The 144,179-nt window shown below is 40.4% G+C and overlaps 4 protein-coding genes across 4 annotated transcripts in view; 2 read left to right on the forward strand and 2 right to left on the reverse strand.

Annotated features, from left to right (window-relative positions):
* LOC134656591 (mucin-2-like) overlaps window positions 1-7,534 on the reverse strand; it is a 9,132-nt gene extending 1,598 nt beyond the window's left edge. The window contains exons 1-7 of the mRNA XM_063512146.1: window positions 6,664-7,534; window positions 6,230-6,302; window positions 3,447-4,440; window positions 3,185-3,362; window positions 1,831-2,115; window positions 752-1,144; window positions 1-156 (exon numbers count right to left, since the gene is read on the reverse strand). The exon at window positions 1-156 is cut by the window's left edge and continues 237 nt beyond it. Of these exons, the coding sequence (XP_063368216.1) occupies window positions 1-156; window positions 752-1,144; window positions 1,831-2,115; window positions 3,185-3,362; window positions 3,447-4,440; window positions 6,230-6,302; window positions 6,664-7,380 (2,796 nt within the window). The 5' untranslated portion in view covers window positions 7,381-7,534. The remainder of the gene's footprint in view (window positions 157-751; window positions 1,145-1,830; window positions 2,116-3,184; window positions 3,363-3,446; window positions 4,441-6,229; window positions 6,303-6,663) is intronic.
* Window positions 7,535-16,472: 8,938 nt separating this feature from the next.
* Window positions 16,473-36,071, forward strand: LOC134656592 (voltage-dependent calcium channel subunit alpha-2/delta-3-like). The gene is made up of 29 exons (XM_063512147.1): window positions 16,473-16,732; window positions 17,237-17,498; window positions 18,034-18,211; window positions 18,639-18,770; window positions 19,072-19,262; window positions 19,683-19,811; window positions 20,719-20,832; window positions 21,077-21,192; window positions 21,331-21,460; window positions 21,801-21,893; window positions 22,292-22,432; window positions 23,446-23,538; window positions 25,624-25,647; window positions 26,196-26,222; window positions 26,341-26,421; window positions 28,498-28,572; window positions 29,125-29,232; window positions 29,785-30,047; window positions 30,309-30,472; window positions 30,829-30,960; window positions 31,348-31,544; window positions 31,869-32,018; window positions 32,567-32,686; window positions 33,413-33,565; window positions 33,935-34,031; window positions 34,199-34,365; window positions 34,448-34,618; window positions 35,263-35,391; window positions 35,943-36,071. Exons 1-29 carry the CDS (start codon window positions 16,473-16,475, stop codon window positions 36,069-36,071), a joined length of 4,026 nt encoding a protein of 1,341 aa, XP_063368217.1.
* A 7,273-nt stretch (window positions 36,072-43,344) lies between these two features.
* Window positions 43,345-66,906, reverse strand: LOC134656593 (uncharacterized). Its single transcript, XM_063512148.1, has 18 exons — window positions 66,699-66,906; window positions 66,477-66,628; window positions 65,305-65,525; window positions 61,843-61,986; window positions 60,366-60,489; window positions 59,754-59,847; window positions 51,635-51,779; window positions 50,781-50,978; window positions 50,408-50,542; window positions 50,266-50,360; window positions 50,036-50,171; window positions 49,850-49,984; window positions 49,664-49,798; window positions 49,486-49,620; window positions 47,777-47,894; window positions 46,374-46,480; window positions 44,665-44,793; window positions 43,345-43,568 (listed from the first exon to the last, which is right to left on the reverse strand). Exons 1-18 carry the CDS (start codon window positions 66,739-66,741, stop codon window positions 43,487-43,489), a joined length of 2,328 nt encoding a protein of 775 aa, XP_063368218.1. The 5' UTR covers window positions 66,742-66,906; the 3' UTR covers window positions 43,345-43,486.
* Window positions 66,907-68,012: 1,106 nt separating this feature from the next.
* LOC134656204 (dual specificity mitogen-activated protein kinase kinase dSOR1) lies at window positions 68,013-87,881 on the forward strand. The gene is made up of 8 exons (XM_063511707.1): window positions 68,013-68,288; window positions 69,722-69,894; window positions 70,177-70,452; window positions 71,104-71,297; window positions 71,976-72,140; window positions 80,993-81,178; window positions 85,584-85,739; window positions 87,694-87,881. The coding sequence occupies exons 1-7, from the start codon at window positions 68,170-68,172 to the stop codon at window positions 85,701-85,703; spliced, it is 1,233 nt and encodes a 410-aa protein (XP_063367777.1). The 5' UTR covers window positions 68,013-68,169; the 3' UTR covers window positions 85,704-85,739; window positions 87,694-87,881.
* Window positions 87,882-144,179: the final 56,298 nt, after the last annotated feature.

The raw sequence follows: 144,179 nt of genomic DNA on the forward strand, positions 1-144,179 counted from the left end.
TGTAGATTCTGGAGTGGTGGGTTCCGTTGTCGTAGGTGTAGGGGTTGTGGATTGTGTGGTTGTAGGTTCAGTGGTCGTAGATTCTGGAGTGGTAGGTGCCGTTTCAGTTGAAGGTTCAGAAGAGTTGCAACCAGCGTTTGCGGGCCAGTCGCACACCTGGAAATAATGTACGAACAATTTAAGTTAAATTTTTTAACAAGCAGATACGTCTGCGAGCGATACTCCAAATTTTATAGGTACTCAAGGAAAAAAGAATAAGTTAACTTCAAAATTAATATAGCTGTATTCTATCCATCATTCATTAATTCAAATATTTGCTTCTGGCTGCCACTTCCTCCTAATACTTGTTAAAATCTTTCAACCCAATTTTCGGGGCTGAATTTCAAAAATACTTTCTTAGAAGGGGTAAACAACATTTGAAGAATATAATATATGTTTTAAAATTCACTATCCTATTCTATCTTCAACAGATTAGTTTGGTAGTGTGTTGCCTTTCAGAAACGGAACTGTTTTAATAAATATATATTCAGGAGAAAGAGATGGCCAGATGGCCTGAAAAAGGTGACCACCATTAACTAAAAATGTTAGTCACTTCATCAAGTTATAAAATAAAGGTAATACTAGTCTGTGGGCTATAAACCTAGTGAACCGACATATAGCTCCGCCAATTTTTAAATCAGTAGTAGGTTTGTCAAATGATTTCTTATGATTTATATATACAAGTCATATCATCCACCATCGCAAAGCTAACCTGGATATCCTTATTAAAGTGCAGGGTAGGCGGGCATTCCCTCAGGACCAGTTCTCCCCACACGCAGTAGTAGAACCCGTTGCAGTCTCCCTCCACAGGCAGCAGCCAGTGGATGTGGGGGTCCACGGGGCAACCGTTCTCGAGCCACCCAGGCGCGGGTGTTGTGGGTGTCGTGGTGGTAGATGCAGGGGTGGTGGGCACGGTAGTTGTGGATGCAGAGGTGGTGGGCGCGGCGGTTGTAGATTCTGGAGTGGTGGCTACCGTTGTCGTAGGTGTAGGGGTTGTGGATTGTGTGGTTGTAGATTCAGTGGTCGTAGGTTCTGGAGTGGTAGGTTCTGTTTCAGTTGGAGGTTCAGAGGAGTTACAACCAGCGTTTGCGGGCCAGTCGCACATCTGGAAATAATGTACGAACAATTTAAGTTCACTTCAAAATGAATATAGCTGTATTCTATCCATCATTCATTAATTCATATTATTTGCTTCTGGCTGCCACTTCCTCCTAGTAGTTGTAAAATCTTTCAACCCAATTTTCGGGGATGAATTTCAAAAATATTTTCTTCGTTAGTAGGGCTAAACAACATTTGAAGAGTCTTTCATTTCATTTTATTTAATTTATTGCAGAACCATGGTTACATTAAGGTGTTAACACCACGTATTAAGTGCATGCATGGTTACCCTGACAGGGCATAGCAACATAGTTGATATTAATATTAAGTTTTAATTATTTAAAGTAACTGTCCTATTATATCTTCAACAGTTTAGTTTGGTAGTGTGTTGCCTTTCAGAAGCAGAACTGTTTTATAAATATATTAAGGGGAAAGATATGGCCAGATGGTCTGAAAAACATGACCACCATTAAATAAAAATGTTAGTGTCTTCATCAAGTTATAAAAAGGTAATACTAGTCTGTGAGTTACAAACCTAGTGAACCGACATATAGCTACGCCATTTTTTAAATTGCCAAAAACAGGTTTGACAAATTATTCCTTATGATTTATATATACAAGTTGAACGGCAAAGCGTGGGTCAATACTGTCAATAGAGCTGACGGCCATATCATCCACCATCGCAAAGCTTACCTGGAGATCCTTATTAAAGTGCAGGGTGGGTGGGCACTCTCTAAGCACCAATTCTCCCCACACGCAGTAGTAGAACCCGTTGCAGTCTCCCTCCACAGGCAGCAGCCAGTGGATGTGGGGGTTCACGGGGCAACCGTTCTCGAGGAACCCAGACGTGGGTGTTGTGGGTTTCACGGTGGTATCTTTAGGCGTTGTGGGCGTAGTAACATTAGGTTCTGGAGTCGAAGGTTGTGTTGTCGTAGATACTGAAGAATTGCAACCCGCGTTTACGGGCCAGTCGCAGACCTATAAATAAATAAAAAACAATACACTTATTTTTTTGGGCAGTCGTGTATATTATGTACGAGGTACGAGTAAGAATGATTTTTAGGCACTCTTCTAATACTATTTATTTACTCGTAGCTGTATTCTATTTATCATTGATTAACCTTTTGAACGCCAAGAACACCTTTTAAAGTCATTGTTACTAGTCATGCCCACAGCGCCAGGCACAACTACAAGTGTTATGGCGGACGCTGTTCAAGTTTCACACTTTCAACCCTGGCGGTTGAGTGATGTTTGTGTTTATGACAAAAAGCGTTCAAAAGGTTAATTCATACCTATACTATGTTCCAACCACGACTTCGTCTGCGTTTAAGTCATTTAAATCTTTTTAGGGGTTGAATTTCAATAAATCCCTTAAAATGGGGTGAGTAGGGTTCGCGGGGAGAGTTGGGTTATGAATGAGGGGAGAAGGGATGAAAGGGGGGTGAAATGGGATTTTAAGGCTACTGCTACAAAAATAATGTATTCCAATTTAAAATGGAGCTATAGTAATACTCATAATAAAAAAAAACGATCCAAAAATCTTCCAAAATCACCTTTGTATGAAAACCCAACTCACCCCAAATACGAGGGACTACGGGGTGAGGTGGGTTTTCCTGTTTATCGTCAAAGTTATGAAAGGGAACTACTCAAAATAAAATAAAAACTAAAATACAAACGTCCGGAACACTTATTATATACACCATTCAGTTTGCATATGTAAAAATAAAATGTTATCGAGGTTTGAATGTCAGTTTTGCACCTACGCACCCCGTTTTACGGTCCTCTCTTAATGGAGCTCTACAACATTTGAAGAATGTATGTTCAAATTTCACAGACCTATTCTATCTTCTATAGCCTGGTTTAAAATGTGCTGCATGTTTTCTTCCAGAACCTGTGCATTAAACGAAACTGTTAAAATACTTGAATACGTTTAGGAGACGGGGAAAGTCTGATGGCCTGGTTACTAGTTATACCTAAACAAGCCAATCAAGGCGAAGCGTGGTTCAATAGAGCTGACAACTATTTCAGCCAACATCGCAAAGCTAACCTGGAGATCTTTATTGAAGTGCAGGGTGGGCGGGCAGGCCCTCAGGACCAGTTCTCCCCACACGCAGTAGTAGAACCCGTTGCAGTCTCCCTCCACATGCAGCAGCCAGTGGATGTGGGGGTCCACGGGGCAACCGTTCTCTAGGAATCCAGGCGCAGGTGTTGTGGGTTTCGCGGTGGTAGCTGCAGGGGTTGTAGGCTCGATGGTGGTAGTGGTGGTGGTGGTAGTGGTTGTGGGTTCTGGAGTGATGGGTTCCGTTGTCGTAGGTTCAGGGGTGGTGGGTTCCGTTGTCGTAGGTTCAGGGGTTGTGGGTTCTGTAGTGGCGGGTTCCGTTGTCGTAGGTTCAGGGGTTGTGGGTTCTGAAGTGGCGGGCTCCGTAGTAGTAGGTTCAGGGGTTGTAGCTTCTGAAGTGGCAGGTTCCATTGTCGTAGGTCCTGGGGTTGTGGCTTCTGAAGTGGTGGGTTCCGTAGTCATAGGTTCAGGGGTTGTGGGTTCTGGAGTGGTGGCTTCCGTTGTCGTAGGTTCAGGGGTTGTGGGTTCTGAAGTGGCGGGTTCCGTTGTAGTAGGTTCAGGGGTTGTGGGTTCTGGAGTGGTGGATTCCGTTGTAATAGGTTCAGGGGTTGTGGGTTCTGAAGTGGCGGGTTCCGTTGAAGTAGGTTCAGGGGTTGTAGCTTCTGAAGTGGCAGGTTCCATTGTCGTAGGTCCTGGGGCTGTGGCTTCTGAAGTGGCGGGTTCCGTAGTCATAGGTTCTGGGGTAGTGGATTCTGGAGTGGTGGCTTCCGTTGTTGTAGGTTCAGGGGTTGTGGGTTCTGAAGTGGCGGGTTCCGTTGTCGTAGGTCCAGAGGTTGTGGGTTCTGTAGTGGCGGGTTCCGTTGTAGTAGGTTCAGGGGTTTTGGGTTCTGAAATGGCGGGTTCCGTTGTAGTAGGTTCAGGGGTTGTGGACTCAGCAGTTGTAGGGTCAGTGGCAGTAGGTTCTGGAGTGGTGGGATCCGTTTCTAGCTCTAGTGTACGCGTAGAATTTTCTCCTGGACTGTTTCTATCACCACAGTCTACATTATACTGCCAGTCACACTGTCCGGTTTCAATGTTGAAGTAAAGGTCGCAGCAGCAGGTCATCTCTACTGGTTTGCCATATGAGCACATATAGAATTTCTGGCAGTCTTCGTGGGCCAGAAGTTTATCACGTGCCCACCAGTCGGACGGACATGACTCGTCGGCTGCTACGGCTACCACAGCCACTAAGGCTGTTATGACGGCTAAAAAGTTGATAATAATAAAAAGTTAATTGCCCATTCTGTATTTTCTATATGAATAAATTATCAAAGATTAGTATTATAAATTTCTGTTACAAATCTAGCTAAATATTCAGTCTACATTGAAAATTAGCAGTTCCATTTCATAAAACGGCAGCCCGCTTTCCGAAAGAATTGTTTTTGCATCAGTTTAAAAAATGCGTGAGTACATTCACAAATCCTAAATCACAGTGTGCTTATAATATTCGATTCATCGATTCGATTTGGTCGATCTCTCCAGGATCCTATCACAATAGCACTAAAAATAAATCCAAATCCACGCGGACTTCTTTGACAAATCGGAGAATTAAGAACCACTTAGGTATCTTCTTGGAAATTTGGAAGTCGGATACTGGAGGTCTAAATCATTTCTTAAATAGGTATATAATTAGAATATTTACACAAATATTTACCCTTCATTTTTCGTTCGTTGGTCTGGTTTGTTAATTGAAACAAACTTGATGTGATTTGAGACCGGATGTTTTATATGGCTTTCCACGTAAGTGGGTACTTGACGATTATAAGATCTATATGTAGTTCAGCGATGATATCAGCGCTTAACAAAGTAGGTACCTATACCTAATTGAAATTACTATGCGGTTCCGAAATGGAGGAAACGCGTTAAGGGGATCCCCCACGCCAATGACCTTTGACCTCCCTTAGTTTTCGAATGTTTTTTGTAGCTTATCATATTAACAGCAACGGCTTTAAGCAATATAGTATCCCATATTTATTTCAAAGTTCATAGTCTTCGAGATATTTGGCATCAAAGTAGAATAATTTTAGGCCATAAAACTGGTTTTCTGGCCACAACTTTTGTGTTAATTAGTTTAAGATTAAAATCCTCGACACGTTCTTCGAGACGTCAAAGACGAACACAAATATGTAGATTTCGTATATCTAAGATCCTTCACAGCAAACTAGATAGGTACGAAAAAAGTGTTTTTATAAACAATGTTTTAAAAAATCATAAAAAAATTGTTTCTACATTTTTTCATTTCTTTCAAAATCTGGTCGACACAAAAGGAGATAAAAGATTGAAGAACCTGATAGCCGTTTGTCATATAATTCTTCAAAACTTGTCAAAAATCGATGAAAATCTCAGGTCTCAGGTCAGGGTTTTAAAAACAATGAGGAGATGGCACAGTTGTAAGCTTTAGGGTGGCTACTGCAAACGTCATCGCTATGCGAAGATGGTTCATCTATCTTTAATCTAGATATAATACATAATTAACTGGATTAATTATGAACTGTGTAGGTACCGTGTACCTATTTATTCACAATTATGAATCTGAATCTGATGTAATAAATACGTAATATCGATTTTCAAAACTCGCAGTAGGTCCCCAAGCAAATGCTTGTCGGCTTGAATGAAAAAGCGATAGATTAACATCACACATTAGGTCGATCGTGATCTCCACTTACCCAACCGGAACCACAAGAAGTAAGGCTCCCAACAAGGAGATAGATTTTCGAGATCGTAGGGAACCAATAGATAAGAAAACAACAAATAACAAAAAAAACCTCGAATCACTCGGTACACCCATGAAAGTTTGAAAGTATAAACCAAACACATATATATATAACGGTTTTCTGTAAGGGTGTTTTATTATTCTTTATAAATTATTAAATCTATTTTGAGAATATTGATCACATTAGCTTCTTTTCGGAAGGCGGTTACGTAATTGTGTACTTAGGTACTTGTTTCGGCTATTTGGCGTACATCTCAAAGTTTTAAGGTGGATCTAAAAACGTTGAAGGTATTGGCCGATGTTGTGTTTGTTCAGCGATGTGGTGCAGCCAGCGTTTTCGGGCCAATCACAAACCTGAAAAAAAGGAGTTCAGTACTTGTAGACGATTTCCATACGTATGATTAATATTATTAAAAAAATACGCATTTACTCATTCCATCACACAAATCTACAATCATGAATCTATGGATGAAGAGATGCATATTAGACATATACCGTATCATTTCATTTGTCTTGTTTAATTTTAGAACAAATAAAATTCAACCCATTTATAAATTGAACATAGGTTCTAACTTTTTTTGAAAATAATTTGTTTGGTTTGCGGCACAAGAACAAGAGATTTTTTCTCAATGGAAGAGCCTAAAAATGCATTTATAATTAACAATGCAAATCTTATCAGTAACCTTATTGGCAGTAAAATGGTTGAATAACTTACCTGAAGTTCTCTATTGAAGTGAAGGACGGGCGCGCATTCCCTCAGCACTAGCTCTCCCCACACACAGTAGTAGAACCCGTTGCAGTCTCCCTCCACAGGCAGTAGCCAGTGGATGTGGGGGTCCACGGGGCAACCGTTCTCGAGGAACCCAGGCGCGGGTGTTGCGGGTTCTTCCGTGGTGGTAGGCTCGGCAGTTGTAGGTTTAGCAGTCGTTAGTTCTTCGGTGGTAGGCTCAGCAGTTGTAGGTTCTTCGGTGGTAGGCTCAGCAGTCGTAGGTTCTTCGGTGGTAGGCTCAACAGTGGTAGGTTCTTCGGTGGTGGGCTCAGCAGTTGTAGGTTCTGCGGTGGTAGGCTCAGCAGTTGTAGGTTCTGCGGTGGTAGGTTCAGCAGTTGTAGGTTCTGCGGTGGTGGGCTCAGCAGTCGTAGGTTCTTTGGTGGTAGGCTCAACAGTTGTTGGTTCTTCGGTGGTAGGCTCAACGGTGGTTGGTTCTGCGGTGGTAGGCTCAGCAGTTGTAGGTTCTTCGGTGGTAGGCTCAACAGTTGTAGGTTCTTCGGTGGTAGGCTCTGTTTCTGGCTCAGCAGTAGTTGTAGGCTCTTGTCCAGGAATGTTCCTTTCACCGCATTCTACTTCCGAGGGCCAGTCGCACTCCCAGGTATGAATGTTGAAGAAAAGGTCGCCCCAGCAGGTCATCTCAACGGGTTCGCCGAATCTGCACATGTAGAACTTGTTGCAATCATCGTGGACCAGAAGTTTGTCCTGGGTCCAGTCCGATGGACATGAATCGTCGGCCGCTACGGCGACCAAGGCTACTAATAATGCTGCTACGACACCTAAAAAAAGATAAAAATAATTATGTTAGTTGAGGATTATGATATAGGTATGTGTAGTGTAAAAGCCGAAATAGACCCTTGGGGCACGCCTGTTAAAATTTCAAGACTTTAATGCCACATGCACTTTGTAATTAACTAGTAAATTTTTATCTCTGCTTGTAAATACATTTTAATTAAATTTATGATTAATGTATTTGAAATCATGAATATGTTTATTTATTTATTTTGTTATGGTCCACAATGTCAATTGCTTCTGACTCATCATCATATCACTATACGTATATTAGGTACACCTTATTAGGACATATTCAATCTTATAAATTGTGATTTTAAAACATGTGAATTGCAAACCCGCAAAGGAAAAATATTATAAATAGTTACAATGAAAAATATAAAACTCGCACAATTTACCCTTCATATTTTGTTCGCTGGTTTGAGGTGTTAACAGAAACAAACTTCGCGTATTACGTGACAATTTGTTTTATACCTTTCTGCGTAAGTAGGTATTTAACGATTATAAGTTATTCAGCAAATGATATCAGCGCGTAAGAAGATAGCTAATCCACTGCTATTCGGTACCAAAATTGTAGTGATTATTTATTGATTACTTGATTAGGTACATTTAAAAACACACCGATTTTATACATATAAAAAAGACTTAGTAAATAGATACTATTCAAAAGCAATCGATGTCACTGACTAAATCGAAAGGAAAAATAGGTATATATATTTAAGGCACATATCAGTGTAAAAAAAACCGGCCAAGTGCGAGTCGGACTCGCGTTCCAAGGGTTCCGTACATTAAGTCCGACTCACGCTTGACTGCACATTTCTAATAGGTTTTCCTGTCATCTATAGGCAGGGCCGGATTAAGCATGTCGGGGCCCCTAGGCAGTGCAATGCTCGGGGCCCCCGTACAGTTAATTCTGCATACATAAGTTCAGTTGTTCAGTACAGGCAAGTAAGTTTGCGGTTTTAATTTCAACCTTCAGGTGTCGGTTGAGCCGATCCGAACATGCCGAATGTTTTTTTCGCTCTTGCGTGGACATAAAGGTTTTTTATATTAGTTTTTGCCGATTTCTCCTTGCGTCCAGTGTGGGGAGAGCTCTTTTTTCTCAATAAGTAGTTAAATATTTTTCGAGGCTGAACAGCGATTGTCCGACCATAGGTATGAGCCACATGATTAAAATTAACCTAATAATAAAGATTTTACATGTATTTAAATGATTATTCATTAACCAGTCAAACTAGCATGTAAGTACAGGGTAAATCGGAAAAGCAATAAAAATCGCGAGCGCAGCGAGCGCGAAATTTTTTGTGAAAAAATTGTGAAAGCGTGTTAAAAAGGTCTAAAAATCCGAAGTTACCCAGTGAGGTGAGCTTTCATGCGAGGTCAAAGCCGTGCTTCAGGATAAGCTCAGCTAGATCACAGACGACAACCAATGTCCATTGTATTAATAAGCGAGACCGCAGGCCGAGCTTGGCGCAGCGAGGCCAAAGGCTAAGCTGAAGAAGAGATTTGGTAGGCGAACCAAAAATTGAGGTAAAAAGTGAGGCTGAAGGTCGAGCTCAGCAATCTCCACATACTTAACAAGCCCGAAGCGTACTTAACCAGCGAGGTAAGCTTTCATGCGAGGTAAAAGGCTAAGCTTCTGAAATCAATGAATCAAAGCAGCGCTCTGATACGAACCAATCGTCAAATGTTACTCAACAATAATATATGTGTCATACAAGAGTTACTCGGAGGGCCGAAGTTTCATTAAGGAGGTTTTAGGCCCTCGGGAGCCTGAAATTCGAGCTCGATTTACAGACTTTAAAATAACATAATTTACATAATCATTTGATGATTGTGTGTCTGAGAAACTGATATTGGACATTAGGTATAAGTAGGTAACATAAAAAAATATTTATGAATTTTGGCCATATGCCAAACTTGGCAAACACATTTTTTTTTGGCGCGCGCGGGGCCGCCGGGGCCCCCTAGCCGAGGCGGGGCCCCCTATCCGAGGCGGGGCCCATAGGCAGTTGCCTACTCTGCCTTAGGGTTAATCCGGCCCTGTCTATAGGTAAAGAACTATTCGGTGTATTTTTTTTCAAAGTTTTAGACCCAGTATTTTCGGAGATACGGCGAGAGGGGGGGGAGCGCGGTCATTTTTTGCCTATTTTCTTGAATAACTGCTAAACTATTTATCCTAAAATTATAAAAAAAATTGAGATTTTTACAATCATTTGATTAATGTAACACGATATAGTTTGAAAAACCCCCAAAAATGGCCTCCATATTTAAAATTCATTTATTTACGTTATACGACTATCTTTGGGTCACAAACTTACATATGTGTGCCAAATTTCAACTTAATTGGTCCAGTAGTTTCGGAGAAAATTAGGCTGTGACAGACGGACGGACAGACACACGAGTGATCCTATTAGGGTTCCGTTTTTTCCTTTTGAGGTATGGAACCCTAAAAACAACGTGTGACTAACATCAGGGCAGTTTTGTTTCGAAGTTCTATAACTGGCTTACGCGACAAAAAGAAATAACGGTCGCCATGTTAATGAAATATGATATGACACATTATTTGTACTGAATTCGATTAATACTGCTCCACTGTGCAATTAGATCGGAGGCCCTAGCGCGAAAAATCTAAATTTCTTTTTCTGTCCCTCTATCGTTTGAATATGCAAGAGCGATAGAGGCAGGAAACAAAATTTCCATTATCGTTTCTCAGCCCTAAGTTTTAATTTGAAATTTACCGTGCGTGAATATCAATCATTTTCAGTGATCGGAATTGGTAGTGCCATTTCACGGGACTTCGGTGCGGAAGCTTAGTATGGATATACCTTTTCACCCCGGGTTTTCATATTACCTACTTCAATAGGGATGATGACACATGTTGAACTTTATAACAAAATCTAGTAAAATAGATAGCAAATGAGCATTTATCATAATAATCTGGATATTAAAATACGGAAATGTTACAAAAATACAGGACCTGAAAGTTTCAAAATTTAAGTTTTTTTTAACTTCCAAAAACGTTAAAAGTAAGGGTACCATTCGATTCCTTACATTTTATCCAAAAAAATATTGTATAGCAAATACATAAACGCAATATTTCACGGACAAAAACGCAATTTTCTTGTTTTGTCCATACTTCAAGATGGGATCTCAATGACCTTGACGTCACGTTCACTTATCCTTTTGTGAGGGGCGTTCCGCGAGTGAAGTGCGACTGTCGGACTTTGACTATAATTTCTGACTTTTGTGTTGCTTTAATGCAATAGGTCCCATGTCCCATATAGACATTTGATCCTAAAAACAAACCCGATCGATTGATACCATAAATGAAAATTAGTCATGTAGCCTATTAAAGACATGCCAATAAATATTTTCGTGAAAAAATAAGAGTCTTGGAATCCCGAGTCTTATCCATGTTAAGTACAATGTTTGAGGTCATTGACCCCAAATGGCACTACCTATTCCGATCATTGATCATTTTGTATAGATCCAACCACTAGATACAAGATGGATTATTAGCTGTTATGAGTAGGTAGTGGAATGGATCTATTGTACCATTTACTTAGCAACAAATTATTTCATGCCTATTTTGGTTAAATCCACTGAGGCATGTCTGAAGCTACCTAGTCAGCAGGTAAAATTAATAAAAACTAGTTAGAAAGTATAAAAAATTATAAACTAAAATGAATCAAAACCATGAACGGTTTTTTGTGAACCCCATAGCCACATTTGACACATAGAAGAATGTACGTTGATCAATTGATCATAGATAACCACATTTCCTAGTCGCAAATGCGATTACAAACAAATCGGTCTTTATTTGTGATAAATTGATAACAGAGACATTTATTTCAAGTTTAGAATACTGAGATTTTTGCCTTATTACTTTATTACAAGATTTTACTTGACTTGCATTGTATACGTTGTATCTATGTGTGTAAGTTTGTACAGGTCAAATCTTGCAAGTTAAATTTGACCTACTTCCCGGTTTCCGATGAAGCTGAAAATTTGTGTAAGTCGCGTCTTACACAAATTTTCAGCTTCATCGGAAACCGGGAAGTGGGTCAAATTTAACTTGCAAGATTTGACCTTGCGGGTGACAATGCAATATTATGGTACTACGGATCTGGTCTGATGATGGAGACAGGAGGTGGCCATGTGAACTCTGTGATAAAACAACGCAACCTAATTGTATTTTGCCTATTTGGGGTTTTTAGAAATGTCTCGATGAGTATTAGTTGTATGTGGAAAGAAAAGTACAGTCAGCGATAAAAGCTTGTACCAAAAAAGAAATTTTTGCCACAAACTTTTTTATTATCCCTATTGTTCGTATCGTATACATTCCTGTTTCTATAAACAGATCAGCCAAGTGTAAAAATAATAATATTTTTGAGAAAATGTGTGCACCCATATCGCCGCTATACTTACTCAACCTCGTATCTGCAACACTCATTTGATGACAAAAACACCCGTATTTCGAATGAAAGAAAAGCGACATTTCCATCAAATGATTGTTGCAGATATGAGGTTGAGTAAGCATAGCGACGATATGTCCCATTGCTCTTATAGGTATGTCGGCAATAATAATAATGTCAAACTAAATACAAATCAAATTCTTTGACTGTATGTTCAGAAATACGTGGTAATTGGGGTGTAACGTAAGGGGTCCAAATTCCAACCCACGGACCTCAAGTCAACCTCCTCTGCTCACGGAACCTTCTGAAAAACTATATTTTTGCGGCCTTTCGTTGTGTAACATATTATTATTGCAGGTACAACGTTATGCAACAGGGCCCTCAGTTGCTACGAGATTTCCGCTACATAGGGCAGGCAGACCCGTGCTACGCGGCCTGAACGGAGCTACGGCGTAGCAAACACCGCTACGCGTTTAAAATTAAGAGGGAAGTAGGTATATTATAGCACGTGACGTGATCGTACATACAAAAAGAGAAAACGTTTTTCCACTTCTAAATATTTTCCTTTCTCCATGATTTTTAGGGTTCCGTACCCAAAGGGTAAAAACGGGACCCTATTACTAAGACTCCGCTGTCCGTCCGTCCGTCCGTCCGTTCGTCCGTCTGTCACCAGGCTGTATCTCACGAACCGTGATAGCTAGACAGTTGAAATTTTCACAGATGATGTATTTCTGTTGCCGCTGTAACAACAAATACTAAAAACAGAATAAAATAAAGATTTAAGTGGAGCTCCCATACAACAAACGTGATTTTTGACCGAAGTTAAGCAACGTCGGGCGGGGTCAGTACTTGGATGGGTGACCGTTTTTTTGCTTGTTTTGCTCTATTTTTTGTTGATGGTGCGGAACCCTCCGTGCGCGAGTCCGACTCGCACTTCACCGGTTTTTTTAGTACCTATGTTATTGACACAGTGAAAAACTAGGTTTAAAGTGTTTCCTTTTTTTCAAAATTAGCAATACAAAACAAAATATTAAGCGAAAATTTTAATAGGTCAACCTAGAATATATTATGCAGAAGCTATCGACATCAAAATCAAAGTGATATGTTAAGATTTAGTTAGTGCAAATCGTTTTCTACCGAAATGGAAATTGTATGAAAAAAGTACCTTTTGTCAGAAGCTATACTTCCCTCTTAAACCACATTTTTTTAATGTTTTAATTTTTCACCTCACAAAGGACTAACAGCCCAATTTGAACAATGCTTATTTGTCGCGGTCTGTAGGGGCGCGTCTGCGTCGGTTCATGTCACCTAGCGCAGACACGCCCCTACAGGCCGCGACAGGCACCGTCGCGCCGCGCCGCGACGCGCCTTTGAAGTTACCGACTCCCGACGGATCGGACGGGTGACGACAGGCGACCACAGGCCTCGTCGGATGTGACCGTTCCCACGATCCGTCGGCCTGTAGAGGCGCGGTCAGAACTGTGAAAAAACGGGCCGTGGGAAGCCGGCTTGGGACAACGCGTGCGGGTGGCGACAGGCCTCGTCGGATGCAACCGTTCCCACGATCTGCCGGCCTGTAAAGGCGCGGTCAGATCTGTGAAACAACGGGCCGTGGGAAGCCGATGTAATCAACCTCACATGCAGGCATCCACAGGCGTGGCGCGATCCGGCCTGGCCTGTAATAAACACGGACCGTGGGAAGCCGGCTTAAGACGTTACAAAGATACTATACCGATCTGTTAATGTCAAAAGTGACGTTTATGCTTGAAGAAATGTCACTTTTGACACTGACAGATCAGTATCGTATCGGTGTGACATCTTCTAAGCATTGTTCGAATTGCGCCGTAAGGAGCAAAACTGTAAACATAATATTTGACCGTTCATTAATCATTATTCAATGCCCATCAGTTGGTTTCTAAATTGTACAGCGGAACTCTAAGACGTCTAGCAAATAACAAATCAAAGTCGCAATCGCGAAATGTGCACGTCAACATACGATTAGTAGTAAAATGATGAAGTATCCGCTTATGAAGTATCCGCTTATCAGCATGATAATCCGGGATTTAACAACTAACAGGTGTTATCATCAGTAAATCAGTACAGCAAACGTAGCTACTGGTCTAGATAAAAATACCGTAAAACGGGGTGAGTAGGTTTCGCGGGGAGAGGTGGGTTATGAATGGGGAGAGAAGGTTTGAGAGGGGGGTGAGAAGGGATTTAAAGGCTACGTACTGCTATAAAAATAATGTATTCCAATTTAAAATGGAGCTATAGTAATACGCATAATAAAAAAAAATCGATCCTTCAATCTTTCAAAATCACCTTTGTATGAAAACCCCTCTCACCCTAAATACGAGGCACTATGGGGTGAGGTGGGTTTTCCTCTTTATCGTCAAGTTATGTAATGGAACTACCCAAAATAAAATAAAAACTAAAATACAAACGTCCGGAACACTTATTATATATGTCGGCGGCAGATCGTAAAATCGTGCATATCGAGATATTCCTAGGCATATCATGAAACGCCGCCATTTCATGATCTGACTAGCGACTACCAGCCATATCGTTCAAACATCAACGTTTGACGATTTGCCTGGCGACGTTTAGGCATATCAAATAAGTAGAGTGTAATATTCCTAGGCATATCATGAAACGCCGGCATTTCATGATCTGCCTAGCGCGACCATCAGCCATATCGTGCAAACCGCAATGAGTGATATTCCTAGGCAGATCATGAAACGCCGGCATTTCATGATCTGACTAGTGACCACCAGCCATATCGTGCAAACCTCAATGGGTGATATTCCTAGGCAGATCATGAAACGCCGGCATTTCATGATCTGACTAGCGCGACCATCAGCCATATCGTACAAACCTCAATGGGTGATATTCCTAGGCAGATCATGAAATGCCGGTATTTCATGTTCTGCCTAGCGACCACCAGCCATATCGTGCAAACCTCATGCTGCTCAAAAGGAACGTATACTTATATTAAAATGTACGATCTGGCAACACTGGCGGACGCAGCGCCACATAGAATGCAGCGCCACCAGTGGCAAAAAATGCAATTATTTTACGATGCGATCGGTATGAAGCTAGGAATTCGACGAATACATTGCTCCTAACGATCTGCCGCCTCTTTTATAAGACAGATCGTAATATGCCTGAGTTAATTTTAGTCAGATCATGAAATGGCGGCGTTTCATGATATGCCTAGGAATATCTCATCAATTATTTTACGATGCGCCCGGTATGAAGCTAGGAATATCAACGAATACATTGGTCTGACCGATCTGCCGCCTCTTTTATAAGGCAGATCGTGATATGCCTGGGTTAATCTTAGTCAGATCATGAAATGGCGGCGTTTCATGATATGCCTGATGTTACGATCTGCCGCCGACATATACACCAATCAGTTTTCATATGTAAAAATAAAATGTTTATAAAAGAAGTTTGAAAATAAAATTTCAGTTTTGACCCTACTCACCCCATTTTACGGTACGCATATTTCAACTATTAAGTATTATGAGCAAAATTTGTTTTTTTTTTGTAACTTAACTCCGTGGAGTCCGTAGATATTGGTAAATTGGCCACCGCCCTTAATCCTTATTGCACCCACTAAAGGGATGAATTTCGGGATGAAAATAATCCTTTGTCCTATTTAGGTTACAATTGGGATGATGACACATGTTTAATTTTATCGCCCTATTAACTGATAATTCCTAAACCTAGATTGTTAACACAATACCTACCTAAGGACAAGTGTTACGTTACCGCATACGGAGCCGTATATGGTGGTTAAGATATTCAACTCTATTGACAGAGCTATTATGGTTCAAATTTAAACAAATATGTTTTATTACATGCAGTTATTCGTAGGGGTTAAGAGCCTTTCTGGTAAGGAACTTAATTATTGACTAGTTGTTTCCAACACCGCGAATCTTGTGAATGAGCCAAAGCGTTGTAAATAAGTAGGTCGTTTCATTGACGCCCTGTTTAGCAAAGACAGACGTAAGTTTCATCCAGATTGTAGGAGATATATACCGTTTTGGAATGGGGTTGGTGAGATTTTCGGGACGGCGCCAGGAAGGCGGGCGCCGGGCGTGCCGACGGGGGAATCCGCGGTGCGTCTAGTTCGGCAGACGACACAGGAACTAACTTTACTACCCTGTATAGTCGTGTAACTAGTGCACGTGATGTGAATTACAGGAGATACCGGCAACAATGTAGTGCAGTTTAAAATTAACTGGTGAAACTATGATGTTACTAAAAATATGTGAAAATATGGTTTAAAACGGTGACGGTGTTAGAAAACAGAAAGTTCTAGTGCCGGATTTACGTTTGTTTTTATGAATTGAATTAAACGATAATTTCGATCAATACAAATAACTATAATTACGCTCAATTAAATGATTGTGTTCGTATAGTAAAACCTCTCCTTAAAAAGAAAGAAAATATAAAGAATAAAATATAACTACAGGTTAAAGTATGTACCTACATCTACTTTAAGTATAAAATTGGCAACGAAACTCTCAGCAATAACCAACAATGAAAATAACATTACTACTAGTCGTAACTATCGTCCAAATCGCACTGTGTGCCAAAAACGCCAAACCGAAGCCTGCCACCGACACGCGATCGTTAGAGCAAATAAAGAAAGATCTAGAAAAGCACGAAGAGTATTTGCTAAGTATCAGCAGGAACAGAACCAACTCCACACCCCTGGGAGTGAGCGATCTGGGCGAAAAACCGTATGTTAAACCACCCACTAAGCCTGGGAAGAATTACAAGATTATTTACCCAGACCTGTGAGTATTCCTTTTTTTTTACACAAAAGGTACTATGCTCACAAACAAAATTTATAATATCGCCAAACTGTAACAAGGTTGTTGGCGAATGAGCGCTCACTTAACTAATCGAATCATGCACCTAAACAAAACAATTAGTAGCATTTAAACAATACAATAGGTAATTAATCCTTATATTAAGGACTGCCAATAAGTACATGGTTCGTACATGGTTGTGATTGTCACAAATTAGGTCTATGATCTTAAAAAAAAAACAACATTTTTAAATTCCCCAGAAGTTCTTGGAATTTTATATTTTTACCGTTGCCAAAAAGCCGAGCGCGATCAGTGAGTTGCAAATAGCGTTAACTCTTATACATTAACATTCGATCAACTATAGGGACGAAAGTTAAGACAAAACAAATTACCTAGGTATTTGTATTTCCCTACCAGAATGTTAGATCTTCGCCTCGCTCTCGTAGCCTAGCTTTAAAACATATTTTGTAAAATACATAAATTTTACAGAATACAAAAATGGGCTCTAAACATAGCTAAGAAGCTCCACGCCACAGAAGAATACGTGGTCCGCCGGGAGGCGCTGCTGTCCAGCTTCAAAAACGTCAAGAGCGGCAAGCGAGATGGCGCCTCCATCGTCAACAAGGCCGCCGGGGCCTTCTCGGACCTGCTGAAGAAGAGAGCGGAGGCTGCGGCGGCCATTATGAAGAAGGCTGAACAGTTGCAGAGCAAGACTAAAGCGCCGGAGGGTTACCAATTCAAATACAGCTATGTAAGTTTAGTACCTATATTTTCACGGTTCTGAAACCGTGATGGAAATATAGCTCGCAAGATGATACACATCTACTTAAAGAACTTTAGAAATGAACAATCATTTGACTAGAGGAGACCTTACCGTACCGTAAGTATACCTATAGATATCGTCCAGTAATTCAATGCTCTACAACTATTTTAAGCCGTAAAATAAGCATGCGATAGTGATGCGATAAGCTCACGACATGGATTGACAAATTTATTTACGCCCTTTAAGATTCTCTGTCTTCAGAATAGAGTTGGACACGTTTTCCTTACCTTATTGGAAACATTTATTTTGGATCACAATGTGGATAGGCAAATGCCTTTGACCTTCTAAGTTCCAGCTATAAGCTAGGTAAGGTAAACGTACTAATACGCTCAACATGCTAATGCCCAATAGACAACCAGCTGTCATCTCTATTGACAATGAATAAAGTTTCAAGATGACATGTACTGGGACCGCGTCGAGCACCATTACGTTTACCTTAACAAGTTTCAAAACTATGTCACAGAAACTAGGTGAACCAAAGCCATCTCCAAAGAAGCCAGACGGACACGATTACTACTTCATGAAGCTGATGACATGTCGCAGCCAGAACTACGAGGTGTTGCACGACAGCGCACACTTTGACGCCAAGATGTCACTTAACTCCAGCAGCGTGCACGTCGCCACTGAGGTGTTTGACTGCGGTAAAGCAATTTACACATACCTATTAATTTATACATACAAGAACTTTTCGAATGTTACCAAAACTAATATGTGATAGACATGCCTATAGCACTACAGTGTAGTTATCCACTTTAATGCCAAAATGTCTGTTAGCGTTCACGGCGCAAGCGACCATAACAGTCTATTTGAATCAATAGTTACTTTTAGTGGTAAGATTGATATAGGTACTTTAAACTATTCCGGTCGCCTAAAATGGCTGAGGACATCTGTCACTGAGATGATCCTGTAGTAAGTAGTATTTGGAAGCCGCGATTTTGTCGGATGCCGTCAGTAAGTTATCGATTTGGCAAAGTATTTCCTTCGTTCCTTTTTACAGTGACAATAATCCTTAGCGGTTAGATATTTATTATTGCCTCGCTGCTATGGTGTTTATTTTCTTTTTTTTAGATCCAAATGTCCTCAGTGACATGCACTGGTCAGAAGCTTTAGACACAGTGTTCCGAGACAACTACCACCAAGACGCCTCGCTTGGATTCCAATATTTCTGCAGTGCCAAAGGCTTTTTAAGACATTACCCGGGTAAGCTAATAGAGAAAAGGTAGACAGTGGCCTTGTCTTGGTCTCATCTTGTCGGGATAGTGACCGTATCCCAAGATTTTTTACATCGTGTAAATAACCAAGCAATTTTTACAAGTATTTGTTTCCCTATTTATTCTAATGACCTGAACACGCCCGGATTAAAGGCAAAATTTAACTATTATGTACCCATTTTGTGTGCTTTCATATTCTATAACAAAGATACAGTTAGGTAGGTACCTTAACCTAATACATCTTGCAAATACATACTGTAAATACAATATACAGTACTGAATATTTTTAGCTGCATCCTGGGAATCAATGCAGAAACTGGACTTGTCACTGGAGCAGGAAGACGATGAATACCAGGACATCAGTCCGACGGGCGTGTACGACTGCCGCTTGCGTCCGTGGTACGTGAGCGCGGGCGGCGCGCCGAGGGACATCCTCATCATGCTGGACGCGTCAGGCTCCATGTACAACTCCTCCAACAAGGTACTATACTTGTCCCTGAATGATAAGCAGGATATCAGTCCAATGGGCGTGTACCACTGCCGCTTTTGTCCGTGGTAACGCTACGGCTTACGTAGGCGAACAACGCGCGAACGCGGCGCGGCGCGGCGAGGATGAAACAAACCGTTGATACGTATAGGTACGAGTATGTCCTACTCGTACGTGAGCGATTTAGACGCGAAGCGGCGCGGCGGCCGCGCCGCGTTCGCGCGTTGTTCGCCTGTACGTAAGACGTAGCGTAAGTGAGTGCGGCCCGCGAGCGGCGCGTTGAGAGACATTAAGTATCACATCCTCATCCTCACCAAGCTGGCCGCTCCCTCGTAGATTTTTGTAGATGCGCAAAATACCGATATTGAAAAATATTTGCAACAATCTTAACTTATATTGATGGGTTTATTTAAGGTCATAGCCGAGCAGTTCATCTTAGCGTTGCTCAGTGCCCTGACTGATGATGACCACATTAACGTGCTGAGGTTTAACATAACGGTCACGCCGATCATACCCTGCTTCGGTGAGGACATGCTCATATCGGTAAGTATAGACGAGAGTTAATATCTAGTGGCACATTCAAACTTATTTGGTAGAACCGAGAATACACCTGCCATTCTAACATTTTGATACCATGCATTTACACATAACATAGGTACATAGAAAAAAAATAGCTGCATGTGACATCTCAATTCACCTCAACTTTTTTTCCGACCCCTACTATCAGATTGGTGGCTCACGACTTTTTGAAATAAATCCACTGTTAAAAAAGAGAAATAGCTTTAAAAATTGTGCATGTTTGGCACATTAGCATTAGATCGGAATAGGTAGTGCCATTTGGGGTGAATGACCTCAAACATTGTACTGAACTGAACATGGATAAGACTCGGGATTCCAAGACTTATTTTTTCACAAAAATATTATAAAATAAAGCGGTGGTGGCCGAGTGGATATGACGTCCGACTTTCAATCCGGAGGTCGCGGGTTCAAATCCTGACTCGTACCAATGAGTTTATCGGAACTTATGTACGAAATATCATTTGATATTTACCACTAGCTTTTCGGTGAAGGAAAATCCCCTTGGGGTCCACTCCGACCGACGAAGACACGCCGGAGACGGAGACCCTGACCGACTCTCTGGAGCACTCGGGTCCGTGGGGTCGTTACTCCCCAACAGCTTGCCACAAGCTGCCCTGCGGGCTTATTATTATTATTTCTTGGCATGTCTTTAATTGAAGTAGGTAATATGAAAACCCGGGGTGAAAAGGTATATCCATACTAAGCTTACGCACCGAAGTCCCGTGAAATGGCACTACCAATTCCGATCACTGCACATTAGTCAAATTAACCTTTAAGTTGCTGATTTAAAATGGCCCTAATATGCCAAAACCTATAGGTATGTAAGGTATGATTATTGAAGCGAGAGGTTATGTTGCATTTAAATTTTTAGGCGAACCACATCAACACAGCAGCCATCATGGCCTCGATGAAGTATCTGCAGTTTATGAATGAGACAGATATGACTGTTGTTTTGACGCACGCAGTACGAACATTACAAGAACAGGTAATATCATTGGTAATGTCAATTATAATACATTAAAGCACTGGCAGCCAATCGGTATCAACCGGCTTCCAAACACCACTAGTTTGCATTTGATCTGCCGTAGAGTTGTCTAAGAGATTAAATGTAAACACATGGAAACTACAGCCTCTTGGTCGATACTAGCCGCAGTTTTTGTAGCAGTGAGGCGTATTGATCGGTTCAAATCTAATCTAGTCAACTGTTTTTTTATTTTTTTTCAATTCAGCGGGAGAAACCAGGGCGCCGGCGACCCTGCCAGCAGGCGATCGTGCTTATCACAGACACCTTGAACGAGAATATGACGGAACTCATCAAAATATTAGACCCGGATGGGTCTATAAGGTACGAGTACCTATTTCTTTTCCTGTCGAGGCTCCTCATTTTATAAAATGATGTTCAGAAGACAGCGTTGATAGTTCTGTCCATAACTTGCCTTGAGAATATTGAGATCGAAAGAAAATTGTCACCATATTTCCTCAGATTGTATGTGATCTGGCTGCACGACCCATACGGCGTGAGAGACAACAGCCGCGAGTACAGCCTCCATCTCAGTTGCACCCGAGATGGCTACTTTGCGGAGCTCACCACACATGCGGATGTCACGGAGCAGGTTATGATCTTATTCTATAGGAAATGTATTCACATTGAACATTTGAAATTCAATAACGTCCTGACTCTTGGGATTCTGGACAAGCTATAGCACTATAATCACCCAGTAAAATTAAATATTTATAGACAAAGAGCGTTGCAGTCAGATACATGGAAGTCAGTACGTTAGAGTCTATTATTATTATTGTGAGCCTATTGTGTCCCACTGCTAGGCCAAGGCCTCCCCCCTCTTCTTCCATTCATCCTGATTTTGAGCTACATCTAGCCAGTCTCAAAAATCAGTCTAAGTTATCTCGTTAGAGGCTAGCTTTTCAAATATAATTGTGATTTGTTTTGAACAGGTTTTGCGCCTTCTTCGCGTGCTAGAACGTCCTCTAGTGGCGCAGAGGAAGGAACGCCTCACGGTTTTCAGTGATGTCTACGCGCATGTCGAGGTACTTGAAGGTACTCTACATATGCTCATAAGCATGCTAGTTATGCAGAATACCAGCCAACCAGCAAGCTATTTATACAGAATACCAGCCAACCAGCATGCCTTAATGTGAGCAGGATGGTCACATCAAAAATTGCTGGTCACTTACAACCACCATGTCTTTTATTAAATTGATATTCAAACTGCTGTGGCATTTAGGTATAAATGTTCAAGTAGTAAAGTGATTGTTCTTTGAATAGGAAACGTAAGTATAGTCGTAACGTAAGTTACTTGACACCTTGACAGTGAACTCTTAAATCCAGAGTTCACCGTTAAATGCATATTTTCCCAAACACTTTCATGGCCAGGATTGTATTCGTCATATAAATAGAACTGATGTTTCTATTTCCCTGTTCTAAGGATCCAAGACGCAGTGAAGTCCACTGGATCGAAAAAGAGAATGTAGAACAGAAAGACCGCTACTTCGCTCTGCGGCGCGATAAAAATAAACTGCTTGACCCGGAGCAACTTATGAAGGATTACATGCATTCAGTTAAGCTAGTAAGTATGCTATTTTCTTGCTTTTCAACATTGATGTATGTATGCCGATTATTTTGGCAGTCTTTTATGTGGCTATAATGGTACCTGTATTTGTAATTATACAGGGATTAAGTACCTAGTTATATAAGGCATAAAAAATGCGTAAGACGGTATTATATTTTGTAAATTGCAAAGTTATAACTTATATATATATAAAAAATATCAGTTTTGTACCCTAATTAGGGTTCCGTACCCAAAGGGTAAAAACGGGACCCTATTACTAAGACTCCGCTGTCCGTCCGTCCGTCCGTCCGTCCGTCCGTCCGTCCGTCCGTTCGTCCGTCCGTCCGTCCGTCCGTCCGTCCGTCTGTCACCAGGCTGTATCTCACGAACCGTGATAGCTAGACAGTTGACATTTTCACAGATGATGTATTTCTGTTGCCGCTATAACAACAAATACTAAAAACAGAATAAAATAAAGATTTAAGTGGGGCTCCCATACAACAAACGTGATTTTTGACCGAAGTTAAGCAACGTCGGGCGGGGTCAGTACTTGGATGGGTGACCGTTTTTTTGCTTTTTTTGTTTTGCTCTATTTTTTGTTGATGGTGCGGAACCCTCCGTGCGCGAGTCCGACTCGCACTTGGCCGGTTTTTTTTAGGGTTCCGTACCCAAAGGGTAAAAACGGGACCCTATTACTAACACTCCGCTGTCCGTCCGTCCGTCCGTCTGTCACCAGGCTGTATCTCACGAACCGTGATAGCTAGACAGTTGAAATTTTCACAGATGATGTATTTCTGTTGCCGCTATAACAACAAATACTAAAAACAGAATAAAATAAAGATTTAAGTGGGGTTCCCATACAACAAACGTGATTTTTGACCGAAGTTAAGCAACGTCGGGCGCGGTCAGTACTTGGATGGGTGACCGTTTTTTGCTTGTTTTTTTTCTTGTTTTGCTCTATTTTTTGTTGATGGTGCGGAACCCTCCGTGCGCGAGTCCGACTCGCACTTGGCCGGTTTTTTCAATTTTAGGATGAATATGGACAGTACTATGAAGGTATCGATGTGGACTATCGCTTGCAAATAAGCGTCTCTGTACCTGTATTTGAAAATACTACCATGGAGGTAAGGACCGCCAATAGTAAGTGTGTTTATAAGTTTTCTTCAAATTGAACATTTCATAGCGTATTTAAATAACCGATTTAGATTAAAGGCCTGTGCACACCGGGTGCGTGTGCGTAGATTTGCAAGTGCACGTGTGCGTTGTACTCGTAATATAGGGTAACAGCACCAGTGGCCAGCCAGGTACCAGTAGTCAGCCCTTTGAGTCGTTTATTGGTCATAAATATCTGGTATATTCGTTTAAACAAATCACAAGTACTCAAATAGGAGCTTTGATTCCTTAGTGGTTAATACGTCACACGACAGGTGCGGTGAGGGAACGGGGGGAAAAAATATACTCGTTCATACAGGTGCTGTTTGCCGATGAGTGCAATAGTGTCATGTCCGCCATATTTTTTACTGCACGTGGTGTTCTCTTAACAGGCAAGAAAAACTATGTTTTAATGTTAAAAGTTATTGTTTTTGTTAATGATTGGGTTATTTATTAGTTTATCTATTAAATTGCATTATATTTGAATGAAAATATCAATATTTCACTTATAAATTGAGGGGGCTGGCCACTGGATAACACTTTTTTCCAATGAATTCAGTGCCCAGCCCCCCACGGCTGACCTTTGGGTTATTCGTTTATTTTATTATTTTCGAGCCAATGCGACCGTTAGGACCGTTAAATTTACATTTTCAAATTTAGTTAGGCATGCCCTAGTCAATTTAAAGTAAAACCCAGTAGTCAGCCGCATTTGAAATAACGTTTTAATGCGGCTGACCACTGGGTTTCGCTGATCCAGTACTCAGCCATTGACCTTGCTTGGTACGTCGCCGCCAAAAATATGTCCACATTTTTAAACCCTATCTCATTGAAATAAGGTTCAAAAGTGTATACATATTTTTGACGTTAACTAAACATAACTATCATTTTGCTTTTTCCTGGTCGGTATAATGACTTTGTTTATTAATGATAAAATGATAATTAGATCTGAATAGACTCGTTTAATTATTTCTTACCGAATACCTACTAGGAACATAATTATATATTAGGATTTACCTCGTTAATTTTTGACGGATTAATTATTAGAAAATGAATGAAAAATTTGCAAGAATAGTGTTAGTTAAGTAGGTACCTATGGCCAACAAATTTCGTGTCATAAGAATTGTATACATGTACCTATAAGAACTTTTTTTTTATTAAATAAGTAAACAAGTAAGTAATACATATAAGCAAAAAAATAATAAACTAAAATTAAAAACTACAAGTAACTACAATAACAATAACTAAAATTATAAATAAAAAATAGATATTATAACATCGTTGATTTTGATACATGCAAAAAGTTATAAACTAAAATTAAAAACTACAACTAACTACAATAACAATAACAAAAATTATAAAGAAAAAATAAATATTATAATATCGTTGATTTTGATATAAATATTAGTCATTTTGATCTAATTATTATGAATAGTTTATATAGGCTGAGTACTGGGTACACAGAGGCTGCTTACTGGATTTTGGAGGCTGACTACTGGAACCACCACTTTTTGTTTAAACTTAATTAGAGATATTATAAAGAGGATTGTTATTTTTTTAAATATTTTGTTTTAAAACTACGATAAACAATTGATCTAACCATGTCATTTGTTTAATTATCCGACTAATCCTGTAGAAATGCCGAACATTCAAACTTAAAAAAGTCGTTATAAGGCTGACTACTGGTGCCTTTACCCTACACATCCTTATGAGCAGTGCCGGCCCGTTGAAGTTTTCAAGCGTATTTTAAGCCCCCGCCACACTCGCGTCTTTTAAAACTTTTTTTTTTCATTTGCCATTTTAGCGCCCCCCTTGCCATCCGGTGCCTAGAGCGGCCGCTCCACTCGCTCTACCCTAGATCCGGCCCTGCTTATGAGAGACGGCACACTGCTTGCGTGACGTGTGCGTGCGTGCGTGGTTCAAACATTTTAGCGTACGTGCACGTGCACGTCTACGCACACGCAGCCGGTATGCTCTGACCTTAACCTTTAAATGGCTCTACTAGTCAATTTTGCTGTAATATCCTAAGTAATAACACATGCGCTTTCCTTTCTTTTCAGAATGTTACCATCACTCTTGCCGAAGTAAGAATTTATTTACTTACTAGTCTAAGTATTTATTTAATCAAAATGTTAATTTGTGTTGGTTTCATGGCTGCATTATGTTTACCTTTAAATTTAAATTAATATCGATATCGATTATATTTCATATCAAATATATCGATATTTCAACTAGTCAAGCTACCACAAAAATTTCGTGATCACCATTGTGTATTGATATTTATCTAGCTAGCCCGATGGTTTTGATCTTATTTTGATACGACCTTGAGGATCGCTCACGCTGATTAGCGCATGCGAAATGAAGTGAAAGTCGTGTGTGAGATGCGCGCCATCACCTTCAAGACAGCCTTCAAGGTCGTATCAAAACCAGTTCAAACCATCACAAATTCTTAAATGCGAATCGACCTCCCTCTTTCGACCGACAATTTCTCTTTCAATACCTACAGGTGCAAAGGAAATTACGTAGGTAGGGGAAACAATAATTATGCTCTAATCTCTTTTGTACAGTAGAACTTTTTAGAAAAATGCTGACAGCAATGAAAATGATTGAAACGTTTTATTTTATCTTTTAGGAATTACAAAGGAAAGCAACACGAACGGTAAGTTGCGCCGCTCTTTTGTCAAACATTTGTATTTTTCCTCGACTAGGGTTACATCAATTTATAGTTATGTACCTATATATCTGTATTATTCAAAGGTATTTTAAATCCGTTGCAGTACCCAGTCAACCGCCTTCTCGGGGTGGCAGGAGTTGACATACCTATCGATCACTTGAAGCTTGTCCTGCCCTTTTATCAAGTAAGCAGTTGGATTACATCCCGATCATAAATACTATTTTATATACTGGTGGCTCTGTGAACTACACGTCCTCGCGACCCTGATGGCTTCGCCATTTTGAAAATTCCACAACAGTTTATAATTACTTACTTACCGATAGCCTTCTCACAAAATTTCGTGAGAAACGGCTGAGAAATGCAAGAACAGCCGGACATTATTAAGAAAACATTTTAGCCCGAGCCACAGAATAAATAATAGTACTAAGTACAGAAGACTCACTCTCTAACAAAACGCGTCTGTTACGATCAGCACAGATATGGCCGCTAGGTGGCGACAGCGCCACGCGCGGCTTATGGCTTTCCCCAAAATTGGGGCCGAACGAATGTACTTTTAGCTACCTGTAGCAAAACGACGAAATCGCGGAGTGAGACACGCCTGCCCGAGCTGAAACAAAGACGCATCGCTCACTCGATATATTCTCGGAAATCAGGCACCTCAACTTATCAGCTTTAAGAAATTAGAAAAAGACTGCTAATATTATAGTAGAGTTAGGTCACGCTTACCAGTAGGTAATTTAAACAAAGTAGTTATCTATCTATATGTGAATGGTACTTAAGTAAAGAGTGTTTCAGTACTTTGCATGTCAGAATTATCTTAATAATCTGATATTTAATTGAGCGCGAATTGCACGTGAGTTCACAAGTGTAACTAGGTGATTAAGTTGATAAGTTGATAAAATAGTTACTTATAATTAAACTTCCGACTATTACTAGGAAGTACTCGTATGGCTTAATGTGTGATTTATTATTTTTATTCATTACATCATTCGCTGTCAAAAATGTGCTGTTTTAACCGACTTCGGTCGACGAAGATGGAGGTTCTGTATTCGTTTGTATGTGGTCCGATTTGAGTAAATCTTTTTGTTAAATACCAGAGCACTTGTCAGTGGAGTAATCGCCACTTATGGTTATTTTCTTAACAGAGACTGTGAGACTGTGGAAGAAAGGCGAGGAGCCCTACACTTTTCTGAAATATGTGTCTTTCTTTTACTAAGTCATCTTGGATTTTATAAAATCTATTCTAAAATTGTTTGCATCATGATAATGACACATAGCAAATTATCATGCATAGACCGAGATTAAAGATCTATACGCCATTATGTCCAGATTGAATATTAACATATTGCGATAATGACGTCATTTCATAGATAACATATATCTATCGGGTGTACTTTGTGTTTTCGTTATCAAAACATATACACGAGTATACATATTAAGTATGATAACATCACGTGTTCAGCCATGACTTTAAACAAGGCGCATATTAATTAGTAAACAATTTTATTCCATTCTTTCAAAGTTAATATTTTGTGTCTCGGTTATGCTTTAAGGTCAGGCCACACCGGATGCGGATGCAGCTCGTCTCCAGCTGCATTCGCTGTACAACGCTTGCGTTGCGTGTAGTCATCTGCAATAATATGTTAGGTACTCTTCGAAGGCCGCAGAAATGTGTGACACGCTCTTATGGCTCTAAAAATAAGATCGTGTCAGATATTTTTGCGGCCTTTATTGTGTAACATATTATTGCAGGTGATTGTATTAGTTACAAATGCGGCACACAATACAACGCAAGTTATGTACCGCATCGAGACGAATTAGGTACGCGCAGCCCGGTGTGGCCGAACCTTTAGCAAAAGCGGGCGCCACAGAAAACTGCTATACACAGAAAAACAGGTGGTTGGCCTGATCCAAACCTTTTTTAATAGGTACAGGTAATTCCAATAAATTGGACGTCATTTTATTGACTCATCCGAGATTTCGAGAATCGGCTTATCGTAATCAGCTTAACAGAACCCCACTGAACTGAATCTTTGTTATCGTTATTAATGTTTTCTTTATAACGACCGTGGAACATATTTTCCTTATTTGCTGTATTTAAGTAGAAATCCTTTGTCTATTAATATTTCAAATGTCACCTTATTTCCACAAAACGCATTTTACTGTGAGTTGTATAACTTGCGAACCGCCATAGCTCCGCTCCGCTCATAAACTGAATCAACAAAAAAATTAACTAGGTATTCAATTGTTTTTATTTTAGGTGGGTGCCGGCGGTAGACTTTTTATAGTAGACCACAGAGGAAATATTATACTGCACGAAAATTTGAAGCCTACGGTGAGATTTAAACGTGATTTAAACATACACGTAGATACAGAAAGACGTAATTATATGTGGGTAAGTACACACTTACCCACATATAATTACGCCTGTATCCCGGAAGCCAATTCTAACGTACATTTTAATATCAAAATAAATAAATAAATAAATATTAGGGGACATCTTACACAGATCAACCTAGCCCCAAACTAAGCAAAGCTTGTACTATGGGTGCTAGGCGACGATATGCATACGTATATAGATAAATACATACTTATATACATAGAAAACATCCATGACTCCGGAACAAATATTAGTGTTCATCACACAAATAAATGCCCATACCGGGATTCGAACCCAGGACCATCGGCTTAGCAGGCAGGGTCACTACCCACTAGGCCAGACCGGTCGTCAAATGATCTCTTGATCTCATTATGTCCATTTTACGCGTGCATATCGCTCGTATTTATTTGTGCATGTATTGGCGCGAGCGAAACACAAAATACAAACAGCAAAATACTTTCTAAGTACTTATCTCTTAATCTTACTTAAATCTCAAGTTTCAAACAGTTCGATGGCGATATCCTGAAGCCGGGATATCGGACTGTGGACTTCCTCGATTTGGAGCAAGATGCAGAAAGTCATGTACCAAGACCATACCCTGAAAAACGGATTAAGGTAGTTATATTTTTCCGGCAGCATTACCGTAAAACGGGGTGAGTAGATTTCGCGGGGAGAGGTGGGTTATGAATGTGGAGAGAAGGTTTGAGAGGGGGGTGAGAAGGGATTTTAAGGCTACTGCTACAAAAATAATGTATTCCAATTTAAAATGGAGCTACAGTAATACGCATAATAAAAAAAAATCGATCCAACAATCTTCCAAACCTTTGTATGAAAACCCCTCTCACCCCAAATACGAGGTACTACGGGGTGAGGTGGGTTTTCCTCTTTATCGTCAAAGTTATGAAATGGAACTACCCAAGATAAAATAAAAACTAAAATACAAACGTCCGGAACACTTATTATATACACCATTCAGTTTTCATATGTAAAAATAGAATGTTTTCGAGGTTTGAATTTCAGTTTTGACCCTACTCACCCCATTTTACGGTACGTATATAAATATAAGTAGACAAAGTTTAACTTTCATAATCAGACACATTCAAAAAAATTGCCAAACCAACTAACTTAAATTTACGGTCCCATAATAAAGCTAACCAATCCTCAAAGTTCCGTAGTCGGATCCTAATCAACCGCACGGAGGGCACCGAGACCCTTGCCGGCAAGTACATCTTCGAGCACGCCATGCGAGCCCTCATCGAAGAGCGGGAATACCACTGGCGAAGAGTGCACGACCACTACACGGTTGTGGCCGTCTTGCCTCGGCATCGGCAGCCTCATGTCGTGCCGACGGCAACTAGGTTTACACAGAAGATGGCGCAAGAAGCTGTGAAGGCCCTGACTGACCCTGATTTTGTTGTCCAGCCCGATTGGTAAGTCTTGATCACTACACCATATTTGGTTTTTTGCTCCATCACCAGTGGTCACCCGTAGTATCTGCCTGCAGTGATTCCGCGAGCAAGGCTCTGAAAATGAGTCGTACGTACAAGTGCTAAACATTGACTGCCCAATAGTAAAAACAGTAGTTCCCTACCAAGTCGCTTTCTATATTATATAGCTATCGACCTCTATAAGTGACTTAATACTAATCTTTGGCTTTACTTCTGAACTGGCACCTTATTTTAATATTTCAGGTTATACTGCCAATACGTGCACAAAAAGTTTGACAGTCCGAAGTTGGAACTACTGGAATTCTTGGAACGTCGTAGACACGAGCCAAATTTTCCTATGAAAAGACTGGAACACGTATTCTCGCCTTTTCTTGACGGGTCTGGTGATCTGGAAACATCGTATCAATGTGAGTATAGTTTAGACTGCTGTGTGAATACTGTGATTTTATAACGCGATTATTTCCTTATGTTTAAACGCGATACGCGCATTCACAGCCTTAGGGCGTGTAAGTGAGTAAGTATATATGTGTGTGCGTATGAAATCACAGTTTTGCCTTATTGAGCGATGCATCCCGATGCCTTGACTATGGACCGTAATTTTACTCCCCTACTTTATGTAGCGACACTAGCGACTTATTTGGGACACCATGCCCAATGAGCCAATGTCCGACAATAGGTACCTACTCGTAGAACTTAGTGCCGATATCCAGATCTGAACTATTTTTTGATCGATTTGAAATTATTTAAAGACTTGTAATGGCAGGTGACGAAGAGTTGATGGCGCGAGTGTGTTCGGATGCGATCGCAACTGAGACCTGGGCGAGTCGCCAGGAAGGGCCGGGGCTCAACTGTACTGAGTGCTACTTCGGCTCCGTCACCGCTTTTGTGGCTACGGGTGAGTGCTTATAATTCTTCGTCCCTGATAAGTCAGGGACGAAGAATTAAGAATTATAAGAATTAGGTACCCAGGTAAGTATAAGTACTTACCTAATCTACCCTTACCTATACGGATATGACGGTCGTCTATTGTCTAGTGGCAGCGTGATAAAACGTTATCCGTCACTTTTAATCGCGCTCTGTTATAAGTGACGGATATTTTGTCACTTTGATAAAGCTATCCATAATAGGCCTGCTACAAACCAAATTTGCGCTTGAAAAAAATATTGTAGGAACTCGGGGGGAAAGAGGTTGGTTAGGTCCTGGCCGTCCTGGATGTTAAGTATGTCAACTGATTCCAGGCCAGCCAGGACATTATATGGAACTACATATAATGTGTTTTCAGAGAGCGGATTAACGCGTTGGCAACACTGGCACGTTACGGGCTCAGTAAATCCCCCGGACGGCGCGCTATGGGCGCGTGGGCCTGGCGAACCGTGGTACGTTCGAGCAGCCGCTTCGCCCGGCACGCTCATCGTTCATGCTCCAGTCGCACCGATCCGGCTAAGAAGGACCACTATGACGGACGCATGGCCACCACCGGTAAGATAAGTCTTTATTTGTTATTATAAAACATGCTAAGTTGGTACCTACTTCTAATAAACCATTAGGCGCGACGAAGCGACGAACATACGTGATACGGACGTCTTCTGCCTTGAACAAGAGTAAAATATTTAGTCTAATATTAAACGCATTTCCAGCTTAATAGTACCTACTTGATAACCATTTATCGTTGTAATTTGAAATGTAGAAACTTAAATAGGTAAGGGTCTTTGGCCTTGGGCGGCTTCAAGCTGAGAGGCCGCCGGTTGCTATTTAGTCAAGTTACCTATTTAGTTTTTGACACTTTATTTATTATATCTACAGCTAGGAGAACAGTCTAAATGGCTGACAGCAGCCCAAGTGCTGGAACTGCAACGCGAGCACGAATCGGAGAAGGCAGTGGTCGGCGTCGTGGGCTTCCATTTCCATCCACAGTATCTGAGAGACGTTTTGAAGGAGTACACTGACTTTGACGTGAGTCAAATACCTACCTACCTATATAAAAGATACCTACCTAAATCCATACCATAGCATACCTACAGAGAGATAAATCACAATTTTCCATTGATCCTTACAAAATATACTTATTGCACAATTGCACATGCACAACTATCCGCTATCCAAAGGTTGCCTGGAACAGTTATTAAGCTAATTAAGAATGTAAATTGCAGGGCTCATAGCTGATCTTGTTTTGTTGTACCACCATGTAATGTACCTATGAAAGCAATAAATTACTGAGTACTGAATCGCCTTTTAGCAACCTGGTAATTCCATAGCATAGAGCAGCGGTCGGTAACCTTTTAGCAACCAAGGGCCACATAGTAGCTAACGAACTTGACGCGGGCCGCACTTTGTTAATATTTATGACTATATCAGACATTGTCGTTTGTCAATATTACATACAAAAATAGCCAGGGAGGCTCGCGGGCCGCCGGTTGCCGACCGCTGGCATAGAGTAAAAAAACAGCATGTTTTTCAACGATAACAGCTCTCATTACAAAAGCTGATTTCCGTAATTTCAGTATACCCAAGATGAAGACCCACTGCACACGACGTGCGACGGTATTTACTGGTCTTGTCTGCTGGTGGACGACGGTGGATGGGTCGTGGCAGCCAATGGAGACACGTACGAAGATATGGAGGTAGAGGTAGGTAATACAAAATGTTTTTTCTTTCACTGGATTCTTTAATCAGAATGTATAGAAGATACAAACTTTGAGGAATAATTATTAGATAGTGATAAATTAATAGCCCTCTTATGTTAACGCTAATCTAAATGAACCTATCCGAGTGCAAACACGGGAAACATTTCTCGTGTCGTGTTCTCTAGAATAAAAATGTAATTCTAAATTCGTTTCAAGAATTTCGGCATTTCTAACCCGTCATACTTCTACTTGGAGGATATAATCAAACGGAGACGCCATGTCTGTAATTTTCTGTACAAAACAGTCTGCCGATTTTTGCGGGGGAGGGGAACGTCAAATGTATGCGTAACGTAAAAATAGCCATGTCAGATAAACGTCAGTCCATACATTGTGTATGACCGTTGGCCGCCTATTTTCGACAGAGGGAAAAGCCTGTTAATGGCTACTCCGTTTAGTTGTATCCTCCAAGTACTTCTAAACACCCCCCTCGTGTGTACAGTCGGCCAAAAATGTGGTTTACCACCCTACGGTTGAGGTTCGTTTGAACGTCATGAGACAACATCAAGGTCGATTGACATATTATGTCAGTGACAATTGTCAACCTTAGCGATCGTTAGATCTCGCAGAAACCTTTGTCAAAACTGGTAGACCACTTTCTTGGCTCACTGTACCACATAAAAAATAAATTAGCGACTGTGACCCAAATGTTTCTTGATTGTTTAGAGTCACGAGGTGCCTCTCCGGCGTCACCTAGCCACGCTATACCCGGCGGCCATGACAGTTCTGCTGAAGCAAAAGGTGTTCGAACTCAACTGGATTCACGACTACCAGGCCGTGTGCTTCCCTCCCGCGGAGGAAGAGATGTCAGCGGGTCCTGTGAGTACACCGCATTATCTCCAGTCTCTTCATAAAGTATATTAGGTACATTCCTTTTCCTAGTTAAAGAAATATTGATCCCAGGCCTTGTGCTTCCCTCTCGCGGAGAATCTTAGCTGGCTCTGTAAATAATCTACTTTCAGGGCTAGCTAAGATCTGTTTCGATAGGTATACCTATGACTGGTTAAAGAAAAAGGTCTTCGATCGACCTCACCAAAATCCACGAGTAGGTACCAGGCTGACGAGTCATTTCCTCTCTTAAAGCTCGCGAGTTTATGACTGAAATAGTTTGGTTGTCAAAAGAATTTCGCTATCAACATTTCTAAATAGCTTTAATATTTCTGGAACATTGTTATGTATTATTTTCAGATGATGCCTTCAATATTGCGGTCAGTGTGGCATGCCACGAAAACAATAGTTCGTGTGGCAAGCGAAGCTGTCCTTATTGTGGCGGTATCAACTTATGGTAAATTATTTTCGACAATGCAACGATGCAACGATGTTAAAAAGTAGATGCTCAGCGCAAATTGCATTACGTACTGAGGTTTATAAGCAACGCTATAGTGAACAACTGACAGTATTTATTGAATTGGTAACTTAGTTAACGATTCTTAGTGCACTCTGTCTTTCAAGGCTCTCTGGCGTCTGGTGAGACCGCATTCGAAAAAGAAAAGAGACGTAGAGCTACAAAAAAGAGCTTCGAGCGCGAGGCCTTCGACCGTCTTTTCGACGAACGCGTGTTAGTTAACCGAACCAGGATAGCCGCATGCGACCGATCGCGACCACTTTACGTGTTAAATGTAAGTAACATAGACCATTATTTTGAGAAAAACAATGACTTTCCAGCTTTGGTTTGATTCAAAAGCTTTTGATCTGTTTTAGCGTGCAAGAGCGTCAAAGGCGTTTAGCCGTCCAGTAGACGAGACTACCTGCGCGTGGCCGGTCGCAGGCGCAATGCTACCTCATACTAACTTGCTTCTATTGGCGGTGTTCAAACCCTGCATGGACGCAAGCGTACCGACCCCGCCTCCCGACCCTATGATAAACCAGAAGGTAAACAAAACTTTTTTGCAAGAAGATAGGGGTAAAAACCGGCTGATAGATAAGACGCTTTACACGTGAGTGGTGCTAGCCGCATTGCTTTTATTTTACCTCATACTAACTTACTTCTATTGGCGGTTTTCAAATCGTGCATTGAAGCCAGTGTGCCGACCCCGCCGCTCGACCCTATGATAAACTATAGAAGGTAATCCTTTCTTACTGGGATGATAGTCTGGCGAGATGCTTCGCGTGAGGCAAAACGCAGGTGCTTCGCTGTCACACATCAACTGAATTCTTTTGGTTATAACCATCATACATGCGATGGATGCAATTTTGTATGCCGACCCCGCCGCCCGAAAGAATTAAGCATTGCAATATTTTAGCTGGTTAGAGTCAGACCGAGAAAAGTCTGCAGCGATTTTGATAGCCCACGCAGTGCAAGTGTCATTTTAAATTTTAAACGTCAAACTGAACGTGTGAACGTGTAAATAACACTTGCACTGCGTGGGCTGTCAAAATCGCTTCAGACTTTTCTTGGTCTAACTCTACCTATAAAGCATGCCGTCACAAGACTCACAAGTGTAACCTGTCCTAAACGACTTTAATTTTTATTATTCCGAGTTGTGTTTCACCTGAAACCTTTCCTTTTTAACCAGGTGACGACAGAAGATGACGACGAGCCTAAAACCGTCCCGTCAGCAGCGCTGCTGGCGTGCGCGCGCAACGTCGTGCCGCTAGCCACTCGGCCGCCGCACACCACCTGTTTTCCACACCGTTACCAAGAGGTTTATTTAACCCTTTGACCACTAAAGACGTAAACTGACGCGTGCGGTTACAATCTAATATCAACTTTCGTGCATTGCGACAAGGTCCACGATGACGGGCCGTGACGTGACGTTCAAAGGGTTAATACCTAATGTAGGTTGTACTATACATCTTCGTACCAACTTATTAATTTGTTCTCATAATTATCTTTAACGTAAAAGTTAAGGCTATTAAGTAAAATATAATCGTAAATGTTTTATATTTTCCACGTAGTTATGTAATGTGCTATATCAGAGCTCACCCTCGCAATTAGCTAGGGTCGCCGTTGCCGATATATTATAGCACCCCGGTGCAAATGTACTAAAAAAAACAAAATTATTTATTTGTCCAGCATAGGTAATAGGGTGTTACTGTTATAGTTCAGTCAGTTTCACTATGTGGCGCCTTACGGCATACAAATTTTGAGATCATGCAAGTCAAAATATAATAGTTACCTAAATTATTTACAAGTCCTTATGTAAAAAAATCTTTTAAAAATATTTTTTTGTACTTTACTGTATTTATTTTCCAGGAGGAAGGCTACCGGCAGTGCGGCCCGTGGCTACCGGACGTGGAACAACCAGACGAGGATTCTGGCTACACCACCAACGTCTCACAAATACTTTTGCTTCTAGCTCTTTCTGTGCGGCTAATTGTATAGACTTCGGGCACAGAAAAAAATATTACCTACTACTTCGTACACAATTGTCACTAAACTAATTTTTATCAAGCACATACGTCTGCGAGCTATACCACAACTTTTGATACATATTTAAGGAAAAATTCACGGTTTCCGGCAAGACACGAACTTGTGACCTTTCGTAATACCGCAGACCTATGCACCTCCTAAGGTGTGTAAACAAAAAGGGATGGAGAATTTCGTAGTTTCTCTGGTAACCTTCCGTAGCTCAGTTGGTTAAGAGCGAATGGAACGGTGTTTTAGAAGGTGGTAAGATCGAGTCTGGTCGAACGGTGATTTTTACAATTTAATATCAAAATTTACACTTTCTAACAAAACCGATGTTTAACAGCGGAGTAATGAATCACGTGTCAGGTAGCGAGCCGAGTTCGCGAATAATAAGGGCTCATTTAGACGGTGCGAGAACTCACATGCGAGTTTCATTACATTGCGTCATTTGATCGGTCGGCCGAATTGACGTAACCTCAATTGTCCGCAATGTAACTAAAATCGTATACGAGTTCGCGCGCCGTCTAAATAAGCTCGAAGGGCACATGAAAGCTATTTCAGCGAGCTTTTTTAAACAAAAAGTTGATATAAATAAAACACTGTGTCCATCAACTCTTTTAATTCAAGATTCAACGTTTGGTTCGGTATATCTATAATACTGATCATGTCTACATCACAAGTTGCTGTACGGCTTTAAGCTTTGCCAACGGTGGACGAACTGTCCTATGGAATTAAATAAACGCTAAGAACTTAATAAATTCGCTTTACTTTATTTACCCCGACTTAATGAAACCATATTTTGAGTACATACTATTAAAACATTGTCATTCTCACAGAAAAGGTAACCATGCAATCGCGTTAAGTATAGAAAAGCATCGTTACTAAGTGAATGAAGTAAATGCCTTTGGTGCCTTTTCCGTGAGAGCGTCACAAAAAACTGCATTTATTGTAAAACTTGTAGTCTTTACAAAATAATTTACTGTAACTTAAGGAAATGCGTATTACTGTAATAGTTCAGATAACATCTTATTTTAATAATAAACTTTTCATCTTATAATTAGTAACGACAACATTGATATAGTATAAAGAACTGGATACCCAATCAGCCGCCAAAAATGGCCCCACAATAGTAATGTCAAAACAGATCATGCATTACTTTTTCGTTTAGTCTTGTTTGAAACGCTCAAATGTGAAGTTGTCAACAATTACGAAATGTGCCGTTAAAATATGTAAAAATAACAAGGATAAAACAAGGAAAAAGGATGGAATGTATTTCTTTCGGTTAGTTCTTTGGATAGCATTACATAATTTATGTAATCTGGTGGTAATTTTATGGTTTTGAATAAATTAATTTGTTAGTACCAAGGAAGGGATGTCAAGGAACAAAAATCTAATGAGTCGATGTGAGGTCAATATTTTTTTAAATTTTTATATGGAATTCATAAGGAATAATATTATGTTTAAATTCAAGATTTCCAAGAAAACCTATGCGACGTGCAAAGTGGACTGCTATTTAATTATAGCAAGAGATAGGGGTGATGCAGTTTTAAACAAGGCAAAACGGCACTTGTGTGTTCGGCCCATTTCCCTGTTTCCGACATATACACCACCAATAAGGGCTTATGTCGACTAACTGTAAATGCTAAACCTGTCTGAACACAGTGACAAACACAGGATTTTTTTTATAAAGTATAGGTAGACTTTATAAAAAAAATCCAATCAGTATCTAAATGTACCCGTGCACCCGTGCTATGAGTAAATGTAGATCTTAAATATACAGTTATTTAATAAGTAGAATTTATTTCAAAGAAATTAGTATTTAAAGACGTATAGTTACGAATTAAAAATTTAATTTGTTTGAATTTGAACCACGAATTAATTTTATTTGAACTCCCGATTAAATTAAATTTGTTTTATTTATTACTTCAATTGGTTTTCCTGTACAGTAATACCATAGAGAAATAAGTAAGAAAAGAGTGCTCACTCCATACATCAGTTCAGACTATTAATTTCAGTGTCTACATCTAGCATCGAGTAGCGGAACTTATGCTGTTGAAATAAGACTTTCCGGTCGGTGCTACATCTATTGTCAAGTAGCAGTACTGATAGCTCCGCTACTCGATGCTAGATGTAGACACTGAAATTAATAGTCTGAACTGTAATGTATGTCTTACTTATTTCTCTATGTTAAAGTGTACCAAAGTGACTCCATTCGTTCATTATTCTCGTTTGACGTTGTTTGACGTAATTACGTTACGTGTAGTGCCATGGGACTAAATTTTTTAATAGTGTTGGTACTTATGTTTGCAAATTTGACACTTAATGCTTACGACATTAAGCTCTTTTCTGTACGAAACATTTATCTTGACTCAAAATTTACGTAAGCGTTTTTATCATCAATGCAAATGGTGCGAAACGTCATTGGGATCCACATTTCTTGACGTTTTTGTTCTGCTTTGTGTGTCTATTTCTTTTATATTAAGTCAGTGAACGACAAAAATAAAACTTTACATTTAAATTAAACAAGATATATTCGTCGCTATACTTACTCAACCTCATATCTGCAACAATCATTTGATGGAAATGTCGCTTTTCTTTCATTCGGAATACGGGTGTTTTTGTCATCAAATGAGTGTTGCAGATACGAGGTTGACTAAGTATAGCGGCGATATGACACAATTCTCAACATAAGATACTTTGTAAATGGAAGTATTTGAACTAACTTAAATAGTAGGGTTACCAAAAAGATGAATCAAACGAAGGAACCAACCATTCTTAAAATACACAGGTCTCCAGTAGGATTTGTAATCCTGCTTTAAATCGTATGGAAGATCTGTCGGATCGGGATCTTCATTGAAAAATTGACACTGATTGGATCTAAATCGAAATTGGATTTTAAGTTTGGTTGAACTCTAACTTTTTTAATTGAATAAGGGCTCAATTAGACGATACGAGAACTTGTATGCGAGTTTCATTACATTGCGGGTTTTGATCGGTCGGTTGAATTAGACGAAACCAACAGTCCGCAATGTAACTAAAATCGCATGCGAGTTCGCGCGCCGTCTAAATCAGCCTTAAGTGAAGGTAGGTGCAGGTTCTACGTACATTTTTTTAAACTTAGCACATTCTGATGCATTTACAATGCAAAATTCGAATAACAAATCCATAAAAAACAATCTAACTCAACATATAGAACAACAATCATACTAAAAAAATATTATGACATACCTGTACTTATACAGTGAAGATAAAGTCACAGCATTATATTTTCATGATATCTATATTTTCTCTATTATTCAGATAAAAATAGATATAGATATATCTAACAATTTCCGCTTTACATAGAATCCTATCTACCCGCTACAATCTTCAAATGCTATTGTTGTAATTAAGTTACTGACTATTAATAGTAGTTTATGTGACTGGTAAATAATGATAGGCATTAAAATACGAGAGTGAGTTTATGAAACGAGCTGAAAGCGAGTTTCATAAAAACGTCACGTCACGAGTGTTTTAATGCCTAATAATGTAGAGTTACATAACTACACTGTTTTATCTACACACATAATTATAAGCTCTATGATGTGTTCAGGAACTGCAACCGCATGCGGCATTGGATGACACACTCAATAAAACGTCATCTCTACTGATACTAGAAATGAGGTCAAATCAAATCCTTTGTTTTTCAGAGATGTTCGAAATTCGAAATTTGAATGTCATTATTAAATCGATGTCGACGTTTTATTGCACGATAATAACATTATCACAGATAAGAAATTTGTTGTAACAAAACAAATTATCTGTATGCTGGCCGTAATTTGCCGTTTTTGAACGCATCATAGAGGGTTTAGTTTATTATATGTGTGTAGATAATAGTTATTTTCGATACAAGTGCGATAAAGAGGAAATTCGAAACGAGTGGCGATAAATTAAAACACGACCGAAGGGAGTGTTTTAAATCGACACGAGTTGCGAATTACCTATTCGCACGTGTATCGAACAACGTTTTACAGTACATATGGCACTTTAAAGTTTCGACATACGCACGAAAAGTGCTGTTTTACGCACTAGTGCGGAAAAGTAGCCCCATATGTACTGTAAAATATTTTACTTGAGCCCCAGATACTCGAAAGTACTAGTCTAGCAAAAGTGGTCTCTCTGAATGTACTTAACCTTTCAACCATACCTATAACATTTTTTAAATCACACTGAACTCTTGACATTTTTAAAATACTTAATGAAAATATATTTTGCTGTACGTTTGGTTTAATAGATACTGAATATCATCAAATGAAGCAGTTTTGAGCTATATTTTGTGAATGTGAACCAATATATTTGAGTAAGTCGTAAGTATAATACTTATTCGAATAAAGAATGTATAATATAACTTCAATAATCAAGAATATCGGGTAAATTTTAAAATAATACTGATCAATTCTATAATAACATTATAATGTTTTCGTAAGAGTTCGTAGGGATTTCCCCATATTCCTTGCATTTCGTTTCCAATTTGGCACCATTCAATCTTAAAATTCGAATGTTTATTAAATTTTATTATAAATCTAAAGATCATTGGTACAGTCACGGTCATAGTAATGTACCTCATTTTTACCACCCTTAAATCGCATATTTATGACCATGGCTGTATATTCTGAACAGGATAATCAACACCAATTATTTCATATTTTGATAAAAGTATTTTGAACAGTGGGAGCAAAACCAGTTTAGCCACTAGTAACATTAAATTTACATTAACAAATAGTAATTTCTTATATTATTTATAACCTATGATTACATTAACATTATTATGATGAACATAATACAATTGGAAATCCAAGTAAAAAAGAATCTTTGGTACAAGATAACATTAATAAAGTAAAGGTTAAAATATAAAATATATCTATGATATATGAATGAGAATTTTATTCATAGCTGCCATTTAATGACCTGTATGAATTAGAGAAATACAATAATATAAAAAATAACGGTGTATAAATCATTATTATGACACTACTTTGTGATGATTAAGAATAAATCCGGAATGTAGAAAAATAAAGATTATTTAGCCTTTAATCAACATAATAAATTAAATCTATACGGTATCTACATATAATACTATTCAATAGTAATAACACAATATATAATATACTATTAAATAGTATACTATAATGTCTATAATATACTTCAGCTACGCTCGCGTTAATTTAATACTAAGTAAACAAACTAACAGTTATATAAAGAACCAAAACATAGTACTTTTTGTATTGTATGAACCGACTTTTTTCATCAAACGATGTTGAAGTACATTTATTCTGTGTTTTGTATTATTTGCTATCTAAACCTTATTGGTAACCGTTAGTTTGGGAAAAGATACGAATTATTTTGTTGAGTTGCCACGTGGCCATTCCGCAAAATAAAATTATGCGACATAATTTTCGGCGAATGATTTAGAACCACCTTAGCAGGCCATACAGGGTAAAATGTGCAGTTTCCTGTTTTGCCAACTGCACAGGTATATAGGTGCGTGTGTCGCGTTCGACCGTGCAGTTTCCTAGCCAGCTTTACCTGTGCAGTTGAACTGTACAGGAAGAACTGCGCAGGTATACCCTAGTGTGTATGGCCAGCTTAAGTACTAAAGTCTATTTTTTTATTCGGTAGACTAAAATGACATTTCATAGTATGGAATGACAGATGATGTTCATACTATGAAATGTCATTTTAGTCTACCAAATAAAAAAATAGACTTTATGTAACGCGAACGTACCTACTCGAACGTCTAGGTGTAACCGTACTGTTGACACGTTTCTTTAGACAGCTAACGGAAGGTGACGAAACGTGCGAAATTTGGCTAATGTAGGGCCAAGTTAAAATCAACGTGCTTGTAGAAACTCGCTCGCTCTCGCTGTCTCTTCTCACTTTAACCTCTTCTGTCTATGATAAGGATCCTGGCCGAATTTATAGTCATCTTTTTTTTTAGAGAACGATGTTTTTCTGCTCTATACAGAGCACAACCAAGGTTTGAACCCACGATTTTTGACCACTACGTGAAAGGTTAATTCTATTGCCCTATATACACGTTGATTCTATCCCTCAATAGCGTTCAACAGTCCAAGTGGTGCATTTAAAAAAAAATCTCAAAAATTGGTAATTAATAAAGACAAGAATGAAAATACAGTGATTACTAGTTTAACTAGTATTATCTAAACATCTAACATTTTTATAATATTCTGATCGGCAGTTTTAAAGTCTTTGCTTAACTTTATATACTATATACTCTCTGGATTACGCCGTCGCGTGGCTACTGCTAACCCCTAAGACTATTTGAAAATATCTTAAATACTATCAAAATAGTGGAAACAAATCCATATTTTCACTTATTCTGACAGTATAAGACTTGGATGAAAATGTGATCCTCATAGTACGAAATAGACTTAGATTTTAAAAATATCTCACTGCGACGGTATTTAGCGCAAATACACTCAAGAGCAATGAAAATGGTCGACTTTGTATAGAAATATCTTTAAAATGTGACCTATTTTCATCGTTCTTGACCTTCTGTGTAGATCTAAAAGGCGAAGGTACACTGCAGTGCACACAGATCACAAATTGATGAGGGATATTTTGTTAAATTGCAGTTTTGGCCTTACGTCATATCAAGAAAACGAGTAAGAGAGAGGGGTTATTCCCACTAGTTACCACCAAGTTGTTACCAGTGGTAACTACTGGGATTATTTTCCCACCTTTTGCCACTGGTAACTACTGGGAAAAAAACCCAGTAAGTAGTTACCAGTGGTGTGGAGCATGAAGCACACAGCGTCCTTACTGTGGTTACCATTCTTGGCACGCTATAAGCCCTGCTATATATAGTAGGGCGTATAGATTAAAGGATGATTTACATCTCACCTTATGCCCGACACAAACCTTGGCTTATTTTATCAAACAACTTTATCTTGTAATACAAGCAGAAGTCTCTGCTGCGACTGCTGCTTTAGCTCATTTTATTCCATCCTTTTTAGTGAATTAAAAATTGAGTCCGTTAATATTTGACGTTTGACCGCCAAAGACGTGAACTGACGCGCGCAGCTACGGCCCAATATCAATCTTCTAACATTTAGATTCCAGCAAAGTTCACGATGACGCGCCGCGTACGATAGGCTTGACGTTCAAATGGTTACAGCAGATTATTTATTAAAATAATCAAAATAGATAAGATAAGATAATATTTGATTGTGTTCGTGTCTTAAAAAAAGATACACGAACTAGCGGGGCGTTCCAAGAGTTAACCATTAATACTTATTGTATAACATCGTCCACACTGTTATTAGACAATTCGTGAACCTTATTGCAAGGATTTAAGGTCTGTTATATTTATGTAGGGAGGGGAATGTTCACTCTTCTTCGGATTCAGTGTCGGAGTCGGGGATGGTGTTGAACCAGTTCTCCCAGTTGGATTGCGGGCCTCCCGCCGGTCTACAAAATATAAAATAAACTGATGTTGATAGTGAGAGAGGCATGGTCTTGTCGGTCATAAGTCATTCAGCGGAAAAAAGGCAAAAATGGTGTGTCCCTGATTGTTGTATGGGAGAAAACTTATTTATGCTATGTTACCGTTACTGTAAAATGTAACTTTTATTATCTGATCAAGTTGTTAATGAAATACTTATGGATCTAATATTGCCTGAGAATATGGAAGACATGAGCGAAAATCGATTTCTAGAAGACTTTTCTTTCGCTGGCCTGGCAGCCTCGAGAGTCTTAAGGGTTCGAGTATTTAAGCCTCGAAATGAGCGTTGTTCACAACACTAGTCTTAGGGCCACTTGCACCATTCACTAACCCGGGGCGCTTAGAGTCATTAGAGTTCAAATGTTTCTGGGTTTATGATCAAACTCTGTACATACCCATATGATTTTTTTAATGGAAAAGGTTGTTTTAACCAATGTATGGCGGTGGGCGTTAGCGTCTCAGAGCGTATGAGGGGAGGCTGAAATATTCGCGGCCCAAGTTAGAAAAATAAGAAAAAAACAACTATGCTACTTTTTTCCCCGCCTCTTTGGCAGTTTAAAGATTGCCGCCATTACTAACGATTATTAACGATTAATAATTAACATTTACTTTTTTTTCTAAGGCCGCGAACTTTTCAGTCGCCCCTCGTATAGTTTGTAGCTTTCTAGTAGAGCCCGAAGGCTTATCCTATTGTCTATTGTTCAGTAAATCCGCACGTGCTACTTACCTGCAAAAAAGGGTCCTAATTATTCTATTTGGCACCTGAGCGCGGGCTAGTCCAACGCTCAAAAAACCAGTGTAGGTGCGCTCTCCGATAACGCGCCTTTGTTACGCATCTCGATGACACATTTTAGACTGGTTCTGTAGCGTTCGACTCGCCGGCACTCAGTAACCGAAGTACCGATTTTTTATGCAGGTGGTTGTGGCACGTGGCACGAGCGGTTTTACTTAACAATAGACAATAGGATTAGCCTTCGGGCTCTATTAGAAAGCTACAAACTATACGTTCTGTGGCCGCGACATAAGGGCGGGTTGCACCAAACCACCTGTTAACGGACTCACCTTGGTTTGGTGACCGGTTGCGGCAGCGTGGCGGTGGCGGGCGGCGGCGGCGGCGGCGGCGGCGCGCGGCGCTGCAGCGTCTGCGTGCCCGCCTCCGCCTCGTCGCGCCAAGCGGGGTCCAGCACCCATCTGACGCACAAACACTCTGTTCTACATTATACGACAGATACTTCATACAACCTGGGACCACAAAATAGATACAGTACAGAAGTCAATCACATGTATGTACTTCACTTTTCATACCTACGGCTCGGCGGTCGCTCTAGGGTTGTCAACTATGATTTATGCACAAAAAACTATCGTGGTAGTGGCACTCTTATCTAGTAGTGGCCGGGGCGGGGTGCTTACCTACCTACCTAACTGTTCTGTTTAACGTTAAAACGAACTATCGAAATACAAGCAGATACTACTTACCTCTCTGAAACCACTGGTAGTTTAAAAAACGACAATTGACCGTTTAATGTTGAATTTAAAGAACCGTTCACTGAACAGTTATTAATAACTTTTTTTTTTGTTTCTCCATTATTGCACAAAAAAGTTCACAGACGCATGTCTCAAGCGGTTGACACTCGCGTTCGCACTGGTCCCAACCGGTCCGAGATATCGTGTCTGTGAGCAGTGTCTATGTGTGCGTTGCTCGAGCGCACTTTGTAAGTAGATTGATTTCTGTACTGTATCTGTTTTGTGCTGGGACGGTCCAAAGGGAGCGTGTGTGAACACAGAATAAATTATAGTACTAGGTACAGAAGATTCACTCTCTAACAAGACGCGCCTATTACGACAGATATGACCGAGCATACGGTGGCGCAAGCGCGAGCAGGCGTCCCTTCCGTAGCGGCAACCACTATGGCTAGACACCAAAATTGGTGTGGACCGCATGTATGTACTTGTAGGTACTTGTAGCGACGCGACGAAATCACGGATTGAGCCACGCCTGGTATGAATAAGGTATTTGACATTTTATTATGAATGGTATCAGTCGATCAGGTTTATTTTGAGGATCAAATGTCTGTATGGGGTCCATTGTCTTAAATGCAATACAAAAGTCACAAATGATGGTCAAAGTCTGGCACCCGCACTTTACTGACGAAACGCTTCTAACAAAAGCGGCCAAGTGCGAGTCGGACTCGCCCATGAAGGGTTCCGTATTTAGGCGATTTGTGGCGTATAAAAAAAAACTACTTACTAGATCTCGTTCAAACCAATTTTCGGTGGAAGTTTACATGGTAATGTACATCATATATTTTTTTTAGTTTTATCATTCTCTTATTTTAGAAGTTACAGGGGGGGGGACACACATTTTACCACTTTGGAAGTGTCTCTCGCGCAAACTATTCAGTTTAGAAAAAAATGATATTAGAAACCTCAACATCATTTTTGAAGACCTATCCATAGATACCCCACACGTATGGGTTTGATGAAAAAAAATTTTTTGAGTTTCAGTTCGAAGTATGGGGAACCCCAAAAAATTAAAGTTTTTTTTCTATTTTTGTATGAAAATCTTAATGCGGTTCACAGAATACATCTACTTACCAAGTTTCAACAGTATAGTTCTTATAGTTTCGGAGAAAAGTGGCTGTGACATACGGACGGACAGACAGACGGACAGACAGACAGACAGACAGACATGACGAATCTATAAGGGTTCCATTTTTTGCCATTTGGCTACGGAACCCTAAAAATGGCAATACATCGTGACGTCACCATACCTGGAGCTGGTAGCGGACTTGCAGTTCTCGCACTCGCTGCGATAATCGTCCGGTCCGTCCGGTTCGCCGTCCGGCGCGCCGCTCGAGTAACTGCATACGCACGACGGCTGCAAATCAGACAATGTACATACATGTCGCAGGGAAATGATCAAAACAGAGATTTGAACAAATCTCTAAGGGCCACTTGCACCATCTCATTAACCCGGGGTTAATGGGTTAAACCTGGAGTTACCGTGGATACTAGTACAATTTGACACTGGGTTAACGGTTTAACCGGTTAACCCCGGGTTAGTGGGATGGTGCAAGTGGCGCTAAGGGATATGATCAAATCACGCAGGATGTTAAAATGGCGAATCCATATCATCATTTCCCTAGAAAATTCAGTAATTTGACCAAATCACTGACTCTGTTTAGTGAAAAGACAAAATCGGCCAATAAACGCACATATGTCGCAGGGAAATGATGATATGGATTCGCCATTTTAACATCCTGCGTGATTTGATCATATCCCTTAGAGATTTGTACAAATCTCTGTTTTGATCATTTCCCTGCGACATATATACTTAAAAATACAACACTATCATAATATCTTCCAAAGGACATTATATAAAATGAAGCAATAATGTTAAAATGTAACTGTTCAGTTTGAAAATGGTTCACTGAATAAATTAGTTAAGTAGTAGTTCCTATAAGTAGGAATTTTGGCTTTAAGAGGATAAACCTAGTCACCTTCAACTAACTTAAGCGACTTGTGCCAATTAGGATAGTGATTGGACTATATGATAGTAATAAACGGATTGAAGGTTGCAAAGGTTCAATTCAAAACGACACGTACGCATATGGCATATATCGCCATTTACTGTTGTCATCTTAAACTATACGAAGTCGCGGGCAAATTACAATCTAACATAAACATAGCATATTAGGTGTTTGTAACTAACCCTATGTTTGTTTTGCAGAATAACTATATGGATTCAATCGTCCGAAATAAATGTTTTTTTTTAGGGTTCCGTACCCAAAGGGTAAAAACGGGACCCTATTACTAAGACTCCGCTGTCCGTCCGTCCGTCCGTCCGTCTGTCCGTCACCAGGCTGTATCTCACGAACCGTGATAGCTAGACAGTTGAAATTTTCACAGATGATGTATTTCTGTTGCCGCTACGCTATAACAACAAATACTAAAAACAGAATAAAATAAAGATTTAAGTGGGGCTCCCATACAACAAACGTGATTTTTGACCGAAGTTAAGCAACGTCGGGCGGGGTCAGTACTTGGATGGGTGACCGTTTTTTTGCTTGTTTTGCTCTATTTTTTGTTGATGGTGCGGAACCCTGAGTGCGCGAGTCCGACTCGCACTTGGCCGGTTTTTTAACATATAAACCCAGTACTTCGGATCAGTTACCTTATCAACCGTGAGCGGTAGTGTGGTAGGAGGTCCAGCGACGTCCGCGGCCGGTTTGCCGCAAGCCTTTAGGGGCCTTGGCTCGATTCCACCCACGTTGTGTTCTTCGCTGTGAGCTCTGCGACCAAATCGAACAATGTTAAACAAATTATATCGTCAGGTCAAAAGTCACCAAGTAGTACAGGGTGGCCAACTTAGAGGTATACAACTTTTTTTTGCCACCATTTTATGTTGGCGGTAAATATGACAGTTATTGCATGAAAATTAGTTTGTGTAGATACGGCAAATTTATTATGGAGCGTTTTACGATGGAACAACGTGTTTTAACCATTAAAAACAATAGAAACATTAAAAATAACTATTTTTAATAATGAATAAATTTCGAGAAACGGTAACATTGACTGTCCCCCTAGATCGCCTGATTTAACAGCTCCTGACTTTTTTCTGTGGGGCTATCTAAAGGGACGTGTCTATGCTAATAGGCCAACGAACCTTCAGCAATTAAAACAAAATATTCGAAGCACTGTCGCTGAGATAACGCCAGAAATGTGTGAAAAAGTGATGAAAAACGCGATGAAAAGGGTTCGCATCTGCCATGCTGCTAGAGGTGGACATTTGTCTGACATTATTTTCCATGTGTAATTCCTGACCCTACATATTATATTTAACAAGGAATACTTAATATTTTTTATGTTTTATAGAATAAAATTTCAAAAATATAGTGTATACCTCTTATTTGGCCACCCTGTATAAAATATTTAAGCAAAAATCAACCTTCTTTTCGTACTAATATGGTTCACTATGGCTATGAATTTGTGGAGGTACTTAGTGACTTTTGCTTGTCACCTGACGATATACATGTTTATTTGCAGAAAAAGGGTTAGGGAGCGTTCAAGTATTACGTAACGAATTTGGGGGGAAGGGGGTGGGGGTCTTGTAAAACGTTACGATGCGTTACAGGGGCGGGAGGGGGGGGTTTGAACTACGCGTTACGTAACATTGTTTTTTAACCCTTCAGAACTTTTCGCCCCTTTACGGTACTTTACAAAAAAACGTTACAGCGCGTTACATGGGGGGAGGGGGGGGGGGGGGGTCAAAAATGTCCAAAAATTGCGTTACGTAATACTTGAACGCTACCTTAGTTACAGGTCTTAAAGTTAGGTTCATAATTGATCCACCTAAACACACACTAAAATATAATCAAGTAGGTAAATAAGAGCGCGGTAAAAGTGGAATGATACCACGAAAACTTTGCAATGGGAAAATTAATACGCCATTTACACTATGCCACTGACACAGTTCCGTTTTTTGTGAAGGATTATCAGCGATGGTTTCTAAGCAGGTTAAAGCTAGATAGGCAATTCATTGTTAAGGGGTTTTCAACTTATTTCACCTTGAGTCCCCGCTAGAAGCGAGGTTGAGGTTCCTCGGCATACGCCGGCCTGTTATAGTTAGTTAGTAGTTAGTTAGTTATAGGCTATGTTCGTGTCGAGGATGTGTCCTATGTCCTATATAACCATATATCTATTATCTTGACCCCCCGCTAGAAGCGAGGTTGAGGTTCCTCGGCATACTCCGGCCTGTGTCAGCCATGGCTCGCTCGCTGGGCTTGTGGAACGATCGTCGTATTTCGTTGTGGAGCGAGCGATCGCAGCGGTGTAGCCGGCTATGTACGTGTCGAGGATGTGTCCTATATAACCATATATTACCTTGAGCCCCCGCTAGAAGCGAGGTTGAGGTTCCTCGGCATACTCCGGCCTGTGTCAGCCATGGCTCGCTCGCTGGGCTTGTGGAACGATCGTCGTATTTCGTTGTGGAGCGAGCGATCGCAGCGGTGTAGCCGGCTATGTACGTGTCGAGGATGTGTCCTATATAACCATATATTACCTTGAGCCCCCGCTAGAAGCGAGGTTGAGGTTCCTCGGCATACTCCGGCCTGTGTCAGCCATGGCTCGCTCGCTGGGCTTGTGGAACGAGCGCCGGATCTCGCTGTGGAGCGAGCGATCGCAGCGGTGAAGCCGGCTATGGACGTATAATAGGTGTGCCCTATTCCACCATAGGTATATCTATTACCTTGAGCCCCCGCTAGAAGCGAGGTTGAGGTTCCTCGGCATACTCCGGCCTGTGTCAGCCATGGCTCGCTCGCTGGGCTTGTGGAACGAGCGCCGGATCTCGCTGTGGAGCGAGCGATCGCAGCGGTGAAGCCGGCTATGGACGTATAATAGGTGTGCCCTATTCCACCATAGGTATATCTATTACCTTGAGCCCCCGCTAGAAGCGAGGTTGAGGTTCCTCGGCATACTCCGGCCTGTGTCAGCCATGGCTCGCTCGCTGGGCTTGTGGAACGATCGTCGTATTTCGTTGTGGAGCGAGCGATCGCAGCGGTTGAAGCCGGCTATGGACGTATAATAGGTGTGCCCTATTCCACCATAGGTATATCTATTACCTTGAGCCCCCGCTAGAAGCGAGGTTGAGGTTCCTCGGCATACTCCGGCCTGTGTCAGCCATGGCTCGCTCGCTGGGCTTGTGGAACGATCGTCGTATTTCGTTGTGGAGCGAGCGATCGCAGCGGTTGAAGCCGGCTCTGGACGTACAATAGGTGTGTCCTATTCCACCATAGGTATCTATTACCTTGAGCCCCCGCTAGAAGCGAGGTTGAGGTTCCTCGGCATACTCCGGCCTGTGTCAGCCATGGCTCGCTCGCTGGGCTTGTGGAACGAGCGCCGGATCTCGCTGTGGAGCGAGCGATCGCAGCGGTGAAGCCGGCTATGGACGTATAATAGGTGTGCCCTATTCCACCATAGGTATATCTATTACCTTGAGCCCCCGCTAGAAGCGAGGTTGAGGTTCCTCGGCATACTCCGGCCTGTGTCAGCCATGGCTCGCTCGCTGGGCTTGTGGAACGATCGTCGTATTTCGTTGTGGAGCGAGCGATCGCAGCGGTTGAAGCCGGCTATGGACTTATAATAGGTGTGCCCTATTCCACCATAGGTATATCTATTACCTTGAGCCCCCGCTAGAAGCGAGGTTGAGGTTCCTCGGCATACTCCGGCCTGTGTCAGCCATGGCTCGCTCGCTGGGCTTGTGGAACGATCGTCGTATTTCGTTGTGGAGCGAGCGATCGCAGCGGTTGAAGCCGGCTATGGACGTGTCGAGGATGGTTGTGTCGATCGCGGTGGATATGCGCGGGATGGTGCGGTGTCTGCGGACAAAGTAGTGAGTAATTTAACACACTCAGTACCGAAAACCCGACTATTGGATATATTATGATTTTGTTCCCAGGCCGGACGATCAGGCCGGGATCGTGGTACTACAGCTTTATATGACGAAATTTTTGTGGCCTAGCGCGGATGTCTTGTTTGGCTGGGTGGCAATGAATGTGTTAAAGCTTTTAAACACACACTAACCAATCTGTTATCTAGATCAAACTTATTTAACTTGATGATGCGACTTTTCATGACTTTTAAGAAGTCTGTCAAAGGCTTATAGAGTTAGACCAAGAAAAGTCTGCAGCGATTTTGATAGCCTACGCAGTGAAAGTGTTATTTACACGTCATAAATTCATAGAAGTTTGACGTTTAAAATGACACTTGCACTGCGTGGGCTATCAAAATCGCTGCAGACTTTTGTCGGTCTAACTCTAGTTTGATTTTAGGTAAGTCCAAATGATAGTACAAGCGACTCACAGCGAGGAATTGGCAGGGCTCGTGTAGAAGCCTGGCACGTTGTGCGGGCGCTCCGGCTCGGGCTCGCGCGGCAGCACGCTGAGGCCGCGGTGGCTGATGGCGCCCAGCGAGCCCGTCAGCCGGATCGCACTCGGGAACCTGACCACTGCTCACAATAGTACAAGGAACTCACAGCGAGGAGTTGGCAGGGCTCGTGTAGAAGCCTGGCACGTTGTGCGGGCGCTCCGGCTCGGGCTCGCGCGGCAGCACGCTGAGGCCGCGGTGGCTGATGGCGCCCAGCGAGCCCGTCAGCCGAATCGCACTCGGGAACCCGACCACTGCTCACAATACAAAGTTCATTTTTAAATGGGGCACTGTGGGCAGCCACCTGATAAAAAATTACCGATTTGCAAGACCGACATGATCTCCTAAAAGCTCCGCGAACAGTTTTGTGAGGAGTTCTAAAAAATTAAAAAATTTAAACTATTTTTTTTTAAACCTGCATTTTAATTTTTTTATAAATTAACTACTAATCTTAAATTAAAAAGATCTGTGCTGCTACGCAGAAATGGTCTCAGGAGACCTCATCTGAAGGATGACTCACGTTAGACCAGGCCGGGGCCGGACCGTTCACGGGCCTCGAAACGCACCGCCTCCTGGGCTGGAAATAGTGGTCGGGGGAACCTCCATCGCCGTCGAGTCGACGATGCGGTACCTAGGCATTGTCCTCGACGGTCGGTGGAGCTTCACTGAGCACTTTGCGCGGAAGGCGCCAAAATTGCTGGCCGCAGCCGGAGCACTCGGGGGACTGCTCCCGACCACCGGGGGACCGGGCAGCACATGCCGCCGCCTTTATCAGGGTGTTGTGCGCTCCATGGCACTCTATGGGGCCCCAATATGGGCAGAATCCCTGAACGCTCGGAACGCCCGGAGAAGACCTATGGGCACGGTTTCAAATTGACGGGGAATACGTTTACGTGTGTCGTATATATACCTCCGAATGTTACCGATAGCGTTTATACGGAATGGTTTGAGAGTGTGGAAAGTGTCAGTGAAAAGGTTAAAAGCACGAAAATACTGTTGTTAGGCGATTTAAATTACCATAGTGCTAGCACAAACACTTTGTTGTTGTACGATTGTTTCTTAAATAGGTGTGACCTTAGTCAATATAATAATGTAAATAATAAGAATGAAAGAATCCTAGACGCGGTGCTTACGAGTCCGGAGTTGAGTGAGAGAGTGGAGGTTCGGAGTGCGGAGCCGGGGGAAGAATTATCGGTAATTGATGGACATCACCCACCACTATTCATTCGCGTCGAATACAAGCTTCGTAAGTCTTTAATCACGTTACCACCTTCAAATATCCCTATTGGTAAGGATTGGGTCTTCCCGAAGGGAGACTATGCAGCAGTATATGAATTAATTAAAAATACAACTTGGGATAATTTATTTGCCACGAAAGATCCAAATTTAGCAGTCGAAATGTTTAATGACGAAATATATGATATATTTAACACATGCATTCCAATGAAAATTCGAAAGCCTTCGTCGACTAGGGCATATCCCGTTTTTTATACTAAAGGAATAATTCACGACATTAAGCTAAAATATGAGTATCACCGTATGTGGAAAAAGAGTGGAAATAGTAAATATCTTGACCAGTTTCAATCTATGCGAACAAATTTGAAAAAAGATATTAAGATAGCCTATGAAACTTACGTCAGAAATATATCGAGTGAATTAAGTAGTCAACCCGCAAAATTTTGGCAATATGTCAATAGTTTACGTTGTCATGGAGGAATCGAGACCAAAATCTATCACGGCGAAAAAGAATGTCAAGGAGCGGATATGGCAACCGCTTTTGCAAAACATTTCCAGTCTGTGTTTCTCCCAGATCCACCAATTCTCGAAGCAACCGCAGCGGACGCATTGAGTACGGCACACTCGAGGCGTGTGGCAGTAGAAGCCTTCAGTCCAGAGGAAATAAGGGGAGCTGTTAAACGGTTAAGACCTAATACGAGCGCGGGACCCGATGCCATACCACCCTTCGTAATTAAGGCATGTGTAGATTGCATAGTTAAACCTATAACATATATATTTAATATAATACTCAAAGCTGGCGTATATCCTAAATCGTGGAAAGAATCTCGGGTAACCCCAATTCCTAAATCGGGTTCAAAACTCCAAGTAGAGAATTACAGACCGGTAGCGATATTATGCTCTTTAGCTAAGGTATTTGAAATAGCATTACATGCTCGCATATTACCGCAGTGTTTACCACATATTACATCTGCGCAACACGCCTTTTTACCCAAACGTTCTGTAACTACAAATCTAGTTTCACTAGTAAACCTAATGTCAAAAGAACTAGACAATAGGAAACAAGTGGACGTAGTGTATCTGGATTTCCAAAAAGCGTTCGATAGAGTAGACAACGACGTTCTTTTGATTAAACTGAGTAGTATGGGCTTTGTACCACAGCTGCTCAAGGTATTTGCTAGTTACTTATCGGAGAGGAGGCAGTTCGTAAAATACGGACCGTACCAATCAGAGCCGTACAACACACTCTCCGGCATAAGCCAAGGGTCGAACCTAGGGCCGTTGCTTTTTAATATTTTAATTAATGACCTGCCTAATCATGTAGAATGCTCTGAAATAATGATGTTTGCGGATGATGTCAAATTAGTAAAAGTTATAAGTTCCGAAAAAGACTGCATAGACCTTCAAAATGATATCAACTCGGTATATAGATGGAGTATACTAAACAAACTCAATTTTAATATTTCAAAATGCGAAATGATGAGCTTTACTCGGTCGTCTGTACCGCTTAATCACAGATATACCTTGGGCGGAGACGCAATAATGAGGGTCGCCACGGTTCGCGATCTAGGAGTTCTGTTCGACTCGCAACTTAGTTTCCGAGAACATACCCTGAGCGTGGCCAAAAGAGCAGCACAAAAGTTAGGATTTGTGTTACGCAATTCCCAACATATGACATCGGCGGCGGTTAGAGCCCTTTACGCGGCCTTGGTTCGGAGTGGGCTAGAATCAAATGCCACAGTCTGGAACCCACACGAAGCAAAATATAGCCTAGTATTGGAGAAAGTACAAAAAAAGTACTTGCGAAGTTTGTACAAGAAGCATTTCACGAATTACCCTTATCTATATCCAACGCTATTCCTCCTGGGCGTACTCGGGTACGAGTCTCTGGAAGTAAGGCGATATCTAGCGGTAGTTAAGTTTGCATTAGGTATCATACGCAACAAAATAGAGTGTACGGGTCTGGTCGAAGAAGTGGTTAGACTGTACGCTCCCAACGCGCGGTCCCGCCTGCGCTCAGCGCCTCTCCTGGCATGCCCGCCGGCGCGCACCGCGCTGCAGCGACACGCGCCGCTCTCGACCGCACTCTCTGTGCTCAACTCCGTACTCAATGAAGACCCGCAAGGAGATCTGTTTCACTCTACATGGTATTGTTTTATTGAAAAATGTAAGAGATTAATAGAAAAATCCTAATCCTAATGTGGCTACTGCTATTACATGTTTGTTAGAGATAGTTTTATGTATAATGTTTGACATAGTATATTAATATTTGTGACGCTTTGGCTTGTTAGCTGTAAGTTACAGATGTATATTGAAATAAACAAATAAACAAATAAACGTGGCCCTGTTGCGCAGACCCCAACGGGTTATAGCCACAAGAGCGATACGAGCGTACAGGACGGTCTCCTTTGAGTAGTGATGTGCCGCCGAGAAATTACGCACTTACCGTAATTCTCATTAGTGAAAATTACCGTAAATTACCGAGAATTTACGGTAACTTACCCATGAAGTATATTAAATTAGGATTGAATTTTGCTTACAAGTTTTGTGGTTTTAAAGTATTTAAATGTTTTTTACATTATTATTATTCTGTGATATTATTATTTTTATGTTATCTGACACGTGGTTGATTGGTATAATAATTTCTAGTCTTATTTCTCCTTATATTAGTCCCAGCTCTATCTGGGCTTCTGTGTACGGCGGCGGAGCCAAACCGCTTTTTTCTGGGTTACCAATGTTACCATAGGGTTTAGGTTCTGGGCTTTCATCTCCCTCTTGATATTGAACTACCATGTGCCGGGAGGTCTTCGTCTTCCCAGGAATGTTGTGAGGATATTGTATTGTATTGTAGGACGGGCAGATTTCCGTAACTCGATGACGGGCGCCTTTTTTTTTCATGACGGGGGGTGGGGGCTAGTCCAGCCAACCCAACCCCTCAAGAGGAAGGGTCACCCTTCCTCGTGCTGGATCCTGAAAGAGCGACTTCGTGAATCTTTCATTGATACCAGGCATGGCCTTTCGGCCTCCAGCCTGGTTTAGCCAGTGTGCTGTTTCTTTGTACGTTCTAGCAGCAGTGAGCGTACCTTGCTAAAGTAGATCGGGAGAATCATTTCCGGGCCAATCGCCTCCGCACCTGATGCGTTTTGATGTAATTATATGGCTCAGGGCGATTAAGAGTGCTCTACTGTCGGATAGCATGTGGATGGAGGATCCTACTACCCTCCTTTAAGGCCGAGCCACACCGGCTGCGTGTGCAGCACACTGCGTGGCGTGCGCTGCGTGACGTGCGCAGCACCCCTGTCACACCGGGTGACGCGCACGTCACGCAGCGCACGCCACGCAGTGTGCTGCACACGCCACGCAGGTGCACGCTGCAGCTCAGTCATGCGTGCAGTAAAATAAAATACTCCTGCGACAGTACCTACATCATGTGACTCCCGTTGCAAATGGAAGCAGCTCACCTAATGCCGCCATTGCAATTATTACACATATAACATGCCTGGTTAATACCTAACATCGATTTGTTCCCACAGGCCAAATTATTTATATAAGACGTATTTTTTTGTAATCTTTGTGCTATGTTGTAAATATACATTCGTATTGACGAAAGATTTTAATTAGTTTTTCTTTTATCACTGAATCCATATTAAAAACCAGCACGCGCACCGACCGAGTTGTAAATAAATACAAGCGAGCTGCGCGTGTACACGCACAGCACCTATGCAGCACCGAGCTGTGCGTGTCCGAACCTGCTCGGTTCGCCCTCTCATAGGGATCGCAGTTAAACACAACGTCATCACTGCACGCAACGAAGCGACGTTGCCGCTCCGCTGCGTGGACGCGTGCACGCAGTACGCAGCCGGTTTGTCTCGTCGGAGCTGCGTTGCGTGCAAGTCACGCGTACGCGCACGTCACGCACACGTCACGCAAGCGGTGTGTCCTCTCTTATGTGTTTTCGTATTCTACAACGCAGCGGGACGCGTACGTGTACGTGCACGTCACGCACACGCATCCGGTGTGGCTTGGCCTTTAGGGTTTGCACGACGGATCCGAAATGTATGGGAATATCCGCGGATCCGGATCCAGATCCGGATAATTTCATACATTTCGGATCCCGATTGCAAACCCTACCCTCCTTGCTGTGATGGCAGCCGCCGCATTGATGATGCCCATGCACTCAGCTTGGAATATGAGTTATGGGCTCCTAGCGGAGTGGTTATGGACACGTTCAGGTCTTCTGAGAAGGTTCCAGAGTCCGAATCACTGTCTGTTTGGGGATGTCCGCTGAGGGGGATGGCCTCTTGCTGTATGTGTAGGTGAAGCGATGGAAGGTTTAGCATGCCCTGAAGGGCATGAATGGCTGCAGACTGTGTGGACTTCGTGTTTTGTAGGGATGTTTAAGAGATTTAACTGGCAAACTATCAAACGTTTCATGTGGCCGGACCGGACCATCCTAAGCCTTCTTTTAGTTTGTCATAAATAAAGGACCACTCTGAAAGATCCTCTCACGTGCTCATTGCGCTATCGAGACAAGTAACAGGACATAGAAAAGTCGAGCGCTATAAATGCAGGATCTTGAGGGCCATCAGGAACTATTTTAATCCGTTAGTACCCACACAGTACAAAAATGCACTTTCCACGTGTTTTATTTTTACTGCGGTAACTGGGTACATTGCAAACCCAGCTGATAAGCGTTTAAGTGAGGTAAATGCAACTATGGGATTATTGCGTCTCTCCGTTCTTTCTCGAATACGATTGGTCGAAACGCCCTCTACTATGCAACGTTTCATGCCTGAGCTACTTGGAAATGAAACGTTGCATAGTAGAGGGCGTTTCGACCAATCGTATTCGAGAAAGAACGGAGAGACGCAATAACCCCATAGTTGCATTTACCTCACTTGACCTTACCTGTTTACAATATAACAGCCTACTTAACTTAAAATAAACACGCGACGTAATAAAATTGTATCTTAAAACACACTTGTTGTAATGGAAGTCATTACAAATCAAACTTTACCTTACACATCAATCCATTACTTACATATGACATTGAAATATAATATCTGGGAGACCGAGCAGCTTTGCTCGGAAAACATATAAAAGCTCAAAAATCAGCGTTTTCCCAGAAATAAGACCTAGCTAGATCGATTTTTCGCCCTTGAAAACCCCCGTATAGGAAATTTCATCGAAATCGTTAGAACCGTTTCCGAGATCCCCGAAATATACCTATATAAATAAATATATAAGAATTGCTCGTTTAAAGGTATAAGATAGGTTTTTTTTTAGATTACACAACATTTTGAATTAGGTATTTAAAATCACTGTCATAACTATGAGATGATTTTTATACATTTAAGCTAAAATAATAAAGAACTCACTTTATTTTTCGTTAGGCAAGTTTGATTCAACCTACTTTCATTAAAAACACTTAAATCGCATATCAAATGAAACTTATTAAACATTAGTAAAATAATGTAATATTATTGTGTATTTAATCTCTTCTAATTACATACATCATTGAATTCATTGATAAAAGTTAAAATTTCTCTTAGAAAAATTACCCGAGAACATTCGCGGGGAAGATTGCCCGTAATTTACGGCGGTAATTTACGGTAATTTTGGTAATAAACTAGTTCCTCTTGCCAGATCATTTTGAAAATTTCTATACAGATTGTATTACCTAAATAAGAATCAATTCTGTAAAAAAAAGTTTAAAAAAATTTAAACTTAGACCACTTTCTCGATAATTACCCGTACGGAGAACGTTACCGCGAAAGTTACCCGACGATTCTCTCTGTTCTCGTAATTTACGGTAACGGCACATCGCTACCTTTGAGGCAGCGACGTTGCTGGCCGGCAGCCCACCATGGGACCTGGAGGCTGGGGTCCTGGCGGCGGTATATTGGCAAGTTGCGGAAGAGCGGGCGGCGGGAAATCGTCCACTTCCGGAGGAGATCAAGCTTTGGAGGGAGGAGGCCAAGGATGACCTTCTCCGGAGTTGGGATGAAAGGCTAGAAGCCCCGAGCGCAAGCCGCGAGGTGGTGGGCGCAGTACGCCCAGTCCTTAGGGACTGGTTGAAGCGCGACTTCGGGCCAATGACGTACCACTTGACACAGGTACTTACTGGGCACGGTTGCTTTGGTAGGTACCTGTGGCGAGTGGCACGACGAGAGGACACAGCGGTGTGCAAGCACTGTGACAGAGGTGAGGAGGACACGGCGCATCACACCCGCGCCGTATGCCCTGCGTGGGATGAACCGAGATCGGAGATGGCTGCGGTTCTTGGAGCAGACCTATCGCTGCCGGCAATAGCCAGTGCGATGGTCCGTAACAGAGGCACCTGGGAGGCGGTCGTCGCGTTCTGCGACGCTGTCATGTCCCTAAAGGAGGCGGCGGAGAGAGAGCGAGAGGACGATCCCCTCTCGCTCCCTATCCGCCGAAAAAGGACCGGGCGGAGGCGGGCCGCGTATGACCGCCGCTTGCCGCCCTAACTGTGACCTCGGGCAGGAGATCGGGGGGTCTCCTGCCTGACGAGAGTGTCCCGAGGCGGATAAGGCGCAAAAAGTGCACACCTAGGAGGGACAGTGGCAAAAGCCGCAATAGCCGAGCCCGCAAGGGCGACACGCACATGGCAGGGCCGAGGTAAGCGCCAAGCGTTCCCTTAGCCCTACCTCAGGCGGAGCGAGGGTACACCGAGGGGTTTTAGTGGGTAGGCCTCCCCCTAAGGGAGGAGAGTCCCACATAACTCCCGACCCCCCCCCCCCCCCCCGGGGGCGGGAGTATGCGTAACGCATTTCCCCTCGTAAAAAAAAAAAAAAAAAAGGCCGGGGCCGGACCGGAGCTTTCGGCGCTTCGTTTTCTATGGAAAGCACCACGTGATCACCGATCAGTTGTCATAGAAAATGACATGTCGGACGCATCGGGGCGGGCCCGTCCCGGTTTAGCGTGAGTCATCCTTAACTTTACAACAATGGATAGAGGTAGATACTGACTGTTAGGTGCCAGCGGGTGGTGTATAACAGGCTCCCGTGGTTCGGGGTGCGGTTGTAGAAGTGGCGCTGCGAAGCAGTTCTGCGGGTTCGGCATCTGGCAAACATTCAATTCACTGTTAACACATTCACTGCCAACGTTCTCGTAGCGCTACGCTCGTAGCCGGTCGCAGCGTTTTCCCGCTTTGCAGAGAAAAGCGACTACGAACAGAGAATAAGATGTAATGTGTAAGTACGTTTTTTGAGTCGCTTGTTTCTAAGAATCTGTGGGCCCGATTCTGATTTTCAAATAGACATCTCTTAGATATCTTTTAGACATTAACAAGATACGATAACGATATTATTAAGATCTAACCTGTCAAATTTGACATTTCCGCGATTCTGGAGATACTCTTGAACGATTTCCACAAGATATGACTTAGAGATCCAATTCACATCTAATAGATATCTAATAACTCTAACGTAAAAGTGACATTGGTTGCCCGAATTGAGCTGCAAAAGAGAACTAGTTGAAATCTAAACTATAACGTATCTAGAATGGATCTAGTACGTGTCGTCTCTTGTGCATATCTTGAAGTTCGAATACGGCAGTGTGTTAGTTTTAATACTACGTACCTGTTGCACAGGCCGCGGTATGTTGATGTAGCCGTGCCCGGTGCATTGCATGGCGTCGTCGGCCCGGACCATGGTCTCGAGGTTGGTCGGGTAGGTCCGATGGAACGGCGTCTCGGTGTTCATTCTACCAAGAAAAAAATGCTTTTTTAATAACAGAATAGACTGGCAGAAAAATATATGAATAAAAGTAATGCTATGGCCACAAAAGGCCTCGCGGACGCTGTTAGTGTAAATCGCAACAAAATTGTGAAAAACGTCGACTACAAAGTCGACCTTGATGAAAACCGAGTTCGCGTCAAGTGACTTCGGAGGAAAAACAATCCTCCGAAGTCACTTTACGCTCGAGCTCGAATAGTTTAGCATTATTGCACCTGTTTAATGATTCGCGCTTTCTCAGTCCCGATATACGCACGAATGGAAAAGTTATAGCGCAGAACAACAAAGTTATAGCTGGAACTCCATCAACCAGGGATGTTGCGAATATCCGCATCCGCATCCGCAACCGCGGAACTTCCGCATTATTTTCAACATCCGCATCCGCATCCGCATAAAATCGATGCGGATGTAATGCGGATGCGGATGTGGAACAGGTCGGTACAGGAACGTCTTAGCATCGGCGTAAGTGCTAGACTGCTAGATAATTTAGTCATTAACCAAAAAACCTATTAGAAATGAGCAGTCAAGCGTGAGTGGGACTTATTATACGGAGCCCTTGGAATGCGAGTCCGACTCGCACTTGGCCGGTTTTTTGAAATAAAAATTACTAAAATGTAATATTTGTAAGTAAGTAAGTAAGTAAGTTTGACGTGTTTTATGGTACTATCTTGACATCCGCATCCGCATCCGCGGATGTGAGCCTTTAATATCCGCATCCGCATCCGCGGATGTCAAAAAATCGGTATCCGCAACATCCCTGCCATCAACCTACCTCATGCCGCCATGCATGGCCTCGTCATAGTGGCGGGGCCTCGCCGCGGGGTAAGTAGTTGCCAGGCGGTTTCCAGCCTGCTAGGGCTATTTCGCAAGTGACTCAGTACCTCATGCCTCGTGTACTTACCTCATGCCGTCGGAGCATTGCGCTATGGCCTCGTCATACGGTGGCGGGGCCTCGCCGCGGGGTAAGTAGTTGCCAGGCGGTTTCCAGCCTGCTAGGGCTATTTCGCAAGTGACTCAGTACCTCATGCCTCGTGTACTTACCTCATGCCGTCGGAGCATTGCGCTATGGCCTCGTCATACGGTGGCGGGGCCTCGCCGCGGGGTAAGTAGTTGCCAGGCGGTTTCCAGCCTGCTAGGGCTATTTCGCAAGTGACTCAGTACCTCATGCCTCGTGTACTTACCTCATGCCGTCGGAGCATTGCGCTATGGCCTCGTCATACGGTGGCGGGGCCTCGCCGCGGGGTAAGTAGTTGCCAGGCGGTTTCCAGCCTGCTAGGGCTATTTCGCAAGTGACTCAGTACCTCATGCCTCGTGTACTTACCTCATGCCGTCGGAGCATTGCGCTATGGCCTCGTCATACGGTGGCGGGGCCTCGCCGCGGGGCATATAGTTGCCAGGCGGTTTCCAGCCCGCTAACGCTGTCTCGCAAGTGCCGCCCATATAGCCCATGCTGCCGCTAATGTATCTAAAACAATAAAAAAATATGCATAGATAACATTCACCACAATGGATACACCACGATCTCGATGTAAAATCACTGAGAACCCATAATCATAAAAAGTGCCTTGAGGGAATAAATTCAGGTTCAGAGTACCAGAGCAGACAAAAAAGACATAAGGTACAATATATGTTCTCATATGGACGCTGAGGTATCCTCGCTGTATAAAGGGTGGCTCTGCATCACGTCCCACCAACACGAAATATTCTTTATTCATTATTATATTGCAGTCATGTTCATAATACATTAGGCGTTCCTGGCGCAAATTCTGTACAGACATTGAAACCACCATGCAGGCTAACAGGGTAAGGAAGGTCCTCTCCAACAACTCAACCATAACCTTGGGATCCCTGCGTAAGCCTGACAGCTCTCTCACCAACTCACCGGAGGAGGCGGAACGGGTCCTGGTGCAAACACACTTCCCGGACTGCGTGATATCGCACCCAGTAAGTTGGGAGGCAGAGGAGACCACTCCGTCGGAGGACGAGTGGCTACAGACACACGAGGTAATCAGCCCACAGCGCACGCAATGGGCCATAAACAGCTTTGACTCCTTCAAATCTCCAGGAATGGATGGGATCTTCCCTGCGCTTCTAAAATGGGGCGGTAGGCATCTCACTCTGAAGCTGACCACCGTTCTGCGCGCCTGTCTGGCTCACAGGTACGTGCCAAAGCGGTGGAGAGAGGTCAAAGTCATCTTCATACCGAAACCAGGTAAAAGCGACTACTCGGATCCCAAATCCTTCAGGCCCATCAGCCTGACCTCCTTCATGCTTAAAACATTGGAGAGGTTGTGCGACAGGTATCTGAGGGAGAGGGTGCTGAGTAACGTGCCCCTACATCCCAACCAACATGCCTACAGCCCTGGCAAGTCTACAGAATCGGCACTACATGCAGTGGTAAGCAAAATTGAGGTGGAGATTAAAAGCAGGTCCATGTGCTTAGGAACCTTTATAGATATAGAAGGGGCCTTCGACAGGACTAGGTTCAGCAGCATTGCAGCAGCACTGGTAAGACATGGAGCGAATACAGTTATGACCCAGTGGATAAACAACATGTTGAGCCAGAGGGTCATAAAACTTGGGACAGGCGAGACACAGCAGGCATCAGTGGCAAAGGGATGCCCCCAAGGGGGCGTTCTATCGCCACTTCTATGGAACCTAGTAGTGAACGACCTAATCACGGCACTAAACAACAATCACTACTACACAATCGGCTATGCTGACGATATAGTGATACTAACGAGCGGCAACCACACAGGTACGGTATGCGACGTTACCCGCTCTGCACTAGCCATCGTGGAGCGCTGGTGCATCAACAACGAACTCACAGTCAATCCCCACAAGACGGAGCTGGTAATGTTCACCAACAAACGCAATTTGGGAAACTACCGCCTTCCCAAACTGTTCAATACAGAACTCCAACTATCTGCAGAGGTAAAGTATTTAGGGGTAATACTTGACAACAAGCTAAATTGGAGTAATCACTTAAATGGCAAAATTGACAAAGCTACAGTCGCGTTCTGGCAATGTCGTAGAATGGTGGGTAGAACCTGGGGATTAACTCCCAGGCTAACTCTATGGCTTTACCAGGCAGTTATAAGACCAATAATAAGCTACGGAGCGATAGTATGGTGGCCACGCACCAAACTATCCACAGTTGAGGCTAAACTACAACGACTCCAGAGGCTGGCCTGTATGGCGACAACGGGCTGCATGAGGACAACACCAACCGCGGCCCTGGAAGCCTTACTGGGCCTGCCGCCGCTGCACCTCTTTATACAACAGGAAGCGCTAGCTGCGGCGGTACGTCTTAAAAAATCTAATCTCTGGAGACCGCCTAGGGTGCCACACACCGAAATCCTCTACGAGGCCATAGGTAGGGAACCGCTCATAGAAGCGGTGACTGACAGGATACCCAAGCAGTTCGTCTTTGACAAGAAATACAAAATACAATTACATGAAGAACCCCATGAAGGACTCAACCCAAGGGAGCTGAGAATCTTCACGGACGGATCAAAGACAAGGTCAGGCACTGGCGCTGGGGTTTTCTCAGAGGACCTAAACATACACATCTCAACACCACTTGGTGCCCATAACACAGTCTTCCAGGCGGAATGTATGGGCATCATAATGGCAGCACACGCAATCGTCTCAAGGGAAGTATTGGACTACCCCATCCGCATACTCTCTGATAGTCGATCAGTACTGCAAGCTCTACAAAGTTATACTCTCACTTCAGGGCTAATTTACGAATGCCACAAAGCTCTGTCAGAGGTATGTACCACCAATGGCGTAACTCTGCAGTGGATCAAAGGACACAGCAACTCACGAGGTAACGATGCAGCCGACATCCTGGCGAGAGGTGGCTCGGAACTGAAGGTGGCAGGACCTGAGCCAATTATACCTCTGCCATTTGCCTGGCTCCGGAACATGCTGCGTCATAACACCAAGGTAAAACACCAACAATACTGGTCTAACCTAGGCACCTGCAGGCAGGCGAAGGAAGCCCTCCCGACACTCAACCCCAATCTGTCACGGAGGCTGCGACAGCTGAAGAGACCACAGCTCCGGCTTATAGCTGGGGCCATAACCGGCCACGCCTCATTTAACAAACACCTACTAACCCTACGTGTTACAGATAGCCCCCTCTGCAGGGCGTGCATGGAGGCAGAGGAGACAGCCGCCCACGTCATTCTCGAATGCCCAGGGGTGGCAGAATACCGGGCACAACACCTCGGCTCACCGGGGTCGCTCCCAGAAGTCGTCGGCAACGTCAAGGGTCTGCTAGGCTTCCTGGTAGAGCTGGGTTGGCAGGAATAGGCCGCCAACCCATCACGCAAAATAGGCGCAATAATATGACGTCGAGTTGCGGAAACCAAGCCCGCGAATACCTATAACCTATAACCTACATTAGGCGTTACGGTTTGAGGATCATCATCATCATCTCCTAGCCGTTTTCGACCACAGCAACTGCTTTCTACTGCTGAGAGCGTCGCTGATGCGCTCTCAGGTGACTGACGTAGCCAACCTTTGCAGCAAATGTGCGGCCATACTCGCTGCAGGTCAGCACCCCTCCGACGTAATTATATGTGATGGCCACAGGTGGTCTGGCCTTTAGCTCGTCACGCTTAGTGTCGAGTTCTGTGCTTCGCCTGGTTTCAAATTCACGCACATGCGTCTGCACAATATGCCTCCACATACAGGAGTAGGTACATGACACCCTGTAAGGGCACTCAATATTTCTAATATATATATATATATTTTAAATACCGCTAAAACTTACCCGATGCTAGTAAGGCTTCTCTGGTCATCAGCATGCGGCCGCCTCCGCCTCTTCTGCCTCCTCACGCGGTACACCACCAGGGCGACCGTGAGGAGCGCGACGGCCACCGCACCGCCGGCCGCCATGCGCAGGTTGCTCTCGGACCCGTCTGCGGGCTTCACCACGTCGTCCAAACAGATGAACTCGCAGCAGGTGTTGCCGACGCGGAATGATCGACAATCCTAGAATAATTCGTGAATCCATGATGTTTAGGGTTTCTCTCATGGACGAAAACGTTTTTTTTTATGACTGAAAATTCTATAAAATTATTGTTTTAATAGTTGACCTAGCTAGGGGATATAATATAAAGAAAAACTTGGTTGACCCAAATGATAGTGGTTTATGCTTAGTCCATAAAAAATGAATACGATAAGTCAGACAGTATAACTATGTGCCATGATACCCTGGTGTGCCATAGACAGTATAGAGGGACACCGTAAGGCAAACCTCCTTACCATGTACCTATCTATTTTGAATAGCCTACTTAGGTTAGGGGTTAGGGCACCAAGATTAAATTTAAAACTTGCAAGTGTGCCGCCTAGAATAAATTAAAAACCTCTGCCATAAGTAGTAATTCCCAGAAACTATAAAACAACAGAGTTATATTAGCATGAGTCTTCAGGTTGAGTTTTTTTCTGAGAAATGTCTAGTCTAATAGTTATCTAAACAAAGGTCATGTCCTAAAGGTCATCTAACACAAAGCAAGATATATTTACCTTTAACCTTTTGGCTCATTTTTTGATTTAATCAAATATCTTATATATTTTCCATCATCAATGTAATATGTAAGAGGATATACAAAAAAATATAAAAAATTATTACCTATTTTAAATATATAATAATGTTAACAGAAAAACATAACAAAAAATCAATAAGAATTCACCATCACATTGCATAGTTTAAAGACAAAACGCAAATCAATTTAAATTGATAAATACTATTTATTTAGTTCTAATGAATGTAATGATGTTTCATTAGTTCTCAGCAGAGTACCTTCTAACGCACGGATCTGTGTCGAAGCATACGAGGGGTTAATACATGAATAGAAGACATTGAACAATCAGTGATAACACAAATTGACCTGTGATCTGAACTTAACCTTTAGTTATGATATGACATTGTCAGGTAAATACCTGTGGGGGCGAGCACAGCACGGCCTTGCAGGCCTTGGGTCCGCCGTTGTCGCACACGCATAACGTACAGGTGTCCGGCCCTGGCACGTAGTGCAACCCGTGGCTTATCAACCGCCCTCGTAGGTCCGTGCAGTCATTCTGCGCTACAACACCTGCACAACCAACAATCACTTAACAACGAAACCAATCAACACTTCCCATCACTAAACAACTATTACTTACTATACAAATGTAAGGTCAAACATAACACGGCCTTCCCCAACATCTTATCCCAAATCAAATATCAACTGAACACCTCATTTTGAGAGATAACAGACCCGTGGCCTATTTTATAATCGATATTTGCTATATGGCCGAGTAAATCTCTATAAAGGATAAGGACAGAGAAAATTGATCATGCGTCTTTGAGTTTTTGCGCCTGTCAAACCCTCAACACACGCAAATGTCATGTCACTCAGCTGTCACATAGTCTTGTCATTTTTGACGTTTTTGATACGTTCAAAATCTCAAAGAATGCGACAATAATAAAGTCTGGCTAATGAAAGTTGAGCCTGAGATAACGCGGGAATTTCAATAAAAACCGCACCTGGCAATGAAATTACTATGAAATTAAATGACAGCTTGAAACTGACAGCTTATATGATAGGAAAAAAAGTTGCCATATAAAAAGTTTTAAATAAATCTCAGGCTCAACTTTCATTAGCCAGACTTCTATCAACAACAATGTGTATAGGTCAAACTGTATAGGTCAAGCAATCGTGTCAGTAAAAAAGGCGCGAAATTCAAATTTTCTTTGGGACGATATCCCTTCGCGCCTACATTTTTCAAATTTGCAATTTTTTTTACTCCAGCACTCTTATTTGTAGATTAAATGAGCCTGAAGAGAATGAGTTTAGGATCCTAACAGCAGTGTTATTATTATCTACACAAGTCCACTGTTGCTCTTCAACGAACCCGTCAGCATTTTTAAACCAACCGTGCGTAGCTCACTCTCTAAAGACTCCACACTCGCGTTCGCGGATTCGCGCCGCGGTTCGCGCACGAGTATGGAGGGGGCTTTTAAGGGATGATGCGACAGGTGTTGCAAGCACATGAATCTACCTTCTATGTGCAAGTATAAAATATATTATAAAATATATTATTTCTCTTTGGTATAAAGTCTGTCTGTTGTCTGTGGCATAATCATTATGGTTTAGTCTGTGCCCTGTGGTAGAGGCCCATAGAAGGTAGCATCCTATAGAAGTGGTCTACGCGTGCCTCCGTGAGGGACAAAACATTTAATTCGACCAATCATAGCGTCGCATTGCAACGCTATGATTGGTCGAATTTGTGCAACAAATGAATTCGACCAATCACGGTGGTCAATTTACGGTGGGGAATAAAACAAGATGTGAGACTGTGGCAAGGACAAACAATAATAGCGCTTTCGCTGCTACTCCTACTGAAAGATACATAAGACTATCCCGTTCTGTCAGTTATCCCCACCACTCATGCCCAATCCAGTTATACTAGATTCATGTAGAGGCCGGACCGGACGACGAATCAATCTTGCTTGCATTGCACAGTCGCGGTATTTTTTTCATTTTGTATTCAAAGTGGTTCTATGCGTACATCCACAAGGTTATTGTTTTAGTTTAAGGGGGCCAGCCCCTGGCCGTTGAACTTTTTCAATGCCGTGAAAAGTACAATCACGATGAGCAAAATGTCCAAGAACAAATTGAACCTGACCCTCCCACCGGGGTCTATCGACACGGCCCCGGCTGTGACTCCATCGAATATGACTCCGCAGTTGAAGTCTGCGACAGCAACTGAGTAAGTAGATATATCCCTATTCATTCTAGGTGTAGCTGCGTCGAATTGTTTTGATTCCTAATTTCTCCTTTTATTGATCTGTTATCAGTAAATTCACCTGTTATCATGCGTATAGTAAACAAAGTTACTGTCATTTTGCATTTACATATTTTTTTGTATATTTTTACTGATCAATCGTAATTATATTAGAATAATAATTATTATATTTAATTAATTTAGAAGTTTAAGTAAAATATGTAGTTGCATTAACAACTAATCAGTCAACTGTCTGTGCCAGTAGGGTGTTTTTCATGGTGAATGATGTCATCTCATAGTAAATACATTTTTATGTATAAACCAATTACAGTAAAATGTAAATGAACAGAGAATGTTTTTTTTATGTAAGATTTAAGACAATAGTTTTATCTACCCTGACTCTTTTCTTATATATATATTCACTATACACTTTGGGGACCCCATGATAAGATAAGATAAGATAAAAGATAGTTTATTCAAGTAGGCATAATTACAATGCGCTTATGAACATCAAATAAAGCTAGGTAGACCGGCTCCAACCCTACACCTCTGCCCCGAGAAGATTCAAATCCCCCCTCAATTGGAGGAGGGTATCCCAATATGGGACCGGCAACAAACTCGGCGGGACACATCTTTTCAAAAATAATTACATGGGGGTCAAAGTGTATCCTGGAAAGGCCCCTGTGGATCTTTTGTGTATTTGTCCCCTATTTGCGCTTACCTGAGCTTATTCAATCAATTCCACAGTGGCATAGCATGCTCTAATCTAGCCATGGGCGAAATCACATTTGCGAGGCCCTTTTACAATGTGTATAACTAATAAAAAGGTTGGCTTTGCGAGGCCCCCTAAGTATGAGGCCGTGGGCAAGGGCCCCATTCGCCCACGCCTAGCTACTCCACTGCATTTCCATGTATTCTATCATGGAGCTTAAGGGCAGCACTTAAATCAGAGCTTCCCATTTTTTCTTAGCTAGACTCCTTTGACCCATTAGTGATCTATAACCAGGGGCGTATTTTGAAATTTGGCGCCCCGGGCCAATACGTTTCGCCGCCCCAGAAGTCAAGGAAGAAAAACAAAATGCAATCCGCTAGGGGCGGCATATGCCGCCCCATGCCGCCCCTGAGGGTTGGCGCCCCGGGCCATGGCCCGGATGGCCCTAGGGTAAATACGCCCCTGTCTATAACCACATTCTTTTCTCGATTAAATCACTTGAACTTGATGGGAATTGGATTGTTACTTGTTACCTACATGCGTAACTCACCACACACGTTATCATCACAAGGTGGCGGCAGAACAGGACTTTTCAACTGCACTTCATTGTGATGATTTATAAATACTGATTTAAGGTTTAGTCATTGTGGCATTGTGGCAATCCCCATCGTGCCGAAAACCGGATTTATTTTCATATATATTTCAGCCGAATGACGGGCCTCGCTGGAAAATCGAAGAGCAGCATCGAGGTCCTCACAGAGAGGCTGGAACAGATCGAGATGGACGACACCCAGCGACGACGGATAGAGGTGTTCCTCTGCCAGAAAGAGAAGATCGGAGAGCTGAGCGATGATGACTTTGAGAAACTCGGCGAACTGGGTAAGAAACTATAAGATTATCAAAGTTTTAGGAGATATTAAAATTATTTCGAGAATATTCAAGGAGCACAGGCACCGCCTTTACTGGTTACTGGTCAAGCGCCCAACGCGACGACGTCTTTTTCGCTCTTATTGCGAAGACAAAGCTTTTTGCTTTTGCCGATTCCTCGTCCATAGGTCCGCGTTCGTAGGTGTGGAGAGACCCTTAGACAATTACTTATGAAGTTTCTCTACTTAGTACTATTACCTTTTCTATGACCTTATACTTGTTGTGCACTTTCAGGTCAGGGCAACGGTGGCGTCGTAATGAAAGTCCGTCACAAGTCAACCGGCCTAATCATGGCGCGCAAGCTCATCCACCTCGAAGTGAAGCCAGCCATCAAAAAACAGATCATCAGAGAGCTGAAGGTCCTACATGAATGCAACTTTACCCACATCGTTGGATTCTACGGGGCCTTCTATAGTGATGGTGAAATCTCCATTTGCATGGAATATATGGACGGCGGCTCTTTGGATTTGATTTTGAAGAAAGCTGGCAGGATTCCAGAGTCAATTTTAGGTGAGAATATACCAGCAAAAATAGAGTTCTAAGGGAATATAAAAGGTATAGGAATGCAATTAAATAATGCGCCTTACGGTTTAGTAATTTTGTAGTAATAGAGTGCCTGGGTATAGGCCTATACCCGACAGGGGTCCTTAATATAGTAAAATAAACAACAATATGATTAGAAAACTTTTATTATGCAAACTATTTAAGGAAAAATAAAAGGCTTAAATAAAAAATAGAGTGCCTGTGTGCACCAGAATGACAGACTTTGTCGGGGTCGTGACGCATATAGCAGCTACTTTTATAACCTTTCTAAATCTGTAGAAGATAGCGTAGAACTTTTATCACATGTTATCATGCCGAACATGGCGTGTTAGCAGAAGAAAATAATGTGGCCGTACATGCCTGACCACAGACAATCCAACCTCTAGACATAGCATAGTCGCGCTACCCCCTCTGCCACACATACGGTAGCGTTACTCCATCTTCCAGTCAATCCCGCGCCGTGATTGGTCCATTCTTCGCTCACCTCGTCCCCCCGCACCCCCGTATTTTATGAAAGAATTGGCCTAAGCTCAGTCTAGAGGTTGGATTGTCAGTGTGCCTGACACTTTCGGTGGAATGCCCAATAAACCTAAAACAACTTTCTTTGTCCTTATACAGGAACTATCACCTCAGCGGTACTGAAAGGGCTGAGCTACCTGCGCGACAAGCACGCCATCATGCACCGCGACGTGAAGCCATCGAACATATTAGTGAACAGCAACGGCGAGATCAAGATCTGTGACTTTGGTGTCTCCGGGCAGCTTATTGACTCAATGGCCAACTCGTTTGTTGGCACTAGGAGTTATATGTCGGTGAGTGTGTTTCGGGCAATTTAACTTCTGTACATTACGATGTACACTCTATTTCCATCGAATTTCAATCTTCAATAAAACAAACAAAGTAACATTTTGTTTGCCTTGCCTGCCTAGCGTTGTTATAGAATATAGATCTCTCAACTGGAGCAAGGAACTTCAATGGTATTCAATGTTTCTCTTTCTATAACTATTTTTTTTAGAAAAGCATAGGAATAGTGTCCTGACTCCTATACTAACTAAATCTTATTGGGGTAATGTAATGTGACATCTATCTTAAGTTGATGAACTTTAGTTTTTTAGCAGTAGGCGCATTCCACGAGAATGTCGCTTACGTAACGACCTTATTCTAATACTTCTGAAAATGCTAAGCTATATTGGGTCTGTTAATATTTCACGACTTGGCTAAGAAATTGGCAGTATAATCTAGAACTTTAGGGATTTGATTAAGGTAGATGCCATACAAGGCGAAAGCGTTACGTAAGCGACATTCTCGTGGAATGCCCCAGTAGTACTAGTAAAACACTTTATTGTACAAAAAAGAAACATAAAACATGAAAAACACACACATCATTTGTAAAAGGCGAACTTATCCCTTTCAGGGATCTCTTCCAGTTAACCTTTGAGCAATTGAGGGAGAATTGGAGGTTTTTTAATTTATCAATCGATTAATTTCAGCCGGAGCGTCTACAAGGCACGCATTACTCCGTTCAGTCGGACATCTGGTCGCTCGGTCTGTCTCTAGTAGAGATGGCTATCGGGATGTATCCCATCCCCCCGCCCGATGCCAAGACCTTGGCGCACATCTTCGGCGCGCAGAACGAGGACCACTCCCCCGGACAGGTTAGTACTGTACAATAATTATGTAAGGTCAATGTGGCTAATTCCGTCATAGGGACTATTCCGTCCACGAGCGTATATTTCAATCGTAGGAAAAAGCATCTGATTTTGATTGCTTAAACTAACTTGTTCGTTCGAGAAAGACGCTATTAGATGGAATAGTCCCTATAACGGAATTAGCCACTTTGACCTTACAAAATGGTAATGTTTATAAGGGGGCTGTTCATAAATTACGTTATCTATTTTTGACGATTTTTGACCCCCCTAAAATCATCCAAAAATCATGCTTCGAATGACCCCGTTTCTTCCTACGTCATGCTACCATCATCCCATGTCCAGACCAGACCCCCCCCAATTTGAAATGATGTAATTTATGAATAGCCCCAAGGAAGAATTCAACTGGCTCTAGCCGACTTTTGACTGTACAGACTTGTATCGCCTTTTTTTAGTGGTCTCAGTGGAATCTGTGTTTTTGGATGAAATGCCTATATGGAACTATGTAGAATTGTAGATATTCAAGTAATAAGAATGACTGGAATAACTGTTGAATTCGAAGGTCTTATCAGAGTACTTGAATTGAAACGCCTCAAAAAGAAATGGCGACAAAACGTGATGTCACTTTATGACGAGCTGTACGTACTCAATGTAGCGAAAAACATATAATTTACTACATATTGTGTTTATGTAATGTACTTACATAATTCATCACTATCACTATAAAAATTATAGTATAAAACAAAGTCGCTTCCCGCTCTTTCTGTCCCTATGTATGCTTAGATCTTTAAAACTACGTAAAGGATTTTGACGCGGTTTTTTTAAATAGATAGTGATTCAAGAGGAAGGTTTATGTATAATTTATTAACCCGAAGCCGGGGCGGGTCGCTAGTATCACAGACTACATATATACAGACGCTGCTATCCCATACATTCAAATGTGACCGCCTAAAAGCGCACCATTACCAGATGGCGTCACTGAAAAAGCACTGTTGCCTATCATGGATACAAGATGGCGCTGTGTCACATCCAAATCATAGAATTCCTAACGACATCTATACGTCTTCATTGAAAGTTAGTAGACATATGTCGTTGCCAACGATTAGAAGTAATCAACAGATGTCGCTTTATAGCGTATTGAATAAATCATGAATCTAGTTTAAAACTGGATCAAGCATGAGGGGTGGAAGGAAATGACCGAACAGGATAGTCTTATGTATCTTTCAGTATGAGTAAAGAGAGTTCGGGCACTTAAGGAGTACAGGGAGGGAAGGGAGAGGCAGGGTACAGAGAAATAGCGTAGCCAAACGGTATAACCATAAAGTAATTTCGGAAAACGATACTGTGGTGATGATAATATTTATATATTATAAGAATGCTACATAAGTCTTGCCGAAACTATTTAAACCGGCTGAAAATAAATACCTGTCATAATAATTTTGCGCATGCTACCATTGGTGCATGGCAAAAGGATTAGACATTACTACTGGCGTAAGTCCGTCTATATGCCACCATGCCACTGGTACTTGAGCGTTTCTTTATATTTTTTTAATCCAATTGCTCAAAAAGTTTAGTTTTTGTAGCTGCAAATCGTGCGTAAAGTTTGATTTTTTTACACTAGTGCTAAAAAGTAATCTGATTGATACATTTTAAATAAATGAGTATTATGCGAGACCCGCTTATAAATGACCCACCTGAACAACGCGCGATTGGGCATAAAGGAGTATTATTCGAGACCCAATAGTATTACTTGAACAACGCGCGACAGAATGAAGCTGACGTTCGTACAATACACTTTATACACTTAAGATAAATGTAATTAATTAGATATATATCAATATAATGAAATAACAAAAGATTCATGTTTTTTTACATATAGCTGGTCAACCAAATCTTGTCAGTAAAATAAAGGCGCGAAATTCAAATTTTCTATGGGACGATATCCTTTCGCGCCTACATTTTTCAAATTTGCCGCCTTTTTCTACTGTCAAGATCTGGTTGACCATGTATAATTATATGTTCTGAAAATTAATTTTATTAATTTTAATAATACAATTTCTCTTCAATTGGCATAATGCTGACAACAGTGACAACAGAATCCACATTGAAAAAAATGGCAATTAAAAGTAAAACTTTTTTTATTCCCTTCCCGCCTTTTTTATTCAACATTTAAAGTGATTTATGTTTGTAAGTAATTGCCAAGAAAGCATAAGTTATTAAATAAAAATGAGTGATTCAGACGATTTTGGAGTTAATTTAACGCCACCAGATATCAAAGCAAAGGCATCCGTTGTAAGTGACAGGGCTATAACCGCGAAAATCGAATTTTGCAAATTGCGGGCATTTTTCTCTGTCACTCTAATTACGCCTGCATTGGAGTAAAAGAGAAAGATCCCCGCAATTTGCGAATTTCGGTTTTGGCGGTAGCCCCTCAGTATATTTCCGGAAAAATCGAAAGCTCGGTACTCGTGCAAAATGACATACTTCTCGCACTTATATCGAAAACTACTATTTTTTGCCATTTTTTATATTGTGATCTTTTTTGCCACTTTTGTGTTATTTGTACTCAAATTCACGAGCTCTTTCGATCCTAATGAGATAAAATACCTCAATTCATGCTCAATTCACTCTTATCGTGCCTTCTAAAAATTTACGATACAAGTTGCATTGCAATAACTATAAAAAAGTAACTGATTTGACTAGTACGAAAATACCCTATTGTAACAATACGATGCGACGTTGTCGAGTTAAACTGGACTCGCTTCGCAGTAACTCATAGCAGTTTGGCAACGTCGCGTCGTGCTTTTATTTTTAAGCAACAGATTTGTACATGATTTGTACCATCTTAGTACCTATACATACAAAGATATGTTTTCATAACGTTCCTTTTCAACTTCTCCCATGGCAAAACCCGTACCTATCAAACCTGAAATTATTATACAAAAGCATTTAATGTTTGTTTTAATAAACTTTTTCTGTTATAATTAGAATAAATATATCTAATTTTGCGTATATTGACCAGGCAGGTGTTTGTATCACTAATTATGTGACCTATAAGTATAGACAGACAACAGCGTGCACAGAAACGTCAAAAACGGCATCAAGTAATGATTATTGCTATTTTAAAATTAGTCCCCTACTTCAGGGTAATGTTATACGCCTGTTCCTTAAAAAAGCTGAGGGCCTACCGCGAACCACGTTCGACGTGTTGCCTCCCTGTCACACTTACGTACGAATTTACAAGTGCGACAGAGAGGCAACACGTCGAACGTGGTTCGCGGTAGGCCCTCAGAAATGGACACTGAGGCATAATTATCATTATTTTGGAATTTAAGTACTATATAATATTATTTGTAGTCTTTTGGAATATCATATTTTATTTGAACTAATAATATTGTATAATAATAAATCATAAAAGCTCTATTTAGGGACAAGAAAGAACTTTCAACGGCAACACTAAAAATAAACTGTCAAATAGTCAAGTCGCCACAAAGCGGCACCGCGTTTGTTGGTTGCCTTTGCTTTGTTTCTGTTTATACAAACTTATTAATTTCATATTATAGCTTCATTTGAACTATAGTACAAGTACGTGAATAGAATACCTAGACGTGTCTTGCTTGGTGCAGTTGCGTAGGTATGCTAAAAGGAAAGTTGGAAGACCGATGTGGCGCTTTAAAGACTGTGCTAAGCGTGACATGTGCCCAAAATGTGGGAGGTCGTGCCGCTCACGCATCGGCCTCCACAATCACCAAACCCGTTGTCTAAACAGCAATGCATAAATCGTCTGCAATAGACGAAAAGACCTGTGATGATGACGTGAATTGCCGATGTAGTAACGGAACACTACTAATGGTAAAACCTACATATTAATCTGACAGTGTCTACTGTTTGCCAATAAATGATAAAATTGATAAAAAATTAACACTTCAGGTAAGTTTGTTTTGAATACAAAGGTTAATTAAATAATTTATCACCACACCAACTGGTAAAGGCCCCCTTGATTGTTCAAATACTAATGAGAAAATTGCATTTATGATTTATCCCACATGTGGGGCAAAGTAATCAGATCTAAATTTTGAGTTTCCTTATGTTAGCTGGTAGAATTTACTTTTAAATGATGATTTTGAATTATAAATTCTTTATAATGTTCATGTGGATTTGATTTTTTTGGTATTTTATAGTTGGTATTTTCCCTGCATTGGCATGGTGATAAATTCTGTGTTTCATTAGGTGGCAATGTTTGTTTAACCCTCGTGCCTTGAATTCTCACAACGCTCAAGATTCCACTTCTCGAACCACTCGCTACGCTCATAGTTCAAATCTTCTGCTTGCCCTGGAATCAACATTAGCATGAGCGGTTAAACAACTGCTTTGCCCCCTTGCCCACTAATAACTATTGTCAAGTTTTATTTTAACCCCCCATGCTAATATTGATACCCGAGCAAGCAAAAGATTCCAAAGTATTTAGAGTTAGAGCAAGAAAGAAGAAAGGTACGTCATAATTTCAAAGATGTTTGACATTTAAAATAACACATGTACTGCGCAGGCGATCAATATTGCTGCATACTTTTCTTGGTCTAAATCTATACAATGGTTAGTGTTTGCAAACAGACTCCAATGTGAAGGCAATGTGTATTAAACTTTATTGTGATATTATTACATTTTATATATAAAAAATATGTTTCTGATTTCAGGACCCAGCCTCTAGCCACTAGAAGTTACAATGTATGCAACAAGAGAGTGAAGATGAAATAGTCAATGCATCTCTGTACAGTCGCCATCAGATATATCGGAACGGCCAAGGTGTTCACAATATCTGAACACGCACTCTAACGCCCTGACAATAGAGGCGTGTTCAGATATTTGTAAGCGCCTTGGCCGCTCCGATATATCTGATGGCGACTGTACCACAAGTAAAATATTTTGAGTGGAAGATGGTTGAGATTGATTCCTGTTTCAACGGACAGACACATGCTATGAAGATTCTCTTAAAAATAATAAAATACAATTAATAAATTCAATGTTTAACATGATAGTGACTTTATTTTGTCTACCCACTAACAACCAATTTGTTCAATGCTGGCGGGCAATGGCGGTAAACTTAAATATTTGATGTGGTATGAAGCTAAATGTTTTGAACATAATGGCAAGCCACTAAAAAGTTTTAATCCTAGATTAGCCATTAAACTGTGGCTGCCAGTCTGATTTGTTAATTGTTATATAAGTACAGTCAGCGTCATATAGTAGGTAGCATCCAAAGTATTCAAATAGTTCGGTACGCCATATTATTTGTATGGCGTACTGAACTATTTGAATACTTTGGATGCGACCTACTATACGACGCTGACTGTACTTAATTTAAATATATATAAATTGTATATTATTTCTACGGCCTCCTAGCTAGTCAGTAGTGACAGTGACCCTGCTCTGCTATGTGCTATGAAGTAGGAGGTCCTGGGTTCAAATCCTCATAGGACATTTATTTGTTTTTTAATTGTGTGTGTATATATTAATGGTCTATATCTATTCCCATCTGTCCACACCTCTTGTATGGCGGCGGGGACAAATGGGCCACCACCATGGGACACCATATTAATACACTTTTAGGGGGATCCGAACCTAGGATTTCCAGCTTTGATATGATCATAAAATATAAGATATGTATGTATTTACATTTACACATTGTATTATTGCTCTCATACATATAGGGATATTTTTTTAAATGTCGGATGTCTCTTCTCTTTTGAGCATGAATAGAAGCAGGGGATAACTGACAGAACGGGATAGTCTTATGTATCTTTCAGTAGGAGTAGCAGCGAAAGCGCTATTATTGTTTGTCCTTGTCACAGTCTCACATCTTGTTTTATTCCCCACCGTAAATTGACCACCGTGATTGGTCGAATTCATTTGTTGCCCACCATAACAAATAAATTCGACCAATCATAGCGGCGCAATGCGACGCTATGATTGGTCGAATTTACATGTTTTGTCCCTCACGGAGGCACGCGTACACCACTTCTATAGGATGCTACCTTCTATGCTTTTGAGCAAGTTTTTGTCACCTGCCCTGCTATTCAAACTACTCAAGAATTTACAATGTTTTGTTACCAAGTAGGTCGATTAGTGTAAGACTGTCCTAAAATATATGTATAGCTATATGAGGACAATTTTGTAATGCGTAAGGTTAAGTAAATTAATATACAAACAGCAACACTCCTAACTGTACATCGGTACAGTTAACACTTAACAGTGTGGCTGATGATACCATGTAGGTTTAATATATTTTAATTATTATCACGTTTCTAAGAACAATAGTACATTATTGTCGAGGTTCGGAAGTAGCTACTTGCAAGCTGAGGATTCGTTTTAAACGGACGACCTTGGGAGTCCGTTTAATTGAATCCGAAGCCAGCAAGTAGCCTTCCAGCCGAGTCATATATAGTGCTTTTCTCAAAAATGGTGCAAGAGATATTTTACAGAAGCAACGTTCTAATTTTCACAGAGAAAAGTAAAACCATTAAAAAGATTTGCTTGCCGCCTTTAAAAAAAATAGAAGTGTATTTTTCTGCTGAAAATACGCCAACGTATTTGAGACACCTAAATAGTCGCGGTACCAACATTATATTAATAATAAGTGCTGATCATCTGTTCGGCTGTTTAATGGACCTATGCCTTCATTTGATATGGCCATTTAAAGTTTTAAAAAGTTTGGAACTCGTTTAATAATGGAATTTGTATGCAACATTGCAGTCCCGAAATCGAGACAGCAATGTTTTTAACTTTTTAATTTTTAGAATGACCATAAACTACACACTTCGCGACCTATTTTTTAACCGGCAACGTCGACTTTGCCGTCCATTTTTGAGAAAAATTATATTATTTATTACTTAATAATGTTGATATGTTGTCTGTGATATGATCATAAAGTATGAGGATTTACTACAGTGACATCTATTGATAGTCTTTCTCAAACAATCGAGCTATTTAGTGTGTTACAACGGCAAGAAACTAACTGTCTAGTAATGCGATAGATGGCGCTTAGAATAGTTCATGCCATTATTTATTTATTTTTTTCTGCGTCGATTTACTATGTGTAAATGGATGTTTTAAAAGGTTTTTGTTGTAATATGCTAAATAAATTAGAACTATACATGTTAATTTAAAAATTGGCAAGATTTGAAATAACACAAATATATATTTAGGCCCAATGGTGCTCTGAGTGACATCTCTTGGATTTTTGTGGAACTAAGCGAGGCTTGTATGGGCCGATTACTCTATACTATACTTACTTTATGCTAGTATACAATAAAGGAATTTAAAAAGTCAGTGATAGCGGGGCTGAAAGGTTTTAAGAATCAATTAAAAATAGTTATTTGTACAACAAGAGATCAAAGTTTGATATTTCTTCGAGTGCTTATTTTGAGTCCCGCGCAAGCGAAAGATTCTATATACTACTAATTTAGAATCTTGAGCGTAGTAAGGGACTCAAAAGCGCACGAGATGTAAATAACTTTGATCTCGTGTAGTTCACAAAACTTTTCACCTCAACAGTGAGAACATTAGTTACGAAATGAGACAAGTGTACCTAGGGAAGTGATAGCTCTGTTTAAATATTGGTATTTACATCAAAGTAATTTTGTAAGATGGGGTAACACAATGTCGAGTGACTATAATTTGATGTGTGGGGTGAGACAGGGTGGGCTGTCTTCCCCAAAACTGTTTAATTTGTATATCAACCAACTCATCGAGGAGCTAAGCAGTACCTATGCCGGATGTCACATTGACGGAGTCGCCGCCAACAATTATAGTTACGCTGATGACATGGTGCTGCTCGGCCCTTCAATCGACTCGATGAGAAGGTTGATAAAAATATGCGAATCCTATGCTGTGGCCCAGGGACTCAGATATAATGGCAAAAAGAGCGAAGTGATGATTTTTAAAGCTGGTAGAAAAAGTTATCCGACGGTACCGCTACTGGCACTCTACGATGTCCCTTTAAACTTCGTCACCAAGTTCAAGTACCTGGGTCACTGGGTAACTGACGACCTGAGTGATGATCTGGATATTGAGCGAGAGCGTAGGTCGTTGGCTGTCCGTTGTAACATGTTGGCCCGCAGGTTCGCGAAATGTACTGTGCAAGTAAAGACTACACTTTTCAAAGCCTACTGTCAGTCATTCTACACATGCAGCCTGTGGACCAACTATACGCAGAGGGCATACAACGGCCTACGTGTCCAATATAATAACGCGTTCCGGGTGTTGATGGGGTTGCCGCGATTTTGTAGTGCCTCTGGTATGTTTGCCGAGGCACAAATTGACAGCTTTGCGGCGATAATGCGCAAGAGGTGCGCTTCACTGATGCGTCGCCTGCGCGGCAGCCCCAACAGCATTCTGAGCGTGTTTATGGAGCGCGAAAACGGCCCCATGCTCAGCCGTTGGCAGAGACTGCATGCAGTCATCGCCTAGTTTTTAGTTTTAGTTAGCCTATTTTTATGTCATACTAACACTAGTAATAAGATTTTAATTTTAACGTTCACTAACCATGTATGGACCTTTAGTCTGAAATAAATGATTTTTATTTATTTATTATTTATTTATTTATTTATTAGAGAACCCGAAAAATGTATTCCTTCTTCATCACTTACCTCTATTCACTCATGTTTTCTTAAGATATACCAACAATTAAGTTTTCGCCTCAGCAGCTCGAACAAGGGTACTTTGCTACTTAAAAACAGTAGCAAAGTACTACTAAGTAAGTTTTGTCTCATTCAGTGAGCAAAATGCGATTTTGCTCACTGTTTTTAAGTAGTAAAGTACCCTTTTCGAGCTGCTGAGGTGAAAAAAATCTTTTCTCCATCCAGTCCGTCTCTGCCATCCCCGCGCCGAACTCGCCCCGGCCGATGGCGATATTCGAGCTCCTCGACTACATAGTCAATGAGCCGCCTCCCAAGCTGCCCTCCGGTCTGTTTTCCGACCACTTCAAGGACTTCGTCGACCGCTGTCTCAAGAAGAACCCGGATGAGCGGGCCGACTTGAAGACCCTTATGGTAAGCTTTATTATACAGTCGCCATCAGATCAGATATTTCGGACCGGCCAAGGTGCTCACAAATATCTGAACACGCCTCTATTTGTTCTCCGACCACTTCAAGGACTTCGTCGACCGCTGTCTCAAGAAGAACCCGGATGAGAGGGCCGACTTGAAGACCCTTATGGTAAGCTTTATTATACAGTCGCCATCAGATCAGATATTTCGGACCGGCCAAGGTGCTCACAAATATCTGAACACGCCTCTATTTGTTCTCCGACCACTTCAAGGACTTCGTCGACCGCTGTCTCAAGAAGAACCCGGATGAGAGGGCCGACTTGAAGACCCTTATGGTAAGCTTTATTATACAGTCGCCATCAGATCAGATATTTCGGACCGGCCAAGGTGCTCACAAATATCTGAACACGCCTCTATTTGTTCTCCGACCACTTCAAGGACTTCGTCGACCGCTGTCTCAAGAAGAACCCGGATGAGAGGGCCGACTTGAAGACCCTTATGGTAAGAGTTTATTATACAGTCGCCATCAGATCAGATATTTCGGACCGGCCAAGGTGCTCACAAATATCTGAACACGCCTCTATTTGTTCTCCGACCACTTCAAGGACTTCGTCGACCGCTGTCTCAAGAAGAACCCGGATGAGCGGGCCGACTTGAAGACCCTTATGGTAAGCTTTATTATACAGTCGCCATCAGATCAGATATTTCGGACCGGCCAAGGTGCTCACAAATATCTGAACACGCCTCTATTTGTTCTCCGACCACTTCAAGGACTTCGTCGACCGCTGTCTCAAGAAGAACCCGGATGAGAGGGCCGACTTGAAGACCCTTATGGTAAGAGTTTATTATACAGTCACCATCAGATCAGACATATCGGACCGGCCAAGGTGCTCACAAATATCTGAACACGCCTCTATTTGTTCTCCGACCACTTCAAGGACTTCGTCGACCGCTGTCTCAAGCAGAACCCGGATGAGAGGGCCGACTTGAAGACCCTAATGGTAAGCGTTTATTGTACAAACGGACCGGCCAAGGTGCTCACAAATATCTGAACACGCCTCTATAAGGGAAAATTACGCGATAGTCTGCGTACGGGGCGCCACTCCCACAATAAGTCACAATCTTAGGGTTTGACTTTGACTTCGAAAATTTCACATATGGCGGCTCCAAGGATTTTAGAACCACGGTATGCTAGGAAAAGTCCTAAGCCTAGACATCACTCTCTTGGTCGATAAACAGTCCGTCGGCCTTACGCGCTGGTCACGACATTGTGCGACTGGCTAAGGCGACAACCGTAGGTTGGAGCGAGACAGCGATCGGACCTTTCGTTCCCACCTATGGTTTTCGCTTTAGCCGAAGCCAGTCGCGCATTGTCGTGGCCAGGCCGTTACAGGGCTGCCATACGTACGTACACTAAGACATGCCCGGCTATGAAGCACGGTGTCTCGGCTATTTAGGGCATCGTCGCGGTTTAAAAACAATACTATACTTGGTCAACCAGATCTTGACAGTAGAAAAAGGCGGCAAATTTGAAAAAAGCGGCCAAGTGCGAGTCGGACTCGCCCATGAAGGGTTCCGTATTTAGGCGATTTATGACGTATAAAAAAAAAACTACTTACTAGATCTCGTTCAAACCAATTTTCGGTGGAAGTTTACATGGTAATGTACATCATATATTTTTTTTAGTTTTATCATTCTCTTATTTTAGAAGTTACAGGGGGGGGGACACACATTTTACCACTTTGGAAGTGTCTCTCGCGCAAACTATTCAGTTTAGAAAAAAATGATATTAGAAACCTCAATATCATTTTTGAAGACCTATCCATAGATACCCCACACGTATGGGTTTGATGAAAAAAAAATTTTTGAGTTTCAGTTCGAAGTATGGGGAACCCCAAAAATTTATTGTTTTTTTTCTATTTTGGTGTGAAAATCTTAATGCGGTTCACAGAATACATCTACTTACCAAGTTTCAACAGTATAGTTCTTATAGTTTCGGAGAAAAGTGGCTGTGACATACGGACGGACAGACGGACAGACGGACAGACAGACAGACATGACGAATCTATAAGGGTTCCGTTTTTTGCCATTTGGCTACGGAACCCTAAAAATGTAGGCGCGAAGGGATATCGTCCCATAGAAAATTTGAATTTCGCGCCTTTTTAGGGTTCCGTAGCCAAATGGCAAAAAACGGAACCCTTATAGATTCGTCATGTCTGTCTGTCTGTCTGTCTGTCTGTCTGTCCGTCTGTCCGTGTATGTCACAGTCACTTTTCTCCGAAACTATAAGAACTATACTGTTGAAACTTGGTAAGTAGATGTATTCTGTGAACTGCATTAAGATTTTCACACAAAAATAGAAAAAAAAAACAATAAATTTTTGGGGTTCCCTATACTTAGAACTGAAACTCAAAAATTTCTTTTTCATCAAACCTATACGTGTGGGGTATCTATGGATAGGTCTTCAAAAATGATATTGAGGTTTCTAATATCATTTTTTTCTAAACTGAATAGTTTGCGCGAGAGACACTTCCAAAGTGGTAAAATGTGTCTCCCCCCCTGTAACTTCTAAAATAACAGAATGATAAAACTAAAAAAAATATATGATGTACATTACCGTGTAAACTTCCACCGAAAATTGGTTTGAACGAGATCTAGTAAGTAGTTTTTTTTAATACGTCATAAATCGCCTAAATACGGAACCCTTCATGGGCGAGTCCGACTCGCACTTGGCCGCTTTTTTTACTGTCAAGATTTGGTTGAACAGCTATGAAATGAAATGAAAAATATTTATTTCGAGCAACTATGGACTCATACAGATTTGTTAGTAGACTTACGTGATTTTTTGTAGCTACCTATAGGACTAATAGGACATATCCAAATGATAATTCTGCTTTCTAGGTCAAATTTCTTCGTGTGATCCATACTGAACCCGACATAATACGACATAGGTACTAACGTGTATTGAAGAAATATACGAAGTAAACCCACCTATTTGACCTGTTGGACTCCATCCAACGTACAACATTTATTTTTTATTTATTTATTGTTTATTAAGAAAGAAACGGTTGTATACATTTACATTTACAGAAATATTATGATAATATAGTTAAACCTACAGTTTCCTTAATTAAATATACGATAGCTAATTACATTTATAAATACTACAACCAAAAAGATCTGAGCTGTAGCTAAATTTGTTAACATATACAAAAATATACAACATATTGTGATCCCAGTGATCCTCTCAGCCTTCGGAGAGATGTTGGCTCTTTGTGTCTTTTCTACTGTCTACAATGGGGAATGTTATAGAACTTTTTGAATTGGTGCCACCGTCGTGTTTTTACCAGGGATGTTGCGGATGCAGATTTTTTGACATCCGCGGATGCGGATGCGGATTTTTAAAGGCTCACATCCGCGGATACGGATGCGGATGCGGATGTCAAGATTAGGTACTTAGAAAACGTCAAATATTACATTTTAGTATTTTTTTATTAAAAAAAACCAAACGTTTAGTATTTGAGCAAGAATATAGGTGCGTTATATTTAATAAACAGTAACTTCGCCGACTTTTCTGGATCTAGACGATTTCGTTATAGGTAATGACGAAATTACCTAGCACTTACGCCGCCGCTAAGACGTTCTTGTACCGACTTGTTCGACATCCGCATCCGCATAAGCTCCGCATCGATTTTATGCGGATGCGGATGCGGATGCGGATGTTGAAAATAATGCGGATGTTCCGCGGTTGCGGATGCGGATGCGGATGTTCGCAACATCCCTGGTTTTTACCACCGCACCTCCCGCCAAAGAATCAAAGCTCATGGGTCATCCTCACTTCCTCGACACGTGGCAAACCAAGAACAAGCGGGCATCTCGCTCGTTTATTTGGGGTATTTGGGGTTCACAAAGGTCAGCAACGCACAAGCGGCTCCTCTGATGTTGCTTATGTCCATGGGCGGCGATGACCGCTTCCCATCAGGCGGCTCGTCTGCTCGTTTGCTTCCTATTACATAAAAAAACTGGCCAAGTGCGAGTCGGACTCGCGCACGGAGGGTTCCGCACCATCAACAAAAAAACAAAAAAAAAAGCAAAAAAACGGTCACCCATCCAAGTACTGACCCCGCCCGACGTTGCTTAACTTCGGTCAAAAATCACGTTTGTTGTATGGGAGCCCAACTTAAATCTTTATTTTATTCTGTTTTTAGTATTTGTTGTTATAGCGGCAACAGAAATACATCATCTGTGAAAATTTCAACTGTCTAGCTATCACGGTTCGTGAGATACAGCCTGGTGACAGACGGACGGACGGACGGACAGCGGAGTCTTAGTAATAGGGTCCCGTTTTTACCCTTTGGGTACGGAACCCTAAAAAAGTAAATGTGTAAAAATGTGTGTGTGTGTGCAGAACCACGAGTGGGTGCGGCTGGCGGAGGCAGCTGGCGTGGACATCGCGGGCTGGGTCTGCAAGACCATGGACCTGCTGCCTTCCACGCCCAACTCTAACGTGTCTCCTTTTTCTTCATAAGCTGCAAGAAGTGCATAATTTCAACAGCGAAAAAGGGTACGTATACCTAAACTCGCCGTCATTAGAACTTGCGAACTATGTAAACAAACCGCCATATTGAAATTGTCTCTGAATGATGAATTTACTAGTCATATTCATATTCAATCATTTATTTGCATAAAAAACACAGAAATGCATGCAAATACAATTTTTAAAAACACAGAGATCGCAACAATACAGAAAACAGAAATAATAAAACACACACCTACCTAAGTCAAACAGAAAAAACAAAACAATAATACTAAGTCAAATGTCAGGTACAATGGTCAAATACAACTTCTACGACATAACTTAAACTAAGGCAGATAGGTTTAACAGTAATAAAAATAAAAATGATGGACAAGACTCTTACTTACTACTTTACTAAAACCATATCGATTAATAAAATACCAAAATTAAAAAAAAAAAAACAAGTAGTTACTTATTCACGATCAGAAGACAAATTGGTATTTAAGAATGATGTATTGATGTATTTTACAACCGCGGCGGTAGGTACAGAGCGTGAGTTGGGTAGTGTGTAACGGGTTTAAATCACAAACTATAGTCACAACACTACCCATCATAGACAATTGTAGAATTTAAAAGAAACAAAAACGTCATTCCATCAGGTCCTAATAACCTAACTTATGAAACCATTTTAAACTTTTAATTAAATATCCAAGATACAGTTATATACTTACGTATTTTACGGAACGGACCGTTTCAATAGTGTATATGTGTATAGTTTGAATTGTGTTTGATGGGGTAGTGTGAAAATTCAAGGAGAAACAGTCACAAAACAAAGTTACATTGTTTGTTTACATAGTTCGCAAGTTCTAATGACGGCAACTTTACACAGCAACAGTATCTGCCGGGCTAGCACATATTGGTGCGAAAGTATCTCGCGGCGAGATAGACACATACACCCATCCCTCTTTAATTAATATAGTTAGTAAAAGACGGGTAATCTGTCTCGCCGCGAGATACTGTCGCGCCAAGCATGTGCTAGGCCTCCTGGGCATGAAATATCCATAAGTGTATAAATTGAGTGAACGCTCGAGCGAGGCGAAAATTGCAAATGTATGCCAGCGGCCACATTGCACTCTGAACAAATTCTTTGGACGCTCGATGCCACGCTATACGGCCCGCCGAACGACGATGGACGCTCGCCACTGAAAAAAAAAAGTTTTGGGAAAAGTAGAAATATTGTACTAGTATAAGGAGAATTTACTCTTTCTCTCGACACTGAGTGCGTGTGCTAACTTGGTTTTATCTAGGGTCATATATTGCCCTAGTTTCCGTCCATGATCTAGTTTTCATCCACTTGACAGATTCGCAAATAATAGGTATATTTGATTTTTAATTTTCTACTTGCGAAATACCTTTTTTATGTAGATAGATATATTGTTTTGACATTAAGGATTGCAATAAGTACAAATTTATATTCGATTTTCCTCAAGTGGACGAAAACTAGAGCTGGACGAAAACTAACGCACCTACCCTATACCACTCCAAAACTAATAAATCAATCCTAAAATGAGCCTCCCTACATTTTACAGGCTCTATCCAGTGCTCTAGCTGCTAAATTGCTAATACCTACCATAAACGTCTATGAAAATATGACGTTAACAGTAGTACTTAGCGGTAGCGGACTCTTAAGAGTTAATACTGCTATATTGAGAGCTATACTGGATTCAGCCCGCGTCTTTGCCTGTGTAAAATGATGATTTAATGTGATGAAATACTGTCGCATTTATAATATTATTAAGTAAGGATTTTCTTGTCCCCTCCCCTGATATGGATTATATACTTGGTCAAGCAGATCTTGTCAGTAGAAAAAGGCGGCATATTTGAAAAATGTAGGCGCGAAGGGACATCGTCCCATAGAAAATTTGAATTTCGCGCCTTTTATTACTGAAAAGATTTGCTTGACCAGCTATAAGCAGAAAACTAACCAGTACTTATTTTCCAGGTCAAAACATTTCCCAAGAAAGAGCGGGCGACACGATCAGTGAAGATTCGGGGTCCGAAGAGCATTGAGGTCGGACAGAGATAGCAGTATGTCAACTCTAGATACCATTTCACTCGCACGTCCGGCACTGTCAGGGCGAACTACCCGGTGGTTGTCATTGAAACCAGTCGTTGGCTCCTAATTGCCGACGATAGGGTGGTTCCCCCTATGTAACGCACGGTTGACGCCTGGCAAGGTGTCAACTGTGGGCGATACTGTGTCGGGCGCTACAGAAGTCATGTTTGACGCGGTCAGTTTCGAAAACTTTAAACCGTGATAACTAAAGTATCACTTTAATGTCTTAAAAAAGTAAAGTGTCCATTTTTAAATGTGAAAAAAAAACCTAGTGTTTTCATTTGTTTGCTTTATTGTATCGCCAAGTAATGGCAAACCATAGACTAGGAATCCTCTAGACGGAGTTTAGAGCAATTATTTCATGAAACCGATGCTGCCAAAAATACTGGGGTGCGGGGGACGAGGTGAGAGTCCCGTGCCGTGATTGGTCCGTTCAAAGACACGGACGTCACACAAAGACACTTTGACTCGAAAATGGAGTAAAACTACCGTATATTTGTGGCAGAGGGGGTAGCGCTACTATGCTCAGTCTGGAGGATGTCTTGTCTGTGTGGCAAACTGACTTCATTCAGTAGCTATTCATTAACAATGAAACTTGTTTGTTGTGTAAAATGTAACATGTTTTCATAATTGCAATCGAAAACGAAGACACGAAATTATATTAAATGCAATTCGATTGAAGGCAAAGCGAACTGACCGCGGTCCGTCACAACTGAACATTAAACGAAACATATCAGAAAACAATTAGTACGCATCGGGAGAACTGGCATCAAATACTCAAAATTGAACATTTAATTTCTAGAATTGGCTAAATTAAGGTAAATTTCTTAGGCATTTCGAGTGTTACGCTACACTTTGAAACTAAATGTCTTTAGTTTTTGGGACTTCCATCCATATATTCCGTATATGGTGTGAGATAGTGCCACCGATGGTAGTGTATTGTAACACCGATATATAGGGGTAATAATACTAAAACATAGTGCATTCGTGGACGAATCGAGGTTTCGCAACGTAACACGACTAATTGATAAATGGTCAAGTAGAGTTGATTTCACTAGTCGCAAGTCGAAAAATGTTAGTAGTGTTTTGACATATTTTTCTTTGCTGAAAGTGCGTGATTCATGTCAGCTGATACTCGTTATTATGATATAATTTAAAGGAGGCCGCAGCACTCAAACGGGGCCGGCTCTGCTCCCGTGGGACTGTTGCGGCATCTGTCTTTTGTAATCTGTAAAATACAGTCATTTGTAGACTACATAAACAAAAAAATAAAAAAAAATCTGTAGCAGGGGGAGGTAAATCGATGAAGAACGTGCCATTCAAAGCAGCGTCCCTCACAATAAGGTTTATGTCTGGCGATTTATCCTTGCAATTTAGATTAACAAATGCGCCAAATAATATATCGCCTAATATATATTCTTGCATACGAAGATTTTTAAATGAATCGGTTAAATTTTCTGTGATAAACATCATGTGATAACAGTTTAAGCTTATAATATTTAAACCCATTGGTTCGGAGGAACGATGCTTTGTATGGAGGTTTACAGTCTTTATTAAGTTACTTCTCCCTGGCGGTAGTTACGTTTTTCCTCATGTTTTGACGTGATGCACTACTTTACGTTTGGTTTGTGTATGGTGGCTTCGTTTTAGTCCTGTTTTGTCCCGAGCACGTGTTTAGGTTATGTAGTGATGTGTTGAGTGTGCGGTTGGTTGGCTGCGTTCAGGCCCATAAACTATATTGACACGAGTTACCTGTTGCTTACGTAATATACGACGATAGTGCGTAAAAATGACAATCAAAATTCAATTCTAAATTTAAAATGGCTGTTTTTGGCTGGCAAATTTAGACCTCTAGGAATACAGGTGTTTATAGTAAATTTTTAGACCTGCCCTTTCAACATTTGCGTCAAAAACGTAACGTCATCATCATTAACAACATCACAAAATGTATTTAAAAGATAGGTTTCTAAAATTAGTTATATTTGGCAGGCAGGAATATGCAAATTGGATTAATATGAGCAGGCACAAAGTATTCACTAATTTGTATTCATATATACACTATCATTTTACCACAAAAAGGGTAGCTACAACCTGAAACACGTGGGTCTAATGATAAATAAGTTTGAAATAAAATAGACAAAACTTACAAAATGTTGGTTAATAATTTTATGGGTCTGTCTCGCGCCGTATTGGCCTGTATACACAAGCTTTTCGTTTTTCTCACTCGCCGATCGCCTTCCCCGCACGTATGATTGTTGAGTATGTTCCTTTTCGCTTGTCCTTATTATTTGCTGGTTAACGTCAATTAGAGTTTATTTATGTTGTTCTACAGTGAAATGGGTCTCATAGCGGTTACACTTACGTGGTATATTTCACGTAAGTGATTCCACTAGGAATGTCCCTTTTACTAAAGAATAACAAATTTAATTGTGATAAACGTTTTAGAGGTATGCGTGTCTTTGATTTATGATATTTTGCTGTGTTTATGATACAAACTCGCTTAAATGCCTTCGAGGTAGGTTCTATTTATACAATTCTCGCTAAAATAGGAATTAAGTTTATAAACTGACGATTATAATTGTTTTAAATTCATATTTGTTATATTTTGTATATAAAAGGTTGACATACTAAGGATATACATTAGTTATTGTGTAATTAGGATTGTATCCTCGATTTACAATCTTAGATAGTTTTCAAATAACTATGTCAAAAGTTGTTGTTTAACTAATACTGAATTATGTTTTATTAAAATAGGTCCTAACGTTGTAAAAGTTGGTCCAACTTTTCTGTATCGACGTTGTGTTTAGATCTCTCGAAAATGGCAACTTTTTGTAAAGTCGAAGACGTCTAAAATGCGCGGTCTGCGCTACAGGCTTCTTTTAGGTAATCTTTGCAAAAAGTGCTAACTCACAACAAAAGTATGTTACAATAAAAGACTCATTAAATATATTGTTGTGCTGCAGAATGCCTATTCCAAATAGTCTCATGTAACATTAGTTTGTTATGCGAGGTTGTGCAGACACCAAATATCTAAATTAAATTAAGAAAACCTATACCTGCAATATGTGTGCAATTTTTGAAGCGTCGTTTTTTAAACCAAATTAATGCTTTTCGGAGTTCTTTCAAGAGCATTGAAATCTCATAAGTATTTATCCTATGTGTTAAGTTCATATCCTATGTGTTGTATATTTAAATATGTTGAAATTCATTTCAAAACTGGTTTTAATCTAAGCCGAAATAAGTATTTTCTATCTTAATCAATAAATCGGATATATGTAATGGTGTAGAGAAAAAGGCGTTGTCGTTAGTCTAAAAGTTCACTTTTTAATTGCCTATTTATGTCAGCGCCTTATTGACGGTGGATTTTAAAGTGGAAAGTGGGTCTTTTGGATATTAAAAAAAGACTTCGTAATTTACCAAATCTCTAAGTTTCAATGTATTTCTTGATGGTAATAAACTGTAAACTGAAAATAGATGTCATTTATATATAGAAGAAAAAGTGACGAAGCCCTCCAGTGGTGAAGGCCGGTAAACGATTTTTCCTGGCCGTTCAAATTTTCTATGGAGTTGGTAAATAGTCTATTGCGAGATACCTAGTTCAGGGTAAACTGCTATATTGTTGACGGCGCCGTTAATTGCCATTCATTGATTTTTATCAAGGAGTGTCAGTAATCGGGTAGTTTACCCTATATCAAAGATTCGTTTATTGTATTAGATGTGTAGTCTAAGACAAATTCGACCTTCGAATAAATGATTTTCAAATAGATAATAGATGGCTCTGTACGGCTCCGTACAGTCAGCAGCAGAATGTTGCTAAGCGGGCCAGGTGTTCAAAATGATCTTGACGCGACGTTATTGCTAAGAGAATAAGAGCGTGTCAAGGTAATTTTGAACACCTCGCCCGCTTAGCAACTTCTGCTGCTGACTGGACTTTATACGGTAACTCTGGTTACCAATAGTTTTTCGTTTGGCAAACATATAGCTCTGTGCAGCGCGATCTTCTTTAGCTGTCAATCTCGGGGGTACGATTTTTACTTAGACTTTACATATCTTATAAATCTTATAATGAATCTTTGCCCTATATTAAAATAGTTCAATCTTATGAAACCAGTTCGTGTTAGTAAAGTATTCTATTCTAGAATTTCAACTTAGTTTCTAAGAAACATCGTGACACCAATTATTTCTCATAGAGAAATTATTTATTTTTGGATAAGTGATTTTACTTGCATTTTATTAAGTTAGACGTTTTAGATGCATTTTAGCTTTTCATAACTTGTTTTATTAGCAGTTAGTCGTTTTTATGCGCTTATAACGTAACCAGGTTTTAGTTCGTCTTATTTAATAATGAAAAAGGGACCTTAGTGACATCCTATGGGGATAATCAGCGTATAATATGCATTTGAGAACGAAATAAATTGTATACATTGCTCTCATACCATAATGACGGGCCCCGATTTAAATCTTGATAAGGGCAAATATGTCTTATGAACAGTTTTACTTTTTCTCGATTTTGCAACTCATAATCGCAACTCATAATTTTTTTTTTTTTTAATCGCCGTTAAATCTAATAGGCGGATTAGACTCTCGCACGAGCCACGAGACGAGCCGCGAGCCGCGCCTCGGCGGCTCGTCTCGTGGCTCGCAAGCTCGTCGAGCTAATATAACTTAAACACTAACGGCACGGCATAAGGTTTATAACCGAGTGACAAGCCGAACGCGAGTGTAAGCGGTGGACTCGCGTCTCGTGGCGCGGCTCGCGGCTCGTCTCGTGGCTCGCGCGAGAGTCTAAATTGGCTATAACAAGCTTGGTAATCCTTTGTAGCTAAACTTGGTCAACCAGATCTTGACAGTAGAAAAAGGCGGCAAATTTGAAAAATGTAGGCGCGAAGAGATATCGTCCCATAGAAAATTTGAATTTCGCGCCTTTTTTTACTGACAAGATTTGGTTGACCAGCTAATATAGTATCAAAAGCATAATTCAACCCGCGGAACTGCCAGAGCGATACGCTCTTTTAGAAAAAGCGTTCTACCATCTTAAATAAAGCCCGGCAACGCACTGGCGTCTTAATTACATTCCACTAAGGTCCATTTTCCTTTTACGACATACATTTTTTTAAATTTACCATGAAGACAGGACTCGGGTGATTTTTTAAACTTGTATGAATCGCGTCCAACTTCGACTGTTTACTGTATATCGCTACGTAAATGTATTGTGTCGTAACTTTTTATCATTTTGTATAATATTAAGTTTCTATGTTAGGTGTAGTCATAGTTATGTACAAAATATATGTTAATGGAAAACGATAATTTGTTTTATTGTGATTATAATTTATTATCAGGATATACCTAAGACGTTTTGGTGAAAATATTTACACTACTTACTAAAATTATCTCCATGTGTATGGGGGCTTTTGAATTGAATGTTGTGATTATTTGACACACCGATAAAAGCGAAAAGTAAAGGCGGGTTTCCACCAGTGTGCGGCATAAGCATAATAAGCCTTTTCATCTGTGTCAGATGTTTTAACCTTTTCCACGCCGTGTCAAACACAAAATCTGTCACTCAGACGCCACACATTGAAGGGTCAAAACTGAAGTTGAACTTAAGGTATATGCACGTAGGTCGATGTTGCTCTGTGGTCTGTGACCGATTAATCGGTCTTTGGCGCTGAACCTACGGTGCGGATATATCGGTCATTGGCGTCCAAAAGGTTAAGCAGCATTCTGGTGACGACAATTGCGTTCGTGGCTGTAGGTATTATAAAGTCCTATGCGAGAGAGGATCCCGCGTCCACACACGGGGCAGGTGTATCCCTCAGGTGGGCGGGGGTTGGAGGCCTGCTCGTGGCATATTCAGTATATAAATACTTAGGCCGCACATTGGTGGAATCCCGCCTTAATAATTTATCTTCAATAGGTACCAAAAACACAACTTTATTACGTACAAGTGTTTAGAACAAGCCCAAAGTTTTTGGGCTTACCATTTACCACTTCAAAAACACCGCTGTTACATAAACTCTAAATTATTCGCAGAAATGCGATAACTTTTTCAAATTTGAAATCCGAAAATCCAATTCAGCCGAAAGTAATTAAGCAAAGTAAATGAGCTAAGAGAGCGGAGAGAAATCAACATGTAACTTTCCGTATGTCATATCTTTGTGGTTTGCTATTGAAATGTGGATCTTAAAACGGTGAAGTAAGGTAGATTGTTTTGTAGTTTTTTTGTGAGATAGGTGGTTAGGGTGGCAAAGAGAAATTGCAATTACTGGTTGAATGGACGGGCGGAATCAAACGGTCCTGTGCGTGATTATGGTGTATTCTACCGCGAAGGTTACAGGAGGTCCTTGACAGTGTATGCGTAGGCGAGCATTGAGGTCTCGGGGGTTTAGAAATAGATGCTTTGGCTTAGGGCGGTTATTAACCTTCACTACAGATTGTTTCACGAGAGATGGCTGAGTACCTACCTCTTTAACCCTTTGGACGCCATTCCTGGCATGCGATTTTTTTAAGAGGCCATCAACGTGCACACTAGCGCCACTCCTAAAGAATCGTGATTATTTCAATTTAACGAAAGATATTTAAAAAATGAGGCCGCTTCGTACTGTATCTTGTAATAAATTACCTTTTGAATACATGTAAATAAAGCCTTTTTGTTGCCTACCATTGATTATCTATGAGTACTTGTGACACATATGTTGAGACATTAAATGTCATAGGCTTTATTCAATTAATAAATTATATTGAAAATAGATATTGATTAAAATACAAAGATATGGAATATTAGCTTTAAATGTTGTTTCTCTTTCAGGTAAGAGTTTTAGTTATTATTATTTCGGTCTGTATTATTATTTAAATATCATTGTTTGTAATAAAATTTCCTCTTTCAGAGCAACACAATTTAGTTTTTATTTCGTCGTGTCTCAACGGACACTATAACATATTATAAAACAACATTTCTACAGCTATTCTGAACCACCATGGAAAAACTTAAGTTTGAATTTGTTGTGAAAGCGGGCGAAGATCCGAAAACAAATGTATGCTGCATGACGTCGATTACAAATGCGGACAAGAATATTTTTTTGATTCCGGAAAAACTGCAACCAGTGAGACTGCACGAGACGATTATCAAAACCCCAGCATACGAAAAAGTCAAACTTACGTTACAAAAAAGACATGATAAGAGACAAGTATGGATATCAATGACACCAGAACAGATAAGTATTTATATGGATGAAGATGGAAATATGCAATTTAAAGGATATTTGTTAGAAGAAATTACACTTGAACCTCAACTACAGGCGCCAGCTGCGGGTATTTCAGAAGAGGCATTGGCAAAGATCTTGGAGAATTTTGTTGATAAAAAGAGAGATATATCCAAGAATCAGAACATAAAGAAACTGACCGAGAAAATGGTTTTAGAAAAATTTACGAACAAAACGACAAATGCAAGTCAATGGCTGACTACTTTTGAGACCGAGTGCCGTCGTGTAGGAATAGAAGAGGATACACAGAAGATCGAGACGCTTAGGTTGTTTTTGGAAGATTCCTGTTTGGACTGGTACAGGTCAATGATAATTAAATTTACAGTGGACTCGGACTGGTCGCAATGGAGCAAAATGTTTTGTGAAACTTATGCCGACAAAGGTTGGTCGCCGGTCAGGTATGCAATGTTTTTTAAATATAGACAGGGATCTCTACTCGAATATGCTATAAAAAAAGAAAGGCTTCTGCTAGAGATAAATAAAAAGATGGATAAATCTACGTTGATAGACCTTATTGCTATAGGGTTGCCAATATTTGTAGCTGATAGGATAGACAGAGAAGATCTAAAAGAAACTGAGGATTTATTTAACAATCTTAGAGGTTTAGAACACTTGGTGAGCAAGAAGATTTGGGAAAAAAAATCGGTGAGTCTAGAAAATAAGAATAAGGAGAAGAATGGAAAAGATTATCATCCATGTAGAATTTGTGAAAAAGAAAATAAGGGAAACCGGTACCATCCTGAGTCGTTGTGTTGGTTTAAAAATAAAAATACTGATGGGCCAAAACGGGAGCAAATAAGAAGCGTTAATCATTCCGAGTTAGAGGTAGAATTAAGTGAAATAGATCCAAAAAACTTGTGATTCCGCCATTAATTAAAACTAAGCTATTGTTAAATAATACTTTACAACTTCTAGGAGTTTATGATTCAGGGTCTAATGTATCTTTAATAAGTTCGAAGTTGTTGCGTATTAAAAATAATACAATTAGCAAAAAAGGTGTAACTGCTTACTTGAGAACAATTGATGGCGTTAAAAAACCTATAGGAATGGTAACTTTAAAGATAAAGATTTTTGATATGGAACATGACGTTAATGTGTTCGTTGTAGATGAGAAGAATTTTAACTATGATTTCTTGATTGGGTTAGATTGCATAGGGAAATTCCGCCTCACCCAACATGACACTTTAGAGATTACACAAAATACACAGATGATAGAAAATGATAAAAATGTCGATACCGGAAATGCTATAATGTATCCCGGTGTATCAGATTCCGAAACAGAAGAAAAACAAAATATAAGCTTAAAACATAATGATTTGTGTATAGAAGAAGAAACTCGAAATGAAACAAATAACATAATATATGAAATAAACTTTAATGAGCACATAGAGGTTAAAAATTTTGATGTTGCAGTGAGTCATTTGACTTCGCAGCAGCAATCTGAAATAGACGAACTGATTAGTAGATATAAAACACTTTTTGCAAAAGATAAGTTTGATATAGGTACAGTGAAAGATTATGAGGCACACATTGACCTACAAATAGAGAAATATTGTAGTAAAAGACCTTATAGGTGCACATTTGAAGATAGGAAAGAAATAGAACAACAGGTATCACAGCTATTACAAAAAAAGTTGATTGAGGAGTCGTATAGTCCTTTTGCCGCGCCAGTAACATTAGCTTACAAAAAAGAAGACGGAAGAAAAACAAGGTTGTGTATAGATTTTCGAGACTTAAATAAAATTGTAGTTCCTGAATCACAACCGTTTCCATTAATTGAAGACTTAATGGTTAAAACAAGAAAGTGTAAATTTTTCTCGGCATTAGACATAAACTCAGCTTTCTGGTCAATTCCTATGAAGGTTGAAGATAGGAAAAAAACTGCTTTTGTCACTCAAGAAGGGCATTATCAATGGACCTGTCTCCCTTTTGGTTTGAAAACCTCACCTGCCATTTTCCAGCGAATACTGAGTAGTATTATAAGAAAACATGGATTATCAGATTTCACGGTAAATTATATTGACGATATTTTAATATTTTCGGAAACATTTACAGACCACATAAAACACTTGTCTTTACTGTTGGAGGCAATATCAAATGAAGGGTTTAGATTGAAATTCTCAAAATGTAACTTCGCACAAGATTCAGTTAAGTATTTAGGTCATGTCATACAAAATAATACAATATCTCCGCTAAAAGATAATTTGATTGCCATTAAAGATTTCCCTATACCAAAAACACAAAAAAATGTTCGCCAATTTTTGGGTAAAATAAACTTTTACGGAAAATATGTTCCAAATATATCACTAATATTAGACCCATTACATAATTTGTTAAGAAAAGGACAACTATTCGTGTGGTCAGAAAGATGCCAAGAATCATTTGAGACTATAAAAAAACTATTGTGTTCACAACCAATTTTAGCAATCTTTGACCCAGATCTGCCCATACACATTTACACGGATGCATCAATCCAAGGCATAGGCGCGATTTTGAAGCAACCTCAGAATAATGCAGAGGAGAAACCTTGCGCATATTTTTCAAGAAAATTAAATGATACTCAGAAAAAGAAGAAAGCTATATACTTAGAATGTTTAGCGATCAAAGAAGCAGTAAAATACTGGCAATATTGGCTCATAGGGAAGAAGTTTACAGTTTTCTCAGACCATAAACCTCTTGAAAAGATGAATATTAAGGCTAGGACGGATGAAGAATTAGGAGACCTAACATATTACTTATCACAATTTAATTTTGAAGTAGTTTACTCTCCAGGGAAATACAACATAGAAGCAGATTGTTTAAGCCGGAATCCGGTATTAGAACCAAATGAGAATCAAGATGAAACATTAAAAATCGTAAACTTTATCAAATTAGAAGACATAATAGATGATCAAGATAATAATGAAGATATAATACAAAATAGAAACAAACTGAAGTTAAAAGATAATGTATACTATAAGAATATTCGAAAAAAAGATAAAATTATTCTAACAGAGGATTTTTGTAAAAAGATTATTGAAAATACACATAATTATTACTGTCACATAGGCATAAAACAAATGGAAAAGAAAATAAAACCTTTCTATGTAGCGAAAAAATTATCAAAACATATCAGGGAATTTTGTGATAACTGTGAAATTTGTATAAAAAATAAATCCAGAGGAAAATTTAAATTTGGATTAATGTCACACTTAGGTCCTGCTACATTCCCGTTTGAAATAGTGTCTATTGACACTATTGGTGGATTTGGGGGCTCACGCTCCACAAAAACATATTTGCATTTACTTGTAGATCACTTTACAAGACATGCCTTTATTTTGACATCTAAAACACAGAATGCTAGTGATTTTATAAAGCTTGTTCAAAAAGTTCCTCAGGGTAATAAAATTGGCACGATTCTGTCTGATCAGTACCCAGGTATAAATTCAAGAGAATTCAAGCTCTATTTAGAAAATGAAAATATTCCCATTATATTTACTGCAGTAAATGCCCCATTTTCTAATGGATTAAATGAGAGACTAAACCAAACTCTGGTCAATAAAATCCGATGTAAGATTAATGAAAGAAAGGATAAGTTAGCATGGACAACTATTGCTCACGAATGTACTCAAAGGTATAATGAAACGGAACATACAGTGACAGGGTTTTCTCCAAAATATTTGTTGGAAGGACAAAGTGTAGATATTTTACCGATAGAATTAAAGCAAGGAGGAACGAGGAAGAACTTGTTAGAAGATAGAAAAATTGCGTTAGAAAATACTATAAAGTCGCATAATTATAATAAAAAACAATATGATAAGAATAGAAAAATGTGTGATCTCAAAGTAGGAGACTTAGTATTTGTGGAAAACGGAAATCGCTTAAATAGAAAGAAACTTGATGAAATAAAAGTTGGTCCATATAAAATCTTAGAAAAAATATCAGACTCAATTTATAAGATAAACACGGGACACAGGAAATTAGAGTCAAATTTTTTTCACATAACGAAACTTGTTCCAATATCAAAAGAATCTTAAGTGTGCTATAATATAGTAGGTATATTTTCTCATAAATATCATAATCATAATATGATATTTATGAGTGGGGGGGGGGGGAGATGTAAATAAAGCCTTTTTGTTGCCTACCATTGATTATCTATGAGTACTTGTGACACATATGTTGAGACATTAAATGTCATAGGCTTTATTCAATTAATAAATTATATTGAAAATAGATATTGATTAAAATACAAAGATATGGAATATTAGCTTTAAATGTTGTTTCTCTTTCAGGTAAGAGTTTTAGTTATTATTATTTCGGTCTGTATTATTATTTAAATATCATTGTTTGTAATAAAATTTCCTCTTTCAGAGCAACACAATTTAGTTTTTATTTCGTCGTGTCTCAACGGACACTATAACATATTATATACATCAAACTAGTTTCTATGTTGCTGGATTCGTCAATATATAAACTCAAAACAAAAACGGCCATTTTAACTTTGGACGCATAGATTGACGAATCCAGCGACATAGAACCTAGTTTCATGTATTAAAAAGGTACTTTATTACAAGATACAGTACATAGCGGCTTCCTTTTTGAAATATATTTAGTTAAAATTTAAATAATTACGATTATTTAGCAGTGGCGCTAGTGTGCACGTTGATGGGCTCGTGCTGGCCACCAGGCACCAAACAATGGACCAACATAGACGCGGCTAAAAGTGGTTAAGGTAGACTACGGGTAGCAAGATATCACTCATATCTTAATCTGACACGCTTGATTAATTACAATAATCCCCACTTGGGCTCCCCTACTACACTAAGTATAGTACCTGCCTCTCAATGCTGCTGGCACGCACAGGGAAACTACACACAGAACACTGGCTAAAGCAGACTGGATGCAGACAGGCCAAACAAGTCATGCCTGGCATCAACGGTAAGCTCACAAGGGCACTCCTTCAACTAGGAAAGTTCGACTGAGTATGGTAACCAGTGTCATAACAGGTCTTGGACTTTTTAACAAACATCTTTTTATAACAGGTGTCACAGACAGTCCCCTATGCCGTGGATGCATGGAGAAGGAAGAAACGTGGTGTTGGAATGCAGCGGAGTGGCCCCATACAGGGCAAAACATCTCGGATCCCCGAGAGATCTCCCCGAGGTCCTACTCAACATCAAAGGTTTGATAGGATTCCTCGAGGAGCTGGGCTGGCAGGAGTAGCCCCTATCACGCAAAATAGGCGCAGGACGTCGAGTTGCGGAAAATCGCCCGTACTACAATACAATACAGTACCTACCTACCACTAGGGACATTCGTTTAATACATAAATGTACTACATTAAGTATAGTACATTACATTAACTTGGGCTTTTGGGCACCTACTTCAATATACGTTGCACGTATTCGATAGCAGAGTAAGTGGGTAATAGCCAAACTGTAATTACCTATTGGTTTAGGAGCCGACTTCTCTAAATGTAAATACATCTTAGGCGGTCTTCACATTGGACGCGTATTCGCACGCTGCTCCGGTGTGCGTGCGGGAAATCGCTATATACGCGCATAAGCGCTGTCACGCTCATACACCGGTACGACGTGCGAATTGGCATCGGAGTGATAACTGGGTAAATCAGGTTCGCACTTAGAAAATGATGTCAATTTTAACTTATTTTGATATCTTCACGTGCATTATGCTTGTAATTAGGGTTCCGTATCCAAAGGGTAAAAACGGGTCCCTATTACTAAGACTCCGCTGTCCGTCCGTCCGTCCGTCTGTCACCCGGCTGTATCTCACGAACCGTGAATTTTCACAGATGATGTATTTCTGTTGCCGCTATAACAACAAATACTAAAAACAGAATAAAATAAAGATTTAAGTGGGGCTCCCATACAACAAGCTTCTACCCGACAGTAGGCCAAAGGTATGGAGCAATCTTTTCGAGCGATGGCGCCATAACCTTTGGACTACAGTCGGGAAGATGGCGTTAATTCCAATATTTAACAAATTAACACATATCGGTGACAGAATAAGGGTCAAAGTCAAATGGCGTTCTAACAGTTTTAATCTTTTGTCAAAAGATGGCAGTAAATGTACTGGGGCTACATGATTTACCATGACAGTAACTCTCTATACATTATATTCTCTTTGGTTTGTTTATATCCTCCAAGCCCCGTACAGTTAGCAGCAGAAGTTGCTAAGCGGGCCAGGTGTTCACAATGATCTTGACGCGACTTTATTGTTAAGAGAATAAGAGCGTGTCAATGTAATTTTGAACACCTCGCCCGCTTAGCAACTTCTGCTGCTGACTGTACTGTCGTAAACGTACCCTTTTTCGCTGTTGAAATTATGCACTTCTTGCAGCTTATGAAGAAAAAGGAGACACGTTAGAGTTGGGCGTGGAAGGCAGCAGGTCCATGGTCTTGCAGACCCAGCCCGCGATGTCCACGCCAGCTGCCTCCGCCAGCCGCACCCACTCGTGGTTCTGCACACACACACACACACACACATTTTTACACATTTACTTTTTTAGGGTTCCGTACCCAAAGGGTAAAAACGGGACCCTATTACTAAGACTCCGCTGTCCGTCCGTCCGTCCGTCTGTCACCAGGCTGTATCTCACGAACCGTGATAGCTAGACAGTTGAAATTTTCACAGATGATGTATTTCTGTTGCCGCTATAACAACAAATACTAAAAACAGAATAAAATAAAGATTTAAGTGGGGCTCCCATACAACAAACTTGATTTTTGACCGAAGTTAAGCAACGTCGGGCGGGGTCAGTACTTGGATGGGTGACCGTTTTTTTGCTTGTTTATTTTTGCTTGTTTTGCTCTATTTTTTGTCGATGGTGCGGAACCCTCCGTGCGCGAATCCGACTCGCACTTGGCCGGTTTTTTTTTATAATAGATTGGTGCAAGCGAGATGCGCTGCGAGTAATAACATAAAAAAAATCAAATGGCGCTCTAGGAGTCGGCAAAGTCGTATCGTATAAGTATCTATTATAACATTTACTTATAGGCAAGCTTACTTAACCCTTTAATAGGGCACAATCTGTATTGGGAAGCAAAATTAGCACCATATAACATCATCTTTTTGTATTTTTCTTACGTAGAATTTTTAGGACTCAAAATAGCAATAATGAGGGTTGAATTGTGTTTTCTTTTTAACTCTAGGCCCGAGTGGAGGGTGGCTTAACGTATACGGTCTAGACTAGGCCGTATATTTTAAGTTAAGGCACCCTCCACTTAAAATTTGGCTTTATTTCAACTAGAATAAATATAAAATCGTCATAAAAAGCGTCCAAATAGATTTAATGCTTTCATCTTAATGAATAGCCTCTATTTACTTATATTTTATTATAAACCCCGCGCACTACGCGGCAGTATTTCCATAAAACGGCGGGCAAACATCTTTTTTACTCTGATCCAAGTCCTGGCGAAGATTAAACTCCGGCTCATAATGGTTTCTTAATGAGCCCCGACAAAAGGTTCCGCAGAAACAATATTTACGCCCATTTATAATGAGGAACAAGGAGCGGTGAATCCTGCGACCTTTTTGCGATTCCGCCGCGCATATATTTCATTTTAATGCCGACTGGAGAGCATGTTAATCATCTTAACCGCGAAAACCGAAATTCGCAAATTGCAGGGATCTTTACTCCAATGAAGGCGTAATAAGAGTAACATAGAAAGATGCCCGCAATTTGCGAACTTCGATTTTCGAGGTTATAGCCCTGAGATCATCTTGGAACTGCGAATTGAGAACCCGTTGCACCAACCGTTCTTTGCTTGTAGTCTTTGTGCCGACTTGAACAAAACAAAGTAAGGGAGTATCTTTATCAACAGCTTTTCATAGAAATTCGTCATTAATGATGACATCACCACACTATGTTATGCAAATGCCATGCATTCTGAGTTAGGTTGGGTTATGATTATGATTGGTCCGTTGCAAAATTAACCTCCGCTTTGTAGGTAAATATCGAATCATCGAAAGCGATGAGGTGAACTATAAATAAATCAACCGGGGTGAATAGAGACAAAACTTAAAATGTGATATTTCTATTCACCCCGGTTGACGGTACCTATAAAAACCAAGAAAAAAAGTTGTTTAACCTTTTCGACGCCGTGTCAAACACAAAAGCTGTCTCTCAGACGCCACGTCACCGAAGTGTCAAAACTGAAATTGAACTTTATGCATATGCACAGGGCCGGATTAAGCATGTCGGGGCCCCTAGGCAGTGCAATGCTCGGGGCCCCCTTAGGCCCTTACAGTCAATTCTGCATACATAATGTTCATTTTTCAGTTCAGGGAAGTAAGTTTATGGTTTTAATTTCAACCTTCAGGTGTCGGTTGAGCCGATCCGAACATGCCGAGCGATGTCTTTTTCGCTCTTATTGCGTGGACATAAAACTTTTTTCTATCAGTCTTTGCCGAATCCGTATTTGCGTCAAGTGTGCGAGGCTGAACACCGATTGTCCGACCATAATACCATACGCCGAGCCACATGATTAAAATTAACGTAATAACTAGTGGCTCTGTGAGCTGTAGACCTCGCGAGCAGAGCTTAAAACTGAATAAATGTATGGCAAAAATATTTATTAAAATATAGGTAGTACATGTAATATAAACAAAAAACTACATAAAGCTACAAACAAACATTAAACGAATACGCTTAACCCGCGCTTGATAAATAAAAAATACTTTTTTTTTTAATTAAAAAAATAACAACTATTCGAAATTTAAGTATAAAAAAAATACTAAAAGTTATGTAGCAGTATACAATTACTGGGGATGGAACCAGGGACCTGCCGATGCAAACAAGAAAAGCGAACGTTTGCACAATACGCCATTATAGTTCTTACTAAAGCTGACGAAATTTAGCTACTCATTCTCAAGTAAAAACTAAATATCTAAATACCGCCAAAACCAGCGATACAAATTTTCTGAATTTTAGGCCATTTAATCTATAAACATATCTCAAAAAGAAAAAACTCTTATGATACCGATACGACTATTTGTTTAAGTGGGAGCTATCACGACTCCGCCATTTTGAAAAATTTCCAAAACCCGGATCGACAAAATTTTTTTATTTTGTCATAGAATTCGGTCACAAAATTTCACGAAAATCGGTTAAGAATTGCGACCTGTAGAGGAGAACATCCGGACATACAAAAGCAAAATGCCCGAGTCAAAACGTAGACCTTCGCTACGCTTCGGTCAATAAAGATATTCCATTCCATAAGATATTCGGTTTAAATTCCTATTCATTCACCAGTCAAGTTAGCATGTAGGTACAGGGTCAACCAGAAAAGCAGCAAAAAAACGCGAGCGCAGCGAGCGCGAAATTTCTTTGTTAAAAAATTGTGAAAGCGTGTTAAAAAGGCCGGGCCGGGCCTAAAAATCCGAAGTTCCCCAGTGAGCCGAGCTTTCATGCGAGGTCGAAGCCGTGCTTCAGGATAAGCTCAGCTAGAGCACAGACGCCAACCAATGTCCATTGTATTAAAAAGCGAGACCGCAGGCCGAGCTTGGCGCAGCGAGGCCAAAGGCTATTAAGCTGAAGAAGAGGAGATTTGGAAGACAAACCAAAAATGGAGGTCTGAGGCTGAAGGTCGAGCTCAGCAATCTCCATATTACTTAACAAGCCCGAAGCGTACTTATAACCAGCGAGGTGAGCTTTCATGCGAGGCAAAAGGCCAAGCTTCTGAAATCAATGTTTATATTTGTTAAAAAGCGACGCCGAAGGTCGAACTGTAAGAAAGCAGCGCTCTGACACGAACCAATCGTCAAATGTTACTCGACAATAATATGTCTTAAGCAAGAGTTACTCGGAGATGAGGTATTAGGCCCTCGGGAGCCTGAAAATCAAGCTCGATATTACAGACTTTAAATCTATAAAATAACATAATTGACATAATCATCTAATGATCGTGTATCTGAGAAACTGATATTGGACATTAAGTAGGTATAAATATTTAGGTACAATAAAAACAATATTTATGAATTTTGGCCATTTTATTAATTATTAAAGCTTCGTTTGTTCTACAGTCAGGTTGTTATTATTCTTGTTTTTTTAACTTTGTTTTGGGGCTGACTGCAGATCCCATTGCTGGGTGGAAGCCTCCTCACTTTTCCTCCTCTCATCCCTGTCTTGGGTTTTTGGAAGGTGTGAGGGTGGTGGTCTAATTTTGGCCATATGAAACAAATATTGTTTTTGGCGCGCGCGGGGCCGCCGGGGCCCCCTAGCCAAGGCGGGGCCCCCTAGCCGAAGCGGGGCCCATAGGCAGTTGCCTACTCTGACTTAGGGTTAATCCGGCCCTGCATATGCACCTAGGTCTATGTTGCTCAGTGGTTTATGACCTGCGGTGCGTATATATCGGTCATTGGCGTCCAAAAGGTTAAAGAATGGGATGAGGACTGTAACACGAGCAAATTCCTAATAGGATGCCTTCTGAGACCGTCTGATGTTACCCTTTTAATGGTTTAATGGGTAAGGAATGTTATATTTGACATTGTCCCTGATTGAAATATCTCCAATTGGTATTTTTTATGTTACCTACCTATTGTTTTTAGCTAAAAATATTGGATTTCGTAGTACCTCTCTGGCTTTAACGTAGGTATAGTAACTACCTACCGGGAAATCGTTAAATTCGATTAAATTTTTTTTTAATTTGTTTTTTATTTTGTAAAGCAAAAGGCAGACATCAATTGAAATAAATAATTATGAAAGCGTTAACATCTATGTACTAATAACTACCCCGTATTTACACCACACGAGTGAGCGTACATAAACGGAACCTACTTACGAAATAAATATGTTTTCGTACCTACTCTATCAGACGGAGGGATATTTTATCGGTTTTCGGGTACTGTATCTACAAACAAAGTAGTGAAAGGGGTTACAGGTAATTGTAACATTAAGTTTAGTAAACTTGCTAAAAAGTTGTCGATATGGTGGCGATTATAATCGCGTATTACTATCGATTGACCTACTTCCCCAGTCCCCCGAGATTCGCCCCTCGAAGGCTCTATGTCGTTTTGTATAACACGCCATAAACTTTGGCGTTTTAATAAATAATACCAACTTTACTTTTCCATCGAAGTATTAAGAGACGGGAAACGGGATTGAATTGTAAAATAAATTACTTCATAATATTTTTTGAAAATAATTAAAGTTAGAGTTGTTTTGAGTGCAAGAACAATTTAAAATGCGACAGATAATTTTGAACGGGAATAGTAGGTAGGTACCTAGTATCCGCAACTGGAATAGTATTCCAATTACAACAATACAATTACAATTATGTATTGACTTGATTTGGCCCGCGAGTTTTCATTTAATTTAACTTTTTATTGTAGAAACTTAAATATTAATATAAACTAAATATGTAAAAAATAACTAAGTAGGTATCCACACTATCCACTAAAACCCGACCCGGGCTGACCCCGACGCAAATTATTATGTACTTACGAATAATTATACGTATAGTTTTTTTTATGATATAGGAGGCAAACGAGCAGACGGACCACCTGATGGTAAGCGATATATTTTATAAAATATATAATACAGATACTTTTGGCGTGTTATTTCATTCTAATATTGATGCTGGCTGTATATAGTTCGTTTTTTTAGCATTAGAAAAAGACTACGCGATCTTGACGTGTCTTTTTATTGAAAAACACTTTTGAAAAATAAGTCACGGCAAATATGTAACAATTTTTTTTTAATTTGTTTTTTATTTTGTAAAGCAAAAGGCAGACATCAATTGAAATAAATAATTATGAAAGCGTTAACATCTATGTACTAATAACTACCCCGTATTTACACCACACGAGTGAGCGTACATAAACGGAACCTACTTACGAAATAAATATGTTTTCGTACCTACTCTATCAGACGGAGGGATATTTTATCGGTTTTCGGGTACTGTATCTACAAACAAAGTAGTGAAAGGGGTTACAGGTAATTGTAACATTAAGTTTAGTAAACTTGCTAAAAAGTTGTCGATATGGTGGCGATTATAATCGCGTATTACTATCGATTGACCTACTTCCCCAGTCCCCCGAGATTCGCCCCTCGAAGGCTCTATGTCGTTTTGTATAACACGCCATAAACTTTGGCGTTTTAATAAATAATACCAACTTTACTTTTCCATCGAAGTATTAAGAGACGGGAAACGGGATTGAATTGTAAAATAAATTACTTCATAATATTTTTTGAAAATAATTAAAGTTAGAGTTGTTTTGAGTGCAAGAACAATTTAAAATGCGACAGATAATTTTGAACGGGAATAGTAGGTAGGTACCTAGTATCCGCAACTGGAATAGTATTCCAATTACAACAATACAATTACAATTATGTATTGACTTGATTTGGCCCGCGAGTTTTCATTTAATTTAACTTTTTATTGTAGAAACTTAAATATTAATATAAACTAAATATGTAAAAAATAACTAAGTAGGTATCCACACTATCCACTAAAACCCGACCCGGGCTGACCCCGACGCAAATTATTATGTACTTACGAATAATTATACGTATAGTTTTTTTTATGATATAGGAGGCAAACGAGCAGACGGACCACCTGATGGTAAGCGATATATTTTATAAAATATATAATACAGATACTTTTGGCGTGTTATTTCATTCTAATATTGATGCTGGCTGTATATAGTTCGTTTTTTTAGCATTAGAAAAAGACTACGCGATCTTGACGTGTCTTTTTATTGAAAAACACTTTTGAAAAATAAGTCACGGCAAATATGTAACAATTATGAATCATATACGATTATTTACATTATTTTGCTTTCATAAGTAATAGTTACTGATTTTTAAAAAGCGTTTTTCAATTAAAAGACACGTCAAGTTCGCGTAGTCTTTTTCTAATGCTAAAAAAATGAGCTATAGCTAGTTCCTCTTAGGTAATTAAGTATATTTCCAATTTATTCCCGCTAACTTGCCGCATTTACATTAAATCGCTTAAAGTTAACTCCGAGTATTACGAGCTCCGAAATTTTACAGCAATAAAGCAACAAAGGGTTTCAAATAATGGCTAATGAACTCCCAAGTTTGTTCGCCTAATGTCGAAGTTCGTCAATAGCATACGCCGAGTGTCGGCGCAGACTTACAACTTACAACTTTGCCACTTAACGTGGGGACCAGAGACTGGGGAATAGTAAGGACTGGTTAATCTTGCTTGTTTGCTGTGGGGTGGCAACTGTCGAAGATTTTCATAGATGGCATAGAACAAAACTAGAGACAGGTAACGTGTGCTGGAAGTTTTGCCTGTCTCTTGTTTTGTTGTATGAGATTAGGCTTAAAGGGCCATAAAGTTCTAAAAAAGCAAGAATTAGACTTTTTAAATAACTACAAAAAAATGTGGGTAGGTATCTATATAACTAAAGTAATATCTCATCTCCACCCCCGTTGTGATTATATATTATATTATACCATGGCTTCCCTATAGAATTACATACCTAGTATACCTACACAAGTGACACACTAATTCCAAATTCCAATCTCGAATAATAATTCCAATCTTGGAATATGTACTATTTTTTTGCTTGTCTCTGGTGTAAACGGATACCAGCCCTTTGCGCAACTGTAGGCATTTCTAAAAACACTCAACGCAGATACCTCGCTATGACACTTTGAGTGGAACTTGTGAGTTATCAGAGAACTTGGGCTTTGTGGGTGGTTAAACTTGATATTAAGGGAAGGGTAAACGTTTCTGTTGAGGTTTCGTACAATCTTACTTTCAAGAAACGTAATTAGAAAACTATTTAGAAACTTTAGGGCAGTTACACACTATCGTTTTATACCCGCGTATAGGCTCGAATTTGGTAGCGCGTGTAGGCGCGAATAGGGCAAACCTAGCGATTAGCAAATGGTGGCCATGAATGGGTTAAGCGCGTATTGCCGAAACGTAAGTATACGCTTAAAAACGCGAATGTGTAACTGCCCTTAGATTGTGCTTGACGAAACGGTTTTATTAATTTGATTTTCCAATTTGTTGTACTTGTAATAATCATAATTTCAATGTTACAACGTTCGATCGTATGAGTGTTTAAGATATCAAGAATAGTTAGATTTAGAAGGCTACTAATAATAATAAGGGCGAGGCTGATGTTCCCATATGTAGTACATAGGTACATGTGCTACAAGTATATATGTATTGAGTATTAGGGGTAATCCATTTGATAGGTATAGACCTATCAAATGGATTACCCTTAATACTCAATACTAATATACTTGTAGCACATGTTGTATAGCCACCATTAAGTAGATACCTTAAGACCCTTTAAACCCATCTTTTCAATCGACTGAAATACGTAGGTAGCGATTAAATTAGGCAAGGGTCGATTTGGTGAAAATTCCTAGTTGCTATCCTTTCACCAAAGGGCCATATTTTACTGAGAGTGCCGGGGGGCATTAATGAAATCCGAGATGTTCAATGGCAGTATGGAACGTACGAACAGTTGGATTTAGGTACTATACTATACTATTATGTGGTATACCGAGGAACGGGGAGAGAAATACAGTGCGGTGGCAATTCTCTCTAGAGTGTCTCATTTAAATTTAGTAGTAAGTGTTGCAACTTACTCCTTTGTAATAAGGCGAAAAATGTAAACATATATTTGACGTCGACTGCACTATCTGGTTTAGCTTACATAGCTACAGTCCATATGTTAAGCCCAATACAAATTAGAGCAGCCAGACACACCTTTGTCCTTCAAAATGTAACTAAAGATTTGTCACTGCAAATACCGCAATATACATTAAAAGTTACATACGAGTAAATTCAGTTTTATAAAGTTTTTGTGATTTTTTGATAAATAATTCATTTTCTTCTTTTTCTTCTTCAGATTCCCCTTTGTATGTTTCTTTCACCGAACAGTTAATTGTTAAAAAATATAGAATAATATTTGGTATCACCTGTCCCAAAAAACTCTTTCGGTTTCTCGCCTGCTGTTTTTGGACTGTATTTTAACCCTCAATTTTCGATTACGTAAGTTTGAAACTCAAACGATTTTATGCGTGCTTATTCGTCGGCAATCGGCATACTACTTCTCGTATCTTAATTCATGGAGCTTGATTTCTTTCTTATTCAAGCGGGGAATGAAACCGGGTACCTATTCATTATCAAAGATTACAATACTTACTCACTATAGTTCATTTATTTAGCATTAGAAATAAGGTAAACAATCTTGATGTGTCTTTTAATTGAAAAACACATTTTAAAAATAAGTGGCGGTAAATATGTAACAATTATGAATCTAATACGATCTTTTATAGTCTTCTGCTTTCATAAGTAATAGTTATTGATTTTAAAAAAGTGTTTTTCAATTAAAAGACATGTCAAAATCGCTTACCTTCTTTGAAGTTCTTTCTAATGCAAAAAAAACGAACTATAGGAGCTTTTAATGCATTTTAACGGCTAAACATTAAAACCACAGACCTAGAATCCGCGCTCGCGCTTGACAGACAGCTTAAGTGTGCGAAAGGGAAGCCATCACGTATATGAACATCCCTTGAGTGTGAAAGAGTCAGACTACCAATGAGAAAACGTAACCACTTTTGAGTTTGACGACGGCCGCTGACGGCCAAGAGCGTATCACGGTAATTTTCAAATTGAAAAATATACACGGATTAGGACGAAAAGTATTAAATAAAGTAATTCAGTGAAGATGGTGTCTTATAGTGTGCCGGGTTGCAGTGTCACAGGGCCAAATAATCCAAGCAAATACTCATTTCAGAGGATTTATGATATTCCGAGCGAAATTTTCATAACGATATTTTGTCAAATTAACAGCGTAAAAAGTGTAAGAAGCCGGTTTATACAGTTCATTATAAGTTTTTCTTGCTTTGTGTGCTAATATTTTATCATATTAGTCTATAATTTAAAATATTTTGTGTAAAAACATAATCTGTTACTTTACGCTAGGGCTTGACAAAATATTCATATGACAGTATCGATAACTTGTCGGTATATTAATAGCTATATATAGCTGGTCAACCAAATCTTGTCAGTAAGAAAAGGCGAGAAATTCAAATTTTCTATGGGACGATATCCCTTCGCGCCTACATTTTTCAAATTTGCCGCCCCTTTTTCTACTGTCAAGATCTGGTTGACCAAGTATAATTATTTCTTCACAAGACATCATTAAGATATTAGCTTTTATAACCGACTTGAAATAATAACGAATGTTATACCTTTTTGAAGGTGCTCATGTTTAGCAATAAATTAAAACTTCACTTTCCAACACAGTAAGAGTTACATTAAGATAAATCTGCAAGGATTTTGATAGCACACGCAGTGCAAGTGTTATTTATACATCTTAATGTCGTAGAATTTTAACGTTTAAAATAACAAATTTGAAAATGTAGTCGATAAAGCAATCAAACATCGACAGATTATTAATATGTTGTAACTTGACATCACTATTTTTGATCTCACATAGACAATTTACGCACACACTTGCATTTCATTTTTGGTCACACTTTTGAAGATTGACAGTTGTTCTTGTTCATCTAATTCTATGATTAAAACGGTAAAGTGCTGTTGGATCGGTAAGGATTGTTTTAAAATGGCCACCATTTGGCATTTTATGGCATTAGCAACTTTTCTATAAGTCTATGGCTTTAAGGCTATCCCTTCCGTCACAGGTCTCAATTATAGCTATGTTTTTAGTTTTTAAGATATATTCTATAATATGTATGCTAGTTTTTAAGTATTTATCTATGGGTCAATAGTTGCCTGACAATAAAGATTTTTTTATTTCATTTATTTTCATTAGCGTTTCGTCCGCTACGGCGCAAACGATTGGCGTCTTGGGTAGGACCCAGCGCTGGAAGTGGCACTTTATTTTTTCTGTTGTTTTATATGTAAATTGACTGGTTGTAAGTCTATTGTATTATATTTAATTTATGTACTAACCTACCTACACCAGATGAATGTCGTACGACGTACGACGCATGCAGTAATTCCAAATTGCAGCAATAACATTGTATTACGCGAGCACGCGAGGAATGGGAAACAATTGGGTACCTACTGGCACAGGCCAGTTATTCCAATCGTTTACTACGTACACACGAGTGAGAAAGTTCATCGTCGAAAAACATTAAAAAAATTCGCGTCTTCAACACACGTTATGAGTTTTCAACACAATCATAATTTTACATTTTTTTTGTAGAGTACCTACCTAATGAATCAATAATTAAACACGTATGGTGGGTGATGGTAGGTATTTGGCCGGGACATCGGTTAGAGATAGAGATACCTAGAGATCTTTATTTGCATACCGGTTATCTGCGAACAAGACTAGACTAGACTTTGTAACCTACGTCGACAATAAAGATAAACGAGACAATTGTAACAATTCTTTTTTCTTCTAGTTAGGGTACCTATATCTTAAGGCAGTGTTTTTCAAACTTTATGGTGTCACGGCCCTTTATGACCACTGAATTTTTTTCGCGACCCCCAAACCCCGTTTCAACGTTTTTCTATCTAGTACCTATAATAAATTTGGAACCACAGACCAGTGTTTGGAAGTAGTGATGGGTAGGACATCAATTTAAAATGAGTTTGTATGAGTACCTCATTTTCTAAAATGAGGTGTTACAATGTCTTACTTCAAATGAGGTGAGGTACTAGCATATTTTCAGCGTCAACTATTCCATTAATTCCAACAGCGACAATTTTTTTAAGATGTATGAAAGCTTGCAGCGCTTACGCTTGTTGTCTTTCGTGTTTAATTGTTAACGTATTTTCGGTGGTGACGCGAAGCGATATTGAAGTACGTCGCGTGTCGGTCTCACTCCCTCTTTGGGTATTTGTAATTCATTGTTTCATTTTGAAAGGATTTTTGAGGGGTTCATGTCACAGAGAGGCGGTGAGTAGACCTTTTGTCGTTGCAATAAGGTTTGTAGTTCGGCAGTTGACAGTGTGGATCATTACTCGTTTCTTCATTTGAGACATTTGAGTGTCGGCGAGCAGGCGAGCACCTAGCGCCTCGCGCGATCCAGGGACTCTGTTGCGAGTTGTGAGGAGTGTATGAGTTTTGTGGGTCGCGAGACTCGCGAGTGAATTTGAACGGATAAGAGTTTTTTGAAATTTGAAGTGTGTGAATGATTTGTGTGGCAAGAGGTGTTTGTGATGCGCGCGAGTAAATGAGTAAAATGAATAGAGGAGTGAAGTTAGACATTTTTGCGGTACGAAGTACTGCGACAAATTAACAAAATGAGTGGTACAAATGAGGTGCCTCACGAGTGAGCGACTCAACACTATTTGGAAGCACCTTTCTATCATTCACTCAGTTACATATGCGTTTTGGCTGAATATCCCCATCTAGTAAAAAAAGCCCTTAAAGTTTTGATCCTATTTGCTACTTAATATTTATGCGAGCTGACGTTTTCATCAATGGTCGATATCAAAACCAAAAAAAGGAATAAATAGATTGAATTTGGAAAATGATTTAATCCTCTGCGTGTCGCGGCAGGAACCGCGGTTTAACAAATTAAGAGTTTGTGTTTATCATAACCCCGGGGTTCTCCCGTGCAAGGCAGTGTTATGCGGGTCCCCTACCCGCTGCCCTACTGGGGTATGGCACGGTTCCTAATGGCAAACCGCCTGCGCCTCCTCCCCAATCGTCTGCGCCGGATTGGAAGTGCATTTGGGTCTTCCTCCCGCTGCCTCTCCTCGGTCTCCTTTTGCGAGACAACAGTCTCGCAAAAGGAGACCACCGCCTCCCAAGATCTCTCGCTGTTCAACATGGCCGCCACAACGCTGTGCAGCGAGAGATCATCCGTCCCAATGGCTACCGCCAGAGCGCCACGCTCCACAACCCAGCGATTGCACACCTCCAGGGTGTGCTGGGCCGTATCGTCCGTCTCACCACACTGATGGCAGGCCGGGGTAGGCTCGCGACGTATCATGTGCAGGTAGTGACCGAAGCACCCGTGTCCGGTCAATACCTGCACCAATCTATACCCCACCCTGCCGTGCGTCCTATCCACCCATTTGTCAAACGACGGGAGGATCGCCCCTATGGTGCGGGTACCATAGGGGGAATCCTCCAGGTCTGTTTTCCATCTTTCACGGAGCCTTCTCAACGCCATTCTGCGCTCATTCCTTACTTCTTCAGGAGCAGGGAAATCGCCTGTCTCTCTGCTCCTGATTCTCCGCCTATGCGCATCGGCGAGCACCTCAGCATCCAGTTCCCAAGGTGAGGTGCCCGCCAATACGCACGCTGCCGCCCAACCTACTGTCACATAAGCCCTACAAACACGTATGGCAATCACTCGCTGGGGCCTCCGCAGTAGGGCTTTATTCTCCCGATTTAATTTGTCAGCCCAAATCGGGGCTCCATAGAGGGCCATTGATCGGGCCACTCCGGCATAAAGCTTCCGGCAAGCGTGGGAGGGTCCTCCCACATTAGGCAGCAGCCTACCCATCTCCGAAGCTGCCGTCACTATTCGGGGAGCAACTTGACGGAAGTGCTCCCCGAAATTCCATCACGTATCTAGTGTAAGGCCGAGGTATTTTATATGGGGCTTCACCTTAACCTCCTCGCCTGAAATTCTAAGGGAGGCACCCTCGGGCATCTTCCATCCTCTCTTCCCGAAAACTATCGCATCGGTCTTCGGGAGGGAGACCATTAGACCTAAGAGGCGGATTCTAAGTATTATTAGGTCTGCCGCCACTTCCGCCCTCCGCAATGCCTCTCTCAGCTCCAAGGAGCTGGGCAAGCCCCGAATGGCCACCATTGTGTCATCAGCGTAACACATGAGGGCCATTCGGGGGAGTAGCTCTGCACGGATGGCCCAGTCAAAGCCAATGTTCCATAACAGGGGTCCAAGCACCGACCCCTGTGGAACACCGCAGGCCATCCGTCTCTCCAACCGTCCATTAGGAGTGTCGCAGACCACCACTCTATCTGTCAGGTAGTGGTCAACGACCCGTCTCAAATATAAGGGCACCTCATGATATTTAAGGGCCTCCCGAATCACCGAGTATGGGAGGGTACCAAATGCATTGGCGATGTCCAAGGACACCGCAATGGCTCCCTCCCCTCTCCTTTGGGCATCCTCGCAAAAGGCCCGAAGTGCCCCCAATGCGTCCATAGTGGACCTGCCATAACGGAACCCATATTGGCGGTCCGAAAGATTTGGACCTGTCTGCTGTAAGTGCTTATTGATCCGGGAAGCTACTATGCGTTCGAGCATCTTCCCGGATTCATCTAGTAGCACTATGGGCCTCCATCCAGAAGGGGAATCCGCCGGCCTAGTCTCCTTCCGGAGGAGACACACTATTCCCTCCTTCCAGCACCTTGGAAATTGCCCATCTTTTAGGCATTGATCAAAAATGGACTTGAGGCAATCTCCAAGGTACTCCATCACTATGGGAATAATTTTCCCATGAACCCCGTCTGGGCCAGGGGCTTTTTTGCAGGCCCTTATTCTATGGGCCACATAAGCCAATTCACCCTCCGTTACAAGGGGCACCTCCTCTGGATCAATCGGTTCCTCCTCTCTGGGGACCACCATTGCAGGTGGGTTGAACTGTGGAGCTGGAGGAAACAATCCCTCTATTACACTTTGTAGAGTCCCCATTTCCATTGCATCCATAGGAGCGGCCTGGCGAAGCTTTTTCCTCACAAGTTTATAGGGCCGCCCCCATGGGTTTTCCTCTAGAGTGGCCAAAAAGGCCGTGTGCGCCGTGTCCTTTGCCTTGGCTATGGCGAGGTTTAAGGCTTTTTTGGCCTCACTTAGCGCCGCATAGTGTGTGTCCAGCTCTTCCTGCGTGTGCCGCCTTCTACGGCAGCGTGTGTATTGCCGTCGTGCCGCATTACTGGTAAGCCGAAGAGCGGCAACTTCCGGACACCACCAATAAGTGGCCTTTTTCTTAGAAGGTGGTCCCGTTCTTCTCATTGAGGCGTCGCAAGTCCTCGTGAGGGATGCCCTGAAGCCAAGGGCCATATTATTTACGTTCTCATCCTCGGGTAGTTGCCGCCCCCACCTCGACTCCACTAAAGCTGCCTCTCTGGCTGCTTCACGGTCCAGGGAGGCCAGGCTCCATCTCGGTAGTCTCCCCGCTCGCCTTGCCGGTCTAGGCTGTTGGTTTGGCCGGGCTCTGGAGACCCTCATTCTTATATAAAGATGGTCAGAGAGGGTCTCTGTGTCCTCTAGAACTTGCCAGTCTGCTATTTGTGCTGCTACGACTGGGGAAGCCAGTGTGATGTCGACAATTGATCCCCCCTGGGGACGTACACAAGTGTCGGCTGCGCCCCGGTTGACCACTTCAAGTCCAAGTCCAGCCAACCAGTCCAGGAGTACCGCTCCTCTAGGATCAGTCCTAGGGGAGCCCCAAGCAGCGCACTTGGCATTAAGGTCTCCCAGGACCATTATGGGGGAGGGAACTGCACCAGCTACCACCCGTCCAAGTCCCTCCAAGTAAGCCTCAAACTCCCGCAGTGGTTTGTTAGGGGAGACATAGACACCAACTAGTACAATGTCCCCCAGTTTGGCCAATACGTATCCAGAGCCACATGACACTCTGGAGAGGGGCAGACCACCCATAGCCGGTGCCACTATGGCTACATTTCCAACCCTATCGCCTACCCAGTTTGATTGCGCAGGGACATAGTACGGCTCTACTACAACAGTCGCAGCAACCTCCCACTCCACCATGTGTTGGATCATAAGATCTTGTGCACGAGCGCAGTGGTTTACGTTGCATTGGAGTATTTCTAAATTTTGCCTTTGTGACATTAAATATCCATAAGTTGTTGTTCCGTCCGATTTTCAGGTACATTCGGGGAAGCGGCCGCGGCAGCAGCACCAAGGCCAGCAGTGCAGGCTTCCTTCCCTCTAACTGATGGGGGGGTGCAAGCTTGCCCGCCCATCACATGCCCCGCCTTTAGTCCCGCGTGGTGGCATACAGCGCACCAGGGGGCCAACGCAGTGCAGTCCTTGCTCATGTGACCTGGTTTGCTGCACCTGTAGCACCAGTTGCCTCTATCCACCGGAGACGGGCACAGGGGCCTCGTATGTCCCGTCCCCATGCAGCGGTAACAGCGTAAAGGTAACTGTTCCAGAGCCTCTACACGCGCCGCTGACCATCCGAGCACAATGCGTCCTGCTGTGACGACCACTTTAGCCGTTGTTAGTGGGCAGCGTATGATGAGTTTGTGTTTGTGTTTGTGTATGTTGCTTTCCATAAGTTTCTCTCAAAGCTGAACTTCGCGACCCACACTTTGAAAAACACTGTCATAAGGTCACGTTACTATGGTTTTGTCTGTAAATCGGCTGACTAAGCAATGGAATCGCATGGCACTTGTGCGCCAATTCAGACATAAATTAGCAGCTTTCACGTAGTAATGCCATTCGGCATTCGGCTCTAAACGCACCTATTTGAATAAATTGTGGGAATATTTATCGTTATATTGTGATGTATTTAAAGCCCTAAGGCAAGAGGCGCTTTACGATCGTATTATAAATAATACCTACCGATCGTATTATAAATAATACCTACCGATCGTATTATAAATAGGTACCATTTTATTTTATACTGTATAAAGGTAAAGTTTTTTTAGACTACTGTTCGTCCTGAATCGCGGCCTGGGTCAAAATTCTGTTCATTGTCTTGTTTTTTTTTTCTCCCCAAAAAATGTGACGAAGTGTAACTTTTTGTATGGGGTGTGAAATTAAGTTTTAATTAATTATCTACCTACAGCAAGCACATGCCTGCACTCAACTTTAAAAGACAAAAATAGAAACAATAAAACAACGAAAATAATGTACACTCGCCTGGTGATTAAAAAAATGTGGATAATAGTAAAAATTGTCTTTTATACAAATATTTATTACTTTTTCCAATAAAATTAGTTTCTTTCTGAGAAAATGTTAACTGTTTCATTCATAACATATTATGTACAGCCCGACTGACTAACAGACAGCGGAGGGGTAATTGTAATAATTTGGACCACTTCATTTGCATTACTACTTATACTGCATTAACATCATGGTTTTAAAACATGAGAAGTATAAGCAGGGCGAACTGAAAACTCCCATTTTTTATCAGTTAGATAAAGCTTTTGTTTTCAGTGAACACCGGATTTTTTATGTCCCCAACACCGGATATGTCCGGGTACGCGAAATATGCTGAACTCATTATTTTCACTCAGCGAAATGAAAAATACTGCGGTACTTTTGAGTTTCATATGCATTTGCAAGATGCTATCAAAGAACTGAATATTCAAAGGGAGTTTTATTAAATCTACGTATTTTGCAATGGAAATGTCTGTGACACAAAAATGTTTAGTTTTATACGCTTTTGATTTAGTTTTATAGGAATGCCTTGGAAGTAGGGGAGAGCGGGTTAAGACGGGATACGGGGTAAACGCAGTTCGGTGTCTAAAAGGGCGAGGTATTAGATACTTAATCCTGTAAAAACCGTCATTTAGACAGAACATTTTGTTTTATAGACTGAATGATATGTAGTAGGTACATTACATCATCATAAACCCGCACCGCGTACATATTGCGGGTAATAGTAGCTCGTTACGCCGGATTGTCGAGGTCTGGCTCCATAAAGAATTATTACGACAGAGAAATGAAGGTATGTTTGCTGTGCCGATGCCGTCGCTGGGAACTTTGGAAAACGTTCACTCATCTTATCGGTATCACACTTTATCCAGGAGCCCAATTCAGATTTAACAATTTGTTATTTTATTAAACTGTACGGATATGATGGTCGTTCGACAGCGTGATAAAACGGTGTGGTACTTTCTATCCCGTGGTGTTAATATGTGACAGTTATTTCATCACGTGCCTGTTGGTTTTGATACGACCTTGACCTTGATGATGGTATTAGTGATTGGCTCAAGCACGAACGTCATTTCATTTTGCACCAATCAGCGTCAGCGATCTTCAAGGTCGTATCAAAATAAGATCAAAACCGTAACCAATTTTTAGTGTTCCGTGCAAAACTTTGTTCACGGAACACTTACGGGATCGTTTCGTTTCTTGCAAATCGGTTAAATGCGTTTTTCTCAGAGACCGTTTGACGTAGATATTAAATTCTGAATAGGGATTCAGCTTCATTTCATTTCATTTCATTTATTCTTGCTAAACAACATAAGTATACAAAAACCCGTACATGAAACCCGGATGGAGCATAGCAGATAACTTATTTTCTAGAACTTAAAAACTAAATTATGCTAATTACAATAAATAACAAATAACAATAAAACAATATATACAAAACTTATGCACACTAAACATCTTTGTCACCAAAATACTCTCCACTTCCAGAAATATTGCCCAAATACCCGGGTACTATGGGCATAAGGGCAGTGGCACATCACTACGTACATTTGACGGAACTGTCTCGTGTTATTGTTATTTCCGAGGCGACGACTCGTTCCAAACGTACCAGAAATATATTTCATTTCACAGCGCAATATGGATTCGGGAGCGTCGGTGCTCAGCGAAATATAAATTGAACGAATAATATTTAGACATTTTATTCGTCCAATCAATGACTTATGCATTATACATGGATTTGTTATTTTTTAAACAGCTTGGGTAATGTGACAAATGTCATATCAATACAATTTATAACCTTAAAATATCGCAAAATTGTACCAAAGCTGTTTGAAAAATACTATAAATTATTTAGTTTTCATTTTACTTGATTTACCAGCGTCTCGGTGTCTGTTTGTTTGTAACGTTATCAAATCTTGCAAATTGAATTTGACTCACTTCCCGGTTTCACCGCACCTTCAAAGAAAATTAATACTTGGCCGCCATGTCATGAGTGGTGAGCTTTATAATTAAGCGGCGGAGTGAAAGAATTTTCAAGTCAACGCTTTCAACGGCGTTCTATATTTTTACACTCCAACAGTTTCTCTAATCAAATTAAATTTTCATCGGGAACTCGCAGGGTGGCGAGTGCGAGTACCTATTCTACTTTTTTTACAACGTCGCCCTTGACGGGTGGGTAGCCAGATTAAAAATACCACCCGGAAAAGTTGCGAGTATGCGGAGCATTTGAAAAGTTGCAATTAGTGCAAAAAGGCTCAGGAAAAGGACATTGTTTGTATGTGTGGAACTGAACTCAAGCATATAAATGGGATTTTATAATAGAGCGGAAACTGCTTGCTGTTTGTAGAAGTTACCTACTGTTAATCCATACTAATATTAAATGCAAAAGTGTGTCTGTCTGTTACCTCTTCACGCTTAAACATCTAAACTGATTTGGACAACATTTGGTAAGCAACATTTGGTTGCATTTGAAATCGACCACCATGCTTGGGAAGCCAATTGCTGTACCATGTTTATTGCAAATAAATGAAATGAAATGAAATGAATGAATGAAGCCTTAGCTGAAGACCGTGATGGATGGCGCAAGCGTGTTATGGAGGGGAGAAGGCTATGCGACCAAGGCTGGTTTAATGCTTTAGATAGCAGAAGGTGTCGCAGAAAGCAAACCGGGAATGGAATCTCAGGTGGCATGAGCTTTCTCTGCCAAAAATGTGGGAGGTCGTGCCGCTCACGCATCGGCCTCCACAGTCACCAAACCCGTTGTCTAAACAGCAATGCATAAATCGTCAGCAATAGACGGAAAGGCCTGTGACGATGGTAAGGAAATAGTTTGGGCTCAGAGCTTTCTCGGATATCCTTTGACATAGGGTACTTTTTATCAAATGTTTTTGTTTTTATTATTACAAGCTTATTTAACTTGCCGCTGGGTAGCTCGCGGCACAATGCACGTGAGTTAATTTTTGAGCCCTAGTCAGTTTTTGACTTCTTTACTTAGGTATTCTAGTTCGTGGGGTATAAACTGAGGCATATAAAGGGCTGTCTCATGTCTGTCAGTCGTTTCTTTAAGCACGCGTGCGCGTGACGGGACTCCTAACAAGGCCAATCAAATGAACGAGACGTGATTTTACGGTATTTCGTTTGTGCTAACGTATTTTCTTTTTACTAGCTTGACTGGATGACTGGCAATGATCGAATAATAGTACCTAGATTGTACAACAAGGGCAAAAGCGATCCATGTCTATCCGAGGCAATATGACATTTTACCGGGTCTCTATTCCCCTATTCCCAAAAAGTTTTAAGTCATAATGTATTGTTTACCCGCATTTTCGTTACCTAGTCATAATTTATTTGGTTCAGAAACGCGTCACTTTTCAGGATTACCATAAAACAAATCTAACCTATCTAAGACTCGAATAATGGACGTAGCTCGGAAAGCGGCTAAGTTAAAATGGGACTGGGCTGGTCATGTCTGCCGAATGCCGGACGACTTGTGGGCCAAGTTAACTACAGAGTGGGAGCCCCACGAGTCTAACCGGGGAGCCGGCAGGCCTCGTCGGCGATGGCGGGATAACTTGGACTCCTTCTTGAGAGGCTGGCCAGATATTGCACTAAATAGAGACGAGTGGAGGAAGAGGAGGGAGGCCTTTGCCCAGCAGTGGGACACAGTGGCTCTGAATAATAATAATAACCTATCTAAAGGGTAACCTTACGAAAATCTTGAAAAGTTAACGGTTTCACTTTTAGGACTAATGATAATATGACAAACAATACATTATGACCTACAAAACTTTATAGGAAACAAAGGGATCCCCATTTTACCAAACCGAATGTATAAAGTCCCAAATTTCCAAATCTGGGTCGCGTAATTTACATAAATGAGCGAAAAAATTATAAGTAGCTGCTACATTAAAATAACCATCCAATGTTACTGGGTCGCTTGTAAAATTTTACGATACTATTTTTATACAAATGAGCCGTGCTCAAAGGCAAGACATCAGAGGGCCTACCGCGAACCAACGTTCAACGTGTTGCCTCTCTATCGCACTTGTAAATTCGTACGTAAGTGTGACAGGGAGGCAACACGTCGAACGTGGTTCGCGGTAGGCCCTCAGAGCCGGCCCGGACGAGCGAAATTGCCTAATGAATTTCATAAGCAAGAGGAATAAGTTTAGGACGGTCATCTCTTCATACAGGCTTTGTCCTCTTTTCCTTCCTGAATAATAAGGAAAATAACAAAACTGTATTTCAACAACTAATTTTCCTAACATAAGTATGTCGGAGCGAGACACCAGAAGGACGTACTGCAGTGTTACAGTTCATAGCTTTAAACGCCTGTATAGTATAAAGTAGATTAGCAATGTTTGGCTACGTATTATTTTGCTTGTAACGAAATAATAAAGTTGCGTAGTGAATAACGCCACCATCTATAGGCGTATTGTTGAACTAAGATGACAGGTAGAAGGCTTTGGAACGTCAAGATGTGTATCTTGAGTGAACGTAGGCACGAGTGGGCAATTGGGCATTTTTGTCGTTATATTGGTAGACTGGTCAGGCAGGTTTACCAACTTGAATTGGAGGCGGGAGCGGTTGGCTCCGCCGCTGGAACTGGCTTCCTTCTTCTTGATCGGACTGCGCTAGAGATCGGACGTTAGCCAAACTCGTGCCTAATTCGCTACGTTCCTGAAGGCTTATACCTGAAGGATTATTCTGAAAGCTTATAGATTCTCACGTTCTTTAACCGTTTAGCTAAGTGTTTTATTTCAAGTGTTATTTTGATTTCTTATGTGCCATTAGAAGCTTACTTTTGTAAAATAAATATTTGAACGATTTCAAGTGATCTTTTTATTTTAAATCAAATCATTTTGGAATAGTGATTGGTCGTTTTGATTATTTAGTACTGAAATATAGTAGGCACTAGTATGGTTAACAAGTCTGAATGTTTATTTCATGCGTTGGTAGCATACCTACTATTTTGGCTGTGAAGTAATACATCGAGGTACCATGCCCACCACCCGCTATCAATAGCCACACACATTTAGCCCTCTCCCTCTTCGACAAGTATAACTAGGGAGTTCACAATCAACACATTAAAATCAATTTCAATATATTTATTTCAGACTGCATAGGTTCATAAAATTGATAGTATTACAAGTAGGTACTTTCATTTAAGAGTTAGTGCCTACATGCTAAACATACATTTTATAAATAAATTACATTTTATAAAAAACTAAATTAAACAATTAAATTTAGTTGAAATTCATGTCAAATTCAATTATTCATTCCCATTTATTTAACATTAAAAACCGGCCAAGTGCGAGTCGGACTCGCGCACGGAGGGTTCCGCACCATCAACAAAAAATAGAGCAAAACAAGCAAAAATACGGTCACCCATCCAAGTACTGACCCCGCCCGACGTTGCTTAACTTCGGTCAAAAATCACGTTTGTTGTATGGGAGCCCCATTTAAATCTTTATTTTACTCTGTTTTTAGTATTTGTTATTATAGCGGCAACAGAAATACATCATCTGTGAAAATTTCAACTGTCTAGCTATCACGGTTCGTGAGATACAGCCTGATGACAGACGGACGGACGGACGGACGGACGGACAGCGGAGTCTTAGTAATAGGGTCCCGTTTTTACCCTTTGGGTACGGAACCCTAAAAATGAGAGGTCTGTCGCCTGTATGAACATAGTTCCAATATTAATACTATTAATATTTTAGCATAATATTTACTGGAAGTTTATTTATAAACAACATTATGTTTGCGTAATAGACAACGCAAACATAAGGCTGTTTGCCCAGACCGCGTATTCTGACTGACTGCACGCGGTGAATGTTGAGAGGGCGCCACTCTAACGTGACCTTTACGGCTACCATCAGTTTGGCACTGATATAAACGCCATCGAGAATATAATTTACTTTCTATTTGGGATGTACCGACTAGTCGGGAAAGCCGACTATCCGGCCACATTTGTAGTCGGCGATTAGTCGGCGGCTAGTCGGCAAAAAAGGCCGATTAGTCGGCCTATTATTAATTACAGAAAGCCGGACATAAATAAAATAAAACGCCAATGGGCGTTTTTTTTGTCCCCTACACTTTTTTTTTCAAATTTGGGATTTTTATGTTGTTTCTACTCAGAATCACGAGCTCTTTCTATCCTGATAGGAGAAAAAAAAGTGTCCTAAGGTTTTTATTTCCATTTCGTCACCATTTTTCATAGACTTTGTATGGCGGTCGCGGAATGGAAAGATCGAAATATTTATGGAAATGGGACACTTTTTTTCTCCTATTAGGATAGAAAGAGCTCGTGATTCTGAGTAGAAATAACATAAAAAATCCCAAATTTGAAAAAAAAAAAGTGTAGGGGACGACAAAAAAAAACGCCCATAAACGCCATCGAGAACGTAATTTACTTTCTATACATCTCGCTCGTACTCGCATATTAGTGCGAACGAGATGTATAGAAAGTAAATTACGTTCTCGATGGCGTTTATGTCAGTTTTGATACTGTCAGTGACTCATGGTACGGGCTCTTGAGATTCGACACGACTACGAAAGTAGAATAGAATCATCCTCTTAAATAGTGCAATCATAGAAATGATTTAGATTTCAATTGGTATTTGGCGATATACGATTGTTAACTTGGCTGTTCCCCCAGAGTAACCACTCTAACTAGACCTAAACATTTATTTTAAGCGGCGGCATTTCTTTTAACGTAACTTATCTATTTTCTATGCATATCGCTTGTACTGGTATATTAGTGCGAGTGAGATGTAAGTATAGAAAGTAAATGACAAAAGGAGTCCGACTGAGATTTAACAACTTTTTACGGTTTTGATACGACCTTCCGCATGCACCAATAAGCGGAAGCGATCTTTAAGGTTGTATTAAACTAATATACCTACGGTTTCGCGCGATCGTCTACTTTCGGTCGTCTTAAGGATCAATTGACGTTTGAGACGTTTCCTATAAACGTTTGTCACTTCGCTAGGCCTCCTTAAGCCAAGTCTTATTAAGCAAATACCATAATTATTTTTTATCTAGTACATTCAAAAACTTTCTTGTCACTTTATAAAGTGTATGTTCCATTAATGCCGCGCAATCGTTTTTTTTCAAGTTTGGTTAAATAGGTACCCAGTTGCACTTTTTTAACCATCAGCCAGATCAAATTTCCTTGGGCCGTATAACTTTTTTTTTTTTTCAAATACAAATAATTTATTGAAACTGGCTGGCAAGAGGCGATGAAGGAGGCAATTGGAATGAGACTGTGGGTGATTTAGTATACAACACACGACAGAGGCGGCGGACAATCTGCGCTGAACCAAACATTGACACAGCCATGACGGGAGTTATGTCCAATATGTATCATTTTACCCACACAGGGCAGCTGAAATTGAAAATGCGTCTGACATAAAACTACAATGGAATATATAGATGCCTCTTCGTTTGATTTTTATTGAATTTTTTGATTATTTTAAGAGTTAGGAGCGCAAAACAAATTCCTGTATAAATATTTAAACATTTAAAAGCGAGTTTTGACTCTTGTTAAATCAAAATCGTATTAAGTTGTTATTTTTCATAAAGTTAAATGGCACTGAAGTATGTTCATCAGTTACATATGTACACAGAAGTGTTATGTTACTATTTCTAACATGCAGATACTTAGTTAAATGGCCTTAAATTACATAATAGCGAAAAAATCAACAAAAAAAAAAGCGAAACAAGCAAAAAAAACAAGCAAAAAAAACGGTGACCCCGCCCGACGTTGCCTAACTTCGGTCAAAAATCACGTTTGTTGTATGGGAGCCCCACTTAAATCTTTATTTTATTCTGTTTTTAGTGTTTGTTGTTATAGCGGCAACAGAAATACATCATCTGTGAAAATTTCTACTGTCTAGCTATCACGGTTCGTGAGATACAGCCTGGTGACAGACGGACGGACGGACGGACGGACGGACAGCGGAGTCTTAGTAATAGGGTCCCGTTTTTACCCTTTGGGTACGGAACCCTAAAAAAATATCTTAATATAGGTACCTACTAATATTTGTATGTACCTACCTACTACATCGATACATAGAGGTAGTTAATTGAGTTAGTTCTGTGATTTAACTACAACAACCTAATCAAGCAACAGTGGTAATCCGATTTGGTCTCCGCGGCAGACTTCCAACAGAAATGGCTACAAATAACATGTCAAAGCAAATATTAACCCGGCTCAAATTGATTTTCTCATGTAGGGCGAATTTTCACCGGATTTAACACAACAAAGCTATTATTTTGAAGAGGAAACTGTTTCAGCTATCGTGGAGGTGGATGACGATTTAGTAAATCCTATTTACTATAAGTACTTATAATGTCTGAAAATTATCTACATAAAATTAGTCATCTATCAACACACTCAAGTATCACAATTATTTAAACATATGTACTTAATCTACTGAAGGAAAATAAATAGACCTTTGTAAAGGAGTCGAATGGCGAAAAAATACATTTAAATTTAGGGTACTTGCTGAGAAAGGATTTTTGGGAGTATCAGCTACGTTTCTCTTTTTATTTCAAACTTTGATCATTGAAACGAATTTACGTACTTTTTACTATCGACACGTATCGATATTTTTTTGTTGGCATATACGTACGAACGTACGATATAACGTTAAACAAAGTTATAACCTAGCGAACTACGTGCATACTAAGTTGCCTCGCTCTGGGCACTTCGCTATTAAAATTAACGAACCTTCAAGGTTTAGTGTTCATAAAATTCACACTGGCTGAGGACTTTTAAAACGCCAGCAAAAGTCACTTTTTTAAATACATTTTGAAACGAATTGGCGCTAATTTAAACCGGTTTTTCTCGGAGGAGAACTTTAATTTAATGGTGTATAAATTATGATAAAATACCAAATTGTGTGGTGGCTAAGGTTTTCATTCTTCAAAAAAGTTATTTGGAGTTTTGAACCTTATTTTATTTTATTATACATGTTCCATTATAATATATGTCTTTTAATAAAGCTGTGTTTGAGAAATTATCAACACTTCTGACACGTTTAACACGTGTCTAAAGTGTAGATACTTAACGCCGTAAATGATGACCTTAATATTATGACCTTAAACATGTACTCCATCAAAAAGAGCACATGCGCTCTCATCTTAAATAATATGTAGGCCACCATCAGTATCAATGTGTGGTGACTGCGAATTTTATTTACTTATATTGCTCTATCTAAAATGATATCAGCTGAGCTTTGTACACTTGTGAGAAAATAACGTAGCCAAGCAGGCCGGAAAAATGAATCAAGATATGAATGATAAAATAAGGAATATTTTGTGGTTTCTTGGTACATCAAAGGCACGTTGTTATAAAATATACACAAGATTTGTAGGATGGAATTTATTGAGCCACAGCTCCTTAAGTAAACGTCGTAATACAGTATATATGATATTATACTATAGAATTTGTAATATGATTCTGGTCATTTGCAGCCGCTTCTTTGTATTTTAGCAGAGTCGTATAATATATACACCGTGATTTTATTGAATTCCGTTAACTTCGGGGTATGGTTAAGTACGTTTAAGAGAACTAAGTGGCATAGTTAATTTTCGAAAAAAAAAAATTTTTTTTGCTGTTTTTTACAAAAAAAAAATCAGTTTAAAAACTAATTAAATGTAGCGTGGTTGTAACACGGGCATTACATTTAACTCAACCAAACAATTGAAATCTGTGACATATCAATGTCATTTCTAACATCGATCGACCGAGATTGTACTTAAGTTTAGTAGCAAATGTATTGTAAGGGTAAAAACACCAGAGCACCATTTTAAACAATATTTATTAGAGAATCACAATATATGAGAGTTAGGGACTTAGGTAATACGCGACGCTGATCACGCGCAAAAAACCGATCTCTAGATGACAGACGTCAAAGTGTTGTAGCATTCCCGATTCTGGTAGTGATGTGAATACCGCTAAATGACGATGCCGCCTTTTAGCTCGGCCATCGCCTGACCCGACCAGCGCCCCGCAGGTCACTGTCATCAGTGCAGCCACTGAAGTCTGCCACAGCCAACGCAGTCGCAGCAAGCTGGATCTTCACCAGGTGGATGTAGCCTCCACCAGTTCAATATTCTGCGAATTGAACAAGCACCTTTTACGCTCAGCCGATATACAAGCCTTGGTCCTTTTGAGTAATTCGACTCGAGTTCCGTTGAAACGGTCTATTTCGTTATTGTCAACTTACACCAAGATATTTAGTTCTATTTCAGTCGAATTGGAGTAAGGGCTTAAGCCGACTGAACCAAATGTAAGAAAGCATGACCAGGCTAGGTACCAAATAATCCGTGGTATGAGAGGTGTTAGGATATGCAAGTCTGCTCAGCACTTGCTTGAAATACACAAAAGGCTTAATTCACGTGCATATGACACCAAGAGGATATAAATACCAATTAATTAATTATGCAAAATAATAAAATATTGCGATGAGCGTGACATCTAGCGGCAGGTAGATAAACCACCCCCTTTTTTTGTAACACTATCTAACATAAATTATTTTCTTGTGAATAACGTCATATAACTTTGAAGGATTTATTAGATTTTGATAAATTTCTAGCATGTATACCCATGCAGCTAACCCAAACCTTCCATTGAGCGGTGCGTTCATACTGACCGCTTAACGTAACAATGACTATTTGTGTCGTTTTAAAAGCAAAGACTTGGAACAAACTCACAATTGGCTTCTCCGTTGTAGGATGTAAGACTCCCTCGCATGCACGCACAAAAATGCGTACAACTCGTGAGAGGCTAACATGGGACACGTCTCATGCATGTGCGGAGCTGCCTAGGCTAGGACACCACTGCCCTTGTAGGCGCAACGACCGTAGAAGTCAGCCCTCCACGATAAGGTTGTCACGGAGCCCGGTGCACGCACTCGCTCCAACTGGGTATTTCGAACAGGCACTCCCTCCAACTCTACTGGATCCGGTACTTCGCCAGCGATCCCTAGAAGGTATAAGTGCAAGCAACCCTTTCAAGGTAACCTTGAGATCATCAGTCTTAAGGTCATTAAAATATCCTTTTGTAAACAAGGTCTCAAGCCAACCTCTCAAGGTCAACAACAAATAGTACGATACGATATAGATAAAACATTCATCGGTAGTAGAAATAATGGTCCTCTTAAGGATAATATCATATCACATGCAATGGTCCGCCTCTTAAAGCCTGCACTGCAGATACCAGGAACAAACTAGCCTGTTAAAGATAGTCTTGTATCACATGCAATGGTCCGCCTCTTAAGGCCTGCACTGCAGATATACCAGTAACAAAATTAGCCTATTAAGGATAATCTAAGCTCACATGCAACGGTCCGCCTTTTAAGGCCTGCATTGCAGCAAATACCAGTAACAACCATCCTCTTAAGGATAGTCTTATATCACATGCAATGGCCCGCCTCTTAAGGCCTACACCGCAAATACCAGTAACATCCATCCTCTTAAGGATGTCTTATATCACATGCAATGGTCCGCCTCTTAAGGCCTACACCGCAAATACCAGTAACAACCATCCTCTTAAGGATGTCTTATATCACATGCAATGGTCCACCTTTTAAGGTCTACACTGCAAATACCAGTAACAACCATCCTCTGAAGGATAGTCTTATATCACATGCAATGGTCCGCCTCTTAAGGCCTACACTGCAAATACCAGTAACAACCATCCTCTGAAGGATAGTCTTATATCACATGCAATGGTCCGCCTCTTAAGGCCTACACTGCAAATACCAGTAACAACCATCCTCTGAAGGATAGTCTTATATCACATGCAATGGTCCACCTCTTAAGGCCTACACTGCAAATACCAGTAACAACCATCCTCTGAAGGATAGTCTTATATCACATGCAATGGTCCGCCTCTTAAGGCCTACACTGCAAATACCAGTAACAACCATCCTCTGAAGGATAGTCTTATATCACATGCAATGGTCCACCTCTTAAGGCCTACACTGCAAATACCAGTAACAACCATCCTCTGAAGGATAGTGACAAGCAACAGGCCGCTCCTTAAAGCCTCTGTTGCGATTACCGGCGCCAGGAAGTAGCCTATTAAGGATAGCATCCCTTGCCAAGACTAAAGTAACAGCCCTTCTTAAAGAGCACATAATAATTAAAGCTCTATAGCAGACATTGAAGAGAGTAAGTAATATAAATAAAATAATCACTCAGTTCTCAATCCGAGTGTCTAATAAAATTAATCAAGCACAATGTGTTTATTTTAGTCGGCAAACCCGTTAACAAAACACATAAGTATGACAACAGTAACCCAGTTCTAAATCTGGGATAAAACAAAATCACAACTCGATTCCAAACTCGAGAGTAAGTAATATAAATAAAATAATCACTCAGTTCTCAATCCGAGTGTCTAATAAAATTAATCAACCACAACGTGTTTATTTTAGTCGCCAAACCTGTTAACAAAACACATAAGTATGACAACAGTAACCCAGTTCTAAATCTGGGATAAACAAAATCACAACTCGATTCCAAACTCGAGAGTAAGTAATATAAATAAAATAATCACTCAGTTCTCAATCCGAGTGTCTAATAAAATTAATCAAGCACAATGTGTTTATTTTAGTCGGCAAACCTGTTAACAAAACACATAAGTATGACAACAGTAACCCAGTTCTAAATCTGGGATAAAACAAAATCACAACTCGATTCCAAACTCGAGAGTAAGTAATATAAATAAAATAATCACTCAGTTCTCAATCCGAGTGTCTCATAAAATTATATCTCAGTTCCTAATCTGAGAATATACACGTAGTCAGTTCTTAATCTGAAAACGGTACCTGAAATAACAGCATTTGCCCTTAACATGGGAAATATAAAATAATAAGCAGTTGCTACTATGCAACCAATTGTAAATGATCATGTGCAACTTGGCTTGCCTCTTCCGTGCCCCTAAATAAAGGCCACACTCTTACTATACCAACAGTTGTATACAACTTCAAAGTTCATGTTATCGAGGTTCCTCTCTTACCCAGGTTCGCCTTATCGAGGTTTCACAAATTGTATTTTTCAACCATCATGAAGTGTATATTGATAATGACCAATCAGTCAAATCATGGCACATATGCTTAAACCATAAAGCTTCCAATCCCAAGACACACATGGTTGATTTTCTCCAGCTGTGCATGTGCATTTTATGTGTAGATAACTCAACACATCATCATCCAGGTTAACTTATACCTGCACAAAACTAAATAATTTTGTTAAATGCCATGCAAGCACACATTGTAAGATAAATGAGTTCATAACATAATAAACCACAATTTATGCATTTTTCAAAACAATGAAATACATACTTAGTGAACCCATAAAATTTGTGAAACATATTATTATTTGATTTATGAAACCCAGAAGTAATAAAAGTGTACTGTTTATTAATGCAAACGGTACCATAACACACTACAAGTTCAGACGAAAACCGTCAATAACTTCAAACAGTAGCTCATGACATGATATTCTTCGGTCAATGTTCATTAGCAGTGAATGGGTTAAAATAGTTATTTGGAAAGCTTTAACCAAGCTATTTAACTTCGTTTAATATTCACCCATAAAACACTTATCGGACTGGAACGTTTAGAGTCCAGTCGCACTTGTATGTAAAAGACATGTATCATGTAGACCGTCAATATCCATATTGACTCCTGAAAGTATTTACCTCGCTTACCATTAGCAACAACCTGCTTTAGCAGTGTCATACTCAGCTCAGTAAATATCTTGTTCAATATGTCCATCTCGTTGACAAGATTTTAACCTTGGAAATTCATCAAACTTCATCAGTAATAAAGTTTTGTTATAATGAAATGCATCTGAAACATACTGTTAGAACACAAATGATTATCATTGTCAATAACTCAAACACTTGACAATGTCATGCCAATAAAACTTTCATTAGTTTGGTAAGTCTGTTTAAATATATGTCTTTGGTGCATTTTATAACATGACATTTTGTGAAAAATATTTGCAATGCAAACTTTAACCAACATCCCAATGAACAAAACAACAACCACAACATACTATAAGCTGTATGCAATTAATTTGTATAAGCATTCATAAGATTTTTCATACATAGAACCAATCAATAATATGTACAGACAGAAATTTTCTCAACATCTCAAATGATTTACTGCCTTATTTATCAGTATGTCTGCAGATTAATGTTAATTGCAAAGATGCAGGAGGTTATATGTGAAATGAACTGGCTTTTAAAATATTCAGTCCGAGGAGGCTCCGGATACATGGAGTGACTGCATTTGTCACAGACACTACTAACCAGCTTGAAATAAATGTCACCTTTCGCTTATTCACAAAGCGCATTTTACTAACCACACACAGTCAATGTAACACGTACTGACCGTTAGTATACATGTACAACATGAACAAACATTTTATTTCTAAATAAATACCTCATTTTCCATGACATCGGAGATTAGTCACTTATCAACATATTTTCTCCATATAATGAATTAGTTGAACACTAGGACATATTATACCTGGCATCCATAACCAACTAATTTTAAAATATTAGCCATGTCCATCCGGGTTCATTACAGAGGCCTGACCCGATAGCCACTCTAGTGTCTTCAATGACGGTATGGTCGTTCAATTCAAGAATCATTGCTGTCAAATTTCTGGAAATTACACAAACCAACAACACACCAACAAAGCATTATGTCAGTTGCAATAAGCATGTGTAATATCATACACACACACATATGAAACAACAAGTAATTTCTCCTTATTGTTGTTGTAACCAATATTCCAGTGTTTTTGAAAACTTGTAATCTATTTTAATTTGACTGAAAGGATAAAATATTAAATAGCACTCATTGTTAATCATGAAAGCATAATACCACCATACATATAGCATCAATCAAGGCTAAATTTACATTACCAAACTTGTTTTATAATATGCTTTTTACTTGAATGTAAATTTCACCACGACACAAACTTGAAAATGTTCATATCATTTTGTTAATATGTCATGTAGACATACTTAATTACATTATGTTATGTATCTGAAAGCACATGAATTACCAAAATAACACAACATATAAGTGAGGCAGTGATTATTTACCACTTTGGCCCCGGAGCACTGTTAGGTGTTGGATCAACACAGACTTCTTACCTGAGTTAACAAACCTGAGTTACACTGTAATCCCAAGGATTTATTTCATTCATACCAATATCAAAATTCAAGAGTACCTAATGGTATCTGTCAGCTTATGTCTTGTGATCTTCTGCTGTGAATATTGTAATACATACATGCCAGCAGCTTTATTACACTGTCAATATGTATTATTTTTGACAGTCATGATCACTGATGTACATAAACTGAAATAGGTATCTGAAATCAAACACAAAACAAGGGCAAAGGCGCGATACGCTAGCAGCCAATAGCCGGCACAGGTTAGTTTTGTAGGTTAAGTATCCTTTTAGATATAATTTTGACACCAATCTTGGACTTTGTATATTTAAGTCCCTAAATCATGACTCTCATGAGTGGTGTTGGTGCATTTACTCATTACAATCAGATTAACGATCAGAACAATGAAACAAGGAAGGACTACGCGCGGTAAATTTCGTAATGTCAATTTCGACAAATTATATCGTAGTAGGCGGGAATCCACTATCGCACTTCTGAAGCTGTAAGGGTAAAAACACCAGAGCACCATTTTAAACAATATTTATTAGAGAATCACAATATATGAGAGTTAGGGACTTAGGTAATACGCGACGCTGATCACGCGCAAAAAACCGATCTCTAGATGACAGACGTCAAAGTGTTGTAGCATTCCCGATTCTGGTAGTGATGTGAATACCGCTAAATGACGATGCCGCCTTTTAGTATGAACTCATTCTAAACACTAATCAATATGTAAACCGGCCCTAAGGCAAGTAGTGTACACGCTTGTAGAGGCCTTATAGGAAAAAAATAAATTATTGATTATCTCCGAAATGGAGTTAATTAGAATATCGGTGTCTTTGAGAAAGTTACTTGATTTAAGCTCAGGAATGCACCCTTGAAATTAACGGAAATAAAAAAAAAACACGGTGTACCTATAGTCTTCTATGCCGTATCCAACAACGGCGACCTTTACAATTGTCTCTGATGAGCACGTATATGGCTCGCAAAACCGATGTAAATACAGGTAGCAACATGCGGCCTTATCGCTGTATGCGATCTCTTCCAGACAACCTTAAGATGTTAAAACACTGATTAGGTAAGCAACTTACGAGTAGAATGGTGCTTTGACATAGCACAAGTTAAACACCTCAATATTCAATTTATACGATTTAAAATTACTTTTGAATCTTGTCAGAGGGGAAATTCATTTCATACTATACTGAAAATACTCTGTTATTTTCCTAAAGCTTTATTTTTGTTAATTAGGCAAACTGTGAACTGTTACAATGAGATTCAGTAATAATCGTGTAATTCAACGCTAAATAATTTCATCTTTATGGTAACTTATGCACACGTTAATCATATTTACCAGCCACAGTTTCGTTTAACATAATTTATAAATTTTATTTCATAAGAAATTAACATATTTCCCTTCATGTCTTTTATTTTACACCTTGATGTCTTTTCAGATAGTTATTGCTTGTTATCAATGGATGTAATGTAATTTTTGACAGCGGACAGATTATTTCCATTACAAACTAATAACAAGAAATGAGCTACGTGTTACGAGCGTAGTCGTTAGCATGGGAAAAACTGTACATACATATGTAGCCAAAAGCGCCTACGAACCGAGGACCAGTAAATGTCCTATTACACTACGCTTGTTGGCGTAGCGCGTTGCATTGGATTTCTTGTCATGGATAAAGTCTGTCGGGGTCAAAAGCTCGATCTCTAATCAACCAAAAACCTTATAACGAAACATTACAATCAGAATACACCTCCAAGTGTGTAGGTAAATGTTTTATTAGCTTCACTGCGTATTTGTATACATAGGTATACAAGGTATGTGTTTCAAATTTTGCAACTTCAGTGTGAACCGCTTCCTAGTAACATATTCAGTTGAAATTTGGAGTACTTCCGTAATTCGGATGACAATGCAGCTACAATGAGAAAATTGGAAGGTAGTCTAAGGAACTCCTCGATATAAAAACACAAACACATCGAGTATACGCTCATATATATACAGGTTTCGAGATATAGATAGGCATGCAAATGAGACGGGGTACAGTTAGGGCCCGATTCGGATTTTGAAATAGACATCTGTTAGATATCTTTTAGACATCGCCAAGATACGATAACGATATGTTTAAGACTAACCTGTCAAATTTGACATTTGCGCGATTCTGAAGATACTCTTGAACGATTTCCACAAGATATGGCTTAGAGATCCAATTCACATCTAATAGATATCTAACTCTATCTAATGTAAAAGTGACATTGGTTGCTCGAATCGAATTGCGCTGCAAAAGAGAACTAGTTGAAATCTAAACTATAACGTATCTAGAATGGATCTAGTACGTGTCGTCTCTTGTGAATATCTTGAAGTTCGAATACGGCAGTATGTGTCATAAATTTATTGACAGTAGAGTCGGACCAATAAAAGTCTGCAGCGGTTTTGATAGCCCACTGTCATGATTGTCACATTGTCATTTTTATTTTAGCATAATAAAACCTAAGATTCAGGTTCTTTAATTCTATTCCATATCAATTTATTATGCTAAAATTTCTTTAATGCTCGTAAAAGAAAGAATCATTCAAATGGAGAAGTATCTTAGACCCGAAAAATTCGAAGCGGATCCGTTGGATAGCCAAAATGCTTCAAAATGGCTCCATTGGAAAAAGACTTTTGAAAATTTTCTTCAAGAATGTAAAGCTGAAACGGATACGGTAAAATATAAACTGCTTATTAATCTCATAGCGCCAAATATTTACGAATATATCGCTCAAACAACTGACTATAACAGTGCTATGTCTACACTGGAATGTTTATTCGTCAAACCGAAGAGCGAGATTTTCGCACGCCATAATCTGGCCTCCCGACGTCAACAGAATGGGGAGACCGTCGACCAATACCTTCAAGCGCTTAAACTACTCTCAAAAGATTGCTGTTTTAAAGCAGTTACCGCCGACCAATACGAAAAAGATTACATTAGAGATTCATTTATCGCGGGTCTATCGTCTTCCGCAATTCGTCAACGTTTGCTTGAAAATATGACTCTTACGCTAGATGAAGCTCATAATCAAGCTCGTGCTTTAGAATCTGCCCAAATACAATCACAAAGTTTCATTCCACAACAAACCGCTGCAGTCGGGCCATCCTCGTCAATTCCTGTACAATCCACGTCCACTGCGGCAGCCACATCTACAACTCGGAAACCTAATACATACGTGACAAATTCTCAGAATGAAAAATGCTACTTCTGTGCAAACCCACGCCATCCTCGTCGATTGTGCCCAGCTTTTCAAGCCACCTGCCTAAAATGTGGAAAACAAGGACATTTTGCGAAAGTGTGTAGAGGAAGCGCCTTGCAAAACGCAGCTATATTAACAAACGATGACGAACAAAGTGGGAACGAGTCTTCATGTTTGACACTAGCAGCAAGTGGGACAGAAAAATGCATTACAACTATCGAGGTAAATGGAATAAGTCTCCGAGCCTTGATCGACACGGGAAGTTCATCCAGTTTCATAGACGAAGAAGTAATTATACAATACGGCCTTACCACGAAGCCCTGGGGCCAAAGCGTAACAATGGCAACATTAGAACACCAATCAAACATTAGTCAAGTCTACGTGGCAACTATAACTCTAGAGAATCGGACTCATTCTGGTTTAGACCTTCGCGTTCTGAAAAATCTGTGCTGCAAAGTCATATTGGGCCGTGACGTACTGAAGCAATATTCTTCAGTAGAATTTGAATTCGGCGGACATTTGCCTCCCTTGAAACTGTTCGCCTTAGAAGAAGCTTGCATCGACCCCGTCGATTTATTTGCCAATATGTCACCTGAATGTCACCCAATTGCAGTAAAATCTCGCAGATTTGCGCCTCATGATCAAAAGTACATCGAAGATGAAATCAACAAACTTCTAGCTGATGGAATCATTGAAGAGAGTAACTCGCCATGGCGCGCTCAGGTTCTCCTGACAGGCGGCGCGCATCACAAAAAACGTATGTGCATTGACTACTCGCAAACTGTAAACAAATATACTTACCTTGATGCATATCCCCTGCCTAATATCGAAGAGGTTATAGCGAAGGTATCAAACTTCAAAGTATTCAGCAAGATTGACCTAAAATCGGCCTATCACCAGATTCCTATTATTCCTGAAAACAGACCCTTAACAGCATTTGAAGCAGCAGGCAATTTATATCAATTCCGTCGTATCCCGTTCGGGGTGACGAACGGTGTTGCATGTTTCCAAAGAGCTATAGATTCAATAATCCGGAAAACAAGTATTGATGGAATATATCCCTATTTGGATGACATAACTGTATGCGGGAAAGATAAGAAAGACCACGACGAAAAACTAAATATTTTTTTAAAAATCGCAGAGAAGTATCACCTGACTATCAACAAAGAAAAGAGTCAATTCGCTTTGACAGATATTAGTATTCTTGGATATAATATAAATAATGGAATTGTAAAACCTGATCCAGACCGACTACGTCCGCTCCTCGATTTAGCATTGCCTCAAGATTCAGCATCTCTAAAACGAGCTATAGGACTGTTTTCACACTACTCTAAATGGGTGCCCGACTTTTCAAACAAGTTACACCCGCTAACACTAGTAGAGAAATACCCTTTGGACTCCAGACAAGCTGCTGCATTTGAAGAAATTAAACGCATTATATCGAAGTCGACGCTGTCCGCCATCGATCCTGATGAAACTTTTACTGTTGAAACAGATGCATCAGACTATTCCATCGCTGCTTCGCTGACACAAAATGGCCGACCTGTAGCATTTTTTTCGAAATCTCTAAGCGACAGTGAGAAGAACTACCCTATTATTGAGAAGGAAGCCTACGCTATAATAGAAAGCCTCAAGAAATGGAGACATTATTTACTCGGACGATCATTTTATCTCATAACTGATCAAAAATCGGTAGCTTACATGCTACAAGGACATGCTAGTAAAATAAAGAATGATAAAATTCAGAGATGGAGAATAGAACTTTCAAATTATACATTTGACATCAAATATCGTCCAGGGAGTCAAAACACTGTAGCAGACGCTCTGTCAAGGCAAGTTTGCTGCGCAGCGTCTACCGATGACCGTTTAAAGGAATTACATCAGTCACTTTGCCATCCTGGTGTAGCTCGACTAACGCACTGGATCAGATCTAAAAACTTACCATTTAGCTGTGATGATGTAAAGAGAGTAGTATCGTCATGCCCTACATGTGCGGAAATCAAACCCAGATTCAGCAAATCAACAGGGACTTTAATAAAAGCTACCGCACCATTTGAAAGATTATCTATGGACTTCAAAGGGCCAATACCATCAGCTACGCGAAACAAATATATTTTGACAATCATAGACGAATACTCCAGATTTCCGTTTGCCTATGCTTGCGCAGATATGAGCACGGAGACAGTCACAAAATGCCTGAGCGAACTGTTTTCTGTATTTGGATATCCGGCAACTATTCACACAGACCAAGGGACTTCTTTTATGTCTACTGAAATGAAAGACTTTTTACACTCTAAGGGCGTATCCACAAGCAGATCCTCACCTTATAATCCGCAAGGAAATAGACAGGTTGAACGCCTGAATGGTACTCTGTGGCAAACAATTCGCCTTGCTTTAAAAACCAAAAACTTACCTATTACCATGTGGGAGACTGTGATGACACAAGCGTTACATAGGTAGCATCCGGTCCTTACTTTGCACTTCAACTAATAAAACACCGCACGAGAGAATGTTTAACCACTGTCGACGATCTTCGTGGGGGCAATCTATGCCACCTTGGCTACAGCCCGGAAAAGTCCTCCTTAAGAAATTCATTCGTGCAAGTAAGTACGACCCTCTGGTAGAAGAAGTTGATCTAATAGAAGCAAATCCTAGCTATAGTACAGTGAGATTATCAAACGGCAAAGAGATGCTAGTTTCGAATCGCCACCTCGCTCCCAGGGGTGCAGTGCCACTAACGGAATCTAACACAAACGATCTTTCTCCTACAAATAATAGTGCAGATAATGACACATATCATTATTTTGAATGCCATGGAAATGAAGGACTTGCAGATCCTATAGCTCGGTCCTCTGACCCAGTAACTGAAACAACCCCGAATGACGGAGCTCCAGACGTAACTGCAGAGCCAACTTCTCCCCCTCTTATTCCAAATGAACCACGGCGATCGGAGCCAGCTCCTTCCCATTTTATTCCGAATGAGCCACGTCGTTCGGCTCGAGCTCGACGACCCCCTTCCCATCTGATGGACTACGTTCAGGACTAAGGAGGGAAGAATGTCATGATTGTCACATTGTCATTTTTATTTTAGCATAATAAAACCTAAGATTCAGGTTCTTTAATTCTATTCCATATCACCCACGCAGTGCAAGTGTTATTTATACGCCATAATTTCATAGAAGTTTGACGTTTAAAATAACACTAGCACTGCGTGGGCTATCAAATCCGCTGCAGACTTTTCTTGATCTGACTCTACCGAACTTATTTTGAACCAAGAGAGCAACATTGCATCATTAGTTAGTTGATTAGTACCTAGTAAGTACCACAGCGTTACAAAAAAAATAATGTGGGCAACGGATGCGGTGTAACCTTTTTAGCTCCCAGCAATTAAGTTACGAATTTTAAGGGGTTAATTTAAATTCACAAAAGGAAACAAACAAAGGTACTTATTTTGCTCAAGTATAACTAAATGCAGAGCGGCGTGGCATATAATATTAATCAGGTTTGTTTTCCTTTGCATACTTCGTTACAGCTTTGTGCAACATATTAATTAGTAAAGAAACTACCTACCAACTACCACTTATTATAAGGACATTTGGCGAATGCGTTGAAAGCGCACAGAAAATATTTTTTTCTGTGCGCGGTACCTTATACATACGTCATCGACTGGTTAGATCATTTTCCCAAAATCATAATTTACCTGTAGCATAATTTCTATTCGCATTTTTTCCTATTCTTAAGTTACACCAGACGCATTAATTCCTATGTAAAATTTCCTACGAATCTAACCTACCTACACTTTTTTCCCCAATGTGTAATGTTTTCATGGACGTCACACTAAATTAATAGGTTAGGTAGGTTAGGTTCGTTAGGTAGCTTCAGATGCCCGAAGGGCAAACCGCCCAGAAATAGGAGCCCCGCGCTCCGTCTAGCTAAGTTGTGAACTAAATGTTTTTTGAAAAGAAAGTGCAGTGGGGTAATCGATTTTTTGATTATAGAAAAAACGCCGTAAGAAATATCTGTGAGTGGCTAAATTTTCTAATGGGAAAATATGCGAATGGAAAAATCATGTTAGGAATTAATGCGTCTGGTGTAAATTAAGAATATGAAAAAATGCGAATTGAAATTATGCTACAGGTAAATTATGATTTTGGGAAAATGATCTAACCAGTCACGTCATCTATTAGTTATTTCAAATGTTTGCATAATACGGCGCGATTCGGGAAATCAATTAGAGATTCACTAGATATGAAATAGTAAAGACGTGACGTTCCACGGCAAAAGGTACCTTATGGCGGCTGGCGCTTACGCTATTATTAACGCCGCTCCAATATTCAGCCGGGGCAATGGTTAATTAACACATTTACTGCCAGCGTAACGCGAGCAATGCGCTACGAGCGTAGCCGATAACACGGGAAAAACCGTATGTAGCGAAAAGCGCCTACGAAAAGAGAACCCGCTTAGCGGCTCGCTGATGGCAGTGAATGTGTTAATTAGCGGAACTTATAAGGCTCGCATAAATCGCGCAGTTAGCGAGCTTGGCATTGGCCGCACATTTTACTTTTTAACAAGCGTAGTTTTCTATGTATATAGGACATGTAGGTACTTTTACGTAAAAATCGTCACAGCTATCGGTTTAGAATTTAGGGGGCTCGGGGATTCAATGACTGGCGGTAGGAACGTCGGGACCACTTGTAATTCAATAAAGTAGCCTGGCTCTTCTATGTATTCAATGACATGACACACAAGCAAAAGCCTGCTTGACTGTGTGTGACACCACACTCTAAGGACGCTTCCAAATAGCAGCCTTTCTGACTGACAAGGATTCAGTCTCGTACCCGCGCTTCTACACCAATCAGGAAGAAATAATAATATTCAAAAATAGCCACTTTTCGCGCACGGAGCCTGGAAACAAGATTGTATTAAAATGTAGGTACACATCACACCGTGGCACACGTCAGTTGTATGAATGTAAACACGGCATTTCTCGAACGTCAGCCGCTCCGCACCGCGGTAACACGGAATTTCTGAAGCACCGCGTGCCTTCATATAAAAATGAATGCAGTTTTACGTATTCTCATTCTCATAAAATATTAATACCCTGAATTTTTTATTCACTTCTTTGTACAGGATTTTTCAACATGGACTGCGATGGTAAAATTGGTTTATCAGACTGTGGGAGATATAAACGAGTTTCTATTTTTATTTGAAAAGCAGTTATATGTAGGTACTACATATGTATACAAATATGCCAATTTTTAAAGAATATATTTGTTCAAATGTCTGGCGCGTAATGTGAACTATGTGTGATTTTGTAATAACGAATAGCACTAATAATTCGATTTTCATTTAAAAATTCCTTAAAAGCAACTCTTGAACTTTAAGAAATTCTATAACTCTATATTCACTCGCACCAGTACTAGATCTTACGAATAATAGCAAATCGGGAACAGATTCTGAAAGTCGGAAAGCCGTCAAGCACATGTTAATGTTTATAATAATAATATACATTTATAGCTTTGCCTCGAGAGTCTCAATACGTAGGTAACAGGGAGCATGATATTTTTATTATGTCACCTGTCCACAGCCGAGCGAACGTGACATTTCCGTAATAATGTTTGGAAAAACGCAGCGCGGAATTTTATTTTTACAGCAAATATGATCCCAATTGTTCCCAATTCGAGTAACGAGTGTCACCCAGCCAATCAAAGAACGTATTTCGGTATATTTAATTTTTTGGTATGATTTGGTTATTTCATCATCACCGGCGTATAAATTGATTTGCATCAAATAAAATTGCCAAAATTGTTTTTTTCTCACTGACTGAAAATGTTCTCTATAGAAAAACATTTTTGAAGTGAAAACTTATTTAGCGGCGCTGGGCACTTTTTGAGGTGGGGAAAAAATTATAAACTCGAGACAGCGTAAGGCGATCACGTGACCGTAAGATTTAGATGGCCACTCATTTAGATGGCATTTAAATCAATAAAGAAAAACTCAATGACATTACATGAAAAAGGTTCTAATCTTGTACGGGCTGTAATACGAGAACCTCACAGTTTTATTCTAACTTTTATATCACTCAAATATAATTCAATAAAGCTACATCTTGATGAAATCGCTAATAGAAGTGAACTCTAGTACTGGTGAATAAATAAATTTAAATATCTATTCGAAGTTTAAACTATTAACGCTACAAAATTGAATTTCGAATTTTAAACAAGCTCACTGACCAGCAATTTCGGAACTAAAGTTTTTCAATAGAAAGGAGGATGGGTCAATTATACATAGTGCTGTAGACATTTTGGACTAGTCATTGAGTTTTTCACTTCTGTCGGCACTCCCGGAGTGCAACCCGTTGTTTTTTTTTAATTTCACTTATATTACTTTCCGACTTCTGACACAGTGCGTAAGTACTAAAATAAAGTACTGTATGAGAAAAGCGCTACCGTGAAACCACCGAACTATAAGTGAAGTACAGTATAGTATGGCTCTTCTGAGGTGAACTTTTCGCTTCGAACGTTAATCTTTCAAACAAAGGCCATTGTCTCTATTATCGCACAGCCGCTAGCTCGAGCGTTAGCACGTGCCAGTACAACATTCATATTGAAAAACAACCGGTATCGTCAGAGTATTAAGGTTCAATTTTAATGTCACTGATATTCTAGATATTACGTTTTGGTAGTGTAGGACGATAGACCGCCCCGAAGCGATACGGCACTCATATTATTTTGATACTTAGTGTGGTGTTAAAAATGAAACACGGTTATTTATGATAAAGCGTTGTATATTTGTTATATAACAAAATCTAAGGTAACAATGTAAATTTAAGATTAATAAGTTTAACATAGGTATAATCAACATTTTTCCGTGTAGGTATATAAAGTTATACGTACTTACTACTAGATAAAATCGTGTCATAAAAAATCAGATATAATCAATTTCTTTCTTATAATTATAAACCTTCAACAATCAAAAATAAAATATTACAAGTGAAAATGATTATTGTTGCAAATAAAGTTGGGAAAGCAAGAAAAAGGCCGGCTAAATTACATAAAGACACTAAATAAAATTAAATAAATCATTCTCTTACAATTACAAAAAAAAATTACATTATTACATTACAATTATTACATTTACCACCGCAAGCTAATAATTTAAATAAAACAATATAATAAATATGTAACCACGTTTCCCGAGATCCCCGAAATATATATAATTATAAATAAATAAATATACAAGAATTGCTCATTTAAAGGTAAAATTGAAGCGCTGGTGGCCTAGCGGTAAGAGCGTGCGACTTGCAATCCGGAGGTCGCGGGTTCAAACCCCGGCTCGTACCAATGAGTTTTTCGGAATTTATGTACGAAATATCATTTGATATTTACCAGTCGCTTTTCGGTGAAGGAAAACATCGTGAGGAAACCGGACTAATCCCAATACGGGCCTAGTTTACCCTCTGGGTTGGAAGGTCAGGTGGCAGTCGCTTTCGTAAAAACTAGTGCCCATGCCAATTACTGGGATTAGTTGCCAAGCGGACCCCAGGCTCCCATGAGCCGTGGCAAAAATGCCGGGACAACGCGAGGAAGATGATGCTCATTTAAAGGTATGAAATGGCCTTTGCGTCTATTACAGACGATTTATGGTGCAAATCGGAGAGACAATAACCTCTCCAGACTTAACACCGTCTGGGACGGAATTAAGGAAACGCAGGGATGCCCAGCACCTGCATTACCCTCTCGGCTTCACTGTCTTAACTTAACCCACAGGAAAGGCGAGCCAATACGTGTGGAGACAGGTCGGCTGCAGGAATCTGCCGCTTATTTTAGGTTGGACCCTACTCACGCCTTATGGTAACTCCATATCGGGATTT

This window comes from Cydia amplana, chromosome 18 (genome assembly GCF_948474715.1).
Source record: "Cydia amplana chromosome 18, ilCydAmpl1.1, whole genome shotgun sequence".
NCBI lineage: Eukaryota > Metazoa > Arthropoda > Insecta > Lepidoptera > Tortricidae > Cydia > Cydia amplana.

Coding starts and splice junctions, on each gene's coding strand:
- LOC134656592 (XM_063512147.1), top strand. CDS start 16,473: ATGAAAATAACATTACTACTAGTCGTAACTATCGTCCAAATCGCACTG. Junction 20,833..21,076: donor TACGAACATTACAAGAACAG/GTAATATCATTG, acceptor TTTTCAATTCAG/CGGGAGAAACCAGGGCGCCG. Junction 31,545..31,868: donor CGGACGCATGGCCACCACCG/GTAAGATAAGTC, acceptor TTATATCTACAG/CTAGGAGAACAGTCTAAATG.
- LOC134656593 (XM_063512148.1), bottom strand. CDS start 66,741: ATGTTGGGGAAGGCCGTGTTATGTTTGACCTTACATTTGTATA. Junction 59,848..60,365: donor TACCGCGGCCTGTGCAACAG/GTACGTAGTATT, acceptor AATGTTTGCCAG/ATGCCGAACCCGCAGAACTG. Junction 44,794..46,373: donor AAGTCCGCTACCAGCTCCAG/GTATGGTGACGT, acceptor TTTGTGCGTCAG/ATGGGTGCTGGACCCCGCTT.
- LOC134656204 (XM_063511707.1), top strand. CDS start 68,170: ATGAGCAAAATGTCCAAGAACAAATTGAACCTGACCCTCCCACCGGGG. Junction 68,289..69,721: donor AAGTCTGCGACAGCAACTGA/GTAAGTAGATAT, acceptor TATATATTTCAG/CCGAATGACGGGCCTCGCTG. Junction 72,141..80,992: donor AGGACCACTCCCCCGGACAG/GTTAGTACTGTA, acceptor TTCTCCATCCAG/TCCGTCTCTGCCATCCCCGC.